The 144,179-nt window shown below is 40.3% G+C and overlaps 2 protein-coding genes across 2 annotated transcripts; both read left to right on the plus strand.

The window, feature by feature from the left end:
* The first annotated feature begins 16,435 nt into the window (after positions 1-16,435).
* LOC146547773 (FERM and PDZ domain-containing protein 4-like) lies at positions 16,436-60,326 on the plus strand. The gene is made up of 16 exons (XM_085264815.1): positions 16,436-16,885; positions 17,951-18,073; positions 26,239-26,390; positions 27,590-27,692; positions 29,421-29,466; positions 34,095-34,199; positions 34,421-34,528; positions 36,650-36,781; positions 38,693-38,812; positions 39,341-39,477; positions 42,768-42,894; positions 45,615-45,704; positions 45,813-45,995; positions 46,128-46,266; positions 53,043-54,017; positions 55,859-60,326. The coding sequence occupies exons 1-16, from the start codon at positions 16,812-16,814 to the stop codon at positions 59,209-59,211; spliced, it is 5,967 nt and encodes a 1,988-aa protein (XP_085120941.1). The 5' UTR covers positions 16,436-16,811; the 3' UTR covers positions 59,212-60,326.
* A 2,358-nt stretch (positions 60,327-62,684) lies between these two features.
* Positions 62,685-65,693, plus strand: LOC146547774 (uncharacterized). Its single transcript, XM_085264768.1, has 6 exons — positions 62,685-63,070; positions 63,304-63,414; positions 63,585-63,715; positions 63,827-63,988; positions 64,134-64,360; positions 64,937-65,693. The coding sequence occupies exons 1-6, from the start codon at positions 63,004-63,006 to the stop codon at positions 65,037-65,039; spliced, it is 801 nt and encodes a 266-aa protein (XP_085120894.1). The 5' UTR covers positions 62,685-63,003; the 3' UTR covers positions 65,040-65,693.
* The last annotated feature ends 78,486 nt before the right edge of the window (positions 65,694-144,179 follow it).

Raw genomic sequence — 144,179 nt, forward strand, 5'->3', positions numbered from 1 at the left:
CATGTAACACTCCAACAGCATCTGGATTTAAGAGAAGAATGAAAGCTCACTGCACCTCATTACACAGCAGATTCTCAATATGTGGAGTTAGAATTCTTTCAACATAGTTTAGCATTAGATCATAAATATAGGGGAGCAACTCTTTTGTCTGTAAAAACTTGTTGCATTTTTGCCATTTTTGTTAAGAAAAGATTTTTGATGGGAGCACTTGTGGCTTCATCACTGTGATGGGATTCATCCGTTACGTTATTATCAACGGCATAAACTACTTGATTGCAGTTTTTATTTTCTGTCTCTGTCTGGGGGGTTTTTTGTGCCTTTTTTTTTGTGTAAATACAATCCGAGAGTGGAGAGAGATTTTCTTTCGGAAATTATGATTCAAGAAGCGAGACATGACCATAAGTGTTCCTTATTCATCCTAATGATCCCCATTCTCCCGAGTAATCTTATTTAGGGAGCGTTCGAGGGTATTTTTAGCCTGTGGAATTATGCTTCATTGTTGGGTGCAGATGTTCCAGTCAGATATAATGTTTTGCAGCCCGCGTGTGTTTTGACGTGGACTGAATGCACCCGGTGACGAACGGCTTTGCTCGATCGTATTTAGCGCCGTACATTTGCACATTCTGCAGCTATGGATTCTTTTCACACACGCTCCCTCGCTCGCTCTCCCTCTAACCTTTCCAATTGACTTGAACCAAATAGACGGAGAGTAGTCGAGGCTTTGCATCACGCGAGAGCCGCCAACCAACCAGAAACATAGTGATAGTGAAACTCCCCACAGGCATGGCCTCAGTTAAGAGCATAAAGAGCTCTGACACAGGGCGGAATGGATTTTAAGAAGATCTAGAACAAATACAAATGATTAAAACCAATTTTAGGAAATGCATACTTACAGAAATGATGCAGTTATTACAATTACAGAAACGTACATAATTATTTCATACGTGTGGTTTTCTGAGAATCTAAGAGCAAACCAGTTTCACTTGACTTTTAATTTCCAGAATATTCAATTGTTTTAAATGTGGAGTATTTCTTGAACCTTCTGCCATAGCAAAAAGAAACATTAAAAATGTATTTTTATATATGAGTTTTAAATTGTATCATATTTACAAATTTTTTGCTTAAAAATATATTGTCCAATCTGGGAGGAATCAGACTGGTCATCTAGAAGTCTCAAAAACCGAATAACATTGATATACTAAGGCTTATAAAACATTTCAAGGGCTTTGGTCGTCACAAAGTGTGAAAATAAGCTGACTGGTGAGTATAATTACCTCTGCCCCAGTGTTTAAGCATCTTCTTACTCTTGGTTCGGCAGCCATAAGGGTGCAAACTGCCATCAAAATGCTGAATCTCATTACAGGTTTTGGTTTTCTCTTCTAGCTCAACACATACAGTAAAGTTAAAGCAATTAAAGTTAAATTAAGGCTTTGGCAATTATTCTAACTTCAGACAACACCGGCGCTTTGTGATGTGGAATAAAATCTCTGTAATCATCCTAGTTTTGCCCTCGGTGAGTTCAAGTGATACTCCAGAGGGTGTTTCGGCCAAATGCAGAAATCATTGATCCACCAACGGCAGAAATATCATGTTAAAAACTATCATTTCTAACTTGCTCTGCTACCCTTTTGTATTTTCTGCCCCTTGATTCCACAGAGCTCTACGTGACATTTACAGAGAATCAATGAGGTGTTGTGTTGTGGACTCTGTTGTCCAACAGAGACACACCGCTGTGCCGCAAAGGTTGAAAAGCGACGCTGTAAAGTGTTTTGGGTCTGCTGCTGATACAGAGGACGCTATCTGCGTGCCACACTTTGACACAGTGTAGACACAAGAACAAGCATCACCGTTATCTTGTCCAGAAACAACTTAAGGCATTACACTTGTTCTCTGTTGTCCTTGTAGTTGCTCTGTTTTTGTTCTTCAGACTTATTACTGAAGAACAGTAATAAGTCTTTCCTAATCACAGTTTTACTTATTGACTACTGACTTTATTTGGTCCAGAATGAGTGGTTAATGAATAAAGGGGAACCATCTATATCGGAACATTTGAGGTAATATATGATCTAAAGCTATACTTGTTGCTAAACAGGCATTCAATTCAATTCAATTCAATTCAATTTTATTTATATAGCGCCAAATCACAACATAAGTCGCCTCAAGGCGCTTCATAGATACAGAGAAAAACCCAACAATCATATGACCCCCTATGAGCAAGCACTTTGGCAACAGTGGGAAGGAAAAACTCCCTTTTAACAGGAAGAAACCTCCGGCAGAACCAGGCTCAGGGAGGGGCGGCCATCTGCTGCGACCGGTTGGGGTGAGAGAAGGAAGACCTCCTGTTGAGCTGTAGGAGTCATGCTGCCTATTGATCTTTGTTTCAGCTCCCATTTTCAACACACTAAGATGACCCTGTTAGCTCATCAAGCTTTGGCTTACACAGAGCCCATAGTGCAGATGCCCTTTTACATTTATATTACTTCGCAAGAATTCAAAATGTATATTTACACAGGTATGGGGTTGGCATGTTAAAACCAAGCAAACTTCATGTTTTATTTACAGCACTTCCTGTGTAAGTGTTGTACATGGAGTAGACGCATTAAAATCCAATAAAAGAATCATTAACACAACGCAAAAATATAAAAATTCTCATGGGACCCTGAGGGGGAACATTATAGGGCATGTTTTGTTAAAACGTAAAGAAAAGCCCAGGTGAGCTTTCAGCCCCTTTTTAGAAACTAAAGCTTTACGTCCTGTCTTATCTTACTTCTGTTTAATAAGACAGCAACTGATTTGTGATTCTCAAGTATTCATTATAGCTCATTGCTGTATTACCACAGATTGCCAACTTTCAGCAGACTGATGGCTCTGAGTTGTTCTCATTTTATCACTACAGTTGGCACACCAACTGCCATCTTCAACCAACAGTTGAAGATGGCAACTGACTGTGAGTGGTTGCAGACTTGGTCCCCATTTTTCAAAACAATCATCTCACTGGAAACAATGTTTCAATTTCAATAATTACTGTGATCATGCTGTGGTCTTCAACCACTGTTGTCCTGAGTGTGACTCTGTCATCAGAGAACTGTTAGGGCAGGATGACAAACCCATTTTACAGCATGGGCCACATACAGCCCACTTTGATCTTAAGTGGGCTGAACGACCAGCAGAACTCCACCTTCCTTGTTTATTCATCATCAACTACTTTGGTATAGTATTAATGACAATGAGTGAGGTCTTTATCAGCAGGAAAAGCTGCAAAACTTGTGAAAATATAGTTAAAAGTCTAAAAAATCTATGCCCTCCTTCACATTTTCGAAAACTGTCCAGTGGGCCAGACTTTGCCAGGTCATTTAAGGACCTTACGTTTGATACTCATATCTAGGACGATGCTAGTAAGGCATCCTCCTAGATATGAGTAACTAAAAAGTGCACATGGGTGTTCACCCACCATATGCTTTCCATCTTAACTCCCTCACTGGGATCTTGAGCTTTCATCAGTGATCTCCTCATGTCTTATAACTGGACACTCCCTTGTAGAAATGTGACATTTCCACAAACTGACGCTTGCCAAATGCTGTAAAATGACATTTGGCAGTGCAGTTAAAGGCAGTCCCTGAGCAGAGATCTGTGTATAAATGCGTGTTTTTTATTGCAGTTAATCTTTACACAGGGAGAGGACGGGGCGTCCTCGCTTTGACTAACGCTGCAAAGACGCAGAAAAGATAAAGAATGAGCAAACAAATAGCCGTGAAGCCCTTAAAAAGAGTTTACCCAATGTGGCATTTGTTGAGGCTGCTGTCACGCTGTCTGAGGTGATACCTGTGGCCTGCTTTCCAGCACAAGCTTCATTGTTAAATGAGGCTGCAGTGCCCCGAGGTTTCACCGGGCCGGACAGCTGTGATTGATGCAGCTGACTGTGTACATATTGACATAACCCTGACATCTCTGTCTGCTTATACAACGCGTATGTGCATCGACTTGAACGGCGAGCATTCACATTCTGTAGGCGCCGTGGAATAAGACGGGAGCTGTCCCTGGTCCTGAAGTTGTCTGAGTGGCAAGCCTGAATAGGAGCATCTCCCCCGCCTGCCTGCTTTGATGTCTTTGTTTGGAGTAGCATTTTTTTATGGCGAGCTATTAATTGATTCCATCATCACAGGCTGTTGGCATGTTTCCACATCAGTGAGACTAATGAGGGTTTGTAACGAGCCCGGTTTCATCTCCGAAGGACAGAATGATGCGAATCAAACTGATAACTGCAAGTAAAGTTCAGCATTTATTATGATCGGCGGGGACAATTTGTTTGCAGAGGGATGGCTTTATTGTGCACCACTGCGGCACGGCATGGCACCCGAAATCCAATGGTCACCCGCAACCATAAAACAGCAGAAGAGCAGTGACTCACTGCTTCGGCAGTTAGTGCCGCTAGGCTACAGACCGAGCAGCTTGGTTGGCTGACGGGGAAATACAAATGATTGTATCTGGTCGTTTAGAGTCATGGCAGCCTGAGAGGACATGGTCAAAACGAAATAAATCACCTTATTGTTAGAGAAAAAAACATTTTGATAAATGGCTTTAACACCAGCCTCTTCCAGTCCACTGAAAATTGCTGCAGATTATTTTTCGGTGATTTATGTAGCTCTGGTGTTGTTGCTCACAAACAGCAAAACAGTCATATTATAGCTTATTTGTTTGTGTAACTGCAAATTGTGACAGCAGCTTCCTGTTCCAGACACTGGTATGAAAGGTAGTAGCAACCAACGTGTAAAGGTGACAGGTCTAGGCCAGGTTGGGCTGTTCTAAGCGAGATGCACAAAAACATGGTCAGGCTACAGTTTATCTGGGGATAGATGATAAGCATGATTGGGAGGTTGTGATGTTGGATGGTTGTAAAGTTGTTGGTTGGAAGGTAAGCAGGGATCATCTGGATGTATTAATTCATTAACCGTGGAGTTGATGAGTCAATAAAATACTTCTTCCTGCATTCATTGAATTTGCATATGTGTAACTTCTATGAGTTTCCAAAGCCTTTGCTGCAAATTAGCAACTTTGTGAAACTCTTGCAGTGTTTTGTGTGTCTGTGTGCTTTGTTTGTTTTCTTTTTTATTTCTGTTATGCTTGTTTAAGCAAACTCTGAAAGATACTGGGGGAGCTTTCTGAATGGAGATTTAATATTCAACGGCTCACACAAAAAGAAGGCATTTGTGTGCGCACGTGTGTGGAAAATGCGCTGAGAGCCGAAGCATGTCGTGTTCAGATAGTAAAGCTGTATAAAGTGAGAGCACTTCTAGGGCAACTTTTAACAGCGTTCATCAATGTTTCATTTATGAACAGCGGGAAGACCGAATAAGTAGGAGAGATGAGGGGAAAGGCAGCAAATGGAATGAGAGAGGAGAGGGGGGTGAGGACGGCGCGGGAGGACATTCAGGAGCTGGAGTTATCTGGTTAGGACCCGAGACTGTGCAAACTCAGAGTTTTAATGAGTACAATCAGGAAGAGGGAGAAGCCATATTAGCAAGCCAATTAAGAAATTTCAAGTGACAGATCGATGCCAGATCAATGGACGCTCCTGTTTTACTGACAGTAGTGCAAATCCAGTTAATTTAGATGAGATGTTAACTTGACTGCAGTGTGCAAAGCGTGACTGCAGCTAACGATTATTTTGATAGTGGTCTAATCTGCCTAATTTTTCTTCGATTAGTCGATTGGTCAACTATTATTTCAATAACTCTCATCTCCGCTTCCTGTGGGCAAACTTCCTGTTCTAGGCTCCAGCCTGCCCACCTGTGAATATCACCCTGTTACCTCATCCCACACCAAATGAAAATAATAACCCGGGAATTTGAAAATAAGCAAATGCATTTTTAACTTTATTCAATGGGACTGTCAGGATAAAAATGAAACAAGTCAAAATATTAGGTAATACGGTTCAGTTCATGAATCCAAGATTGCAGTGGACATGCTCTGGAGTGAGGCTTGCTCTTATTTTTTGGATGATGATCCCAGCAGCTGGTAGCCATGGTAAAGATGCTCTCTGTCATGACTTCAGCCCTTTGAGAGGTTCATGAGCAGGTCAAACTCATCTATACGCTCATTGTTAACACTAGTAAAACAGAACAAAACAAAATTAGAGAAGACTGTTACTAATCAACTACCTAATGTTAAGTGGCAGAGGTTTACTATTCAGAATAAACACTAATATTAATGCGAGGAAAAAAACACCTAGGAAGCAGTGTAGCTACTCCTCTTTAATGGTTGTAATGGACGTCACAGCTCCAGGGTGCCGGCATTTAAATACTCATGCACTGCAGTAGTGCTGTCGTGGAAGGAAAGCTTCGCCTTACACAGTCTGCATTTAACTTTGTTTGTTTTGTGAGGAATGCTTTTAACAGTTTTTCAAATCTTCATTTCCATATTTTTCCATTCTTCTGTTTTGCCGTTCTCGCTACACTCTGCTTCGTTAGTAGCAGAATGTAGCGAGAGTGCAGTCTTGGTAGACCATATAGGCATTGCTGCCAACATAACTTCCTGTAGTCTATTGCAGTTTACAAAAACACATTTACGTGACGTGCCGACAATAAAATTCCACATCGACGAATGCGGAATTTTATGAGATGATGTGTTTGCAGCCCTCGTGCAAACACATCATCTTTGATGAGACTGGCAGCTCTCACCAGACTTACACTGTATATTGTGCAATAGCATCTTAGATCAGGAGGTAAATTTTTCTGCTTTGCACTAAAGGTATATATGATATAATGCAACGAACGAAAGTACAGCTATCGGGGATAAAATGTTACCTGTGGTTCCTCAAATGGCCACTTGAGGCTGCCTTCAAAAGCCACTCAATCCTCATATGCTCCTATGTTGAAATACACATTTTCTAAATTCAAGTTACATGGTTACTGCCTGATTGTCATCTCTGTAGCTATTTCATCTGTTTAGAACAAAAGTATGGGGGGTGAATTTCATGACAACTACCTCATTTAGATGGTTTAAGGCTTAAAAGTAGACCTAACTAATGGAACAACAAGTGGGAGCAGAAACAGGGAGTGATTACTCACAGCTAATTCAAATCACTGACCTGGACCTTTTTCTGTGTTTATGCCTGCTAATTCTACAAACAGACCATCCAAGAAGTGAGAGAAATTCTACCATTTTATTAGTATAGTATGTTGCTTAGTACTAATTAGCAGGTATCTATGTCTCTGAGATGTAATCATACACTATTGATTCACCGTACTAACCTAGCTTGCTAACGTTAACTGATAACTTGGCACGCCACCGTCTTATCCAAATATGGTCAGTTCTGGCTGTGTGCTCTTCTGACATGTTATACATTTAGAGATGCTCTTCTGCATACACTGGTTGTGATGAGTGTTTGTTTGAGTTGCTGTTCCATTAACAGTTGAACAGTTTGATTAATGCTGATTGACATTAAAAACAGACAGATCAACCAAAACGAGCACCGATACACAGCTTATACAGTGGCTTGCAAAAGTATTCGGCCCCCTTGAACTTTTCCACATTTTGTCACATTACAGCCACAAACATGAATCAATTTTATTGGAATTCCACATGAAATACCAACACAAAGTGGTGTACAGAAGTGGAACGAAAATCATACATGATTCCAAACATTTTTTACAAATAAATAACTGAAAAGTGGTGTGTGTGTAATTATTCAGCCCCCTGAGTCAATACTTTGTAGAACCACCTTTTGCTGCAATTACAGCTGCCAGTCCTTTAGGGTCTGTCTCTACCAGCTTTGCACATCTAGCGACTGAAATTCTTGCCCATTCTTCTTTGCAAAACAGCTCCAGCTCAGTCAGATTAGATGGACAGCGTTTGTGAACAGCAGTTTTCAGATCTTGCCACAGATCCTCGATTGGATTTAGATCTGGACTTTGACTGGGCCATTCTAACACATGGATATGTTTTGTTTTAAACCATGCCATTGTTGCCCTGGCTTTATGTTTAGGGTCGTTGTCCTGCTGGAAGGTGAACCTCCGCCCCAGTCTCAAGTCTTTTGCAGACTTGAAGAGGTTTTCTTCCAAGATTGCCCTGTATTTAGCTCCATCCATCGTCCCATTAACTCTGACCAGCTTCCTGTCCCTGCTGAAGAGAAGCCCCCCCAGAGCATGATGCTGCCACCACCATATTTGACAGTGGCGATGGTGTGTTCAGAGTGATGAGCTGTAGATCTCTGCAGCTCGGCCAGAGTCACCATGGGCCTCTTGGCTGCATTTCTGATCAGCGCTCTCGTTGTTCGGCCTGTGAGTTTAGGTGGACGGCTTTGTCTTGGTAGGTTTACGGTTGTGCCATACTCCTTCCATTTCTGAATGATCGCTTGAACAGTGCTCCGTGGGATGTTCAAGGCTTGGGAAATCTTTTTGTAGCCTAAGCCTGCTTTAAATGTCTCAATAACTTTATCCCTGACCTGTCTGGTGTGTTCTTTGGACTTCATGATGTTGTTGCTCCCAATATTCTCTTAGACAACCTCTGAGGCCGTCACAGAGCAGCTGTATTTCTACTGATATTAGATTACACACAGGTGCACTCTATTTAGTCTATAACACTCATCAGGCAACGTCTATGGGCAACTGACTGCACTCAGACCAAAGGGGGCTGAATAATTATGCACACCCCACTTTGCAGTTATTTATTTGTAAAAGATGTTTGGAATCATGTATGATTTTTGTTCCACTTCTCACGTGTATACTTTTGCAAGCCACTGTATGTGAATACATATAGTAATGTAGCTGCGATGGTTAAAAGTTCCCTTTTGATAGACTACTGAGCCAAAGGATGATTTAGGATGATGATATTATGATACGTCTCTGTTTGCAATTTTTCTAAGTGATGCTGTCAAGCTCCAATTTCCCAGGCATCCATCACACAATCTGACACGCTCCAAAATTTATAGCACAACACGGCACAGATTGTGACCAAGATTTTATTACACGGTGCTTGCTTGCACAGTGTAAAACGCAACGAACCCACAAGCTGTTATCACAGTCTGTATGGGATTTAAGTCTGCTTCCCGCACTCCTCTTTATTTCTGAAACTTTAAACCAGAAGAAAGACAGCCAGCCTTCATCCCGTGCTTTTATGCGGGACCTCTAAACCAGAGCCAGGGTGTTGTTAATGGAGCCTCCTGCTGAGTTAAAAGAAGGTGTTCTCGAAACATGCACACCGTTACTTCAGGCTAATTGTGAAGCTTTTGCAAAGGAGCCTTTGCGTGTTTGGTAGTGTGAAATCACAGAAAGTAAAAATACATTCTCTTTGCATGCCATCTCAAGTCCATTCAGGTGAAATACCTACGACCAGATTTTTTCCTAAATCACTTTAATAATTCTCTGTCTATGAAAGATAGATTGTGACGAACAATTTTTATTGAAGACTCGACTGGCATGTTATAACGTGAGGGAACTGAAGATGAAGGGAACTCACAAAGCTCCTCCCAACCACTTGACCTACACATCCTTGTATTCTGAGATGCATCCTGCTTAGCTTGTAAAAGAAAGAAAACAAGTCTCCCACAGAAGTGTGCTTGATCTGAAATTACCCTAGTTGTTCTATAGAGTGTAAAGTGGTGGGAATTGGCAAGGCCACTCAAGATGGGGGAGGTGGATTTTACCCTACTGACTGCAGTAAGTATTGTTATAATGTAGGCTAAAGCATCTTGGGAGAGCTTTGCCTTTGTGCAGTTTCACTCAGTCTGCCTAAAGATCTTGAGGGGATTTGAAAATGTAATATCTCCCCTTGTGGTTGTGCGTGTTGTGTGTCTATAGTCTATTCAAAAAAGGGAGGTCAAACAAAATTATTTTCACTCCATGCAGTAATAAGTAGACAGGCCACTGGCAGAGACGGTCCTTCAAATGGCCTCATTCTTGAGGCTGGATCATTGAAATGTTACAGCATCTTGTTTGAATCATAATTCTGCTGATTCGAAGTCAGAGCTGAAACTGTGTGTCAGTAAAGGCCAATGCAGAAATGGCTCAGTGACTCAGACCCTTCTTTGTACCCCATTTTCCTTCAAAGAGTGTCACATAGAGACCGATAATGTCAGGGTTTAGTGGTTCAAAGCAGACATATAAGGTAAGAGCGAATAGCAGAGAACCCGCTTAGACACGGCACATAAGCATAACGTAATTGAGAATCGAAGAGGACAAAAAAGAAAAGAAAATAACAGTATGGCTGATCTCTGATCTTAAAGTAATGCCTTTAAATGTCTTACGATTCTGTGGACTTAGCTGGTCTTAGCTGTTTCTCTTCATATAATCCCAGACTGCCTTCAGGATGTTAAGATCAGAGCTGTGTGGGGGCCATACCATCTGTTGTAGAATTTCTTGTTCTTTTTGTCGCTGAAATGGTTTTTTATGACTGATTGTTTGGGGTTGCTGTCATGATGCTGGATGAATTTGATGCTGACCAGAGAGCTCTATCATAGCATTGCTTGATGGATAAGAATCAAAACCTTTGAAGCGTCTAAAACTTTGACATAATATTGAATGTCATAAATTTCTTAGACTAGCTCGACTCTAACCCCAAGCCTAAGCCTTCAGTTTCAGGTTACCACTATCACAGATTCCAATAGTCAATAATCATTCAAGCTATTTTCTAGTGATTTTTGATTTGCACAATATTATACGAACTCTTCAACAATCATACTGGAGAAAAAAAAGAAGCATTTTAATCCAATCTGATAGACTACTGTATATAAGGCATACGTGCTGTCTGACCCTTAAGGATTATTTTACTGGACAGTAACAGCCCAAATAATCGCTGCAGGACATAAGAAATGAAACATTTGTTGAGCACAGTGTTTGGGGCTGTGCGTTATTGCTGACTGGAGCATGTGGCCGAGGAGCAAAGTCCGTGCCAGCTGGCTCTACCGTTTTCCGTGGGGGTTTGACATATGATACAGCAAAAAGCAATCTGACCAACCGCAGTCTTTGTTACTTTGCAAGCACAGACATTTATTCACCATGTCTGCAAATATATACAGGTGTAATAAGGTCCCACAAACTGATACTGTGCCTTTGTATATGTACGAGGATATAGACTGAGTCTAATAAATCACTCTTTGTTCTTAGTGTTTAAAACAGGCTAATGTAAAGACTGAGAGGATCGATATCTTTAATGAGAGTCAATGAAAGACCGGCCATAACAAATCACTGGCAGCAGAGATTAACTACAGGAAGAAAGCAAGGGGATTCTAATGCACTCAAAAATACCACCATAATCATGTGTCGATTACTTAATGCCAAATTACAAACAACTAATTAAGAAATATTCTATGTAAAGTCCTTTTAAGTACAGAAGAGTGGGGGCACTTTTAATATTTTTTTAATTTTTTCGTAACTCACAGATGACGTGAACTATATTAGTCATTGATAAAAGTAACATATATATTTACTAACAGCACAAGTTATTAGAACAAAAATACAATGTTCATTTTAGCAAGAGTGTTAAAATTTAAACTGAATGATATATTAATATATATCAATATGTAGGCTGATGTTTTTAATACATAAAAAACACACTGTTTTATTTTCATTTTCAGTGTTATTTTAAATGTAAATGTATTCTTTTTTTTCTAATAGTAAAATATGTTATCAGTAGAGTAAAAGGTAGCTGTAATTCTATACAGTAGAACTCCTGCTAAATATGGCATTCATGTTATCTAGCTAGCAACACTTCATGTGTTATCATGGGTTGTTCATGTTAGTTTTTAACAGATTACCTTGAGATAAAACTGATGTAAGTTAAAACTCACAGTCATCTAAACGTTAGGCAGCAGATGAAAAATATTGTTTTCCTCTGTTAAAATCTGTAGGTTTTGTCTTTCTAGTGTGATTTTTTTAACAGGCAACTAACTTTATAATTTGCCTTAAACTTTACTGATGTTATAAAATTCAGGAGCTTAATATGTAAAAAAAACAAAAAAAGTTGTTATTTTTAGCATCAAAAGTGGGTTAACCTTCTTGGTAAAATATTTATTTAAGATAAATTGGTTAAATTTGTCACCAAATATGATATTCATAATCTCCCACATGATGGATTTCAAAAACCTTTGTAGGTAACATTTTTCATTGGGTGTTGAAAAAGTCAAAACTTAAAACAAAAACAAAAAAGCTCATGGTTATCAGAAAAGCTAAATGCATTCAGACAGCTAATATTTGTTTCCATTTTGATGTAAATACAAAATTTAGAAAGTGATACATTTCTGAAGAGATTCTCAAATGGAATATCTAGAAAACAAGCTAATTGTAGCATTTAGCTCTAGCATAAAGGTGGTCCATTTATAAACATTTTACTCAGCCTAAAATGATTTAATCAATAAAATATTGTTACAATTTAATACTGTTTTAATCCATGCTTAATGGTCTTATCGTGATAAAGTCTGAAAGTTATCTTTTCACTCAGTTGTGGCTAACACTCTTTCGCTAAATACAGTTTTTGCCTGTACACATTTTTGAAAGACTGAGAAAGACTTTGATGGAGTTTGTAAAACGACTTTGAGGAGTGGTGTGAATGACTGAGAGAAATCAATCCCTTGGATAAAGCTTTGGAGAGAAACACGAGTTGATCAATTTAAAATAAAAGACACCTTTTTGAAGTCAATACACTGTCCTTTTCAGCAAAGGCAAACCTATGAACAAAGGACCCTGCTGTCTCTTTTGAATGCATATTGGATTGACCGCAGGTTGAAGTAAAACTCTTCAAAGGAGGAAACAGGAATGAGTGGGGGCTTGTGTACACAAACTAAGCTTTACCACTTCAATTAGACAGAGACATGGTGTGGTTTCAGGGTTAATTTTTATGTAAGTTTGTACGTTTCTCCACAGACGTTATTTAGTAAGAAATACCTTCCATTTTGGAAATATTAGGAATTATTGAGAGAAGCAATAAAGAAGCCTGAATCATATGTAGGGATAGAAAACATTTCAGTGCGGTTAATAATAAAAATGTTATCTTAAACATGCTGCTGTAACACTTGTGATGCCGAACAAAGTTACGAATGGTAATTTAGTGATTGAACATAGAATTAAAGGGTTATAATTTTCCATTTTGAAAAATTATTTTGACAGATTTTGATACAGAGCAGCAGAGATGGCGTTAGTAATCTGATTACTTTTTCGAGTAACGAGTAAAGTAAGGGATTACTATTGCAAAAACGGTAATTAGATTACCGTTACTTTCCCGTAGGAATGCTGCGTTACTGCGTTACTAAAACCGTGATTTTTTGCGAGAATGTCTCACGACAGTGACGTAAGCGAGTGCGCCGTTAGTGACAACAGCTGTGTGCAGATCAACAATGGATCACATATCGATTGTGGGAGAGAGTATGAGCGAGCGTTTAAAGCGTGGAAGTACTGACCTTAGTTTGAGTTTGATTCCATAAAAAGTGACAAAAACATTAGCGTCCATCGTGCGTGGGAAGAAAACTTCTTTTTACAGCGAAAAAACCCCCTAAACTTCCAAGCAAGCACCGAGTGCGCAACGACGTAATGGGAAACTCACAGAGAAACTCGCGGATTCTTCAACTGACCGTGGCACACCTGCACCAGGGTAAACCTCCGCCTACCGCAGTCCTGCTTTACAGGTGAAAATAGAGCAACAGGACCGCTGAGTCTTTGACTTTATTTATTTTCTGCTGTGTTTTACTTGCATCTATTTGAAAGAGTGAGTGTAAACACAAAAAATATTTTATTTTATGAGCTGGAATGTGTAGAAAATAGGTTTAAATGTTAAACTAATTTATTCAAGTCAGAGAATGGTGCATATAATTACATTTTTGCTTGATTGCATAAAGTTAAAAGATTAAAACTGATAAAACAAGTTAAAAAAAGATACTTTTCTATTTGATTACATTTTGTATGATGGATTATGTAGAAAAAGTAGAATTGGGCTGAAAGATCTATCGCTTTATCACCTCGTCAGGTTGTAAATCGTGTTTTTAAAAAGTAACTAAGTAACTAAGTAACTAAGTAATTAATTACTTTTGAAAATAAGTAATCAGTAAAGTAACGGGATTAATTTTTTGGGGAAGTAATCAGTAATTAGTTACTGATTACTTTTTTCAAGTAACTTGACCAACACTGCAGAGCAGTAATGGTCCAGGTGTTACCCAGGCTGGACTGAATAAGATTGCTGGCTTTATTTTCCATGTTAGAGTTTGGTTATAAACCTAAATGTCTACAAAACTGTCTGATATACAGTAACTATGAAGTTTGTTATATTATACAGATATATGGTCCTTAATTTCAGTAACTCTGGCTTTACCTTTCCCAGCAAGTTGACATTTTTCATCTTTGAAGGATCTGAAAGACTCATTTAGCAGCAGTTGACAGTACGTATAATCCCACTTGGACACCTCCTTAGTGATTGTTTTATTTTCATTTTTACCCCCAGGTTAATTGTAGGTGCTATGAACTGCTTGGTTAGCTATAAAATAGTTCATTTGGGTTAGAGTTTCCCTTTCATGGCATTAAGAATATGTGTTAAAAAATACCCAAATTCCCAAGGGTCATTTATAACTGTCCATGTTGTCCATACGTACAAAGTTAGTTGTAAAGTAACAGCGTAAAATGTAAGTTACTGTAACAGTTACTGAAAAGGTGTCACTAGTGTTGACAAAATTTCAATATTAGGAGGAGTAGAAGGGACAAAAGCTATCCAAACCCACCTAACCCTGTATAAAAAAGCAATTGTCCCCTTTGTGATTGTGGCGTGGGTGTGGTCTCTGGCCAGCTGCAGAAGAGGGGTGATGCAGTGAGCTCCCAGGGCGGCGCAGGGGCGGGGTGAACAGGTGTGCTGGGGACCTGTCACTGATTGTCTCTCTCTATATGTTGGCAGTGACAGTCGGAGAGAAGAGCGGACGTGACAGCAATGGGAGAGAGCGGGAGTGTCTGTGTCCCGATGCAAAACCACAGTATTGAATAAAAGTTCTGCTGTCGCCATATTCGCCCGGCTTATGTTTCTTGGGTCCGACGTTACAGTGATTAATCAAATTTTTTGGGGAAGCAAAGTTCAGTTTCACCAGCTACACTCAGGCCCTGTTGAATGAAAGAGAAATAAGCTAAAGGATCTCAAAAAGCAACACATCAAGCGACTATCTAAAGAAACAGCTGAGAAACAAAGTCACTGACATCGATCAGTCTGGAAAGGTTTATGAAAAGTAAACAAACAATAAAATAAAGGTTTTGGAGTGGACTATCAAATTACAGACTTAAATCTGAATGAGACGCTTTAGCATGACTTCAAACAGGCTGTTCATGATTTTTAAAAAAGAATAAGCTCCAGTGTGGTTGAATTAAAACAATACTTTAAAGAAAAGGGAGCCAAAATTCCTCCACGGTGATGTAAAAGACTCATTGCCAGTTAGAGCAAACACCTGATTGCAGTTCCTCCTGCCAAAGCGCGGCATAACCAGTTATTACGTTTAGAGAGCAATTACTTTTTCACACAGGCCTGGATAGGCTTGGATTAAATGAATGAAATCAGCAGTAAGAAACTGCATTTTGTATCTACTCAGGTTATCTTTGACAAATATTAAAAATATGTTTGATATGACATATCAAAACTACAAGGAATAAGAAATGGGGCAAGTACTCATTCACAGTATGTATGTTTGACATGTTTAATACAACAGGACAGATAATACAGAAATGATACTAGTGGGGTTTTTTTGTTTGTTTTTTTACACATATCACTTTTTGTAAAGCTAATGCTGCTTTTGAGCCATTAAAACTCCTCATGCACCCCCTTAAGTCTTGGCTGTACTTTGGCCACTGTGTATTACCAGAGGTTTGACACTAAGTAATCAAATTACAATTGCTAAATCATTATCTTTTGAGGGGTTGCATGCTAGCATTGTCATTCTAAGCACATTTAACTTCTTATTCTAACACTAGCATTTATTTTATAACTCGCTCATCTTTTTAGTTTTATTGTACGACATTCCTGTCTACTTAGGGAAAGTTCTTGGTTTTTTTTCCCCTTTTCTGCAAAAAGACCAAAAGTGGCAAGTAAAGCAGCGATGGCGTCCAGGTGAACTTTCAGTTTCCTCTTCCTGCTTCCTGCCGTGTGACTCCAGCTCTCAGCTGGAGCGGCGTTTCCATACACGCGGTGCTGGTCTCCCAAAATCCTCTTACTTCCCCCCTCCACACACACACACACACACACATCCTCACATAGTTATATACAGCTGAACACGCTCACACACAGAAACACTCATGCTCACACTCGCAGACACACACAGCGTGGATTTGTTTTCTCTGTGATGAGAGGGATTATGGGATAAAGGAGACGAGGCCACAGCAGTTTAGTTCAGGTTGGACCAAAGCTGCTCTCAGCAGCAGCAGCACCAGCAGCAGCACAAAGACAAATAGATGAATGTCTGGCTGCACACTGGAGATCTGCACAGCCGTTAACGCCATGGCCAGTGTGTCTTCTGGGTGCAAGAGCTTCTGATTGGGATTCTAAAGTGGAGAGTGGATATGTTTTTCTTCCAGATGACTGAAGATCAGCAGAAACAGAAGCATCTAAGCGTAATCCGTGGAAGGAAACCGAATAGAGAGGAGTGGAACTCAAAAGCCGGAAAGTGTTGAAATGGATCTGTTGCTTCTAAGGATAACTCCAAAATCAGCTGTTCATCTTTTTAAGCTCTGCAAAATGCGAAATATTTGTCGGGAGACAGCTGAAACATCCCTTTTAGACTTTATTTAAGGCCAGCATACACTTTGAGTCAAAGGACAGTTTTCTGTTTCATATACAGCACGCTATGATATGACTGACTGATGTATTCAACCCATCAAGAGCACAATATGGGAATGGATTGGCTGGATTCGTACGGCGATGATGTCCTCATCTAGTATGCAATTTCACCTGCTTTAAAAATGTGTGTCAGATAGTGACTGAACAGCTTGCCTCAGTCACTTTTGAGAAAAGCAAGAGCGGGAACATTAAATGTGCAGAAAGCACTGGAGAATCAGCTGTTCGATCAAATACAAGTCTGCATTTTGCCACTGAAATGCCGCTAAGACTAATTCTTACTGTAGCTATGCTCCGGCAGGCATAAACTTCTCCTGGTTTGCGGCAGAGGGAGTAGTCTAAACAAAACAAATCAAACAGTAAAGATGAGCACATGCAGATGCTGCACATTATTTCCGTGGAGAGTTAGGGGATGGGTGCTTAATGATCTGTGTGCGATTAGTCACTGTAGCATGTGAGACTTACTGTAAAGTCACTGAGTCACTAGGATGATACATCCAGTTCTCATCATTTTCTTTTCTGGTATAATTCCCACTGAGGTGCCACAGTGGCTCTTCTCCCATCTCTTCCCCTTTGACTCCGTGGACTCCCACCCTCCTGAAACCCATAATGGCATTGTTAGCTTAATCTGCAATAAGAGAATCAGCTGTCACATCGGTGTGTTCCCTCACCGTGTGCGTACCGTTCTGCTGAGCGACCACCGCGGAGCCGCTCGTGCGTGCAGCCATCGATTGCCTATCTGCGGAGTCAATGAGCTGTTATTTGACTGCGGTCGATTGCACTAAGCAGTGCGATCTCACACCGGGAGAGAAGAAGTCTTACTAATTGGAATGAGCAAAAATCAAACTAGAGGTGCACAAAGTGTCTCTGAGAGTTTATTTTGAATATACTAGTTTTATTTAAATGCTGTATGATGATCGCATTTTCCAAATGGAGTAAAATATGGGTAAAATTGTTACACTGTAGTCTTGAAATCCAGTAATGCTATCCATCTTACCAGGTTTTCACTGTCTTGATTAAAGATGACGGTCGCTGTTTGTCTTTATTACCCAAAACAAAAGGCCAATCGATACTTAATCGAACAGTTATTTTTAGTCTGGAATACATTATTTGCTTTAATTCTCTCTTAAAATGTGCTTGCTTTTCCTTTGCTCCATTTCTTTAGCCATAAGAACAAAACATCAGGCTGGCCGCCTCCTGGCCCAGGCTCCTGGGGAGGACTGCAGGGGCCCCCATACAGTTGGGACAGCATGAACAGCGCCAAGGAGGGACGGGAATGCCTCACCAAGTATGTATGATGATAAGCACTGGCATGCATGTGTTTAAATGTGTGTTGTCATTCTGTTTATGCACAGTTATGCACTCATGCAATAATTGTGCATAAATTATTGCATGAGTGCATCACATGTGGATGCATCATGGAAAAACTACAGTATATGAACCATAAGTGTGAAAAAAGTCATGTTCAGTGAAGTCTAAATGTTTAAGGTTTTTGCAGTGCAATTATCTTTATATGGCTAGTTGCTTTGATGACTTACACTGTGGTTAATGTGATTAGGTTAACAGATGATCCTATGTTGGCCATAGGTGTGAATGTGAATCTGACCTGTCCTGGGTGTACCCCGCCTCTCGCCCTATGGCAGTTGGGATAGGTTTAATTGAATAAGTGGAAATGGATAGTAGGCTACTTTGGTAATGCTGATATACAACATCACAATGTAACAGTTTTAGAGTAGTTTACCAAGAGTTGTGAACAGAATCATTAATATAAAAAAAAACATCCCAATTGTGAGAAAAAAAGACTAGTATGTGGAATTTATAGTACAGGGTGGGCCATTTATATGGATACACCGTAATAAAATGGGAATGGTTGGTGATATTAAAGTCCTGTTTGTGGCACATTAGTATATGTGAGGGGGCAAACTCCTCAAGATGGGTGGTGACCATGGTGGCCATTTAGAAACCGGCCATCTTGGATACAACTTTTGTTTTTTCAATAGGAAGAGGACCATGTGACACATCAAACTGATTGGTAATGTCACAAGAAAAACAATGGTGTGCTTCAACGTAACTTTATTCTTTCATGAGTTATTTACAAGTTTCTGACCACTTATAAAATGTGCTGCCCATTGTGTTGGATTGTCAGTGCAACCCTCTTCTCCCACTCTTCACACACTGATAGCAACACCGCAGGAGAAATGCCAGCACAGGCATCCAGTATCCGTAGTTTCAGGTGCTGCACATCTCGTATCTTCACACCATAGACAATTGCTTTCAGATCACCCCAAAGATAAAAGTCTAAGGTGGTCAGATTGGGAGACCTTGGGCGCCATTCAACTGGCCCACGACGACCAATCCACTTTCCAGGAAACTGTTCATCTGAGAATGTTCGGACCTGGCACCCATAATGTGGTGGTGCACCATCTTGCTGGAATAAATCAGGGAACGTGCCAGCTTCAGTGCATAAAGAGGGAAACACATCATCATGTAGCAATTTCAAATATCCAGTAGCCTTGAGGTTTCCATTGATGAAGAATGGGCCCACTATCGTTGTACCCCATATACCACACCAAACCATCACTTTTGTTGTTCTAGCAGTCTTGGAGGGATCCATCCAATGTGGGTTAGTGTCAGACCAATAGCAGTGGTTTTGTTTGTTAACTTCACCATTCACATAAAAGTTTGCCTCATCACTGAACAAGCATTGAAATCTGCTGCAATGACCCGGTTACTGCGTTCACCAGATATCAACACAATTTCGATCCGCTCCTCACGTGTTAACCTCTTCAACATGTCAATGGCTGTGAACAAAGAGAAACTTGTAAATAACTCATGAAAGAATAAAGTTACGTTGAAACCAAGCACACCATTGTTTTTCTTGTGACATTACCAATAAGTTTGATGTGTCACATGGTCCTCTTCCTATTGAAAAAACAAAAGTTGTATCCAAGATGGCCGACTTCTAAATGGCCACCATGGTCACCACCCATCTTGAGGAGTTTGCACCCTCACATATACTAATGTGCCAAAAACAGGACTTTAATATCACCAACCATTCCCATGTTATTACGGTGTATCCATATAAATGGCCCATCCTGTATATATAAACCATTAGCGTTAACCCGTTAATGGAAATTTGCCGCGTTAATGCGGTTATGGCGTTAACGTCATTTTAACAAGATTAACACTGGCAGCACTAATATATATATATGAACAGTTATATATTTAAATAGCTGTCAAAAAGGAATATAAACAACAGTGGAAATGCAGTATGCATGAAGCAGTGTAACAGTCCCAAAGCAGTGGGGTGGGCATTGTTTCAGCGGCCTACAAAAGTAGCCATTGTTTGAGGTAGTTTGCATTCCATCAGTGCATATGCAGGCTGTTGTCTCTGCAAATTTGTCATGCAGGAAAACACCTCCTGCCATAAGGACATGCGAGGTGCTGGCATAAAGAACACTATGCACATGCTCAGCTGCGTGTAGAGTCTGTGGGATTCTGTTAAGATTTCTGATTTCTCTATTAACATGAGACGAGTCCCTTCGGTCTCACAGACCTAGAGACCGGTCTCTGTAACCATCTTTTAACCTCCATTCACTAGGGAAGAATGTATATTTTCCCAACTGGCTAGGGACTGGTTACTGGAGGTTGGTGCCTGTCGCTGGCTGAAATTGGTGGTAAAACGGTGCTTGTGTAGAAGATGTTATCTGCAAATACTTGTCAACTATTCAGTGAATGATAAAAAGTGTGAAGCAAAGCAGAAACAGAAAACACAAGTCTTTCTTCATAGTAAAACTGTGCCTTATTACTGCTGCCAACACATTTCAAAAGGCCCAGCTTTTACTTTTAAGGTGAACAGTCTCTGTTTGTTGTTTGCATCATACCCTTCACAAATTTACCACCGGTAAGCTAGCAGTTGGCAAGTGTTTGCAGATAACTTGGCGACTTCACAGGCAACCGTGGCAATACATTTTTCCACAGCAACCTGTAGTTCTAGTTTAACAATCAATTTAATCATTGGTTATTATGAATCTTTGGCTCTCTTCTACAGTGTGTCTTATATACTGTCATCTTCCCATCACCCCAGACAGCAGACCTGAGTCTGGATCTATCAGAGGTTCCTTCCTGTTAAAAGGGAGTTCTTCCTTCCCACTGTCACCAAGTTATTGATCAAAGGGGGGTTGTTTGATTTTTGGGGTTTTCTCTGTATTATTTTTGGGTCTTTACTTTCCAGCATTAAGTGCCTCGAGATCACTGCTGTTGACTGCTGTGATTTGACACTATATAAATAAAAATGAATTGATTTGAACTGATAGTTGCCGTGGGATCACTGACTGGTCTCTAGGCCTGTCTTACGAGGGCTTTAGTTTTCAGGATTTTGAAAACTTAGATTATTACAGTTGTTGCCCAAGAACCATTAAATACTATAATATATAAATAGCAAGCTAAACTATTTCTTAATTACATTTCATATTGTTTTTAATCAAATCTTGCCCATCACACTGGCCTTTTGCCCTTTCCTTGATTCATTTATAGTATGAGGCATTGGAAGTAAATTGGAAGTAAGTCAAAAGCTCGCCACAAACTTTGCTTTCATGAAGCGCAGCCTGTCAAGAGAAGAGAAGAGCCATGGCTTGCTCTGAGATGAGCTGCCAAGTTGCAGATATACCCATCACTCACCCATCCCTGCTGTCCTTTCCTTTGTGTTTCCCCAAAACAATTATAAATAATGTCAAAAATCCAAATAACAAATGAGTTTGTCTCTATTAGCCAGTATATACTTGCCATATTTTTGAACTGGTTTTGCGATAGTGTGTATTTTACAAACCATAGCATTTTCTATTAACTTCCAATATTAATTTGCTTTCTTTGGACAAGAGGTTTCTTTTTTTCAGTAATCAATAAGTCATATGTCCAATGACTCGATCCTAATCATTTAAACAGAGCAGAAAAACTGAATCAATAATTACACGTCTTTATAGCAGCATACACCTTTAAACTGTGTGGAACCTGATAGTCAATACTAGGTTAGCTGGGTCTGTTAAGCCTGTTATATAACTCTAATATGCTCTGCTTTGTTCTTGACTGTATTACATTTTTTTGCCCAGTTGTTGGGTATCTATTGAAATTAACTGATGAAAGATGACTCTATTGTTTAAATGCACTCACTTAAATCTGCGCTTGAAAGGAAGAGAGCCAACCATTGCTTCCAGGAATCGTGTTTTGTTTTTTAATAAACTTCTTAAATTATTATTATTATTTTTTTGCTCAATCGTTCAGTTATTTCTCTAGCATCTATTACCATGTGTCACACTAGGCTGAGGCCTAGTGGTAGAAACCTCAGTAATGGCTACCGCGCCAGTAAGGCAAGAACCTGGAATTTCTGAAACATTACCAGGATCTGACCTTTTGTTTCCAGCTTTCCCTTGACCCCGTGATGCCCTCGTCTTTCCTTCTGCGGGATTAAATCCCACCGATCCTGACGGGGAATATGAACCGGCATTGCGGATTGGAACATGCTCTGTCACGGACAGATTTACTCTGAGATTTCTGTGCCGAATGTACAATAGAGATCAATGTGATAATGGGCTAGGGAATGAGAATGTGGAATAAATGGCATAAAAGAAGTGGGGCAGAGATTCAGATTGATTGGTCAGAGATGAAGGTATACTGTGGATGCTTGGAACATGTTTCATGCTCTGAGCAGATTTAGGCAAAGCTGTAGATATACTATAATAAATAGATATATTTCACTGGTTCCTAAATAAAAGTCTCAAACCACCTGAGACAGTAAAAGAAATTATTTTTGTGAGTATTCATATAGTTGCACATAAATGTCAGTATGCACGAGGCAGAAATTTCACATGATCTACTGTATGGATTGTAGGCACTGAACAATGGGATGGATGCTGGCCAGGCAACAATAGACACCCTGCACTGGACTTTATGTGCAGACAGGAAGCAGCAGCTGCCAAGGGAGCCTTTTAAGCTGCAAAAGAGAAAGGAAGCTAGGATAGAGACAGAGAGAATGAGTTAACCCCACTGAAAGTGTGTATCAGCTCTTAATTAACAGGCAGTCTGCATTCTCAGTGTCTCAGCTGAGACAGACGTCTGAGGTTCAGCGGGCAAGAAGTAATTTAATACAGTACATTTACATTTTAGTGGTGCTTTCACCCCGAGTGCAATGACTTGCAATAAGACAAAGAAAATGGCGATGTGAAAAATTTAATATTAACCTATATTTAATAGAGGTGACCGCATATAGCCGCCAACAGCAGAGAACTATTGATTCACAGCAAGAAGATCTGGCTGATGCAGGGTGTTTCTATTTGCATGTTCTCGTGCTTCCACTGGATTCCTCTCCAAGCGCCAAAACATGCACTAAAGCCCTCCTTAGAAGTAGTGTTGGTCCTGGGGGGCACGTGGCTGCTGACTGCTGCTAAACACACAGGGCAAGTTTCTTAATAATTTCTCTTTTTTTTCTGGTTGTTTCCATTTTCAAGCTTTTTGGAGAGAATTAAATCCTTTTATTTCACAGTAAATGTGAGAAAGGAGTAAGGGTATGACTAAGTACTCACTTCCAGTACTGAAAAACTAAACCTAATGGCCACATTTTTGTATAGCTTATTTGTTGGGATTTTCTTATGGCTTAAAATCCAGGGTGTTTCTGCCTAATTAACTCATTGAACTGGACCGCTCCATTGAGATTGTGTTGTTGGCATGTTTTAAGAGCATTTTTAATATAATTATCCAATAAAAAATATGCTTTATATGTGGAGCAGACAGTCTAAGAAGTTTGTATGCTAGTTTTGGTGAGTAAAAGCTAGTATTTTATTATCTTCTTAGGAAATATTTTGATGTTAAATACCCATTGGCCCGCTGCCTTTTCTAGATGTCTTGGCACGGTTGAAAGATCCCAAAATAAAAGCTGAACTGACATCGGTTCAAGTTGCTCCTTTAATATCTCCTGGATGTCATTGTTAGCAATAGAAAGCTAACATGCACTGTGTTAAAGAACTGTTTTATGCTATCTCATTACTGATTGGAATAAAATCAAATAAAACATTTCCTGATTAAAAAGAATGAGAAGAAATGAAAATCAGAGTCAAAACTTCAAACTTTTGGGTCCACCACTTATCTTCCTGAGCTAATGACTTTTATCTTTAAACAAAAGCATTTTGAGTTTGTGATGCTAGCATCGCTTACAGATGCTATAATTATAAAAGTCACGCAACAGATGAAATTTACATTTACAAAAAATATAAATAGCTTAAAAGTGTGTTTTTGTAATGCTAGTCGATGATGGGCGATCGTGGCTCAAGAGTTGGGAGTTCGCCTTGTAATCGGAAGGTTACCGGTTTGAGCCCCGGCTTGGACAGTCTCGGTCGTTGTGTCCTTGGGCAAGACACTTCACCCGTTGCCTACTGGTGGTGGTCAGAGGGCCTGGTGGCTCCAGTGTCCGGCAGCCTCGCCTCTGTCAGTGCGCCCCAGGGTGGCTGTGGCTACAATGTAGCCCGCCATCACCGGTGTGTGAATGGGTGGATGACTGGATATGTAAAGCGCTTTGGGGTCCTTAGGGACTAGTAAAGCGCTATATAAATACAGGCCATTTACCATTTTACCATTTAGTCTGTGTATGTGTGGTCACAACCATCTACTAACCACATTAGTTATCGTTGCTTCAAAATAAAACAAAGAAAGATACATTTGATCCCTTCTTTGCAACACTTATATTTCCTTACTTCCAAACAGTTTTCCACCTCAGTTATCTCTTGAGCTGCGTCCGTGTGTCCCTGTTGCTTATGTTAGTTTGGAACTGGTGTTTCCCACTCCTCAGAAGGATTCAGGAAGGCTTAGGTCATCTATGAAAGAGATCTGCCAACTGTTCTTATCCTGAACAGCCTGCAGACTTTCATACAGCTTCAAAAGACAAATTGCCTCCAGACTGCAAATCTGAGCGATTAAGTGAACAGAAGACCTGTACTCTCTTCTATAAGTGGCTTTTAAGCATAAAATGTTTGAAACCTGAGCCAGAGCACTGATTTATGACCAGCTGACTGCACAGCTCATATCATTCATTCCAAGTTTAAGGATCTCTGTCTCAGCTAAAATGATTTCTTCTGTACAACTGAAATTTAGTGATTGAATTCTAATGTGCATTTAGTCATATTCTCCTAGAAAACCTTCTTTATCCTGCGGGACAGATTTGATCCCTGTAATAGTCATTGTGCCCATTATGTCATCGAGAAGAGAAACTATTTGGCAACTTATTTTATGTCACTCTTCGTAAGTAGGTCAGCAAATTGTCTGAACTGAAAGTGAATTGAAGCCAAAGTTAAAGGAAAGGCGTCCTTTTTTTTTTTTTTTTTTTGCCTTTTTAAATAGTGTAATTAAATTTGAGATATTGAAAATTATATTATACAAAATGATATTTCTAAGCTTGTGTTTTTTGTGGGGTAGATTTACATAATCCCATCCAATCTTTTTACACCCAAACAACAAACAGTAACCTTCCTTTATTTACTCAATATAATTGCAAAGCAGGCAGCTTCGTGGGTAGCAGAACAATTTCCCCATCGCTTTTTTCTACATGGACTTTCTAATAATGCTGAACATAGAATTGACTGGAGTCTCTTGAATAAATGCTCTATTCTATTATCTCATGCAATGACCAGGGGCAGTTCTAGAATTTTTCCATAGGGTGCCTGGATGGAGGCCACTAAAAATATTGGGGTGGCACACCAAAAACAAAATTTCCAGTTTTATTGTGCTGTTGTCAAATATAGGTTACTTGAAAAATATGTGAAGAAAGAGAGAAAGAAAAAATATATGCCTAGTTGATTTCCTGCTATTAATATAAATTGATATCACTGAGAAAATGGTAAATGGCCTGTATTTGTATAGCGCTTTACTAGTCCCTAAGGACCCCAAAGCGCTTTACACACTCAGTCATCCATCCATTCACACACTGTTGAAAAAGTACATATGAAAACCAAATAAGATTTTGAAACCCATAATAATCTATTTTGATTGATTGATTGATTGATTGATTGATTGATTGATTGATTGATTGATTGATTGATTGATTGATTGATTGATTGATTGATTGATTGATTGATGGTCCCAACCATGCTTTAATGATTCTCAGCAGAGCTGACCAGAAGAAGCCAAAGATTCACTCTCTGAGAATGGAGTTAATGTTAAGAACAAAAAAGCTTTTCTGCAACCTGATCAAATAACTATAAATAACATGGCAAACAAATGCTATCAATTACTTAGATCAGTAGTGCTTTCAGTGGAAATAAGACTTTTGAAACTTCAAACAGCACACAGAGACCTTCTTGTGTTTCAAAACCAACCATTTACTGGTTTTGGTATAGTCTTGCTGGGGGGGCAAATTTTGGGGGATGGCCAGAATTTTACTTGAATTTCCTTGCGCTCTGTATTTTCTAGCCAAGTATCGCAGAGCAGCTCCCTGGAGGAGGTCCACCTAGATGGGGTCCCTCCTGCCCCTCGTCTGGTGGAGATGAGACGGGACCCTGTCCTGGGCTTCGGCTTTGTGGCAGGCAGTGAGAAACCGGTGGTAGTCCGCTCTGTTACACCAGGTGGGTGTCAAGATTGGCTTAAACTAACAATCTTTAAAATGAATACTTTTATTTATTCATTTGGGCAACTGTTATAATTTTATTTAGTTGCAAACTAACTGTACACTTGCCTACCCCTAACACAGTAGTCAGTGATACACCTCTACTACACAAGTACAGCTTTATTCCGTGTGGGAGTTTTGACTCTCTCTCACTTTTTCGGCATGCCTGTCAAATAATCAGAGACAATACGATATGTCTTTTTATTTTGGAATATTTGAGTCAGTTTTGATTGGATTTTACCACTTGTCTCAGCTTAAAGTGGTCTAAATAATTGATTTAATATTATAATAAATAAGAATATAAAAATAAAATCACAATAAAGCATTTAGAGCAACAAAAACTTCATTCACAGTGCAAAGTCAGAAGTCCAGTGATGGAAAGCCAGGAGAGTAGTCCTCAGAGTCACTACTTACTGAAAGCAAATCTGCCTCTGCTAAGATTTGATAAGAAGGCCAATAATATAACTTAGAAACAAAATAGGAAAATGAGCCATCCAGCTAAGCTAGTGTAGTGTGCAGATTGACTTATTTTGTTAGTTCTTTCTCCCCATCTGATTGGTTCTGATCAGCACATCAAATAGCTGCTGCTGTAGGAAACCGTGCGCTCTGTTGGGCTGTGTTTGCCTCAAGTAAGCAGCCACAGGCAAGAAAAAGCATGAACACAAATTCATGTTTGGAAGTCTATTTTCCACTAAAACTTTGATTTGACTGGCAGCTTGCCACATTGCTGCCAAACAAACAGTTCACAAACCCTTATTAAGTGTCAGCTTCATTGGCTGCACGGACACAGACAGTGATTAGGCATCTCAATAATCAATCAGTGCTGAATCCTAAGCAGACAATTGAACTGATGAATATTCTATTTACAATGGTTGGCCAAGGAAGGAAACGCATGTGCTAGCAGAGAGTAGATTAATGCTTACACCTATTACACGTGTCTAGACGAGCACAAACAACAAAGTATTTGCAAATTAGCTGCATATTTCACATCTGCAAAAATCACACACACACTCATTCGCCTTGTCAATTTAGCTGTAATTACTCTTGATTTTATTTGCAGGTAATCTTTGGCTGGCTAGACGACATCTGTCTGCCTGCTGCTTTCATGGAGCGCTTTGATCAGCTGTTGCTTGTTTGCGTGTGTTTGTATGTTGGTAGGTGGTCCATCAGAGGGGAAGCTGCTGCCAGGTGATGAGATCATCATGATAAACGACGAACCCGTCAGTTCGGCTCCTAGAGAACGAGTCATCGATCTCGTCAGGTAGATACAAAATCCAGATTGGTGAAAAATAACATTTAGAGAACACTTTTCCCCCTCACACTTTATCCACTGCTGCTTTCCCTTGCTTCTTCTGATTGGCCGCCCCTCTTAAATGACAAGTCTGAACAGCCAGTGGGTGGGGCTGTTGAGCCCAAAGTTCGAGCGGTTTTCATTGGATGACTTCTCTATTTGACATCACACAGATACACCAGTAGAAAATACTGTCTGAAACCAGTGTTTAGAGTAGACTGGGATGACTTTTTGCGATGTGGGACTTGCTGTTTGAAAAATTGCTCATGTTTTTTGAATAATTTATATGAGCATCAACCAGGGTAATAGTGTATATAGTCTCACCAGCCACTTTGTATGGAAAATAGCTCCAAAAAAGATTAAATATCCAGTGAGCCACAGTTCTGTAGCTCACTGGATATGGCCAGGCTGCTTTGAGCTGACAGGAAGGCAACGGTAACTCCAGCTCTAAGAAGAGCGTCTCTGAACATAAAACATGTTGAACCTTGAAGTAGATGGGCTACAGCAGCAGAAGACCACATCGGGCCCCAGTCAGTGTCAGCTAAGAATAGGAAACTGAAATCTGTACAAGATCACCAAAATTGGAAAATAAATCTCAATTTCTGTGACATTCAGGTTGTAGTGTCAGAATTCAGCATAAACAACATGAAAGCATGGATCCATGTGGGTTTGTGTTAAATATTCAGGCTGCTGCTGGTAGTTTAATGGGGTGGGGATTATTTTCTCGGCAAACTTTGGGTATCTTAGTACCATTTGAGGACCACAAATTGCCTGTTGCTCACCATGTCCATTGTGTTATGACCACCCATCTGCTTCCAGCTGGATAACGCACCATGTCACAAAAGTCAGATCATCTCAGACTGGTATCTGATAACAAGTTAATTAAACTCAAATGGCCTCCACAGTCACCAAATCTCAATCCAGTGTATAGATGGAGGTATGGATGTGCAGTCAACAAATGTGCAGTCTTATGTCAATATGTACATAGACAGATAGATAGATCACATTGTTGGATAAAGTGAGTACAGTATGGGAGAATTTATACTGCAGACATGTGACAGAGTCACACAGAGTAGCGTAACATAATGTCACATTAAGCAACAATCTGTGCACTAGATTGCCCAAAAAAAGTAATTGAAACAAAAAGATAAATAAGCTCCAGGTAAAGTGTTTAGGGTCCCTTTAAATGGCAGGTTGAAAAAACTAAAAAGTTAATTACAAAAACACAACAACATTAGTGAAACGAAAGTCATAATCATTCATTTGCTTTTAAAATTATGAAGTTTATTTCCAAGTGTTAGCGATGCTTTCCACTCGCCTGCTCAGTAGTTAGTTAACTCAGTTCTGCTTGTCACCCCAACATATTCTGAATAAATAACAAGAAAAATGAGAATCCTTTTGCTCTTTCATTGAAAACAGTGCGCAACGAAACAAATCGTGTTTCACTTCACAGGAAGTACAACCCCTTTTTTTGTAATTAAATGGGGAAAGTAATGAGTGTCTGTGTGCTTTTGGTTTTAACTGTGTCTGTTGTAAGCAGTGTTTGCCCGAGGCGTTCAATTCCATTTCACCCAGGCTAATCAAGATCGTGTTGTTTATTTGCCGTTATTGTTGAGTGGAATCATTGGGTTTTTGTTGTTCTTTATTTCTTTTTTCATGATTTTGTTGACTTTACGGTTTTCTGTCTTCTTGTTCCAGGAGCTGCAAAGAATCCATCATGTTGACTGTTGTCCAACCTTATCCTGTGAGTAGATCTCGCAATATATACAGATACATTTGTCAAAATGTGTTGGGATGATTTATAAATCTAGAAAAATGTTCTGTTTTTGGTGACACATACACAAACCACTTTTTCCATCCATTCGTATTTTAAAAATGTGTTACTTTATCATGTGTTAAATTTTTTTATTGTTTTCATATATATATATATATATATATATATATATATATATATATATATATATATATATATATACAGTATATATATATATACAGTATATATATATATATACAGTATATATATATATACAGTATATATATATATACAGTATATATATATATATACACACTGTATATGTAATAGTAGAACATGAAATGTGGTTTCTGCATTTTATTTTTGAAGGACTTTTTGTTTACTTTGTTCAACCAAATAAAAAAAATATTTAAAATCACACAAGACATCCTTCTGCAGGCCTCTAAAACTCACCTGCGTTTAAACAATAAGGTGATAGTGATATACAATATTTTTATTGCTGACAACAAATTACATAAAGAGACCAAAATCAACAGTGAAACGACAACACAGTGAAACCAGCTCCTGTATATAATTATAAACACCCATTACAGTAGGATTATGAGTAATTTAAGTGCTACTTTAGTGTGTTCCTGATTCAGATGTGTTGTTGCTATGCAAAACAACGCAATGTTGGATGGTACCGGGAGAGAAGATTGGCTGTTATTGGCTCTTTTCCCCATGAAGGTCTCTCTGCTGCCCACTGTGTGTGTGCAGAGCCAAATTAAGAGAGCCATTCTATTTCTTATTCATCCAATTTTACCAAAATTGGCTACAATTCAGCCAAGGGCATAGAAGAGTTGCTCAGAAGATAGTCTTCAATTAATTGGAATGAATGCAGAAAAATGCCTAAAATCGGCAATACTGTGCAAAAGTCTTGAGCCACCCATCATTTCTTTTGATGCAGGGTCATTCTGTCTCAAATCAACCAAACCTTCTGTCTCTAATGTGCATACAAATTTCATGGTAGAAAATCTTTATACTTTTTAAGATATTTTTGAAGTATGGTCCGGTAACACACTTTCAGGACTTTTTCTTCTTTTTTGCACATTGAAATCTGAGGCACTGCTTAAATATGAATATAAGCAGTGAATATAAAACATAAAAGCCTGAAAATTCTTTCTTTCTTACCAACAAAATGAGTCAGAAAATGGAACTTGAAACAGATAGATAGAAATGTTTACGCATCAGCTGGTTAAAATATGAAAGAAAAAAATGTGTCATTCAACTTTCATGCTTGGAGTTCATGAATTGAGCAAATATAACAAGTTGTATTACAGAAAAAAAAAGATTCTACCATCACAGATTCTGACCATTTTTTCCAAAAGAATATATCATGGAAACTATCTGATATATGAAGCTAAAAGTTCACAGCAGATATTATATATAATCAGACTTTGTACCATAACATTTTTGAGACTGAATGATCCTGCACCAGTTTATTCAAACATGCGCTGTCATGAATGCAAGTATAGTTTTTGTCTAACGAGTTACAAAGTCACTATTTGGTATGAGCAACTTTCTTCTTTAACACACCCTCAATTCTTTTAGGACACCCAGATATGCTCTTTCTGGCAAGTTGTCGGATACATGTAGACACAGCATTGTTTCATACTTTGAGTTAAGTGTTTCTTCAGTGATTCATAGGTCAGTGTTACGTAGCTTAAAAGCAAATCAAGAAAAACATTCCTCTGAAAATGTCCAAAGACAAACTTTGATAGACTTTGAGAAAGCCTGGAGAACTATTGCCCAAGACCACCTTAGTTGTTGGAAGCAAACTATAAAGAAATTATCATGGCTCAAGTACTGACTACCGCCTTCTAGACTTTTTCCAGAAGGGCTTTGTTCCCTTTAAAGCAATTTATTTTAATTGTCATTGGTAGAAACAGCATCACTGACTCAAACAGGAATGACAAGCGAACTAGCCTGATGTGCTTTTTTCTTCTGGCCCCAGGTCAGTCAAACCTTGTCTTTAACAGTAGAGGTTTCCAGTGTGTTACCTCAGCATAATCAGAAAATGAAGTCATCCCATTTGTCTGTGATTGCTTAGGGCCACATTTACAAATGTCTTGCACCAGCACAAACTGGGCTTTGGTACTAAAAAAAAGTTGCTGGTATTTACAAAAAAGATCACAAAGTGCTTCACAAGGAATGACAGAGTATAAAGCAAAAACAGACAAATTCTAAAAAGATGTGTTTTTAGTTGTCTAAAGTGTCACTAGCATTGACAAAATGGTAGTATTTTATAACCAAGTAGAGAAGAGGAGTCGCTCTGCAAGCTAACAGCTTACAAGCTAGCAGTTAAGTAGGCCTATAAAGTTCAGGAGTCTTCCAAGAGGAAATAAAAGTGAGACTTGTGGAAGAAAATCAAATTTTTGTGCGAGATTTTTGCAACTTACCCTGTTCTATGTGTATTTCTGGGAGTTTCTCTTTCAAGATCTAAATCATTTAGAGAATAATTTACTGCTATTTAACGTGGGGTTTTTTTGTTTTGTTTTGTTTTTTGGTGTGCTGGGACTGCACCTGGGTTTAGTGCAACTTTTTTAAAACAGTAAATCTGGCCCATAGTTTTTTAATTCCACTACCTAATGGCAAGAATAAACTTCAGCTTTCAGCCACTATAGAGAAAAAGTCCTGTAAATACAGTGTATGAATGTTTTTGGAAGTAGTTTTTAGTTTGTTTTTAGTTTTAGCTATTTTAGGGGGATATCTCTGTGTGCAGGTGACTATTACTGTGCATAATTATTAGGCAACTTAACAAAAAACAAATATATACCCATTTCAATTATTTATTTTTACCAGTGAAACCAATATAACATCTCCACATTCACAAATATACATTTCTGACATTCAAAAACGAAACAAAAACAAATCAGCGACCAATATAGCCACCTTTCTTTGCAAGGACACTCAAAAGCCTGCCATCCATGGATTCTGTCAGTGTTTTGATCTGTTCACCATCAACATTGCGTGCAGCAGCAACCACAGCCTCCCAGACACTGTTCAGAGAGGTGTACTGTTTTCCCTCCTTGTAAATCTCACATTTGATGATGGACCACAGGTTCTCAATGGGGTTCAGATCAGGTGAACAAGGAGGCCATGTCATTAGTTTTTCTTCTTTTATACCCTTTCTTGCCAGCCACGCTGTGGAGTACTTGGACGCGTGTGATGGAGCATTGTCCTGCATGAAAATCATGTTTTTCTTGAAGGATGCAGACTTCTTCCTGTACCACTGCTTGAAGAAGGTGTCTTCCAGAAACTGGCAGTAGGACTGGGAGTAGAGCTTGACTCCATCCTCAACCCGAAAAGGCCCCACAAGCTCATCTTTGATGATACCAGCCCAAACCAGTACTCCACCTCCACCTTGCTGGCGTCTGAGTCGGACTGGAGCTCTCTGCCCTTTACCAATCCAGCCACGGGCCCATCCATCTGGCCCATCAAGACTCACTCTCATTTCATCAGTCCATAAAACCTTAGAAAAACCAGTCTTGAGATATTTCTTGGCCCAGTCTTGACGTTTCAGCTTGTGTGTCTTGTTCAGTGGTGGTCGTCTTTCAGCCTTTCTTACCTTGGCCATGTCTCTGAGTATTGCACACCTTGTGCTTTTGGGCACTCCAGTGATGTTGCAGCTCTGAAATATGGCCAAACTGGTGGCAAGTGGCATCTTGGCAGCTGCACGCTTGACTTTTCTCAGTTCATGGGCAGTTATTTTGCACCTTGGTTTTTCCACACGCTTCTTGCGACCCTGTTGACTATTTTGAATGAAACGCTTGATTGTTCGATGATCACGCTTCAGAAGCTTTGCAATTTTGAGACTGCTGCATCCCTCTGCAAGATATCTCACTATTTTTCACTTTTCCGAGCCTGTCAAGTCCTTCTTTTGATCCATTTTGCCAAAGGAAAGGACGTTGCCTAATAATTATGCACACCTGATATAGGGTGTTGATGTCATTAGACCACACCCCTTCTCATTACAGAGATGCACATCACCTAATATGCTTAATTGGTAGTAGGCTTTCGAGCCTATACAGCTTGGAGTAAGACAACATGCATGAAGAGGATGATGTGGACAAAATACTAATTTGCCTAATAATTCTGCACTCCCTGTAGCTCCTAACAGCTGCACCATTTCTTTCTCTTTAAAGAAAACATGTCCTCCTCCTTCCACTGGAGGAAATGTGCTCTAGGTGGAATGCAACAGAAAGGTTATGATGTCAGTGTTTTCATGGCATTTGTTACTGTCACGAACAAAGGAGTTTAAGTTTAATCGTTTAAAGGAGTGGAAGTGATGATCCTGTATTTCCTAACACTTCAGAATTTCCTCCTGGGTTACATTTCTGTTAAATAAAGTATGAAGAGTCTGCTGTAAAAGTGCTGTTTTTGATTGATTTTGGGGGGGGGGGGAGAGTCAAACATAGCTCTTATAGTCCATAAACTGGGACTGAAAACAGTTTTTTTTGTTTGTTTGAACATCGATTTTCCTGTTGATCTCTTTCTCTCCATCTGTTTGTCTCTTTCTTCCCTTCCTCTCCTCTCTTGCTTGCTTTCTCTCTATCACTTTTTGGACGCTTGCCTCCTAGTCCCCTAAATCAGCGTTCATCAGTGCAGCCAAAAAAGCCATGCTCAAGTCCAATCCGGTCAAAGTACGCTTTGCTGAGGAGGTCATTATAAACGGCCAGGTTCCGGTCAGTTCTACCACACAAACACATGCACTCGCGCATACACACGAGCTTGTATGACCTATATAGGCAATGCCAGCTGGTTTCCACTTTAGACAGCGATTTCAATGGATGTAAGACAGTCACATAAATGAGTTACGACATGGCACTTTTATGAATTCCTTCCATGTATTGAACCCACGGCACGTGCACAGAATGAAAAGACTAATCCTGTCCCTCCTTTGCAGAACCCGATGAAGGACAACTCTCTTCTGTTCATGCCAAATGTCCTAAAGGTCTACCTGGAGAACGGGCAGACAAAGTCCTTTCGCTTTGACTGTAGTACCTCCATCAAGGTATGCGTGTGCAACAACTTAAGGCTTACGTCATGAAATAAGCAGCTTCTGCTGCATTTGTAATTACAGTAGGGGGATGTTATCAAGAGTCCAAATTAGTGAGTCTTAACACACGCGCGGACTGTGAAATTCACTTCCATTTGTTTGAGCTCTTTAGTTATTCAGTCAAGGCGACAAAGAGCGTATTCTCATTTTTTGACTTGTTAATTCTTATTCAGCTATGATCCTCTGAAACTCCCAGAGCGAATTCAGAAAGCAAGAGGCATAATGACTTTCTTTTCTCTCAACCTCACAGCAAAGGATGTCATCCTAACCTGGACAGAAATTGCCTTTTATCTTTCTTATTCACCGCTCTCCAGTGGGTGGGACAGAAATGACCAGTAGAATAAAGCTGCCAGGTGATGCCAAATGATCAAGTTGGGGTATACAGTGAATAGGAGACAGCATTTACTGACTAAAGAGATTTTCGGGATCAGAATGAGGTGCTGCACCTGGTCAAAGTGGACGATTCTTTGATGAACTCAGTCACAGCTGCTACATTTTCTTTTAACCTGAGCTCACCTATTTGATCGCTGCACACTGCTACTGTTTGAACTGCTGCTGTTGAGGTACACCTCATGCAAATGTGTTACTACCAAAGCTCCAAAAGCAAGCAGCAATCAGATGAGTGACAGGCCTGCTGGAAGCAAGACACCTTACTTACTAAAACATGCTTTGACCTTTTTATATAAAGTTACCACCAGAATAAGTTATCCTGCACTCCACACCGCTTTGTTGCTTCTGTCATTTAGTTTATGTTACAAACACAGGAAAAATAACAGTTTTGCATAAAATTCAGGCGTAATGCCATCATATCTTCCCTGCATGGAACTGTAGTCATGACCTACTTAAACACTTAGATATGCTTATATTGTAATCCAGTGCAGAATATGTTAAGGAATTAAGAGGGTAATTAGCAGCATAAGTGTTGCTGATCAGATGCTAATCATCACCAAGTATGAGCACTTCTATATATTCACTCCAGAGTCAGGCCTTGCAATGATTCACCATGCACAAGACTTCAACAGCAATTTCCTTCGGACAGATGAGACCAAAATGGAGATGTTTACCATAATGCACAGCATCATGTCTGGTGGAAATCAAACATAACACATCAGCACAAACACCTCATACCAACTATCAAGCACGGTGGTGGAGTGGTGATGATTTGGGCTTGTTTTGGAACTACAGGACCTGGGTATCTTGCAGTCACTGAGTCAGCCATGAACGTCTCTGTCTACCAAAGTATTTTAGAGTCAAATATGTATCTGTTCAAAAGCTAAAGCTTGGCCAAATTGGGTCATGCAACAGGACAATAAACCCAGGCAAGGCAATAAATCTATAACAGAATTACTGAAGGTTGAAGAGTTTTCTACAGACTTTTCTTCATCACTCAGTTTAAGACTGTTTTTCTTCTTTTGGCTATGTATGATGTCATAGAAAGTAATCTCAATAAGACATAGTTTTGGGTATGAGTGGAACCCTCACCCTTTAAATTGCTTTAAATTGTCTGATTGGCTGACTCTCACAAACAGGCAGCAAATCGGAAGATATTTGTCCTGAAGGGAAGGATGATAAAAAAAAGACATATTTCAGACTCGCCAAATTAGTGAAACCTCTCTTTCTGTCAGTGTGAAGAAGTTTAACAACACATTTAAATTCTGAAATATAATATAAGAAAAAGAAGTGCAAATTCAATAGTATGTGTAAAACATATGAAAACACAATTAAAAGTCCAACATTTATGAACACCTTTGATCACCTTTGTCATATTTTGCAATACAGTCCAGTGGGTTGGACTGCTGTCTTTGTCTGGCCGATTATGGCCCTCATGCCTTATGTTTGACTGTCATGGGTGAAGCCCATGAGAGTCCCAGTATAAGAGCAGTAGGTTTTTTTGATAGCCAATGAAGAATAAAAAGCTTCAGTAGAACCCTAGACTTAAAATATTAAGTTGGAAATAACCGTAATAGGTCCCTTTTAAGTGTGCTTAAAAGTCTTTTTTATTTTAAAGGTATCCTGAGGAAGGTTTTCAAGAACAGTTAAAATCTGTTATTGTGAGTTTTTCTATTATTCTTTCAGGAAGTTATCCTGACCCTGCAAGAGAAGCTGTCAATCAAATGCATCGAGCACTTCTCCCTGGTGTTGGAACAGAGGACCGAAGGCTCTGAGAGTAAACTGCTTCTCCTGCACGAACAGGAGATGCTTACTCAGGTCGGGGATGTTGCCTTGTTCTTTTCACTTTCTTTGCCTTCTTTTCTGTCTTTCACACACAACAACTGGCACACACACACACACACACACACACACACACACACACACACATTCCTGCTCAGTATTCAAGCAGCATTTAGACCCCAGTGTCATTTATCAGCACTTGCACAGCAGTGGCGACAGCTCACATTACACCTACACAACCACACACACATACACAGTGCCCAGTATATTCTAATAGGGTTCATCACAGGAGGACAATATTAATATTCATGCCACACAGTTCAGATGTGAAGAGCTCTGCACGTGGCACACACAATGGCTGAAGACTCTTTGAGAGTCTGAAAACCATTCTCTATACTGTAATACACCCGAGTGTCACTACTGAGGACAGGTGTGTTTGAGGAAGCTGGTAACTCTTGAAGCGTATAGATTAAAAGAAAAAAAAACTCTTGCCCTTTCTACACGACGCAATATTAAATAATTTACAAAATATGATCAATATTTAAAAGACGATGCCAGTCTTGTGGTTTTGTCTTGAATGGAGGATGGAAGCAAATGCATGAACAACCACAGCAAGCAAAGTGAGGTTTTTCTAGGTTACTGCTGCTGGATTGCACAAGCATGTCTTTAGGTTGCAAAGTGGTCTTAATACAACTAATATGGCTATGAATATACAAAACAAAACAGTGCCACTGCTGCTGTCGTTGCTTTTGTACTAATGTTTCTGCAGCCAATGCTATATATGTTCACCACTGGTCATAAATGTATTCATAAATTTAAGACTTTTACTTGAAGATTCACATTTTTGGCAGTTTGATTTTGCACTGGTTTGACACCCATAATAAGTGGTTATTTTTCAGAGTTTATTTAGTTTAATTGGTTTTTAAAATACGACGCCTGGTAAAAACTAGTTAACTACCCTATAGGTTGTCACAAAATGAACCTGAGCTTTTAAGCTGACATGCAGTCATTATTAATTATTAACTTATTTTCTCATATAACTATTTATTAACTTCATTTCTTTGAATTAGTTTGAGTTATTTTTTACATAGACACAAATGCCATTTTTTTACGTTCTGTATGTAGTAGTGACTCGAACAAAAATTTAATCGCAAATACAAATTTTAGTAAATGTGAAGTTTTGAACAGGTGACATAAGTAGGACATTTGAATCATATGGAAAGTAACATAACATTCACTCGGTTATGATGATGAAATAAACTAAAAATCAAAAGGACTGAGATTCATGATAACTCTTTTTTAAGAACATATAGATCTTAGTAATGTATGTGTGATGATGTCTGTGAAAGGCTTGCTTCAGATTGGCCCACCCATACCTACATACATATACAAACATTAAGATAACAGGACGTCCGTGCATTCCCAAAATCCGGGAAGTAGACTTAATTGGAGTGTCATCCTACTTTTTCACTACTTCTCTTTGAAATTGAAAGAATATTTGAGCAGCTTAGGCCCCAGTCACACAGGCCTAGAAACCAATGATTGACCCTTTGAATCTCCTTTTAAAAATGACCCTTCTTCTCACTTGAATGAATACAACAATAAGACTTTTCTTCTTGGGTTTATGATCTTATTTAATAAGACGTGAAGCCAGTCTTATTAAATCAAACTAGCTTCAAGTCTTTTTTTTAATTAAAGGATGATGTTCATCTTTGTCCCATGTAAAAGAAAAAAAAAGGCAATAAAATGGGACATGATTTAGGGTGTTGCACTTACTGAAAAACCCCACATGACCTCTGATAGTGATTGGTACGATGACTCTCAAAGCTCGTAATGATCCAACATGAACTTTTGAACAACTTGAGTTTCTGCATATACTTACACATAGCTTGTTTACTGTGTTTTCACATGTTCACACTTCTCTTTGTCTGTGCTTTTCAACCCCAGGTGACTCAGAGACCCGGCTGTGACAAGATGAAGTGTTTCTTTAGAATCAGCTTTGTTCCCAGGGACCCAGTGGAGCTGCTGCGGAGAGACGCTGTTGCGTTTGAATACCTCTATGTTCAGGTGAGCGGTGGCAACAGTAGCAGCATGAGCACGAGGTGAGACTTGTCGACTGTTAAATATAAATACATCCAAATCCTCTGCTGCCAGATGGTTTGGAAATTATTTTTCATGATCTACAGACTTACTTAGTTTTGTGGAGAATTAATCCTTTCAAGACAAAAATCCTCATTTGCAAATAAAGTCTTTATATCAACTGTTGTATGAACTACTTCCCTCTGAAATAATAAATTGCTTCCTGAGGATTCCTTTGATAATTAGTCAAGTGAAATAGCCTGAGAGAAGCCAAGTTAATCATCTTTTTTTTCTTTCTGTCAGAGTTCACTATTTTGTGTTTCCGAGTCCTTCATCTGGGACTGGAAGCTACAGCGCATCCCTTTGAAGGGATCTCTAGCCACAGAGGTTGTGAACAACTTATTACAGCTCAGTGGGGATGCGCTGGTGCTCGAATAGCTCTTTGTAGAGATGAAATGCGCTTCACAAGCCCCAAAAAACTTAAGGACTCTTACGTAACTTTCTCCTTTGCTGCAGAGTTGTAACGATGTGGTCTTAGAGCGGTTTGGCCAGGAGCTCAAGTATGATGCTGCGCTGCGATTGGCTGCATTGCAGATGTACATCCTCACCATGACAACCAGACAGAGTCAGAAGGTCTCCCTGAAATACATCCAGTAAGTGTGCATGTAAATGCAGCTGTGGGTACGAGTGTGTTTTTGACACTCTTAACATGTCTGTAAATGTAAAACTCTTGTACAGGCTGCAGCTCATCATTAATAATAAATAACAGAGTTTTTTTTCTAAAAGTTTTCTGATGGTTTTGCAAAAGTTTATCTGGCATTATTCGAATTCGTTGCCCTTGTTCCCTTCTTGGATGAATGCATCTTTCTGGCTAAACAAAAAAAAATCACATAACAGAAAGAAATGTTTCCTTGAATAGTTTGCTGACACTGTCAGACTGTTGTTAATGGCAACTTGAGAAAATTTATGGCATTCTCAGATGTGCTTACATCAAAACTCATGGCTGATTATTAGTTTGAATATGATACGGGTAAAATAAAACTCCAAATAATACAAAAATATTTTCGAATAATCTTTGTACATGAATATATGACTAGCAGTGAGCACACTGTGTAGGGTTAGAAAATATTCGCCTATAATGAAGAGACTTGAATTTAAAAGGTAATATTTTCTAGTTTCTTAAATTATGTTTTTTTCAGTATTCTGCAGTTCAGTGTTGAGATATTAACCCACCTCTAAATCGTCATCAGTGATTAAGTGATCAGCATTAATAATCAATTCAATTCAATTCAATTCAATTTTATTTATATAGCGCCAAATCACAACAAAAGTCGCCTCAAGGCGCTTCATAGATACAGAGAAAAACCCAACAATCATATGACCCCCTATGAGCAAGCACTTTGGCGACAGTGGGAAGGAAAAACTCCCTTTTAACAGGAAGAAACCTCCGGCAGAACCAGGCTCAGGGAGGGGCGACCATCTGCTGCAACCGGTTGGGGTGAGAGAAGGAAGACAGGATAAAGACATGCTGTGGAAGAGAGACAGAGGTTAATAACAGATATGATTCAATGCAGAGAGGTCTATTAATACATAGTGAGTGAGAAAGGTGACTGGAAAGGAAAAACTCAATGCATCATGGGAATCCCCCGGCAGCCTACATCTATTGCAGCATAACAAAGGGAGGATTCAGGGTCACCTGGTCCAGCCCTAACTATATGCTTTAGCAAAAAGGAAAGTTTTAAGCCTAATCTTAAAAGTAGAGATAGTGTCTGTCTCCCGAATCCAAACTGGAAGCTGGTTCCACAGAAGAGGGGCCTGAAAACTGAAGGCTCTCCCTCCCATTCTACTTTTAAATACTCTAGGAACAACAAGTAGGCCTGCAGAGCGAGAGCGAAGTGCTCTAATAGGGTGATATGGTACTACAAGGTCATTAAGATGAGATGGGGCCTGATTATTTAAGACCTTGTATGTGAGGAGCACCATTGATGCAAGTTTTGCTCTAAAAAAGTTATCTTGTAAAAACCTGATACAGTTACAGTTGAGAATTGTAATCGAAGTCCATTCAATTACCAACAATTTGGACCCATTAGAAATACAATAGGAAGATGTAACTTAATAGTAGTCATACCCCATTGTGTATGTGGTACAACCAATATTGTCAGCTATTTATGTTGATTGTTATAGATATCTTTTCTGTTGCATGATCTACCCATAAAACCGTAAGAGCTTAATTACTACTAAATGACTGCTAAATGCATACCTGAAAATGGCATAGATTCTTGAACCTGCCCTAATCATGCAACTTCTATATCCAAATACAGATAAACAGAAACAGTTACTTTTTATGTGAGATAAATACTTTAATCAATCACCATGTTGATGTTATGGGGCGATCGTGGCTCAAGAGTTGGGAGTTCGCCTTGTAATCGGAAGGTTGCCGGTTTGAGCCCTGGCTTGGACAGTCTCGGTCGTTGTGTCCTTGGGCAAGACACTTCACCTGTTGCCTACTGGTGGTGGTCAGAGGGCCTGGTGGCGCCAGTGTCCGGCAGCCTCACCTCTGTCAGTGCGTCCCAGGGTGGCTGTGGCTACAATGTAGCTTGCCATCATCAATGGGTGAATGACTGGTTGTGTAAAGCGCTTTGGGGTACTTAGGGACTAGTAAAGTGCTATACAAATACATGCCATTTACCATTTATGAATCTTGGTACCCAAAGTAGTTTTTAGGCCAAGTTTAATCAAGATTGAGCCAGTTCTGGGAGGTCTGGGAACGATTATACATACATACATTGTAATAGTAGGATGATGATGCATCCAGAGGCACAGGTAAGGAGTGCCAAAGGAACCACGATAGAATAAAGTTTAGTCACCCGACACAAGCAAAGGTAAAAGAAATCAGTGCTCAGTACTCGAAGAGGCGGGGTTACATGGAGTAACTACTGTAACTACTACCCACGTAGACAAATTTTAACACTAAAGACACCTTTTTAAATGGTAAATTTCCTGTTTTTTGACAACAGTTAAACCGTTATTTTTAGTGGTGGATGCTCATATTAAAGATGGCCAAAGGATTAAATAATAAAATCATCATATTGCCCAAATGGGCTGAAGTCAGGTTGCGGCTGGATTTTATATGCCCTTTCACTCTGTTTCACACTTTATTTAATGTCACTCAGTGTGGATATCCCTAATATGAATGTTTTAAGGAAGCCCCACCCATCAATTAGAAAGCCAATTAAGAGAAACCTGGGTTAGAGGCAGGGTGGCCTTAAAGGCCACCAGTATGTGAATGTGAGAGTGAATGAATAGTGGCATTGTAAAGCACTTTGGGTGCCTTGAAAAGCGCCATATAAATCCAATCCATTATTATTATTATTATTATTAAAGGGAGAGGAGCTAAAACAGGAGACAGTGGCTCAGTATGAGAAAAATGAAGAGTACTTCGAATTATGAAATATGCAAAGCTACCCTTGTAGAGTCTAAGTACAAAAAAATAGAGTTGTAAATGAGCATAACCGGTCACCTTTAGAAGAAGCATGACTTTAGCAAACAGTCAGGATGTTTGTTTGTTTTTTAATCAATTGAGAGTTACAAGAAAATGCTGTTATTGTACTTTTATATGGCAATATAATGTTGACACATCTGTTTCTGTGCAGTCCCAGTGTAAGTAAGGGAATCCGCCTGGCTGCCCTTATTTAACTTGTCCTCCAGCACTGAGTAAAGCACTGTAAATATTAGGGTCTCAGCGCATATAGCTCTCTCACATTTTTAAGGTCCTGTTGAGGAAACACTTTCCCCTTTGACAAAGCTGTCCACCTGAAAGTCAATTCATCGTTTTGTTGTTACTAACAGCTTCCCTCCCAATTTGTAGCTGTTTTTTAACCACTGTGGAAGGATTTTTTTTTCTAAGGGCTGCTTTATGCTGAAATCAATCTTCTCTCGACAGAAAAGAGTGGGGTTTGTCACTGTTTCTGCCTCCTGCTGTGCTGTCCAGCATGAAGGAGAAAAACGTCAAGAAGGCTCTGACACACATCCTCAAAACCAACCAGAACCTCGTGCCTCCAGGGAAAAAAGTAACCAGCTCTCTTTGTCTTTCCTTGCCCTTGTTAATAAGCTGACACACTCTGACACACACACATGCACGCAAACACACTGCCTCTCCGTTTTCTGACGCAATATCCTAAAATAGCATCGCTGCCATACTCCACCTTGTAAAGGTTCTCACCCTTGTCAACCTAAGACCCTTTGTCAAGCTAGACCTTGAATGCTAATGTGAATAACAATGGATTGTCAAACTTTATGCATAATAAGATATTTAAATTTAAAAGCGCACACATGTTCCAGTCAGGGGAAGCTAATCAAACTTGGGCTGAACTTTTTAGCTTTTTAAAAAAACAAACAAACAAACAAAAACTGTTTCAATGATGCAAGCAGCTGCCAGTCTTCTCATTCTCCAGCACCCATATTAACTTTGACAAGTACAAATCAGCAGCCGACCCTTGCAAGAGTTTCAGCGGCACCCAGTGATTTACAATCAGCTGTCATGCAAATTCTGTTAGTGAATCAGAGTTAGATAGAGTGTATTCATGGTAAGCCATCGGCACTTGTTTGTGAGTTCTTGCGGACTTTAATGTCCCATAGAGTCATGGGATAGGCCATGGGCTCACATTTCTGAGCCTCGCTGCGTAAATCAACTCTGGACATGTTGTATTTGATGCATGATGTAGGAAGTAGATATTATTTCTTAAATTCTAAAAAAGCTCCAAAACAATGCTGTGAAACAGCAAATTGAGCATGGCATTAGTTCAGACAGACCACCAGCTCAAGTTCAGCCACAATCCCAGCAGATCAGCTGATTTCGATACTAACCCATATCAGGTTATGGCTTCTCTTCTACACATAGAATGGACAAATCTCACATAGTGTGCAGCATTTAAGTTACACTGAACTAGGCCATGCTGTAGCTCATTTCTATAAATAACAAAAGCTAAATGTATTCAATTAAAAACACATGGATGAACCACAGCATTGCACTGATGGAAATTTTCATTTATTGCGATGAACATATATCCCTAATGCTCACAGCTGATCTCACATGCATAGTCGAGTCTCCACAAATGCTCACTGGAGCACCAAACATGTATTCATTCCGACTGAATATTATGTATGCGCAAGTTTCTCCTCGAGGATACACATATTTCATACCATTTTACGACCCCACAAAACAAGTCTCATATTGCAGCCGAGCTCTTGATCATTCATTTCTGTTATTTGCTATGAAATATGATGCATATTTAGAGTCAGATTCTCAGTTTTCTAAACTAATAAATGAAACCATTTGCATCTGACAGACAAATCAAAGCAAAACCTGAGCCTTTGACTCCTATAGGAAGGGGATTTAATGGCTGTCTTGTGCTATGGGATCATTTTGTGCTAACGTTTTAGGCCCAACTGTCATTATCTAAACACAAAGTGAGGCAATACCTAGAAGAATAGTGCGTCATCTGTCTGGATCCGTCATTTAATCCAGGGATGTCAAACTCATTTTACACGATGGGCTGTATGGAGCCCAATGTGATCTTAAGTGGGTGAGACCACTGAAACTCCCATTTTCCAGAAGTTTAACTAAAAAAGTACAATTTTAACAGCATGTCTCAGTTTTTCTACATGATAAAGAAATGCTGTAGTAAATGAAAGCACTCTGACAGCTTTGGGCTTAAAGTGCAATAACTAAATGTGTAAAATTGTAGAAAAGGTCCTGGTACTTTGTTGTAATATGAATGGTGATGTGGGCCACCTTTATCAGCAGGAAATGCTTTAAAACTTCAATTAAGCAAATACAAAAATTTTCCTAAAGCTATCCAGTGGCCTGGATTGGAGTCTTTGCTGGGCTGATTTTAGCCCCTGGGTCATATGTTTACCACCCTTGACCTAATCCATCAAGAACCAACAGTAAGGTGCAAAGGCTATGTCCACCATGATTTTTTTTTTTTTCAAATGACCCCCATTCTCCACTCCAGAACACATCATAAGCTCATGTACAACTTCCCGAGCATGTTGAAACATGGGCTGGGTCTCAAAAAGCACCAAGCCAGGCACAGTGCCTGTGCTTATTTGATTTATAACACGTCTGTACATCATAATATACAAAGAGCCACTCTAAAGCAGAAGTGGGCAAAGAACCTGAATGCTGGCGACATCAATTATCAGCAGGCAAACTGATATTACTCCAGTTTAATTGTCCAGTTTAATCAAAGTAATGCAGCTTTATGTTGTAGGTGATGAATGTATATCAGTTGAAACACACCAAAGCTTCAGCCCATGTGCATAAGGCCAAGCGGCTCGATTGGCACTAGCTAATCAAATGTATTCACAGAGATCAGACGTTCCCATTAGCATTTTCTATGTGAGGCTGACTGCACAGTAAAATATTGCTGGACTACACTTTGGAATTAAGAGTGAAGGGATAAAACCTCAGGTCATGAATGAATGAACACTGGAGTAAAATGAAAGCAGCTGTAATGTTTGGCATCTCGAGTTTAAATCACACTCACAGGAGAGGCACAACTCCACAAAAGCAGGGTGTAAAGAGTGGCACTGCTGTGGAGCAGCTCTTTGGAACCTTATCAGATATAAATGACATGATGGGATATAATGGAAAATCAGCGGGCCAGATCAAAATAGTTTTGAGAGTGCTTTACATCCTGACATTAGAAGACAAATTGCATTTGCTTGTGGTGGAAGCTATTTCCTTTTCAGATTCTTACTAATGTCCTTGCTCCTCTCTGCACAGTTGACCGCTTTGCAGGCCAAGGTGCATTACCTGAGGTACCTCAGTGAACTCAGACTCTTTGGAGGGAGGGAGTTCAAATCAATACTGTTGGTAAGCCCATTTGATCCAGGAAGCCTTGTGAAAAATTTGAGAGTAAATGTCAGTTCTTCTTGAGCTTTTCGCTGATTTTAATTTGTTTGTTTGTTTTGAAATCCGTAGCAAGGTGAGAAACAGACAGAGGTGACGCTGTTAGTGGGCCCACGTTACGGCATCAGCCACGTCATCAATGCCCGCACAAACCTGGTGGCCCTATTGGCTGACTTCAGCCATGTGAATCGCATTGAGATCCTCACTGAGGATGAGACCAATGTCCGGCTGGAGCTGCATGTTCTGGACGTCAGGGTGAGAGCAGAGCACAGCTGTCTTTGAAAACAAGTCTCCCCCCACCCCAAAAATGCCTTGCATTAATTTTAGCATCTGTTGTTTTCTTTAACTATTTTTTTTCTGCACATCCTCCCTTTTTTGTTTTCACAGCCCATCACACTGATCATGGAGTCAAGTGATGCAATGAACCTGGCTTGTCTAACAGCAGGATACTATCGCCTCCTAGTGGACTCGAGAAGATCTATTTTCAGCATGGCCCACTGCAATAGCACAGGAGTGGATGACCTTAGTAAGTATGATCCATGTCTGTGTGTAGGGCAGGGCAATATGGCCAAAAATATTTATCACGATATATATTTGAAAATTTGCGATAACTTTATAACTGACGATATAATTGACACTAGACACAATACTTTGCAACTCTGCAACTTTATTAGTGCAAAAAAAACAACAACAAAAAAAGCAAGCAGCTGTTTTTTAATGTGCATTAAAGCTACATAAAAATTTAACAGTGAAAATGCAAATTCCTTGCTGGCAGTTTAGCCAAAAGGCATTTCCAGTGGAAATTGGCCGACGTATCCTCAGCATAACCATGGATAATATCCACAAAACTTAAAAATGAGGTTATACACACACAATACGGTAATATTGAAGCACAGTACGTATCACTCTGCAAGGTTCCCGACTACGATAGCTGTAATGCTCCGACAATCCATCAAGCGGTGTGGCTTCATAGCTTAGCAAAGTCGTACTAAAACATTTTTTTACAGATTTTTGAGCGCCGTGTACCACAAATCGGTTCGAGGTCAGTAAGTACAACCAGAATTCATACAGAAGAATTATAAGGGGCACTGTCGATTTTTTCAGAAAATCAAAGGATTTTAAGAGCAACTTATTTTCCGAAAAATACGGTAATAACAACCAGTGTTGGGTAAGTTACTTTAAAATAGTAACTTAGTTACATTACTAGTTACTTCTCTCAAAAGTAACTCAGTTACTTCAAGTTACTCGTTACTTTCAAAGTAACTAGTTACTAGGGAAAGTAACTTTGGTTTTACTCAGAATTCTCTTGTTAATGTGTTGCTTCCATAACTTTGCCAGTCTTCTAGCTTGCTTACTTGCCACAAGTGCACTGTGCCACCTACCAATAGAAAGGAAAAGATAATGTGCATATTTCCACGAGAGAAATCCCACGCCTGGACCGTCATTGACTGCTGCCATGATTCTAGCCTACGTCACAGCATCATGTGCGCCTTTTACATCCAACACAAAAACTGCAGTCGTGGTGCTTTCGATTGTACTCAGAACTCGGAAATTCTGCCTTCTGAATAGGAAGATGTAGGTAACACCAGACTGCAGATGAGCTGCATACAGAGCTGGACTGGGACAAAAAAATCGTCCCGGGCATTTTGACTAGAGACCAGCCCACCATTATAGGAAAAATCATAAAGCCTTTGAATGAAAATAAACACTGTTGTGACAGTGATGTACACTGTTTTGATGGTATATACAGTGGGGCAAAAAAGTATTTAGTCAGCCACCGATTGTGCAAGTTCCCCCACTTAAAATGATGACAGAGGTCAGTAATTTGCACCAGAGGTACACTTCAACTGTGAGAGACAGAATGTGAAAAAAAAATCCATGAATCCACATGGTAGGATTTGTAAAGAATTTATTCGTAAATCAGGGTGGAAAATAAGTATTTGGTCAATAACAAAAATACAACTCAATACTTTGTAACATAACCTTTGTTGGCAATAACAGAGGTCAAACGTTTACTATAGGTCTTTACCAGGTTTGCACACACAGTAGCTGGTATTTTGGCCCATTCCTCCATGCAGATCTTCTCGAGAGCAGTGATGTTTTGGGGCTGTCGCCGAGAAACACGGACTTTCAACTCCCGCCACAGATTTTCTATGGGGTTGAGGTCTGGAGACTGGCTAGGCCACTCCAGGACTTTCAAATGCTTCTTACGGAGCCACTCCTTTGTTGCCCGGGCGGTGTGTTTTGGATCATTGTCATGTTGGAAGACCCAGCCTCGTTTCATCTTCAAAGTTCTCACTGATGGAAGGAGGTTTTGGCTCAAAATCTCACGATACATGGCCCCATTCATTCTGTCCTTAACACGGATCAGTCGTCCTGTCCCCTTGGCAGAAAAACAGCCCTATAGCATGATGTTTCCACCCCCATGCTTCACAGTAGGTATGGTGTTCTTGGGATGCAACTCAGTATTCTTCTTCCTCCAAACACGACGAGTTGAGTTTATACCAAAAAGTTCTACTTTGGTTTCATCTGACCACATGACATTCTCCCAATCCTCTGCTGTATCATCCATGTGCTCTCTGGCAAACTTCAGACGGGCCTGGACATGCACTGGCTTCAGCAGCGGAACACGTCTGGCACTGCGGGATTTGATTCCCTGCCGTTGTAGTGTGTTACTGATGGTGACCTTTGTTACTTTGGTCCCAGCTCTCTGCAGGTCATTCACCAGGTCCCCCCGTGTGGTTCTGGGATCTTTGCTCACCGTTCTCATGATCATTTTGACCCCACGGGATGAGATCTTGCGTGGAGCCCCAGATCGAGGGAGATTATCAGTGGTCTTGTATGTCTTCCATTTTCTGATGATTGCTCCCACAGTTGATTTTTTCACACCAAGCTGCTTGCCTATTGTAGATTCACTCTTCCCAGTCTGGTGCAGGTCTACAATACTTTTCCTGGTGTCCTTCGAAAGCTCTTTGGTCTTGGCCATGGCGGAGTTTGGAGTCTGACTGTTTGAGGCTGTGGACAGGTGTCTTTTATACAGATGATGAGTTCAAACAGGTGCCATTCATACAGGTAACGAGTGGGGGACAGAAAAGCTTCTTACAGAAGACGTTACAGGTCTGTGAGAGCCAGAGATTTTCCTTGTTTGAGGTGACCAAATACTTATTTTCCACCCTGATTTACGAATAAATTCTTTACAAATCCTACCATGTGGATTCATGGATTTTTTTTTTCACATTCTGTCTCTCACAGTTGAAGTGTACCTCTGGTGCAAATTACTGACCTCTGTCATCATTTTAGGTGGGGGAACTTGCACAATCGGTGGCTGACTAAATACTTTTTTGCCCCACTGTATGCATCAATCTATCAATCGTTTGTTGTAAGATTCAGATAATTATTTTTTAAAAGCTAGACATTTTAAATGAGAATAAGAAAGAAAAGTATTTCCTTGTGCCCCCCTTTCCCCGTTAATGCCCTACCTGCCCCCCTGGCAACACTTCACTAGATCCGCACCTGCACAGTTACCAGCTGTCAGCTACCTAAAAAAGGATCCTGGGGTTATTTGTCTCTCAGAAACAGTTCATAACTTCCCTTCAACTCATTCATGTCACCTAAAAGGTAAACCTGTTTCTCCATCACCTGTTCAGCTCTCATGATTCAGTAAGGACATCTCCTGGTTTCATCTTCATGTTTCCCTCTCACCAGATAACCAAACCATATCATGACCAGCAGCTTTTGTGCAGCTGTTGCTCCAGCAAACATCAGCTGATACTAGAAATTAATATTAAATAAATTCTAACAACAGCTGATCAAGCTTAAACGTGCTGCTGTTGTTTAGCGCGACATCCGCTGGTTTCCTCTTTCGGCGCAAAGTGAGCGATAAACAAACAAGAGAGAAAAGACGATCAGCTGATCATTGATCAGTTTTCATGATTGAAGTAGAAACGGGAGAGGGAGGGGGAGAATGAAAGAAGAGGCAGCTGTGCAGCAAAGACACAGAATAACTCCAGCTTTGTGCCTTTTTCATTGTAGCTGAATTACGGGACAAACTGTTCCTTTTCACCTCAATACGAAACGCGTAATATTTTCTCTGAATACCAGACGGGACGGTTGGCAACTCTAATAACTTATGAACAAAATAAAGTTCAACATCATTAACTTCATAGCACCCACCCAGCTGTATAGAAACTCCGTCATGCTAGCTAGCACGCAGTACGGAAAAAGTCAGAATAACGAAAATAAACTCCACCTAAACTTGGTTCATATCTGACCCAGAGAGACTGCAGGTCATAACTTCTTACCTGAAGTTCAGTTCACACTTGGACCGGCGGCCGCCTCGGGTCTCTTTTCCTTCTGCGTCCCCTTTCCTTCATCCACCTGCTGGCCTCCACCACTTGCTAATGTTACTGAATCTGTGGAAGCTCCGCGATAGCCACCACACGAAGTAACGAGTAACGACCCTATCTAAATCCCAGTAACGAGTAACGCGTTCCTGGTTTTGGCATAATAACTAGTTACCGTGCTCGTTACCACAATAATAACGTAGTTAATGTAACGCGTTACTTAATAACGCGTTAGTCCCAACACTGATAACAACTAGGGTTGCCAACCGTCCCTTAAAATACGGAATCGTCCCGTATTTCGAAACAAAAGTACACGTCCCGTATTGAGCTAATAAGGGACGCACTTTGTCCCGTAATACAGTGAGAATCAAAAGTAGTCTATAAATGTTTATGGAATTAACACTTTGTTTGAAAACATAATTCCCAGCCCCTCTCCTGCTTTGTGACCAATGAGCTGACAGCACACTTATGACAATTCGAGTATGACAATTCAGATTACCGCTCATCTCATTGGTCGAGGAAAGGTCGCTTGCGGAGAAAATACCGGAAGACAACAGATGACCACAACAAGAAGCATGGCCAACAGGGGAACAAACGCCGACTCTGCGGTGCAAGTCTCGGACGACAGTACACCTAAAGCTGGGCAAACACTGTGCGATTTTTTTCAGTCACGTTATTCAGCTCCTGCTCAAACTGCACGATTGACTCGCAGGGGTTAGAAGTTCGTATGTCACGATGTACTCTCACACTATACCGCCCGATGCTCTGATGCGACCTGAGTGCTCACACTGTGCCTCCATAACATGAAGGTTATAACAGAAAATCTGTCGCGCTCTCTCTCCGTCTTACACTCACACAGACACACCACCACCATCAACTTTGCTAAATTGCTAATGAAAAACATTGATCAGGCAGCTGTGATTGAGCAGCAGTGTAAATCCAACTATTTTCACGGTTGTTGTGGTCGTGATAATTTTGTGATGCCACATCGAAAAGGCTCGGATGAGCTTTCCAAAGTTCTACAAGTTGTGCCTCCATCGCTTGTGTCCAGATCACACGCTGCACAGCCGTGCTGCGCCGTCTTTTTCACCAACGTTTACGTTTGCGCGTGAGCACTGTGAGCGCCTGTGGTGACACCCTCACGAGCGATTGATGATCGGGAGCTGGTCGTGAGGTGTTAATCACTTCTCGTTACCCCACGTATACTACACGACGCACGATGAAGGCCAAAATCGGTCCGATCACTCAAAAATCGGCTCAAAATGGGCCAAAAATCGCACAGTGTGAGCCCAGCATTAGAGCAGCAATGTTTGTTCCCCTCAGAGAAAGGGAAGAATGGGAAAAGGAAAACACCTGGCTGGAAAACGTTAATATGGGCATGTGCAGTGAATATCAGCGCTATGTGGCCAGAAGTGTGATAATATAATTTATTTTGTGTAATAAACAACTGCAAGGATAGATGATTACAACAAATTGATGACTAATACATAAAAGTAATACATAGATGAATAATGATGATGAGTTATGATGCGTAATCATGGGAACAAGCGGGTTTACAAACAGGAGCAGCTGATTAGCATTAGAAAAGCTGAAATAATACCTCAACTGAAGCCAATTGTACTAAATGCACTAAATGTGCACTGTTACAAGAATATTTTTCTTTCTATTGTTTTCTATTATTTTAAGTTAAGCAGGACAGAGTGCTTTTAAAGAAAGATTTACTTATATTCTCAAAAGTTAAGCATGACAGGCTTCTGTTTAAGAAAGAGACCTGTTTTATCGTGTTAATGTTGTCATTTTGAGCTAAAAATAAATGGCTAAATGATCATTTGTTTCACATGTGTTCATATCACAAAGAATAGAATATGCATCTACTTAAATCAACTTCAAGTCAAATGGTTAAAAAAATAATTTCACACACAAAAAAAGAGCTAGAAAATTCACCACACTGGGAAGGGTGAAGACAACTGGGTCGCCCGGCCCTGGCCACGAGGTGTCCCTTATTTATTTTTCAGGGAGTTGGCAACCCTAATAACAACGGCCCGCTTGCATGCGCTACCAAAAATTGTGCTTTGGTGTGTATCTAATGGACGAAAGCCAAACCAGTTCCACACCACTGAAGTTGCACCATTTTAACAAACCAATCCTGGTTCATCTGTTTCGTTCAACAAACCGCTTCTGTCCTTCCCATTCTGAGCGATCGTGGCTCAAGAGTTGGGAGTTCGCCTTGTAATCGGAAGGTTGCCGGTTCTCTTGGACAGTCTCGGTCGTTGTGTCCTTGGGCAAGACACTTCACCTGTTGCCTACTGGTGGTGGTCAGAGGGCCCGGTGGCGCCAGTGTCCGGCAGCCTCGCCTCTGTCAGTGCGCCCCAGGGTGGCTGTGGCTACAATGTAGCTTACCATCACCAGTGTGTGAATGTGTGTGTGAATGGGTGGATGACTGGATATGTAAAGCGCTTTGGGGTCCTTAGGGACTAGTAAAGCGCTATATAAATACAGGCCATTTACCATTCTCCGTTGCCGCCATGCTTTTTCTGCCATGTGCGTATGAAAACAAAGGCACTGCGCAGGCGCGTTTTAACCATATTCCATTGCGATATTTCATTTTCTTATCGCCTAACATTATACCGGTATTACCGTGAATAGGATATGGTATGGTATGATATGGCCCAGCCCTGTCTGTGTGTATGTGACATAATATGGATTACAAGCCATCTGTTTAGGACAAATTGGTGGATATCTAAAGTTTCACTTGAGTAGTAGATGTTGATGGTCTGGAAAAATACTCCACATGAAACTATGAAAACTTGTTGCGAGGTCACACATTTAAAAATTGACGTTTTACAGTGCTGCATAAACCCTGCTTTGAAATAGAGTGCTTAACTGAAACAGGTCTTTAAAGTTGAATCAAAATCAAATACAAAACAGGTAAAGCGATAAAATCTTGTGTTCCTTGCAGGTCAGGAACGTGTCCTGGAGTGGCCTTACAGCACATCTTTTGGGGACAATGAGGAGCCTGGTCAAGTAGAGATCTACAGCAGAGACTCTGAGTACTCAGACAATGGGCAAAGGGAAAACAGCATTTCTCCTTACTTCCACGAACCACCAAACCCTGACAGAGACCTTGAGAACCGAAGGAGTCCGTTGCCCCCTCCTCTGCCTCCAGCTACCAGACACAAAACTCAAGACTCACCTCGGAGCGCCAAAGTGTCATTTATTTTTGAGGGGAACCCACCCCTCAATAAATTTAAGAACTTACGCTATGAAAGACTGTTAGAGAGCCCGGAGGTACCCAACTACGGACCGCCCTACTTGCACAACAACACATACTTTCAGCAACAGGACAGAGAGCCATTTCAGCACGTCTATAGTAACATCATAAGCGAGGAAAGTAGTGAGGAGCTAAGGGAACTAGTTTATCGTGGCAATACAAGCGATCCAGACGAGGATTCTTGTGAAGAAGATTCCACTGGGGGGACGCCAGTGGGTGATGAGACACATGATGGTATCCAAGGGGAGGGCCTACCCACAGCAGCCGGCAAAGCTACCTTTCTCACACTTTCCGGTTCTACGGACGACATTATCGACCTGACGTCGCTGCCTCCTCCCGAGGGCGATGATGGTGTTGACGATGATGAAGACGACACCCTGCTGCAGACACTCAACCTTGCGATCGCAGCACCACCACCAGGCTTTCGCGACAGTTTGGATGAGGACGTTGCACCTGAGGGAAGGCCTCTAAGCACACGTGAAAATGACGATATTCCGGTTTCACTAATCGATGCCATTCCAACGCATGGGGAGGGGGAAGGGAGCAGGGGAGGGGAGAGAGGACTGGAAAATGCGGTCATGAATACACTGCAAGCGCTGCAAGCTCTCTCTGTCTCTGAACAGAAGCCTCCACCACCGCCACCACCCAGCGGTAACAATCCAGGTCTGTTGAATACTAATGCAGCAAAGTAATGTTGATGCCTTTATTTAGCACTGATTTTACAGCACTTTAACTTGACTGAGCCAGTGGTTACCAACTTTTCTTTGTCTTAAATTCTCCCTCCCTAGCTCTGTCAAATGGACTTTAAACTCATTTTAAACTAGATCTGAATTGCTTTCAGCTTACAATTTAGTCTTAACAATTACATATTTAGCAGCTATGGTCTGTAAACTGCCTCAATCATTAACCATAACTACTAGCTTGGTCAACATTGAGTAGCAACTAGTGGAGTAATTCAAACATTAATCCACTAGTTTTAGTTACAGTTCCACCCTAACCTTCAACATCCATTTAAGCTGTTAATTATGTTTACTGATACTTTCAAAAGTGTAACTATTACTTGTTGCTAAAAGTTTCATATGTTCATCTTCCGTTTTAGCTCAGTTTCAACTGCTGGCTACACATTTGCTAATTAAGGTTTTGCAGACAAGTGACCACGTGACATTAACTTGCCCACCATTTTGGATGTGTGACAACCATGATGACACTGTGGGATCAAGCATGTAAGACAGTCGCAAAGGTCTAAAGACTGGTCCAACCCTCTGAAAACCACCAATTATGAGGAAAAAGTTTATATTCTCAACTGGTCACAAGGAGCGGCTGGAAGTTAATGGCAGTCTCTGAGAAAATTATTGCTAAAGTACTAGTCACGCAAGCCTAAAGACTGATCAATGACCTCTTGGCATCCACCTGTCACTAAGGAAAAATGCATATTCCCTAACCAGTTGGCAAAAACAAATATCTAGTTATGTCTTTCTAGGTTCCCAGTCATCTAGGGCATAGTAGTCTTGAGAGCTTGAAAAAGAAGACAACTGGACAGTTTCATTAGTTCTTAAAAATGATGGAGTGTCAACCTTCAGCGACCCCAATATGTTGCCTCAGTGATCTCCATAGGCCACATGATGGATTGGGGCAAGGTCTTGCAGTGGTTTCACCCATAACCCCATGTGATGATACTCATGCCCTTTTTCATACCTCAGCTCATGTGATGACTCATATGATCTACAGTGCTCAGGACTACTTCCAAAGGGGACAACTCCCACTAGGGGTTAAATACCTGAGACTCTACACCATTTTATAGAACTCAGAAAGGTTCTGGGATGAGAGGTGAAACATCTTGTAGAAGTACACTTGCCTTCTTTTTCAAGCTCTCAAGACTTTTAGCTAGGAATTTCGACAGTTAGCCATACCTTGGCTTAAAAATTAAAAATCAATCATATTCCTATTTTCAGACATCTATGTCAATTTCTAGTATATTTAGCTTGCATTTTATTTTTTTAACTATACTTTTAGCTACTACATCAAACTACTTCAACCATTTTCCTTACTTTTTGACCACTATGTATCTATTTACATCATATATCAGTGCAAACTATTTTAAATGTTTTACCATTTGCTTGCTTTTTTTTTCTTTCATATTTAGATTTACGACAATTAATTGCTAACTTTTAATGCTACCTGCCAGTCAGGGCCTTTGTTTAGGAGTCTATGGAGCAGAGTTAGCTGTTAGCCATATCAGGTACATGTGTTGTGCATTGTGCCTGCTAAATAGAATTAACAATATGTTTAGCTTGGTTCTCTGTCACTACTGTCTAAGATTTCATATTAACTGCTACTTCTGCACAAAATTGTTTTGGTGTAGATTCACAAGTTCATTTGGGATTCACTATAAGCTATGGAAAAAAAACCCAAAGATGTTCAGAGTTCTAACTGTCAAAGCTTTCAGCAGCAGATAAATTGAGATTGAATGATCTACATTTAACTTTGTATCTCTTATCACCTAGGTGTTTATATATCTCATGGCTTTAGTCCAGAGTCATCCTCAGACTCTGGTAATGAGACCAACTCCTCAGAGATGACTGAGATCTCTGAACTAGCTGCTACTCACCGACTGAGCGAGAGCCACATGCGTCTTCTGGTGGCCACAAGGGAAGGATACCAACCTTTAATTGAAGAAAAAACTGAATTTCCTGTCTCCCCCAGTACCGGAGGAACAATACAAAAGAAACCTCGCAGTCCAACACGACACCTTCATCCTCCAGCAGTTCCTCCAAGACGGAGCCCTCAATTAAGCACCACATCATCACGGCCGGACAGCTCAGAAGTAAGGCCCCAGACTAATCTCTCAGCCACTCTTCAGCGCCCAAGCTCCACCACACCAGGAGGCAAGCACCATAAAAAATCAGCAGACTCCAGCGGAAAGTATAACACCTTCAGCACAAGGGAAGGATATCGAGGAGAGAGCATTGGGAGCCGCAGCCATCTTGACTTGGACCAGCGCACCTCATTCTGCGAACGAGAAGACAGCCAAAGAAGGCAGGATTCTTTTTTAGCAGAAAACTCTGTAGCCGAGAGCCATGGAGTCAACAGCCTCCCTCGTGATCATCATAGAAGTCCCCGCCCTTCCTCCGTTATCTCTGACCGCTTCTCAGATGTTGTCAACTTGGGGGGCTGTGATGCAGATAACGGAGCTTCAGCTGCTGAGCAAGATGAACATCTAGTTGTAGCATCGTTGCTATCCCCAACCAAAAAATCTAGATCAGGGGGATCAGACCAGGGATCAGACCTACAGAGTGACCATCAGCCCATTTCGAGACAACAGAGTGTGGCCCGGCTGTGTGAATACCATCTAGCAAAAAGGATTTCAAATCTGCAAGGAGAAGCACACAGTTCACTGCAGGGCTCTCTGTGCTCATCACTGGATGCTGGTGGCAGCACGAACAGTAGCGTTTGTGCTACCCCAAATGATTCACCCCTTGGCCCTGGTGCCATTGAATCAAAACACCACCATCTGCAAAGGCACCCGCTTTCTAGTTCCTCCTCCTCGTTACTCAGGGTGTTAAACTATGAAGATAACAAACCCGGAACCCCCTTTGGCACCCCTGCCCAGAGTACTCAGGGAAAAGACCTCCACCCTCATGCAGATCCTGCCCTCCTTCGGAAAATGCTGCCCAATATTCACCAACCTTCCCCTGGGTCAGAACCGGGCCGGCCGTCCTCAGCCACACCATCTAAGCATAAAGACCCTTTAGGAAACAAGCGACTCCAGAATGATCAGCATGCTAAACAACAGGCCTGTCTGAAAGGGCTGAACCAGAAGGAAGGCAGCGAGGCCTACAGGCAATTGATTAACTATCTAACAGTCAGCCAGATGCATCAGGGAGGGAAGTTGCAGAGTGCGGGCATGGGAGGAGGAGTTAAAAAGGACACAAGGCGTTTTATTACTAGCAACCCCCAGCTTGTTGAAATGGCTAAAAATAGGGGAAACACCATCGCTCGCTGCCCGTGTATGCCTTCATCCATATCATCTCCATTCCTCAGCCCAAATGTAGTTAACCCTAATGCTGCTGCCATGCAGGCAGCAAACAAAAATGCACGGTCATACTATTCTGCAACACTTCCTACCAAACTCAAGAGAAGTCCTGATATGCATGCTCAGAGAAGGAATGAGACTTTAGATTTCAGGAAAGCTACTTCTGAGAGGAGGAGCTCCTTTTCTGGCCTAGAAAGTGAGCTAGAGAGGAGTGGTCTGGACCCAGAGCACTTTCTGTCCCTCTATAAGAGAGAGGGCTGTAACAGCCGCGACGGAGGACTTGCTACAGGCGGAAACCGTGAGGGGGGAGGTACCACTAGCCGTCATCCACCTCGATCAAGAAGCCAAGTTAGCAGCAAAGAGGAATGGTTCAGATCAGACCTGAAGTCAAAGCATGCAGTTCGTCAGTCCCGCCCTAACGATTCTCTTTGTTTCTCTGCTGCCCCCGGTGGTCAAAGAGCAGACCTCAACACTATCTCACTAGGAAGGGGAGACCACCCTTCTGCTTTTGTCAGGCAGGCATCAGCTGGTCCAAGAGCTTGCATTACATCTCCAACACCCAATCCTCAGAATCCACCTCCCCCACCACCTCCCCCACCACCTCCTTCTTTTTCCCAGCCTGTTCAAGTCAACACTAGTTCCAGCAATTCAGGATGCACACAGGACCCCAATCATTCTGTCCAGTCCCGGCCGAGTCAGAACCACATTCAGGCTGTCACCCCGACGCTACCACACACAGATCCCTTCAGTAGCCTGCAACGGGGCCGGGAGCTTAAACGGAGCTCTAGCAATGTAACTGCAAGTTCTGGTAGTGTTGAAGCTCTATTTGAGAAGCCCACCCGAAGCCGGAGCCAGCAGCCCCTGTCACTGTCTCTGCCCCCGCAAGGTGACACCAAAGTCCAGCGGAGACCAACTAGGAAGAGGCTCTCCAAGAGCTACTCCCAAGGCTCTGTGTCTTCCCACACCACATGCTGGTCCACAGGCAGTAGGGTAGACAGTAGAAGGGCATCTGTGGCTTTTCCATTGCAGAAAGATGCGAAACAAATGAAGGGCTCTCAAAAACTGGACACAAGTCCCTGGAGATGTAATGGGCCCTTTAGTTACTGTTTCTTTAAACGTAAGAGTGAGGGCGAAGAGGATGAGATCGAATGGGAGAGGCCCAGACGAAGTCGCAGTGGACCTGATTTCGAGGATAACGGTGCTGCTTCAGCCATATTCCCCTGCGGTTCCGCACTGGACGCTGCTGGCGAGCAGCTGTATGGCGAGGTCCTTAATAACATGAGCTTCAGTGACCGACTGGCACGAATCAACGCCCTCAAAGACCACATGTACGGTTTCCCTTCCGGCTTCACTGATGCCCGCCGTGATGCCAGCGAGCTCATCGCATTAGTGAGATCCAGCATAGGTCGCTGTGAGCGCGGCATCCAGATGCCTAACCAGGATGTATCACAGTATAAACAGCTCCTCTCCGTTGAGTCAAAAGAATTAGGCCGGGCGTGCCGGAGGATGGCACAGGCCCACAGCAGTCCAGAGGAAATGCTGCTAGCCGTGACTTGTAGCTTTCAGGTGCTTTGTTGTCTCTGCGAAGCTTGCATGTGTCTGGTTAGGGGACTCGGAGCCTCAGCCTCACACCAACAGAGAGAAGTCGTGGCAAAGGTTGACGAGGTTGTTATGAACTATATCTGTTTGCTCAAAGCAGCTGAGGCTGCCACTGTTGGAGCGCCAGGGGAGCACAGCATGAAAGCCCTGGTCCGCCACTCTAGTACCATGTCAGCCATTGCTAACGCACTCACCCGCTCCCTTAAAACGCTGCTTAGCAAGTAGAGGCTACTCCTTATAATTTATAGTGTGGCCTCTGCTGTCAGCGGGAGTATGTCTTTAAGCGTCTTGTCGTCTTTGAGTCAGCTGTAAGAGTCATGTATTTTTCATAAAGGTTTAGAGCTGTCTCCATATCAAAGTTTAAAAAGCAAAAGGCAGGAGTTAGACTAAACATTAAAGTTACATAACATTTACAATGAATAGATGTATAAGATGCTTAAAGAGTCCTCTGACTGCACTTGCTTTTTTTCTGATGACAATATTGTAATGCATATTTACAAAGCCATACTGTCACAGACCTTTGTAATATGATATGTACCTAATAGAAATTATACCCTTTTAAGTGTGCATTATGTAAGTTATTTAGAAAATGTGTATATAATGTACATAATTAATTATCAAATTTACTGTAGCAGTTTCAAGAAGCCATCGAGTATTCAGTTTAACCCTCTCAGGCTCAGATTAAACTTTTTGTTGCTAATGCACAACCAAGTCCTGCAGTGGTACATCTGAGTAAAAAAAAACTCATAAAATATGTATGTGGGGTAATCAGGTTGTTAGTTTTTAAATGTTGCAAATCAGCAACGCCTGCCTGGAGAGGGTTAATTTGCTTTGATACTGTGCAGGGCTAGGGGTGACTTCACTTTCAGTTCAATCAGTTCACGAGCAGCAGTTTTACAATAACTGTATTTATTTTAAAAGAAAATGTACCTCTAGACATGTAAGTAAAAAAACAAGTTTCATTGTCAGTCCAGTGAGGAAGCGGTATAGTTATATTTAAATGCTCTAAAATGACTGTGTAACAGTGAGCTGATTTTAACAGATTACATTATGATGCTTGTTTTTCTTTCTTTGGTTTTTGTTTATTTTACAAGATGACTGGAAAATTCAGTAAAAGTGTTGAACATACAGGTTACACTAAACATTGCACTTCATTCACACAACCACTTTGTATTCTACCACTAATCTACTACCACTTAGATTATTTTGCTATATATATATTTAAAAAAAGAAATATATAATTTCCCCCAACATCAAATATAAACTTTGCTAAACTTTTGCTAACTTAGCAAAAGTTTAGCAAAGTTTATATTTGATGTTGGGGGAACATCAACATCAACATACACACACATATATATATATATATATATATATAGATATATATATATATATATATATATATATATATAACTTAGCAAAGTTTAAAGGCATATTTCAGAGTGAACACACTGTGTGGATTATATCCGATTACTTTTTTAGTTTGTTTTTTTATTACCATCGCTTTTGGAATGAGTTTTGTGCGTGAATGATTTACTAAACCACGCTGTGTATCAAGATGTGGTTATGTCTCTCAACAAAGAAGAAATCACTGCTTTTTTTCAGCAACCCACCAACCAACCTATTAAAAGATATTTTGCAGAAAAACTTGTCTTATTCCATGCAGCTTTGGTTTGAATGAGTTACTACAACATGCAATCATGCTGTGATTTGTTTTGTAAAGTTTGCCATCCTAAAATCAACAGCCATTTATTTTAATGTCTGTTTCATAAAAGGTACTGTCTGTCAGTTTACATGCGATTTATTGGGGGATATATTAAAATACCCCCCTTTTTAAACTGACAGTGAAATGTGAATCTATTTAAACTAATGTCTAGTGTAAAACTACTCATTTTCCTGATATTTCTCTCACACAGTGGAAATTTTAAGTTGTCTTTTCACAGTAATATTTCAGTCTTTATATCAGTTGAGGAGGTATGGATTGGGTGTTAAAGCACATTGCTATATATTACAGGTAATTTGACATACATGCATCAACAATCAACTGGTACAGACAGGAGAGGATGCTAGGGATAGGGTGAATGGATGCAGATGGCTTGCTGTGTTTACCCTTAAGGGGAGGAGCCAAAAGAAGAAGAGGAGTGTTATCTTAATGCATGCTCAATCATCCAGGTAAGTAAATCTCCAAAAGTTGATTCTGTTCCAGGGAGGAACGCTGGTTTGAGCAGGGAGTCAAGGAGGCCATTTACGTGAAAAGGGAAAGACCATCTCTGAATCGAGGAGGGGGCTTAAGAGTACATCTTTTGCCATCTTGCAATGCTGTGATTGCAGCAATTCCCCCACTCTCTGTGAATGGTATTCATGGCCATTGATCAGTGGGCTTTGATCAGTGGGCTTTGATCAGTGGTTGTTTATCAATGGTCATGAGAATTTGCCCATTGTTCCTTCAGTGGTGCTAGTTTCAGTCATTATGCAAATGTACTGTTTATAAGATTGGGGAAACCTGCAGTCAGCTGAGACTGACGAAGTCACTTGGATGAGTGACGAAACGTTTCTCCCACTGAAAACACTACATCCAGATGAATAGAATCAACTCGGGAGAAGAGGAGAGATAGTGTCATCCTGCTGAGACAGACGGACCTTCCAGCAGAGAACCCAGGTTAATGTGCCTGCAGTATCCTTCTAGTCCACTTTGACTTTGGTCAAAAGCAGCCTAGTAGCATTAAAATGAAAAGATATCCAAGTATAGTTTAGCTAGTTTTAAAACTACAAATCTGGCGATTTGTAACTGTAACTGTAAGGTAAGAAATTAAGTATCTAACTACTTCTGACAATCATACACAATCCTAAATGAAGAGATCTCTGCTAACCAAGTGTCTCTATTAGAACCCCATAGCAGCAGCTGGTGTTATCGGTACTGACCCATAAATGGAAATTAAAAAGTAAAGAAGAGACAGGAGAAACACCCGTCAAACATATGGTGAGCGTTGACCCCAATTGTTGCATAGTTTGTCCACCAGAGGTCACTCTGCAACTTCCTAGTTGGTAATACAAGTTTGTAATACTACAAAAACAACAACCAGGCGATCAGTATGTAAATAACTACAGATAAAGAACAGTCGGGAAATCTACTTGTGTTTTGTGTATTGGAAAGAAAAAGAAAATCGGCCAATATATGGGAGTATCCAATTTTTAAATCACCAAATATCGGCATTGATGTCAGCCTTAAAAACCCTATTTTGTTTGTACTATAGTCTCTGTAACCCTATGTCTGTGTGTAAGAGAAGAGATATGACATTTAAAAATACCAATAATAATAATAACCAAATGGAAGTTCGGGGTCGCCATGCAAAACTATCCCCATATCAAATGTTCGAATCTGCAAGATTCTTACAGGCCTACAAGTAAGCATTGCCTCACATATGCTATATGTACTGCACTTCCTCTCTCCGTCCATGGCAGAGATGTATCATGCACGCGGGTCTCAAGCCATGCAGTTTACTACCTAAAGGGCTCTGGGTTCAGCCACAGCTGGCTGTTCGTTCACGTGATGTTTTCCCCAAGAGCCAAAGAGAAGTAGAGAAGAGTACGTGCAGGACGGAGAAGTATGTTTAATTTGCATACTGGGCGCCTGTTCTGAGCATGTCGTGACGTCTAACCAATCAGGTCAGCGAATCCCACAAACCACGCCCGCGCGGTAACTCGTGTCGCGCGCTTCACAATCAGCATTGTACTAGTGTGCAAGTGAAAGAACCAAAAGTTACAAGCGTCTTTTTGTCACCGTTTCAGCAGGTTTACCTGACAGGAGGACTTTTTGTGTAGCAAGTTAAACTCAGGCAGAGTTCAAAGAACTGCGAGGACGTCTTCGGAACAAGCTCGTGGCTGCCGAGTTTAAACTGCTACCAGCGTGGAGAAGTTATTGTTCGCCACTCCGTGGGGTTTAAATTTCGGCTAACAGAAGCGCCCCAGGCCGAAGCAGGTTGTAAGCCCCGAGTGTTATAAACCGTAAGTTAAGTCGCAATGGCAGCTGTGTGCCAGCCACGACGGGCCTTGGCGGAAATACCTGCTCCACAGCCCAAAATTGCCGGTGAGTTTTTAGCTTTTCATTTAACATGTGTAACTTGTTGTTTGGAGAGAGGCGCCACCCTGCTCGAGCTATCGAGGCGCTCGCGCCCACTACATGTCGATAACAGCGCCAAATTTGAAAAAACAAAAAAAACAATTAAAAGTATTTCTGGTAGTTTCGTATCATGCTGTGAGTGTAAAATTATGTTAAATATTTTAACAATGCAACTTTTAAAAATATTAAATTCTTTACAGCTCGAATGAGGAGGTCCTACTTGGAAATATTAAGTTCACGTATGGTCCCGACCCCGTCCCCACTTCCAAGAGGAAGAAACACAGCCGCAAGCACAAAGCGTATGCAGTCATGTAAGTTACGCTGTTAACCTTAAGTTAATTGTAGCTATACTTGCTGAGCTGATATGCGGTTGATTTTGTGATCTGACCTTATTGGAAGCTACATGGCAAAAAACAAAACGCGCTTGATATTAGAAAGGGAGTTAAGGGCTAACTTTGCTTGGTGTTCCCTGGTTTTGCAGTGGACTTGGCAGTTGGTGGAGCGTGGAGAGGAAGGCTAGAGGAGCAGTGTGAGAAGATGGATGAGCACCACACACCGCTCTCCAAACAGCAGCTTGTGCAGCTCATTAGATCCCTCATCTTGGTCGAACAGGTATTCATCAGTGGACAATTGAGCTTATAGTAAAGCTAATGCGGCAGTGTTTTTGAAGAAACGCTGCGATTGACATAATTTAACAAGGCGTGCATTCCTGTTGTACCCTAGAGCCAAGAGCCCAGGGTCATGGCATCAGACCTGAAGTATCTACAGGAAGACCTGCAGCTAAAGAAGGCCAATGTTTACAGGTCCATACCTTACTCACGGTTTGGATCCAACAGGGACGCTCACTGTTACAGAAAGGCATACCCTCACCTGGTGGCATTCAAAGTGAGTCTTTGTCATGCACAGTTGTGTTTTTAGGCCTTTAAAAGTAGGTTCTTTAAGGCTGCTATTTGTGTCCAGTGGAGATCTCCTTTTGCTATTCTTAAGTACATTTATGTCACATTAAACACCTCCTCGTCTTCCACCTCAGGTTTCGTGTCAGGAGTGGGGCCAAGTTCTGCTGAGGAACAAAGATTGGGACGCCGTGTTGGAGCACTCACTGATGGCATGGCGTTACACCAGTGAGCTGCCGCAGTGGGACACTGCGAGCCACAACGCCCTTCGAGAGCAGTGTTACAGCATCCTGGTGGCTCACAGCCTCACCGCTCTCCAGCACTATTCCCCCGAACCCAACAGAGGACGCGAGCTGCTCAGAAGGTAACACTCATTTTGCTCTGATGCGGGATGCCACGGCACCCACCCGCCCCCTTGTAGTGAGGTTTAGGCAGAGGATTGCACTATAAACACCTCAGTTTGGTTAGAACATAATACTTGTACATGCATGTGGGTGGTGTTTATATACACCAACGGCTTTCCGCAACCTCTCTGCTGATGGGCTGGCAACAAACTATTGACTTGAATATCAAGTTTAAGCAAAGCATCATGGACATCCTACTGAAGTCTGTCACCTGTTGAGTGCAAGTTTACACACCTTTCAACACCGATTCACAGATCACGAATGTGTTTGCCTCTCCACTTTCTTCCATGCGCCTGTCAGTCATTTTAGCAGCTAAAGTGAATTGAGCTTCACTTTGTGTTCTGAGGTTGTTGCTAACATTTGCTAACATTGGCACTGTGTAGACTCTAAATAAACTTGGTGCAAAAAAGCTTTTATTTATAATTTAAGATTATTTAAGAGCAAAAAATAATATATAACAGGGAGTTATTAGTGCAAGTGTGACTAGATGTTTTTCAATCAACCCTAACAGATGGCTCTAATCTTTTTGTCTCTAGAATGAAGATGGCTCAGCTGTATAGCCAGTCAATTGTTCCCTGCATACAGGAGTTGCAGAGGATAATGGAATGTCTCGATGACTCATCCATGGATACAAAATGAAAGGAGAAACTGGCAAAAGAGTGCAAACTGTGGATGACCAAAAAAAAAAAAGTGCTTTATGTGTGGTGATGGGCCAGAAACATTGAACACATTAGTGTTTGTGTTAAACCACTACAATATTCTTCCAAAGGGCACGGTGGCAAGTGCAAAATGAACAAAATGAATAATGCCGGTTTCAAAGGGTAATAAATAATACTTCCTAAATGGCTGAAAATGGCATTTTAACAGCATGTGGAAAGTGTTATTTTAAGAGTTGTTGCACTGCACAATGGCAGAGTATTAATTAATGTAACAGTTTGTTCATACATTACCAGCCTATATGAAAATGGAGAAGGAGCATTTACATTCCGAAAAGCATCCACTTGGTGCTTACTGTTAAAATGTTTGTATACTTTTAGACATCATATAGTTTCATCTGTGTCGAGGGCTTAAATATAAAAAGTATGAAATTTCCCCTGCTTGTTGTTTTTGCAGGGTAGTGTATATATGTTCTTGTTACTGTTTACATTACTTGAAGCTGTGGCCTTTGTCTTAGACTATAGTAATCTATCTTGTGTGTACAGATACTCATCTGTCAATGATTGCACTGTTGTTTGTCCTGAAAACTTGAACAATTTTGATAAGACTCCTAATTTAATTAAAGACGTTCTTTAAACTGCACTCATGTGTCTTTGTTTTGTGCGAGTGCTTTGCATGCATGCCAAGCACTGTGAACCTAGACGATCTGAGGACAGTGCTGTTTTCATGTAGGAACTCTAAAGTTTCTAAGTGTGGTGTGTTTTGTTTTTTTTGTTTCTTTTGGGTTTTTTTTGTTTTGTTTTGGGGGTTCCCCCCCCCCAACCTCTCTGTTTCTATGCCCACAGTTTTATCTGAAATGGATCATAGGCTGTGGCTTGTAGGCTCCGAGAGTTGATTTGTATTGTTCAGTTTGTAAAGTTGATTGGAAACAGTTTCTCAAAGATAGGCCATTATAGAATTAATTGACCAATAAGTTGATCGTAAGTCTATCTTGGCAGTGTCAGAGTTGTCGTGCTCTTTGAGTTCCCATTTTGTACCACTAGGTGGAGCCCATGTAGCACGATTCTCCACAGGTGTTTGTGTTTCCAGAGTCAGGCTTGTGACTTCAGAGGAGAGGCAATATTAATGCCACTGGAGAAACAGCTGTTGCCATGGCACTCTGTAAAGTGAATATTAAATAATTTTAAATGCTATTTACGGTTTGAGATAATGAATGGGCGGATGATAGGGTGAGAGGCTGCTGGATGACAAGCAGACTTCCTGCTGCAGCAATGTTATTTCTGTTTGGAGAGTTGGATCTCCTGTTATATCTTCAGCTTTTGTAAGAGGATATCACAAAATCCAAGATTAATACAATTATTTGTCTCCATGGTGTTGCAGAGTGGAACCTATTAATATTACTGCCTATGGCAACTCATGCAAATGTGGCTAACCCACTCACGTAACTTTGGTGTTAATTTATTATCCGTAGGCTGGAAGTGAAATGGCTAGGCTCACGATAGTCCTGGTTCTGTTAACATAGCCCACATACAGACCTCCAACCTACAAAACAAATAATACCAAAGAAGAGAACAGTGCCATCCCAACAATTTAGCTTTCAGAGACTGCACTGATAGAAAAAAGAAAAGCTTAGCAGTAATACAGAAATTTCATGTTGTGCATTTTGTTCAATCTGTAAGCGTTGAGCTTTTTCACAAATACCCTAAAGGCATGATGGGGTTCTCACCTTTCACTAGCACTACAAGAAAATGGGTCTCAAAGGATCTCTGGAGAAGCCACCATGAAATCCTTAGCGAGATCAGAAACTTGGAATCAAATGCACAATGTTGAATGTGTGTAATAGTCTGTGATCTTGTAGAGGAAATATTGTTTAAAGAAGTCCACACCGATGCAGTGCACACACACACAAAAACAACTATCAGTGCATTACAGCTCCCCTGTGCCTTGGATGTGTTTTTGAGGTTGTCTTCACTACAGTGCCAGCATCACAGAGGTTTGAGCTACAAAGAAAGACCTCCCTGTTTGCTTGCCTCTCTGCATAGCAGTAAATTCTGTATTTTATCTCCACACTATAAACACCCCAAACAGTGCCCGCTTATATCCCCAATAGATTCTGTCACTCGAGGTTAGTCCGAGAGGGAATGAAAGAATATTTCACATTTTCAATTATTGCCTTCGAATTCGGGCTTAAGGAGCCGCATTACTCTACGGAGCTAAGATTTTTATGTTTATGTTGAACTGTTTCCAGTGTGTCTCTTATATCAAATTGGAAATGCAGAGTACTTTGTTTTCCACAGCAAAGGAAACATCCACCCTGAAACACTATCTGTACCTAGTCTTCATGGTTCTGGTGTCTCATCTTACAAAAGATAATAAAGCTAAAACAAAACAGTGAAATATTGAAATATCTGTCTTAAAAGAAGCACAAATTAGTGTATAAATTTATTTCTACACATGCATGGGTGTCTTTTAAACAGGAAGTTTTCCTTTAAAAAAAACCCCATCTTCATCCATAATGATGTCAAGAACTTGACAAAGAAAAGTCTTTTATCCCTAACTGTACAGAAATGTTTCCATGTAGGTTAAAGGTGTAAAACACACAGAAAAGCTAAGCTAACAAAAATACCCATGTATGTGTGTACAGGCCATCAGGTAACAGGAGTTAAGATGTGCAGTTATATTTTAAAATAAAAAAACGTTTATGGAGGCTACAGTAGCAACACTAAAGTAGGAGTAGCACTGCTAACAAACAGCTAACAGTATTGTACAACAGAGTACTGTAACTGTTTTAACATTAAAAAGATGTAATGTTGTAATTTAACACAGAAAATTCTTACAGTACCTGCTCAAACATAATAGAGCCATAATAAACAGTGTGTCTGCTTATGAGATGGAAGAGGCAGTTCCTCCAGTATTGCTGCTACTTTTGTTCTTTCCACCTGCACATTCAAACCAAAGCTGTGAGGCTCCAGGTCTCCGAGTGGCATAAACGTGTTATCCTGGATGGCAGGTACTAGCACAATTTGTTATTTAAATTGGAAGGCTTGTTGTTTATACTAGCACATACTTGTAGCCAATCTGGAAATAAGATACCCATATGCTATTTAAATTTTTAGATAGCAACATTTACCTGAACTGACCTTTAAATACGGACCATTCATTAGCTTAAGGATTAGGGATGGGTACCGGTGTCCGGTGCCATGATGGCACCGGTTCTGACATAAACGGTAGTAACCAGACCGAAAAGCAGCGCACATTTCGGTGCTTTATTTCGGTGCTTTTTTTTCCTGAGCTGTGATACACTTCTAGCCAATCATTTTACGTTTCCCAGGATAGTAGGCGGGGCCAGGTACGTACGTTCTGTTAGAGCAGAGCTACAGATTAAAAATGTCCAAGGCGAAGCGGTCAAAAGTCTGGTTGTACTTCACAGCAAAATATGCAAACTCAGCAGCCTGCAACAAGTGCTTTAAGCTGATACTGTGATACTGTCAAAGGAGGAAACCCCTCAAATCCGATGAAACACCTGGCGATGCATAGCGTTTTTTTTTAAAAGCCGAGAAATGCGCCGTATTTGATAGCTTGCTGCGAGACCTCACACTGTGCACGTTGGGTGGGTTGCCAGAGCAACATCCCCCAAAAACCCGAAGAATAGAGTCCTGGTCCCTAGCCCTGCCAGTGTAGCAGAAATGATGAGGATGATGATGCAGCAGCAGCAGCCGTTCTTCTCTGCGTGAGTCGCTTAATGTTGTTCGAGTGTAATTTACGTTGAGTAGGCTAACCACGTTATTACATTAATGCATGTAAGGTGAACTAGCAAACATCATCATAGTTACATGCGGCTGTCCTCTTGTTTGATGGCAGATACTCCCTTCACCCTGGACAAAAAGGCTAAAATGACCAAAGAAAAAGTGGGAAACAGCTGAACATGAGAGGTTTTTGGACAAAGTTTGTGTTTTTTTACCATTGTTTAAGCACTGCTTCCAGCCAAGAGTGATACCATATATGCCCCATAGCTGCAGAAAAGGCTAACATTGTTATCTTTTTACAAAAAACAAACAAACAGCTGAACATGAGAGGTTTTTGGACAAAGTTTGTGTTCTCCATTCTTTAAGCACTGGTTCGAGCACCGTTTAAGCACTGGCACCGTTTCAAAAGTACCGATTTGGCACCGGTATCGGATAAAACCTAAACGATACCCATCCCTATTAAGGATTAACACCTTTTTGCTATATGTAGCGCCTGAATTAGAAAAACAAGTAGCAAATTTGTAAACCATAAAAAGAAATGCAGCATAAAATAAATACGCAGGATAAAGAAAACTGAATGTACCAAAAGAAAAAAAAGCTACAACACTTCATCCTAAAATAGCTCCTGCAATGCCCTGGACATCACAGATGGATTGTGCACCCAAGGAATGACTAATTCCCGCTGCTAGAATGTCAGGTTTGCATTGGTGGGTTTTATCTTCTTGCAGAGCTTCTTTTCATTCCTCTCTAGCCGTCTAATATGGGACTGATTTACACCTGGGATGCCAGGTGAGTGTAATTAACAGTAATTAACTAGCTGTGAGGATGGAAAACCAACACCCGTGAGTCCCAAGGAGTTACAGAAGGGGCTCAGAATGAGCGAACACAGTGACAGAGTGTTTGCACATGACTTCAATAGTCCTAACATAGCTAAATTCCTCTCATAGACATCTGCACTCGCATTCAAACATCTGTCACTTCAGCTTGGGCAAATAGAGCTGGAAGGGGGGGAGAAAGAGCACTTTGGATTTATCATTATAATTCCAGCTACATGGCTTCAAAGACCTGAGCAGGTACCAAGGACGGTGATAAGAAAAGCAAGGACAAAACCTGCTGCCTCAGTCCTAGAGATGCCCTTTACAGTCTTACACCGTTCAACTTTAATAATGCTGTATAAGTGTAGTCTCCTTCAAAACAATAAACATTGTCTTTTTTTTCTCTTCGTGCTAGCAGAGCTATGAGCTAGTTTTTCCTGTTGCTAGTAATCTCTGAAAGGGATAAAAGTTAATAACTCAATGGGTAAAAAAGAAAAAAAGGAAGGAACACCATGTACAATTTTGAGAACCCTATGAGAATTGAGCTTTAAGATAAGTTTTCAGACCCTAATTAGCCTGTTAGGGCTATGGCTTGTTAACAATCATTATAAGGAAAGGCCAAGCTATGAAAGTTTCAAAGCAAGTGGTGCCGAATGTCACGAAAAGATTATCTTTCCTAGGTTTAAGCATGGGGTTGAATCAGTCGGGCTGCTGGCTTGAGTTGCAGCCTGTGGCAATGGTAGAGAGAAGGATAGATTCAGTTAAAAACCAGCAAAATTCTGGAAGGATCTCATTGTGATAATGATCCAAAACAGAGCCAGGAATCTTCCATGGGCTACCTCAAAACATGCAAGATCAAGGTTTTATCATGGCCGGCAGGGGCAGTCAATTCTTTCTCTTAGTTTTTTTGAAACTATGAGTTGTTGCTTTAACTATTTAAAAAGTCATCTGGCATTGTATAATACAGATCGCCGCTAATTACTGTTTGCAGGGGAATATTATTGATTGTCGGAATTTTAATGAAATTCTTACTGAATGTTGATTTGGATTTGAAGCTAATCATTTCTGTCTGATAAGATTTAAAGCGCTGAGGCTGCAGCGCTCACAGGCAAAGGTGTTTGAAATAGAACAAAAATAAGCGAAACCGTTTTCTATAAATGGCGTGAACTCTGAATCCTGACACCTGAAACATTTATTTTTTCATCTTTGGTCTAAATTATCTGGTAAACCTTTCTCCCAGCAAATATTTTGACATGTCACAGCAGGAGAACGTGCAGGTAACAACAACAGGGTTTCATTCCATTGAAGTTACCCAGGAAGCTAATTGTGCTTTTCCAGCAATGTTAAGTCTTTTTTAAGACAATGCCTGCTGTGTTACTCTGATTTCATATGACATATTGTTGTGTTGCATAACACATAATTCTAAATGGGGTTCTGATATATATTAAAAATATCTATAGTCTTTAACCTTGGCTCCTCCACGAGAGGCCCGTGGAGGGTCCTGTGAAGTATCTTAGCTGTTTCTAGGACTGAGCTCTTCTGGACAGAGATCTTGGATGTTGTTCCTGGAATCTGCTGGAGCCACTCGCCCAGCTTAGGAGCCCTGAGTACTCTGACTACTCTAATTACCATTGTTGCCTCCAGCCTATACATCTTCTCTAATTCTCTACATTCTTTAATGTATCTGGTTGGTTAGCCATCACCAGTTTGTCCGTCTGTATCTCGAAGTCCCACAGGATCTTAACTTCCAGGCCATACTCGGTACAAATGTTCCTGTACACTATGCCAGCTGCTTGGTTATGGCGTTCCCTGCCTGCTAGCATCTTGCACCCTGTTGTTATGTCCGGACTGTCTCAGAGGGATCTTTGCACAGCCTGCATCTGAGATCTAGACCCCGTGTCTATCGAACTTGTGTTTGGACCTTGATCCTTTGCTGCCACGTTTGGGGCCTTTGTTCTGGCTTTCAGTCCAGCTTTGCCAAGCCACTAGTAGGATTTTTCAACATCACCCACTCCTTTTATCTGCCAGTGGTACATGATGTCTGTGTGTGCACACAAAATAAAAAAATGAAATTCTGTATGAGAATTAGTGAGCTTATTACAGTTGCCAGTAGGTTTTGCTACCTTTGGAGTCAAGCTTGTATTGATTTTCTTACCTTGTCAGTTTGTGTGTGTGTGCTTTGGTGGTAAGTAGCTTAGAATTAAACTACATACAAGTGCATCAAAAACTAACCTGATAGTAAAAACATGCGCTTTCTGGTCTAAGAGAAACATCAAGTCTGACAGGTGAAGAATTTGCTTGCAGACTTAAGCAGTTTCATACACTGCTGTGTGCTGTGTGCGTGTATATGTGTGAGCATAGCAAAAACTGAGCACACCTACTGTAGGGGAACTACATCAAAGGTGGTTGTTGGTGGAGTTCTTCGGCACGTGTTTGTAGCTATCAGAGATTTAGGCAGTGAATATCTCTTGGGCGATTGTCCATTTTTAGACATCTCGTAATGTTTGTAAAATATCCTTCACAACTAACAATCTCTGATGTACCTTACCCTCAGCTTCATCTCAGTTTTCATAAAAAGCATAATAATATGATCAATAATTGTTTGAAGAAAACAACATCCTTGATTGTTGTCAACAGCAACCTTTTTTGATGCTAGACAGAGCATTGCTGTCGCAAAGCTTTCTACTAGGTGTAACTTCAGTCGGAGAGTATAGCAACGGTTAAGGATACAGTCATGAAACTTTACAGGTAGCTGAGATCAGACTTAATGAGTCACTTCTTTACAACATACGGGATCAATCTCCCACTATAACACCCCTTCGGATTCCATTATCCCGCACCATGCTCAACCCTGGGGCATAAATGAGCACCACATAGTCAAACCAACTGACAAGGCACATTTACATATAGGATGTCCTTTAGCGTGTGTGCCGTCATGCCCTGGATTATGATATAAAGCTGAATTTATCATTATGAGATGTGCCTTCACACAAGTGGCTGACACTGTTGCCAGCATTCACACGATGTGCGCCTCTGTTGTTCATTAATTTTGTTGCCAAAACACTAGTTGTTGGTAGATTTTGTCTGCTTGAGTTAATTTATTCTCTTCCAGTCAATTAGAAACATGGAGTCAGAAGAATCAGTCAGCTTGGTGTGAGCTGTGTTGATGCAATGTGTAGTTACAGAAGGTAAAAAAAAGTATTGAACACGTCACCAAATTTCTAAGTAAATATATATTTTAAAGGCAACGTTGGTAACAGCCCATCCAATCCACACATGCAAAAAAAAAAAAAAAAAATCAAACCATAAATGTCTATAAGGGAAATAGTATAGAACACGCTTACTGAGATTTATTTATTACTTAGTACAAAAGCCTTTGCTGATGACAGCTTTGAGAATGCTGAATGCATTGTTCAGGTGTTCTTCCACACAAACAGTCTTTCATTGGTCCCTTTTGTGAACTCTGAGCTTTAGTTCCTTCTGTAGCTCGTTGGCTGGATTCTGGTCAGATGATTGGCCCGGCCAGCTTTATTTTTTATCTGAAACTAGTTGAGTTTCCTTGGCTGTGTTCAGGATCGTCTTCTCGCTGAAACGTCCACTCTCATTTCATCTTCATCATCCTAGTTGATGGAAGCAGCTTTTATATTTGGTGTGGTGCTTTTGGAGTGACAGGCAGTGCCTTTTGACCTCCAAACATGGTGTGTATTATGGCATCAAAGAGGTCGATTTCCAGAGTTTCTAGTACTCTTGCCAGGACTGACTTCCCTGCCCCCCAGGTTGCAGTCATTTCAGATCAGTTAGAATCTGCAAATGATGACTTTCAAACTGTGGTTAAATTAATCAAGCTCACATAAACTAGGGAAACACTGAATGCGTTAAGGTCGCTACACAAGACAGCCCCTTTATTTACACGTCCTTGCTAAGATAAGCTATCCAGCTTTGTGTCTGGCTAAACACACACATAATAATGGAATCAGTCTCCTCGTTTAACTCATGACAGGAGAGTGAACAAGCATTTTTTTCTTTAAAATGAATGAAACTCCCTCTTTAATCAAGTCAGAATTACCATAGAATGACAATATCATGACTTCACGTTTAAAAAAAAAGATATCATCATTTTTTTATCTTTTCCAATGGTACTGCAGTGTGGTGTCCAAACATTGAGATTAACATGCAAATGTAATCAGCAGCCTCTCTGTCAACTGCACTTCAAAGCACAATGGAGCACTTGAATCACTCTTTTTTTTAATCAATACGCTAATTTTGATTTTATTGTTGTTGAAGTGTTTGGTGTCAAATTTTTTGTTCTTTTTTTTCTTCTCACATGTACAAAGCATTCAATTTATTTTATTTCCAGATAGTAAACCCAGTATTTATGCGATTCGATTTTTTTTAGAGAAGAATTTTTTTGTGGCAAAAGGTCAAAAGAAATTAGTCTACTTGGAATGAAAGAATGTGCAATAATATGTAGCTTCACAAAGAGATCTGCTGCTGTGTTTTACATTGTTTTTCTGACATTTCTTCTTTTAAAGACTCTGCACAGCAGAGAGAAGCAGACCAAAAAAAAGGAGGATGAAGAATGTAACAAAGGTCAAAAGTCTTGTTTGTAGTAAGGCTCAGGCTCAGGCTTACTTGGCTTATATGTAAGACTCGGATGGTTACGTGACTCGAACACTAAGCATATTAAAATGTCTTTGACTACTGACAAAGAGTGAGCATCATTTGGCAGGATGTGTTTCAGAGAGCATAAATGACCACGTAATGGCACTGTCAAAACGAATCATGTCAAGCTGTTTTAGATCTCTAAAATGTTTGACTCCCGGATCTAGTCTCTCGACTGCAAATGTTTAAAATGCAGGTTGATTCTGCGCAGCCCTCAGGTCAAAGGAAGCAGGTGCTCATGAATAAAGAGGATGGTAAATATGCGTGAAGTTATTAATTACAAGCCTGATATTTTTACAAGGCGTCTCTGTATTTTCACCTGGGCCAGTCGGGCACGGTTGTCAATACAGTTCTTCTTCTCGTGCCTTTTGTGTGGCTTGTCTTCCTCCCTCACCTTTTCTTTTTGAAGCTGGTTACAGCCTGCTGTCAGGTCTACAAAGATGCAATGTCCCAGTGCTAAAGTGGCACTCAGACTTTTCCTTTGGCACAAACTGTGATTATTTTTGTAAAATCTGTTTTAGCTTATTCCTGTTTTATGCAGCGCCGGTCAGTGAGGAGCATTTGTTTAGTGCCTGAAGCTAAAATGATAAGATGAGGATGCAAATGCACCACGACACATTCAAAACAGCTGCACCAAGGATTGTCAGGGTTTTCTTTACTGACCTTTGTTTAAGACATTGAACAAAGTTTCTCGCATTTCCTCTGTTTAGCCGACATTTATGTCCATGATTTACTGGATAAGTGAGTATATTTTGCTGCATGTCTCAGTCACAATTATCAGTACTGACCTAAAGAGTCAATGCTCACTTTCAATGAAGGATGACAATAATGCTAATCATTGGTGTGGTGTTGCTGTAGCGCACTACAAAAATGCTCCACCATTTTTTTCTCAAGAAATGGAATATTCACTCAATAAAAGGTTAATGTGGTTTAAATTCATTCACCACCACAGCAACTAAATGGAATGATCAAAGCTGATGATTTTTAAGGTGTTTTGATTGATTAACAACCCCAACTCCTGCACTGAGTAAAACAAAAGAAGACATTCCACCTTAAAAGCTACACCTTGCTTTTTTAAAATCTCTTGCCTATATGTTAATTTTGAAAGATAAAAAGGCGTCAAAAGAGGGGAGAGAACATGTAACTATCCCAGTGGAACAGAAGAAGGCAGGACACTGGGATTTGAAGGTGGTGTGACAGCAGAGATAGAGATGTGGCCAGAAAGACAAAGAACTTTCTGAACTATTCAAAGTCTGTCTAACATTTCATCGTGTGGTCAGCTATAGTTGACTAATAAATGTGAGGCTGGGTTGCTGTCCTAAGTTGCGTTAGATGTGGCTGTAATGATAATACTGAATAATTGTAACGACATGAGCACAAAACACAACACACCAGGATGCTGATTTCATTTCCATAGAAAATATCCTGATAATAGCATTTAGATTGATGTTGTTGCTTTTGGAATATTTTAAATCAGAAGTGTCGAACATAAGGCCTGGAGGCCAGAACTGGCCCACAGAAGGAAAATTCAGTTTTACTTATATAGCACCAAATCACAATAACAGTCACCTCGTGGTACTTTCAATTATAAGGCAAAGACACAACAATCAGACACTCGCATGAGCAATGTTCCCTCTAATTTTTCATGTGTCTGAGCAAACACACAAACTCCCTGAGCGATCTCATGGACCACTGTGAGCGACATCAGACGTGTGCACTGTGGTCACACGTCTGACGAAGTTACATGGTTTATTAAAATAATCAAATTACAGCATTTACATTTATGTTAGACTACTTTTAATTAACTGCTTTAGCCCACTTACAATAAAAAATTTAAAATCTTGTTCATGACCTGTGTAGTATGTCAACACTATTGGAAGTAAAAAAAACTTGAACTCCAAATTTTTTTTAAATAAAACTGACTTGTATTATGAGTCTGTGGTCTGGGAGAGAGTCCTGTAACATAAATGTATGTTATGCCTTGTATGCAGACTATACGTTTCTCTGTCTACAAAATACAGTATATAATGACCAATGTTAGGCAATTAATTCTATAGTTACTCAAAAAAGTTACTGAGTTATGCAAACAACAAAGTTTTCTGCAGCTGTTTACCTAAAAATGCAGCCAAGGCGTTTTTAAATAAACATTTCAAACTATTTACAGAACAATCAGCTGTTCTGCATCAAATCTGATGCCACACAAATTGTTTGTGCCACTCCAAAAAAATAATTTCTGTCCACTATGAGATGAAGGAGAACAACAGCCTGATACCTGCAGGCCTGACAACAGGAGATGTATCACTGCTGTATCACTGCTGTATCACCTGTAACATTCAGCAGTGACACACACAACAAAACTATTGACTACACTACACACTAACTACACAAGATTTGCGCTAAACGTTGTAAATCTCTCACATCTCAAAACACCGCCGTCACTCCTAAAACTTCCTCCCGTTTCTTAACAACTAAATGCCATGTGTTGATTGGTCGACATGGTACATTTTTTTCGACCAATGGGAAAGTGTGGTGGGTTTTTTTGTTTTCGTCTTTGCTCACAGGTGGAGAGTGCTTTTGAGCATTTTCCTTATAAAACACAGTTATTACCGTTTCTTCCCGCAGTAAATATGAACAACAATAGTATTCAGGAAGAAAACCAAACATTGCAAATATTTTTATCATAACTCTGGTTTTTGGTGGCCTATCAACACAATTTAAAAACTGGTATGAAGTCCACACTTGTTCCGTCTGTCCTGCTCACATCTCCAGTGGTTGTACATGTTGTCATTAACGTGGCTTCACTCCACATCAGCCATGCCGCTTTGCTAGCTAAATCACTGGTGTCAGCACATATTTACTTTAATTTCAATTCAGGTTAGATTTTTTTGTTGTGTGCCCAACGCAGAATCTCTCTGCGCAGAGACCGTGCTAACAGTGCGCAATTGCGCACGTGTGCAGCTTAGAGGGAACATTGCCCATGAGCACATGGCAACAGTGGAAAAGAAAAACTCCCTTTTAACAGGAAGAAACCACCACAATCAAGCTCAGCCACGGGCAGTCTACTGCGACTGATTAGGGGCAACAGGAGGGAGACAGGACAAAAGACACTACGGAAGACAGCTGTGGATGAATAATAACTAATGATTAAATGGGTACATTAAATGGCTCATTGGATACATGCACTTCTTTCTTCTTTTTCAGTCTTTTTAATGTAAAAAAAATCGACCACATCTGTTACAGTCACATATCATGTGGTGCTTGATTCAGCACGGTCAGACCTTTCCAGCAAATCTAGGTTGGTGCTTCTGGGAAAATCTCTGCAAAAAACTGTCAAAAGTATATGAATCAATTCATCACTCATTCACATAGTATTTGAAATGTTAGCCTATTGTACATGTGTGTTTGTAGAGCTGTATTTCCTCAATACATCAAGATAGTGACATTCTGTTTTTTCAGACATGTAGAGGAGTCCACTGTCCTCTGTCTCACCTGGTTTGGAATGAATCAGAGCTTCCATTATTAAATTACACGAATTCAGGTGTAGCATCTCCCATTGGGTTTGTCTTTATTTTGTGTTTTTTTTTATTTACAGTGGGGCAAAAAAGTATTTAGTCAGCCACCGATTGTGCAAGTTCCCGCACCTAAAATGATGACAGAGGTCAGTAATTTGCACCAGAGGTACACTTCAACTGTGAGAGACAGAATGTGAAAAAAAAAATCCATGAATCCACATGGTAGGATTTGTAAAGAATTTATTCGTAAATCAGGGTGGAAAATAAGTATTTGGTCAATAACAAAAATACAACTCAATACTTTGTAACATAACCTTTGTTGGCAATAACAGAGGTCAAACGTTTACTATAGGTCTTTACCAGGTTTGCACACACAGTAGCTGGTATTTTTGCCCATTCCTCCATGCAGATCTTCTCGAGAGCAGTGATGTTTTGGGGCTGTCGCTGAGCAACACGGACTTTCAACTCCCGCCACAGATTTTCTATGGGGTTGAGGTCTGGAGACTGGCTAGGCCACTCCAGGACTTTCAAATGCTTCTTACGGAGCCACTCCTTTGTTGCCCGGGCGGTGTGTTTTGGATCATTGTCATGTTGGAAGACCCAGCCTCGTTTCATCTTCAAAGTTCTCACTGATGGAAGGAGGTTTTGGCTCAAAATCTCACGATACATGGCCCCATTCATTCTGTCCTTAACACGGATCAGTCGTCCTGTCCCCTTGGCAGAAAAACAGCCCCATAGCATGATGTTTCCACCCCCATGCTTCACAGTAGGTATGGTGTTCTTGGGATGCAACTCAGTATCCTTCTTCCTCCAAACACGACGAGTTGAGTTTATACCAAAAAGTTCTACTTTGGTTTCATCTGACCACATGACATTCTCCCAATCCTCTGCTGTATCATCCATGTGCTCTCTGGCAAACTTCAGACGGGCCTGGACATGCACTGGCTTCAGCAGCGGAACACGTCTGGCACTGCGGGATTTGATTCCCTGCCGTTGTAGTGTGTTACTGATGGTGACCTTTGTTACTTTGGTCCCAGCTCTCTGCAGGTCATTCACCAGGTCCCCCCGTGTGGTTCTGGGATCTTTGCTCACCGTTCTCATGATCATTTTGACCCCACGGGATGAGATCTTGCGTGGAGCCCCAGATCGAGGGAGATTATCAGTGGTCTTGTATGTCTTCCATTTTCTGATGATTGCTCCCACAGTTGATTTTTTCACACCAAGCTGCTTGCCTATTGTAGATTCACTCTTCCCAGTCTGGTGCAGGTCTACAATACTTTTCCTGGTGTCCTTCGAGAGCTCTTTGGTCTTGGCCATGGCGGAGTTTGGAGTCTGACTGTTTGAGGCTGTGGACAGGTGTCTTTTATACAAATGATGAGTTCAAACAGGTGCCATTCATACAGGTAACGAGTGGGGGACAGAAAAGCGTCTTACAGAAGACGTTACAGGTCTGTGAGAGCCAGAGATTTTCCATGTTTGAGGTGACCAAATACTTATTTTCCACCCTAATTTACGAATAAATTCTTTACAAATCCTACCATGTGAATTCATGGATTTTTTTTTCACATTCTGTCTCTCAGAGTTGAAGTGTACCTCTGGTGCAAATTACTGACCTCTGTCATCATTTTAAGTGGGGGAACTTGCACAATCGGTGGCTGACTAAATACTTTTTTGCCCCACTGTATTGGCTGAAAACTATTCAGCCTTACCTTTTCTCAGTGGTTCCTGACTTTCCATGTTTGTCTCCCTAATAATAATTTCCTGTTTCACTTTGTTTTTCCTTATCTTTGTCTGTTGATTGCATATAAAAGATGGATGGATAGCCTCCAGGTCTGAATAGTGAAGCCAGTTTGTTGTGTTGAAGTTCAAGTGCTTGTCACCTTTGTAGGTGATGGTCTCAGCCATTAGTTTTAAACCACATTAAATATAACGAGATGGTTATTTTGTAAATAAGAGTGAAAAGTGAGCATAAATGTATGTTATGCCTTGTATGCAGACTATATGTTTCCAGTGTTTGGGATTACAGGACCCAGTCTCATGATTTCAGCTCTGTTGCTTGTGTATTTCTAGTCTGTCGATTTACTCATCCATTCTCCTCGTGTTCCTCATGCCTAAACTCGCCTTGTGTTTCAAAGTTTAATCAGCGTTATATTAAAGCTGAACCCAACTCCTACTTTGTGTCCTGCATCTGCGTCCCCATTTTGAACACGCATCACACGGAGGTTGTTAAAATTCAGCTGCAGCGGTTACCGTCTAATTGCCCTTTTAAATGAAGTCAAATCAAATTTTTGGTGTGCGATAAATGAGAAAAGTTTGAACTCCGCCTACTTTCCAGAGAAACTGTAAGCATGATTAAAGAGCGAAATCAGAAAACCCATCAAAAATCCTAAAAACTCTGACAACACGTTATCCAGAGCAGTGCTCTAATAGCAGCAGCTAGACAGGTGAGCACCTGGGTTCACCGAGGTAATGCTGTGTGTGTGACAGAGTGAGCGAGAGGCAACTGCGATGGAAAGTATAATGGTGGGTGGTGGGGTCTTAAAATGACAGAGACGAGCTGCTGATCAACCCCGAGGGGTCCCATCCTGGGGTCATGTGTCATTAGCTCAGTCTGAATTGGTGGCAGACTACGGGACAGCCAAGCAGCGGGGACGGCGATGCTGTTTTCATGGCTGAGTGGAAAGCGCTCGCGGCCATCGCCTGTCCTCACTTTGCCTCTTTCCAAGGGAATAAGCTCCACGCAGGCAGTGTCAGGCGAGCAGAAGATTCCTCCCACTCCCTCAGCTGCACTGCCAGATGCATATTACGAGTGCATATTACCTTATTTTGACAATTTCATGTTGTTGTGTGGAAAACTGGCAGCGGTAATTTAATTTTCAGGCATAAAAACAATCAGTGTTTACATTAATCTGCTCCTATTAGAGTTCGTTCAACATATCTAAGCAAATTGTGCACTGGTAGCCTGGAGCTACTGTACATCAGCAGCACAAAGGCTGAAGACGGCTGAACCGATTTGTAAATAAAGAGCACAATCGGAGATGGAGTTTACATCTGCTGTCCGTCTTTTCTCAGTCGTAGCGACGATACTATTTAAATTTAGATCATGAGTCACGCTGATAGGCGTGCAAGATCTGGAGTGAAAGCTAAATTACTGCCACAGAACCTGAACACAGAAGTGTTGATGGTGCTGAAAGTGGAACACAAAAGTAGAGAGCTGCCAAGCTATAAAATTACACAGCAAGCTGGGTGAAAAGATGATTACGGGCAATTATGCAGCCGCAAATGCCCTCCAAGGGGAGACCTTCCGCATTTCAAAGGTTGGATGGGATGGACATACAAACAGCAATACAGCTGAGCGTCTGCTGTGTTTGTTCATGACAACTGTGCGGTCTCATGTGTGTGAATGCAATTGCATGTCAGTTGCTCACTGAGGGCATTAAGCTTAAAATGGACCAATTAAATATTTTCATGTGTGTGCTAGCAGAGTGGTTATATATGAATGCATCATGTTGATCACTTTATTATATCAGGAAAAATTATGAACAAAGATTAATCTGTAGGTAGTTGTTTATTTACTCGTTTACCCGACTTCACTTGGATGTATGTGCTATCCTGGTATCCTTCTTTAAAATCCTACCTCATATCATTGTACAAAAATAGCTTTTATGTTAGTAATCAACTGGGAATTTTTCATAGATATGTTAAGAAAAAAGGCCAAAAATGAACAAATGAAATCAGTAAACAATAAAAAGGGATGAAGGACAGGGTTATATGCTGGAGAAGTGTTATAGCTTTGTTTGTTGCTAGTTTTGTTAGCTGTATTATCATATACAGTTTCATGAAAATGTGTTCAGGAAAGTTCCTTTCCTGATTTCTTTGTTATATTTGGATATTTGTCACACTTACATGTTTTAAATCATCAAAGAAATTTTATTTTTAGTCAAAGATAACCTGAGTAAATATAAAATGCAGTCCAGTGTTCATACAAACCTTCCTGGTCATCAAAGGAGCTTGCAAAGAAAAGCGTCTGGACTTCTTTAAGTTGCTTGAAGACGTTTCACCTTTCATCCGAGAAGCTTCTTCAGAACTGAAGAACTTTCATTCAATCTTTCACTGTGGAGGAATTCTGGCCCACTCTTTTTTATAGAGGCATTTTAATTCAGACACACTGGAGGGGTTTCAAGCATGAACAGGCTGTTTAAGGTCATGCCATCAGATTTAAGTCTGGACTTTGCCAAGGCCACTCCAAAACCTTTAGTGTTTTTTTCTAATAAGCAAGTCCACCTTCTAATCAGAGGTGGACTAGCTGCTGTGTTTTGGATCTGTTTCATCATAATTAAAAGCGCTCTTGAGCTTCACGACATGAACTGATGGTCGTACGTTCTCCTTCAGGATTTTGCAGTAGAGAGCAGAATTCATGGTTCCATCAATCACAGCAGCAACACAGCCCCAGAGCATCACACTACCACCACCATGTTTGCCTGTTGCTATGATGATCTTTTTATAAAATGTTGTTAGTTTTACATCAGATGTAACAGGACTCAAACCTTCCAAAAAGTTCAACTTTTGTCTCGTCATTCCACAGCATATATTCCCAAACGTCTTGGGGATCATCAAGATGTTTTTTTACCCAAGTGGGACGAGCCTCCTAGAGTGCTCTCACTGTGGTTCACTGGAGTCTTAAATTCTTAAAAATGGCTTTGTGAGTCTTTCCAGACTGATAAATGTCAGTGACTTTCTTTAGATCATTGTGTGATGCTTTTTGAGATTTTCTTTTTTCAAATCTTACTGCACTTTGTGAAAAAGCAACTGCCCCCCTTGTTAAATCATGAATTAACTGTGATTAAGCACATTTTTGATAAAGGGCCAAGTAGGTTTACATGGTGTTTTTGCCTCTTAATAAATGAAATCATCATTTGAAAACTGCATTTTGTATTCTTATGGGTTATCTTTGTCTAATATTAAAGTTTGGTTGGTGATCAGAAACATTTAAGTGTGACAAATATACAAAAAACGAAGAAATCTGGAAAATAAATTCTCTATATAGCTTCAACATGAGCAGTGGCACTCTCATTTAATTGTAGGTGGTGTACAATTTTTATTACATATTATATACTTGGATGAGAAATGTGTATAATATTTTGATCAAGATGTACTTGGCAAACACAGACTAATCATAATTAAAATGTGCTATAATTGTGGGGGGTTTTCAGCATTGCTATGCTTGCATATTTTATATTAGCAGCAGCCAGCGCTTTAGCTACAGAATTACTTTAACATTGTTTGTCCATTAGGAGTATAATGTGAAACATTTTGGCTGTATTGTCCCGGCGATAACTCATTCCTTTTATCAGCATCCTCCCCTTTTTAAACTTTCAGCAGCTCACTCTGACACATTTGTCCATTTTTACTTCAAAGAGCCACAGTGACAGGACTTTTACCACCTAAAAAAGCATGAACATTCACTGTTTTGCCACTTCCAACCACACCTTTCATGTTTTCAAACGGACTGTGTTTTTCAGCCCTCCCTACACGCCAGTCTTCCTTCCCAGACAGGAAGTCATTACAGGGGCTCTCACCCCGTCACAGATGGCCATTTAACACTTCGCTGGCAACTGCAAATGAACCAGGAGTAGCAGCCGCTTGACTAGACCCGGCCGACTTTGCACAAATGTTTCTCTCTCACTCACCTGCTGTGCGGGGATTGGTGGTGCACTTCAACCTTGGCTCGAGTTTTACTTTATTTATATAGTTCTGTTTGCTCGTCACAGGGAGCTCTCACTTTTAAATTTGCTTTCTAGCATCTTGGGAATGCTCGATGATACTTTTTATTTTACACACTTTTCTGAGAGACACTATGAAACATTATGAAACATTGCAGACAGCAACCTGTCCTTTGTTTAGTGTCTGTTTTGAATTTTACTGTATTTCTTTGAAAGAACAGTTGTTTGGTGCCCCCCCCCCCCTCCCCCTTCCTCCGTCCCATTGAAATTTGTAATAGCCATATTTGCTCTGTCAAGCTGCCTTAGCCTTTTGGTGCATTTGGAGTTCCACTGGCGATAAAACAGATAAAGCCTTCCTGACAAGTTAAAAATGAGAAAGCAATTGTGGCTGACACCCTGGAGACAGCCATCCTCTCTCTCCCTCTCTCTGTCTCTTCCTCGCTCGCTCTCTCTCCCTCTCTCGACATGTCCTGTTTGCTCGCGCTCTCTGGAAGTGCCTTGCTTGTTATTTACTATCTCTACTGAGTAAAATATTAACGAAGATACCTCTTGAGGATGTTTGCAAGTGCTGAGCGGTACAACTGTTGCTAGGCTATTAAGGGAGTGAGAGCCTAAGCTTGGAGGGATGTAAACACAGGGCCTATTCATTAGGCCCTTCCTATCATTCCTCCACTTTGAATTTAATACGGTATATCCGTGTTTCCTATCTGTGAAAAGATGTAGTAGACGTACATGCTGTAACCACCTATCTGTCTACAGGTATGGAAACACAGGAAGGGCTGCTAATTGTCTGTTTTCGCGCATTTGGTAAACTTTGTGCAAGTCAGGCAATGGAGGATTGTAAAGACAGAGTGCCTTGCGTGTGAAAAATTCACATGAGAGACCGGGGGGGGTTGATAGAGCAGTGCTGGCAAGGCTGAGCGTCTAAATCACGGTTTGGAATGGACCCTCGGTGTGGCGATTGGCTGTCACAGCCACAGATGGAGGACGGCGCCCACAGGAAAAGGATAAACTGTCTGATAAGCGCACGGTGAGGTACAGGGCTTCTGCTGGCAGGCGGGCTCTTGAGAGAGAAGGGGGGGACTGGGGGCTGGGGAGAAGATGGGAACAGAAAAGGAAAAGGAGTCAAGAGGGAACAGGCAACAGATGAATCTCCATCTGTGTTCAGAGGCAAACAGGAATGGCAGTGAAAAAACAAGCCAAATGACCACTGAGGTGCAGCTTTGGTCTCATACCTCTTGTGGGTTTACCTCTCCGAAGGAACGCCAACGAGCAGTTTGATATTTACCCCTTCAGCAGAGGAGAGCATACTCCTGTAATAATGAGCTGGGATCAGCGCACTCGCTCAGCTGTTGAGAATTCGAGACCAATGACAGCAACTGCGGTCGTAGAACCGGTTTGGAAAGTGTATATTTAATCAATAAAATAAATTTAAAAAATCAGTCATTGACTCATTGAAAAGCCAGTAAAACTGCAGCTGCTACTAGATAATCATATATATTACTGAAGACAGACATTGCCCAGAAAATAGCCTCATGAGCTTTTATTGTTACAGCCGGATATCAAAATGATTGAACTGTGTGAATAAGTTCAAATCTTGAAATTTACAATGGCGTTGTTACCTTAAGAACTGGCAAATCTTGGCACACAGGAAACCTCATGTTTGCTGGTGCCCAGTGTACAGCTGGTTTAATTCATTTTTCATTTAAAAAAAAATAGGAAAATAATGATGCTGGTGCCAAGAACGACTTCCAATATGCAATTATACCAACTTACTGATCCTAAGACTTAGACCACTTATGTTAGTGTTTATGGATGGAGCTGCCTTCCAAAAGTTATGGATAATTTATAGCTGCAGCTTTGAGAGCAAATGGCCCCAACCTTTGCAAACACCAGTAACTCTACATATGCATATCTATATCTGTATACATATGGATGTAACTTTGAGTTCTCAAATTTGCCTGAATGTAGGCTGGTTCTCAAAAGACTTCCAGGGAAAAGCACTTCAGAATTGGGCACCAGTAGTGGAACAACATCATTGCAAAAGACATATGTGAGAATTGAATGGTCTGACATGTGTTCAACGTTGTAAAAGTGTATTTAAACCTGAAAAATGACTTTGAGTATAATGGTGGAAGAACAGAATATATCCTCATGTCATCATCCCTGGCACCAGAAAGTATACATTCCACTTATATGTAGTGCCATGTAATTTGTTTTTCAAAGTCCGAGTGGGCAAACCCTCAGGAATCCACCCACTATTGTAAAAATCTCAATTCTGCTGTTGGGAATGGCAGGTTTTCTCTGCATCTATCTCTGACACAGTGTTACAAATTTGTATGTATTTCCATTATCTGGCGTAACTATAGCAATTACTCTTGTGCTTTCAAGATCCAGTAGCTTTACCTCAGCCTGTGTACATGCTGCATTAGGGAATCTCAAGCTTCTGATGTCTGAAGACACTTCTGCTAATACTCCTGACCATCCTTTTAATCTTCTAAAACACTTTGGTCTAATGCAAGTTCGACTGACAGAGTGCCCCACGCTCCATCTTGCGGTGTGTATCAAGAGATAGGTAGTGCAGTAAAACTGGTCTTTAAGCAAACGTAATAAAATCCCTCCAGTAATACAAAGGGATCCGTGAATGAATCCAAATACAAATACCTCCCAGATTGACAGAGCCCTATCTGTTATTCCCACAGCCTGTTTTGGGTTAAGTGGCTTTTCTGCCTAAGACCAAGCTGGAGATGGAATTGGCTCATGAAAAATGGTGCTTATACAGTGATGTGGGTGTTTGTTTGTAATATAATATGAATTATAGAACCACCTATTATTACTGTATTGGACCTGGAGTGTTATTGCCTCCCCAAAGCAAAAACAAAGAAGAAATAATAAAAGAAATAGCGCGAGCTGCTACCTACTCTAAAATTACAAGTCAATATTTATGCTTTATTCTTGGCCTTTTTAGACAGTATTTACCAGGCTTTTATATGGGTTGCTTCATATGAAATGGAGCAATAGAATTTGTTTTTTTAAAGGCGAGTTTTAGTGTAAAATGTAATATACCTTAACCTGAAACAATTGTTTTATGACATCTGAGGCAAAATAACAAAGGCCCAGACTTTTTTCTGTTTCTTATGCTCTACATATGACTTCCCATTGCTGTTAATATTAAATCAACACGAAGACTGAACCAAGACTTAGCTGTGCATAATGTGATTTATACTTCATTGCATTCACATCACAGAAAAGACCATGTAAAAGAATATTGTAACTGACTGAATTCATTATAACTTAAGAGTGCAACTAGAAAATAAAAAAGTAACCAGCTAAAAATAAAAAGAAGCCCTGTCCACACTGGTGAGCAGAGATTTTTGCAAATATATACATTGCAATATGGTAAGAGAAGTCATCATCAAACGGAAAGGTTTGAGGGTGGGGGACATTTCCTACAAGACTAGAGCAGCACAGGCAGTAGCTAATAGTCTAAGGCAACATCTGAGACTTTATTCTATTAAGATGAAGGCCATCCTATTTTAATCAGCATGACCTAGCCCAGAAAAAAGTCAAAGTTATTTAAAGCGTGATCCTAATATCTGCACAGCAGCAAGTCCGAGTCAGAGATGTAGAATTAACAAACTCTCCACCGTCTCTCTGCTCCTGTGCAAGTGGAAAAAAGTCAGAATATGGGTTTCTGAACGTGGTGAAGAGAAGGAGTGTGTCGGGGTTTTTGTAAATTTAGCAATTTTTGTCAAAAGTTTCATTTGGTAGGATTGTTTCCTTAGTGTCTCCTGTGCTTCCTTGTTTGTTTCTCCCTCTGTATATCTAGCTATGCTTTTTGTGTTTTATTTTGGTAATTGTTTTCATTGTACTGTTTTTGTTGTTTCTTTACTTCCTGTCTTTGTCTTTTTCCTGTCCTTTTCCACCTATGTTCTATTAGGCATTTAGTTTTCAGTGTGTTTTTAGTCCGGTCTTTTATTTTCTTGTCAGGTAACATTCTGTTCATAAGTCCAGTTTTATTTTCTGAGTTTTAGTTTCTCCGGTCGGATTCTTATGGGACGTATCCTGTCTTAGCGTATGGTGGCCCTGATAGGTCAAACAAGCTGTGACTTAAGAAAACACCAACAAATAGAAAAACACAGCAAAAGCACAGAAAACGCAATAGATGTTAAATAAATCCAACAGAAGAAAAAATAAAACAAAATTTCACAAAACGCAACTGACATTTTTTTGGAGAGAAGATAATGTACGGAAACAAGTAGAGAAACCAAAACCGAGGATTTCACTGAGACACACTCAGAAGAAGCGTAGGATCCATCTGTGTTATGATGGAGAAAATGATGTAAGGTAAGGAGAGTTTTAATCGCATATTTCATGTTATAAAAGCTAAAAGTAGCCTTTGACTGTTAGTTTGTCACAGCTAGCTAGTCTGTCACGTTATTGTGTTATATGTTTCTCCTCTCATCCAAAAAGCTTCTTCAGTTCTAAGAGCAATTGGTGGAGAGTCCCAGATTTTTAAGCCCTATTGGGAGTGTCACTAAGAGGGTTGTGTTCCCCCTATTGTTCCTCTGCCTAATAACACGAGTCAAGGTGTGAAAAGGAGTTATTTTGTGAGCTTATCTGATATTGTTTCTATTTTTATTGTTTCATTCAACTTTCTTTTGCTGGTGGTTAGCTTTGTGTGCTTTTGGAGCATTTTCCTGTTTGCTTGTATTTCTTAAGTTGCAGTGTATTTGACCTCTCAGGGCTACCATAGTAATGCCTGATTTTTTTGTACTTGCAGTTTGGAGATATTGTGAATTCATGCCAGATACAGTATGTCTCAAAAACAAAACTGAATGGCTTTTTCCTCCGCCTTATTAGCAAAGGAAAAAGCCATTCATTGTATAAGAGGACTGTTTATAACCCTTTAAAGGACTGTGTATGATGTAAGGGACAAATAAGGACCCACATATAAAAAAATAATTAATAAACATAAAACTTGTTGACATCTTTGACATTACGGGTGTGCAACTCCAGGCCTCTAGTGCCGGTATCCTGCAAGTTGATGGATCAAGGACACATCTAAAACCTGCGGGACACCGGCACTCGAGGCCTGGAGTTGCCTACCCCTGAATGCGGTAGTTTCAGTCTTGGAAGCAGTTTGTGCCCTACCATTGTGCTTTTGTCCTTTTGTGCATTTTTTTCAAAGTATGTTGATGTTCATAAAAAGTTGTAGACCAGTACAACATTTTCCTCCTCTTGCACATAAACTGAAATCAGCAGACTGCAGCGCAAGTGTACAGGAAGGCAAAAAGTGTGATCGTTTGATGACTAAATTTAGTACTGTAACGTGTTACACCCAACTCTGTTTAAAACTAGATAATTTATACAAATGGAAAGAATCTGAAATCAGGCATCCAGGCTTCCAGTTTATTCCTTGAATTGAGTAGAGATAGTGGAGAACAGTGGAATCATGGGTAATTAGGCGTTTGGACCCAGTTGCTGTGCCAAATCAGGGATTTTCCAGGTTCAGTATGGAAACTCAGGGATGACTATGTACTTTATGTGCCTTGTACAATAAAGTCAAAAACTAGGTGTTTGGCAGAAATCTATGTATTTTTTTCCCTTTAAGTTCTTAAACAAATGTCTGTTATTCTTACATAAATGAAACCTGCATTAAAACAACTGAAAATAACATCACAGTTCTTTAGTAGCTTTCTACTATTCCTTTACATGCTCTGTAAAATTGAGATTTTAAGCTAGCATATCCGTAAGATATGTATTGGTAACTTTAATATACTTTTAAAATAAGCTCCTCCATTCAAGTGGGAAGCTATGAATTCCATTCATCTTTTCTTTCTTTCTTTTTTAGATGAGCTGATACTCTAATGATATGGCCACTCTTTGATGCTGGAGAACAAGTTGGAAATAAAAGAAGTAAAACTAGCTAGCAGTCATTCCTATATCCCTATGCATAGCTGATTTTATGAACATGAAAAAATGCTGGCAGCTTCTTCTGGGTTGCAATCTTTCATTTTTACAAAATACCAGCACGGCATCCATCCCCTGCTTTATTGTCAAGGGATGAAGGGTTTTCTTCTGCCTTTTTTAACGCCAGCTGTACATATTGATAGCAGACAGTTAGATGCTGCTCACAGTGCCACAGTCTGGACACTTATTCCAGCATCCCTTGGCTATATTGTACGTCAGAAGATAGGATGTGCAATATTCTCAGACCAAGAAATGAATCCACCGAGATTTTCTTTGTGGCTTGTCCAGATAATCCTTTTGGTCAAAGAAAAAGAAACCTTCTGCTTTTCGCTCGAGGCGTGTGGGTAGAGGGGGATTCACGAAGGAGGCGGTTTTCATTTCAATTGTGGCCTATACTCGTGGCGTCTGTTTACCGCGCCGCGATCCAGTTTACAGATATGCGATGAACGGCTGGGGAGCTCAAGTAGAGAAGGCACTTGAGGTAAATCTGTGGAAATGATATTCAAGGATGAACTTTCTTCTCTTTTAATTAGTTTAATTGATGAACGGAAAAGGAAAGCAACCCTGTGTCAAACATTCCCTCTGCAGTTTACTGTCCAGGGATGAGAAAATATCTCTCTTTCATCATTCAAGTTCCCTCAGGCTATCAGCATCCAAATCACTAAGATTTAAACTAAAAAAAAGATGTCTGATGTGCTCTGAATGCAGACTAAAACTGCAACAATATCAGAGATGTTTGCATGTTGAGATAATCCATGTGTGTTTGTGCTTATGGGCACGCACACAGGCGCGTTTGTGTGTGACACGGCACTGAGTTGCTCCCATTCCTCGAAGCTCCCCCAGGCGCCAGGGAGCATCTGCAGCCCTCTCTTTTCCATATGCCCCGCGCCTCTCAGTCTCACTCAATCATTAATTCAGGGTGATTATGAATTAACAAGCCACCATCACTCTTTTGCTTGTCAAATCAGCCTGATTTTTTTCCATCTGTTTTTATGATTTCATCACTCAAAGTAAGCGTCTAATTTTGCAGGCCAAGCGGCCTCAGGTGGATCATTTGGGCGTGACGATGCTGGTGCAGTTTCACGTGATGATAGCAGAAAGAAAATTGGGGCTAATTAGTCACCAAATGTCACACAATAAAAGTTTATTTGTTGGTGACGTTTTTAGCATATGGTACAACCCCCTGACTAGTCTGCATATATTGAGATTTTCCTGCATGGTGTTTACAGAAAATGCTGCACATAATCTACATTCCAGCTCATTTCCTCAAAGTTAGCAAGACTCTGATGGAAATTCTCCCCAGGTGGTAACGACAACAGACCTCTCCTTGAGCTTGCTGGGGAGGGGGGGGTGTTCGCCGTGTCGTTCAGACACACGCGCGAGCACAAAAGTGGGACAGATGCTTGCCAACATGAGGGCCTGAGCACAGCATCCACCACTTCTTAATCACCATGACGCCCCGCTGCTCTATTGTTTTGGCAAAACAATGCAGAGACAAACAGACAGAGCAAACTTGATTAGATATGTTCTGTTGGGAGCTAGATATACCAGCTTCACGCTGCTTTTTCGGGGTGTCTGATTATGACACTAGATCACTGAGAATTGCATAACAGTAAAGATCCTCTCCAAATTAGGCTGTGTTTTGAGTACACGCCACATTTAATGATTACTCTGACATCTGCCTTCGTCGAATGTGGTGGAATCTGCTGCGGCATAAAACAGAGAAACTGATAAAATTAGTACTCAAAGTGAAAGATTTTTCCCCCAGGTGTTTTTATTATTACAGTTATTATAGGAGAAAGGTACAAGCTGGACTACTCTACTACTATTATTAAACCCAAAAGAGTTTATTTATGTGTACCATGAATTTTAGAAGATCTGAACTTACTATGGGTAGACCTATAGACCTATAATCTGCAGGAAAAATACATTTGTTAATGAAACTTTCCACACAGTAGTTTACATTGCCAGGTTTAGGCCTGTGACATGTGCTAGATAAGACATTTACACATATATAGTCTATATATATTCAAGAGTTGTTTTACAATAGTTGTTGTCAACTGTACATTGTTGTTTTCTGTTGCCAGCTTCAGCCTTCAGAAAAACTGTAATCAGACTAGATTGGATTCTTCTCTAAATGTTATTAAGGCTAGTTGTACACTAGTTTGGGATGAAATGATGCACCTCATTTTAAATTTTGCATAAAGCTCAACAACGGGGTTGGTTTTTCATAATTAATTGCGAAAGTGTTTGTTATAGTTATAATCTACATGTAAGTTTTCAGTTTTTGGACTGCAGCTATAATCTTGTACACGCTGAAGAGCTAAAAAGCAAAACCATCTGGCTGTAAAAGGGAGCCAGTCCCTATAGATTCCAATGTTAAAATGCAGAACACATAGCTGGAGGACAGAGTTACTTCCACTAAAGTAACTGAAATTAAAAAAAAATTAAGGTAATGTGTTTATTGGATGTTATTTCCAAACGGCTCATATTTTCTTTGAATGTACAAGTAAGAAGAAAAAAACCATTTTTACTGTTTATTTTGTATATATTTAATGCTAACTCTAAAAGGAGCATTAGCAGGCTAATGTGTCACGACATTTTCCATCAGTTTTGAAGGAAACGACATACTGTGATGGAAATGACAGTGCCAGTGTTGTAAATGCTTTTCACTCATATGACTGAAAATATTGTATAATAAATTAACTGTTTATGATCGACGGGAGCGCCCACACTTCCATTTGCATATCTATTTTTAAATGGCGGTAGAATTCCAACCAAGCAAAGATAGAGCAATAACTCTTTTTGTATAGAAAATCGGAGGAGTTATACTTACTTATCATGCAATCAACATGTCCCAGAACATGCTATCCGATCGGATCAGCCTGATTACACACATGTTAATAAAATTTGGGCTATAAAGGTTGTATTAATGCACAGGAAGTTAAAATACTCCAAAAAGTTGCAATACAGCATGTAAAACTGAAAAATTTCCAATTTTCTTGTGGACTTTTTCTATGGCTGGTAAAAAAAGGGATAAAAACTTCACACATTACTTTGTCACCTAACTTATATCATATTTAATTTATATCCAGTGAACTCAGAATTTTCTATTACAGGAGTTAAGAGTTACACCCTCCCTTCTTTTATAAGTAGCACTCAAGGCAATAAAATTTAATTTCAAACACACTGAAATGTTAGATTTTAGTGTGTTTGTTATTAATTTCAAGCTGTATAAATACAATTGATTAAATCCCGAGTTAAACTGCTGTACTCTGATTGCTTGTTAAATAGCACATCCAACGATACCAGGAACATGCTAAATACTATTTTCGATACCACGAGGGGAAAAAAATGACCAAAAATAAAGAGAAATTATGATAAACGTCAATGGCAACACTGTTTTATACATCAGAAGTAGTGTAAAAAACCCAACTATATGACAAATGTTTTAAAATTTTCTTGGATATGGCAAAAAAATAAAAAAGACAACAGGTTTTTTTAGGTTGCCTGAGGTGGTGCTGTGCTTCTTGTGCTTCTTCATAATTTCTTTACCGATCAGTTTGAGTTGGTAATGTACGCTGTTACTGTTTCTGTCTAGTTGTTGGTAGACTTCTCTCCACGCAGTGTTTAATAAAAAAAAAAATCACCACTTTGTGGTGTGATGGAAATGATTATCCTCTGAATGTTAGAATAAAATGTCAATAATTGTATATTATTTCATTCATTTCATGAAAGACGCAATTGGGGAGTGCTACACAAGATGTGTACACAAGATGGAGAAATAAAACAATTATTTCTATCAATATCTCTAATTGTGTGTTAGATGATCTTCTAAATGCTGGATTGAATGACCCATAGCAGAAGAATAGCTCAGATAATGACTAAAACCTTGGCCCTGAGAAAGAGTGGAGCTATTTATGAAAAGGCCCTGCACACAAGCAGGGGTTTTGACATATTCCAGTTTAATAGACTGCTGGAAAACAACTTGTTCCAGACAATTTTGTGACGAGCTTAAATTGTCCGATCCTGGCAGGTTTGCCAAAGAAGAATACACGTTGATGTCGTCCGGAGAAGTGTTTCCAACAGGTGAAACAAATCAATATCGGGGGGGTCCACATCTTTAATTTCAGTAAATATTATGTCACCTGTCCACTGTGTGCCCTCATTGACTTTATATTTGCACATCATGAATGGCACCTGCCTCCACAGCTGTTCCTCATTTGCTCTTTAGCTTCACTAGTAGATGGAGAGCTCTACAGAACTCTTATCAGACAGCTGAACCACCTCTTTTACCTTGAAGGGCTGTTTACCAGCTTATTTCCGATGGTGCATCTGCCTTCTCGTTTGTCTGACAACAGCCTGTCTGATCCCGCACTCATGTTGCCAGCTGTAAGCTTACCTAATGATCAGGTAAGCAGTCTTTTAACGTTTTATTCTGTCTCTCAAGCTAACTGTTATAAATACTTGCAAACATCAACTGTAAGTCTAAAATAAATGTTAAAAGTGTACTTTGTGAATACTATGAGCTATGTTTGTCGGCGAGGCATTTACAAATGGCATTTGGATGCTTTTGCGGTTCACATTACACAGATTTTTACCAACATCTGTTGCTGGTCTGATGGAGGGGAAAAGCCAGCCTGCCGTGTGCAGATCTCTATTAATGGGTTAGGCTATAATAATCAGAATATGGGTTAAATGTGTATGTGTGTGTAGATGGTTACATTTTTGGCTGTTCAAGCAGTCCGGTATCTAAAAGGCAAGATTTTAAAATGGAAACATGGACTACAATATATATCCTGTGGTATTTTTAATGGAGCTGTTCAGAAAATATGAAGAAAAGGCATTAAGACAAGCATAGCATTAATTATACTCTTCTTGTCCATCTCAGGGAATAGAAATGATGATGGTGCAGGCAAGGAAAGAAGACTCTCTCCACCTCTGCTGTTTCAGCATTTCACCTGAGGGAACGATGTGCAGCCAGTGAGTCCCAAACTCACTTGAAGCTCCCATGGGGCTATATTAGTCAGATGGGTATATAGAGGTAATCTAATGAAATGGATGTAGAACGTGGGAGATGGGGTATGAGTGATCAAAGTCCCAAAGGACCCAAAAGAAAGGCATGTTCAGTTCTCTGGATCTCTGTATTGACTCAAGTGTATTTTCAGGTGACATTTTTTTAAAACAAAAGGCCAATTTTAAAGAATGAGTTACAGCAGTCTGAGTCAGTGGACAAACTACAGTGGTCTGGTGTGCCATAATGAGCTGCGGGGTTTGACTTGACTTGCTGAGCTTGCAGCGGTTGTCTAACTCAAATGACAAACCGCTGGGCTCTGGCAGAGGTGGCCTTCAAATACATTGTCTTCTTCTACCAACTCTTCCCACTCGTCAGGTTAAATCTCCCTTGATGTCATTGCTCTGTGGCATCCACTCTCATCTTTGGCATCAGACGGCTCATACAATGTCATCCTGAAAAAATGCAAAAATTGTAAAAGCTGATGTTTGAAACAGAGAGGAAGAGCTATATTGAAGTTTAACTTTAATAAAGTGGCGCCAATGAAGTGTGGGCTATATCCAGGCTCCATCAGCGGGGCAAAATGTAAATGTCAGGCACATTGTTATCACACAATAGGAAAAAGGACAGAAGCATGAATGACGATAGAACCAGAGGCAGCCAGAAAGCAACACCAAGGCCACACAAGGTTATATACATATAAAAATCTCTCATATCGCCCAATTTAAAATGAGCCCACAGATTTAAACTGATCCTTCCTTTATACAGCTCAAGCCCTGCTTGAAAATAAGTTGTAAGGTCAGTGTCCCAGACAGTCTGCCGCCTGATCTTGGGTCATATATTGAAGAGCTTAGTAGTTCTCAGGAAAGCGACTTCTAATATTAGCAATAAATGCATACTTTAGAGTCATGGTAAAAGAAAAAGTGCACCCTTTTATGTATTGGTTCATAATAAAAATATTCTGGTCCTTAGCGGTTCTTAAAATTACGTAAACACAACCTCAGATAAACAATAACCGTGTCATATTACCACTGTTTAATTATTTATTTAACAAAAACGGAGCCAAAATGAACAATCAGTGTGAGGAAAACTAAGGATATCTTTACTGCTTCCATATAAATTAACAGGGTACGTAGCAACAATCTGCTGCAAATCAAATAGTGATGAGTCAAAGGTTGATTGAGCCTAAAGTCTAAATTGTTTGGAAAAGGTCTTACAATCTCCAAACTGCCAAAAGTTAGAAATATTATTCAGAAGTGGAAAACATTCAAGACAGTTGCCAGTCTTCCCGGGAGTGGACATCCCCAGTAAATTCACCCCAAGATTAGATTGAGCAATGCTAAGAGAAACTGTAAAATAAACCCCCCCAGGAGCTACAGCCTCAGTCAGCATGTTAAATGTTTAAATTCATGACAGTACAATTAGAAAAAGACAATCAAATGTGGCCTGCCAGGACAAAGCCTTTTCTCTCTAAAAGTTACACGGCAGTATAGCTTCGGTTTGCAAGTCAGATCTGAACAATGTCCTTCCAATAATGAAAATGGAAATGTTTGACCATAATTCACGGCGCCATGCTGGTGAAAAGCAATCACAGCCTCATACCACCTGTTAAGAGCTGTGTTGTAGGGATGACGACTTGGTTCTTGTTTTGGAGCCTCAGAATCTGGCCACCTCACAGTCACTGAGTCAACCAAAGTATGCTAGGGTAAAATGTGAGCCCTTGTTTTTGACAGCTAAAGCCTGGATAGAATTAGGTCACGCAAAAGGACAAAGATCCAAAGCACCGCAGCCAGTCTTTACCAGAATGGCTGAAAAAAGAAAAGAATCGAGGTTTTGTAATGGCCTAGACAAAGTCCAGACCTCAACCAAATTGAAATGTGCATAAACTGATACCCACAAATCTGCAAAGAATGGACCAACATTCCACTGCAATGAAGTGACAGATTGATAAAATCATACAGAAAACAATTATTTCAAGTTATTGCTGATAACTATGCTGATGTGTATGACAGTGTGTACTTAAACACACTGCTTCTGCATTTTGGCTTAGGTTTTCTTGAATAATGACACACTTACGGCTGCCACGATTAGTCGACTAGTCACGATTACGTTGACTATCAAAATCGTTGACGACTGATTTAATAGTCTATGCGTCGTTTGAAGCTTTGTAAGATCACAAAAGACGCAGGAATAAGTAGTAGGATTTAAGAGTGTAATAACGGACTGAAACAGAAGATGGCAGCACTGCATGTACAAGGATGCCAGCTGCCGTTAAACCCCGAAGAAGAAGTAGCTCTGTCTCAGAATTCATAGCGCAGCCCAGCTCAGTTTCCAACAATGGCGGCAGCTAGTTAGTTTTAATGTTACCCGTATTATTCTTTCTGGGTCACAAAATAAACATTTAACATATGTTCAGGTGAGAATGTAACCGTGTAAACCTCAAATATCTGCTCAGTTTATCAAGACACCACATATTTTCAAAAGCGCTCCGACTTTTTCGGAGACGTCTGTTACCCACTAGCACGATAGCTAGCCGGGGGCAAGGCTCACTAGAGCCCGTGAGAACACCGGACTCCCGGCAAATCATTTTCAAACCCACCGCCGTCTTTCGCTACTCAGGTTAAACATGTATTAGTCACTTAGATAACTTACAAATGTTATTGTTTGTTTTTTTTTTTTTTGTATTTTAATTGTTCCTGAGTAAATCGGTTTGGCTGAGATCAAAGTTATAGTTTTTACACAGCTGAATAAACGTCAAGCAGACAACTGATTATCAGAAGTGTGAGATGCTCGAGAATTTACTCCGGTGTCCCGTTATATTTTAGATAGCAAGGAGTTTATTAAACTTCACTGAAACAATTTGCAAATTTCATTAAAATGTAATAAACTATCATCTTGTCTTTATTTTTAGTTAGCACATACCTGAAACACTTAAAGCTGTAAGCTAATGATAGTTAGAGATGCATGCTGGTGCAATAAACTGTACGTTTTACATCCAATGGATGCATGATCTGATTAGTCGACTAATCACAAAATTAATCGGTGACTAGTCGACTATCAAAATAATCGTTTGTGGCAGCCCTAGACACACTGCATTATTTTTTTTAATAGTACATCTGAGGTTGTAGTTCCCTAATTTCTAGAGCTACTAAGGACCAAATGACTAAGAAGCTTGGAACTGAAAGAGGGGGCACTTTCTTTTTACAATGACTGTATATATTTCTAAAACATTCTGAGTTAAATCTCTGGCTTTAGTGGCTTGAGTATATTTACACTAAATTCCAAATGAAAACAACTAAACATTGGACTCTTTAAATTAGAATGTTAGTTGATGTTAAAAATGAGTGTTAGCACTTCAAACTGGAGGCATTGGGTAACAGTTTAAGGTCAGAAATTCTTGAGGGGTCTCAATATAAAACCTGACAACTTTCCTGCCCTTGCTCAGCACTACAACATGATAAGAGGTCATTACAGGTCTTAGCTTAATTCTAATACAAGCTAAACCAATGACAACCGTTGGGATCTGGATTGAGCAGGTAACCTGACCACTCTACAGTAAGTAACCCCAGTATACAGAACAGAGCAGGCATCAGTGAAAGTAGCATGTGGACGTGGGTTGCAAAGCAGCTTTAAGAAGCATCATTAAATGTAGGCAGGTTAAAGCAGCTTAAAGTGCATCCTATATACAAACTGGTAGGAAGGTCAGCTGATTTGGGCTGGTATAGATATCAGCAGTGTTTAGCTGATGTGATGGGAGTGCAGGCTGATCATGAGTTTGTGGCCTGCCTGAACTAATACTTTTGTATCCTCTTGAGGGACAATCTCAGTGTTTCCTCAAATTTAGCGAAGTTTCTCACCAAACCAGTAGCTTGTGAAACTGAATTCAGCTTTTTCTTTTTCATCCACTTGTCTGTTAATGCAAAACTCCAGTAGAAAACCGGGGTTCTGCCAACTCCTAATAGAACATAGCAATACTTTATGCTTAAGAGAGTCCGCTGCAGGTGGATTTTTGTGCCTTTGTGTGTGTATGTGCCATAAAAGGCTTGTCTAAAGCAGGTTTAAAAAAAAACGGAATTCACATTAACAAAAGCATATTTCCATATGGTTTGTGTAGATGTTAGTTATGCAACTCACAACTGCTGAAATTCACTTTCGGCTGCCCAGAAAACCAGCATTAGTTGGTCATCCTACTCTCTAAAGGCCCTCTGGCTGTTAATATGTTGAATCAATGTGTTTTAGTCACTATCTGGCTTCAACCTCGTCTGTGCCTGTATTAGATAAGAATAACTGAATTTTAATTTATGCAACATTAAGGTTTAAGTGATGTAATTTTCACTCGCATTAATAGTCGGGATTATTTGTGCCCACGACACATGGACATATAACCCACTTGGTTTTTTCCTTTCTTAGAAACTGCCTGTTATGGTGACGTGTTTCTGTATCCCCCTATTTATGTGTTTAATTTATGCAGTTTGAAAGGACATGAAGGTGAAGCATCAGCTGTAGTGAAATTATGAAGTTACATAATAGTACTGGTGTTACAACCATCTAAGCACATGATGTCCTTGCGATGAAAAAAAGCACTGCTGAGTGAGCGCTGCTGACCTTGGATTTGATGGACTGTCATTCATTTCCGAGAGCTTATAATAATTAATGCCCCTGCCCATGGTTTGTGAATGGGGCCATGTATCTTGGACTTTTTTTCCCTCCCCTTCTCCAGTTCCCTCCCACAATTCCTCAATGGGAGTTAAAATCGCTCTTGCTCAGAGCACGTCTGCACATAGTTGGATTCAGACAAGGGGAAAGCATTAGGAGCACTGTAATGCAGCTTTTGGCAAGATGGAGACCTGTGCATTCATTATATTGGTCCCTCTTTATTTAGTAGCAACTTCATCAGCATAGCCTTGTCATTTAAGGGCACAAAAGTATTTTTTTCCCTCTTAAATTTTATTTGCTTTTTAAAGACTAGTTGCCAGCAGGAGATAAACTGAGCAACATCTGAAGTTTGCCGTCTTCGTCACTGTGGTTTCAGTCATGATATATTAAGAAACAGTCCACAAATTGCCTTTTTTCCCCCCTTCTTCCTTTGGCTTGTATCCCCTTTTGTAAAATGAATTGGGCAGCCTGTTCAGCCCTGAATTATGCATTTAATTTCTCGCTCAATAGAATTACAGTCATAAAACACAGTGCTGAAGTGAAGATTTTTAACATGCCAAATGCAGCCCAGCTGCAAGAAAATTGATTGCCAAAACCAAATACAGGAAAGCAAAAATTCATCTGCGTTATCGCCACTTATCTTTGAATATGTGAGTGCCTTTACAACTTCAGATTTAAAGGAGTAGCCTTTATTTTTAGTCTTCGGGAGAGCGCCGTTAGCTGCGAACTAAAGTGTCTGACACCGCTGATACACGGTATTCTTCTGTTGACATGAAAATAAACTCTTCGCAGCAAATGAGTATCCGTATTCCTCTCCCCACACTCTCCACTCACTCTGCGTGCTTTCTTGTGAAATTGCTGCTCGCTCGTAGCAGCTTCTCTTATGACGTGATCTGGTAATCCATCTTCAAAGCTTCTCCCCCCTCCTCTCTCGCTCTCCTGGGTTATCGTGGGTGGATGCGCTGTAGCCCGAATATCATATGCATGAAAAATTTGCCATCCCTGCACTTTTTTGCCTCGTATGTTGCGGCACAGCAGTTGATGGATAGAATGTGTCACCTAGTGCATTGCTCAGGGCAAGAGGCAAGCTTTTGAAGGTGGAGGGGGGCAGAGTTTGTCCCTGAGAGTCAGGAGACCGGAAAGCAAAGGCCAAAGACCTGGCCGCTTTGTTCGCGTTAACTACCATGACTTGACAGGGGCACACAACTCGCACAACTGAATCTGCACATGTTTGTAGATTATCTCGAATGAGGTCCCAAAAAGCTCACCTGAGTGGAAAATGCAAGGACCAGAGATGAGGCCTTCGCTTTGTGGCTGATTGATGGTAAAGTGTTTATGCTAAGCTTCAGCAGTTCAGTTGTAAAATTAAAAATCTTTTTTTTTGTCTGCACAGGTGCTGCTTTTATGGGGTTTATTTGAGATATTTAAGGGGCCGTATTAAACCATTAGCATATTATATTCACTACAATGGCGTGTTTGATGGTGTGTGACCAGCTTGGGGTTTTTTTTCTTTTAATGTTTCTGCACAAATATGACCTAAAATATCAGGTTTTCACAGAAATCTGCCAAAAAGTACACAAGGATAACCCATGTTTAATTATCCAGTAGGAAAATTACCCATTATTGCATGCGTGTAGGTCAGCCACGTCTCATGACAGTTCATGAAATACGAAAAATTTGCCACTTAGCCATTGCAAGGAATGCATTTAAACAGGAAACATCTTGTGTCAAACGTACAAACAAAAGTTTTAAAAGATGTGACAATTGCTGTATTTTAAACAAAATCCTATATTTTATAAAGCTGAGCCAGTCATTTTTAATACCTGAAGAAGAGGTGGGTTGGAAGTAAAAATATTGTATCGATACTAGAACAGTAGGGTGAATACTTTTCTAAGAATGGTTTAAAAATGCATGAAACACTTAAAGGTGTTTTTGTTGTATTAACTAATTATAATAAATAAATCACATGAGTAAAACTCTGTGATTTAGTAGTCGTTAGAATAAAAGTGCTCAGAATTTGCAAATTGGTGATTATTCATCTCGTCGTATTGGTATTGACAGTAATGGTCCTGTATTTACTTGCTATAGGATCGATGCATTTGACTCGAAGTGGGTCTCTGAGATGAAAGTCAAGACGAGTTACTCCTCCACGATCTCTTCATCCAACAAGTGCAACCTTTTTGGTTTTTAATAATGAGTAGACTACGCATGAGAGCAGCAGAGGTAAAAGCACTAATTCAAGTTCTTTACTTAAGTAAGAGTGGAAAAAGTAGCACTCCTCAGAGTATAAAGTTAAAATGTAGCTCTTTGGAAGACATTTCTACCTGCTATTTTTATGCAAAGGAAACTGAACCCCATGCAATGTTAACAATGTAATAATAAAATAGTGTTATTACAAGAGAATACAAGTTTAAATTTAGTTTAAATTCTCATTCTAATGAATGTGTTCAGCCTAAATATCTGTTATTGATGAATTCAAGCTGTCTGCTATCCTTGACTTAACCTAGCATTGAACTATGAGCACCACAGCCAGTCTGCACTAGTCCAACACAGTGCATCACTGTAAACTTCATCACAGTACCGCAGACTAACCACTAAACTACACGGTATTATGATATTAATAATCTATCCTTCATTTCGTGTCCTTTCCTAGATTTTTCCTCCATCTCTTTTTTTCGTGTTGGGGAACATAAAGAAATAGGAAATTCGTGATCACACAATTTAATAGACTAAAGGTCGTGACTATACCACAAGCTGCTCTGACACTGGATAGTGTAGATAAGGAAAAAATATGTACATGAGTGGTGAGTGATACCCCTCTTTTCACTTCACATTTGACGAAGTGAATCAGTGCGTGAAAAAAGGGACACTTGAGGTCCTGAGACAAGAGTTGTTGATGTTCATCAAGCTGGAAAAGATTACATTACCATCTCTAAAGATTACACCAATCCACGGTCAAATAAACTGTGAACAAATGGAAGAAATCCAGAAATTATGTTTACCCTCTACCTTACCTGATCAATCAACAAAGATGACTCCAGGAGTTAGAGGTGAGAAAGAAGCCCTGGCGACATGGGATTTAAATCTATACTATAGGTGTGTTGCAAATCCTCCTGAAAGCCTACCCATATGGAAAAGATGTATATAAATCTTATAAAGTTTGTATTGTCTTGTGTGAAACTTGTATGAAAAGCATACAAGAGTGGAAAAAGATATAAGATCCCTGGAAAAATTATATAAATGAAACTTGTATGTTTTGGATACTTACTAAAACAATATATAAAAGTGGCCACTTTCATGAGTATCATACAAGCCTTATATGATTCACTATATGAAGTAGGCCACATCTGATGCAAGTCTTTTATAATTTTTTTTCTATTTCTTTTCCATGTGGGTATGCTTTGTACCTGATGTACACCTCCCAAGAGGTAAATGTGTAAATGCAATTACATAATTGGCCTCTTCAGAAGAGTAAAGTCCTCCTGTGCATTTCCAGCTACTTTTTCATATCAGTTTTTAAATGAATCAGTAAGAGAATAACAACGTTAGCCTCAATTTAAGGACTCACAGATGTTAGCAATAGTCCTGCTGAAACTATTAGAATGGATTTGTGGTAATAAAATGAGAATGAGGAGGGGAAAAAAGGCTCGTCATTTTATCTGTTTCTATCAAAGCTGGCACTGACGACAACGTGGTAATTAACACATACTGTAAGGCAGCAGTCCCCAACCCCCGAGCCTCGGACCGGTACCGGTCCGTGACTTGTTTGGTACCGGGCCACGAGAGTTGAGGCTCAGGTGTGAAATGTATAATTTTCAGGGTTTTTATCGGTTTTCAGCGTTATTTTGTTATCGTTTTTATCGTTAACTCTGTTTTCCTGGGTCTTTTCACGTGTGCGAATAAATCTTCGTATTTTCGGTACCGGTACTAGTTTTATTTTGTTGTATTTATCCGCGACACCTTACAGGCCGGTCCGTGAAAATATTGTCGGGCATAAACCGGTCCGTGGCGCAAAAAAGGTTGGGGACCGCTGCTGTAAGGCACTAAGCAGGAATAAGCAGGAATGCTGGCAGAGGCATGATAAGCTTTACAGACATTCACTGTAGAAGTCTACATCATCTGTAAAGAACTAAACCACACTGTAAAAAAAAAATAAATAAAAAAAGTTGTAGAATTTACGGTGAATTACTGGCCGCTGTGGTTGCCGTGAAAAATAAACTGTAAATGTAGAACACAAAACAGTATACTATTTTGGTAACCATAAATTTCACAGTAAATAATTTTTTACAGTAAATGACTATGAATTCAAAAATAAATTGTAAAATTGTTTATGGGTAATTCATGTGAAAACAACAGACATTCCGTTAACCTGATTACAGTCTTACTTTGTTAAATATAGTGAAACTGTATAAAATAATACGGTATCATAGTAAAAAGTTGAATATTACTGTAAAGTACTGGCAGCTGTGATTGCCAGAATTTCACCGTGGAAAATATAGTGATAATGCAGAAAACATAACGGTATACTTTGTTGAGAAATGTAAAATTACAGTAAACTTTGGTTTTTGCACAATAGTTACATTGAAATAAAAAACTAATATAATCTAAACCTGTTAAAATACATTTTTAATAAGCTTGATTATCGTCTCCTATTGACAAACCACAGAAGAGATGTGTAATACAAAACATGTTTTTTTTTATTCAAAAGTTCATATTTACAGTAAATTATTGGCAGCTGTCCCTATTGCCAGTCTTGGCAGCTGGGGGTCAGTCTGCCAGGGCCTCCGCTCCTGGCCGCCACCCGGCACACAATGCACCCAACCCCTATGGCGCCTCCTGCGGGTGGTGGGCCTGCGGGAGGATGGGCCCATGTCTCCTCTTCGGGCTGTGCCCAGCCGGGCCCCATGGACTAAGGCCCGGCCATCAGATGCTCGCCCTCGGGCACCCTCCCCGGGCCTGGCTCCAGGGCGGGGCCCCGGTAACCCTATTCCGGGCAGGGTAAACTGTTCCCTCGATATTCTTTTCATAAGGGTCTTCTGAATCGCTCTTTGTCTGGTCCCTCACCCAGGACCAATTTGCCACGGGAGACCCTACCAGGGGGCAAAAGCCCCCAGACAACATAGCCCCTGGAATCCCTGGGACACACAAACCCCTCCACCACGATAAGGTAGTGATTCAAGGAGGAGAGGGCCTCTTTGCTTAGGCTGCTGCCCCCGCGACCCGGCCTCGGATAAAGCGGATGAAGATGGATGGTTGGATGGATATTGGCAGCTGTTTTAGCCAGAATGTCGTCTAAAAAATTAAGCTCCAACAAATGAGGCAATAAACCTCATAAGGCCAATTGGCATAAAATTTACATTCTATGACTTTTTGTTATAATTTGCTAGAAACATTAATGAAAAACCAGTAGAGACAATGATTAAATTATTAAATAACCAAATTAATGACTAAAAAGGCACTGATCTAATTAATATTAAACTTAATACAACCAAAAACAAATAAGTACATAATAAACAGTCAAACAAAATTTCAGTTCAGTTCATTTTTATTTCAAACATTTCAAACATGTGCCTTCACAATCATTACAAAATATCATTCCATTTGTTTGAAAATGAGTAGGCAGAAGTATTTACTTATTTGTCCCTACCCCCTCAAATTTAAAACACTTGATACTTGCAGTGGATGACAAAGTTTCTTTTTATCCAGACTTGATAGTAGAGGGCTTTCAAAACGGTGTATGATGGTGTCTGAGGAACTGGAACAGGTCTTGGATCCAATGTGTTGAGGACTTGCATGTTGTTCTTCAGATGCTCGGTGTAGATTAGTGTTCTTTCCTTGCAGTCTGAAAGCAAATACAAAGCACAATAAAGCAAACTGCCCATTTCCAAAACAAATGGACATGTATCAAGCAAATATACAATCTTACATTTAATAGAGCTGACAGAATTAATCGTATAATGATTTACAATTGTGATGCATTGCAATGCAGACATAAAGCATTTTTAATCCATTCAGAAGAAACTAATCTATTATTAATACAGTCCCGATCAAAAGTTATGACCACTTGAAAAGTGTCAAAAAAATCATCTTTTGCATGGTTGGTTCTTAACAAGGTTCCAACAACATGCAACAAGCAAAAATGGGAGGTAGACAACATTTAACTTACATTTGACAAACTTAAACTGAGACAGACTGTTTTACAGCTGATCAAAAGTTTAGGACCACATGCCTTTAAAAGGCCTAATCTGTGCAAAAATGTGGATTCATTGTCATTTTCTGTCAGGTAGTCACACTGTCATGACGTTCTGATGGCAGAAGCAAAAAAAAAACGTTCCTTTTTGAACGTGGTCGGCTTGTTGAACTGCATACGCACGGTCTCTCACAGTGTGCCATCGCTGCTGAGGTGGGACGCAGTAAGACAGTCATTTGGAGTTTCTTAAATGATTCTGAGGGTTATGGAACAAAAAAGTCAAGTGGAAGACCCCAAAAAATCCTCAACCTAAAGGGCTTCAAAAACAAATTCTCTGATGAGGAAAAAAATGTAACCTTGATGGTCCTGATGGTTTCCAACGTTACTGGCATGACAAGCAGATCCCACCTGAGATGTTGTCTGCGCGCCACAGTGGAGGGGGCACCATAATGGTCTGGGGTGCTTTTTCCTTCAGTGGAACAATGGAGCTTCAAGAGGTGCAGGGGTGTCAAACGGCTGCTGGCTATGTCCAGATGATGCAGAGAGCATCCCTCATGACTGAGGGCCCTCTTCTGTGTGGTAACGACTGGGTTTTTCAACAGGACAATGCTACAGTACACAATGACCGTACGACAAAGGACTTCTTCCAGGAGAATAACATCACTCTTTTGGACCAAACTGTGTCTTTCCCTGATCTAAATCCAACTGAGAATGGACAACAGTTCCAAACAGTAGACGCCCTTCGTGTGGCCATCTTCACCACTTGGAGAAATGTTCCCACTCACCTCATGGAAGCGTTCGCATGAAGTGATCAATAATAACAGCGAACCTATTCATTACTGAGTTCAAGTTTGGAACTTTGATTTCTGTTTTTTGGAGGTGTGGTCCTAAACTTTTGATCAGCTGTAAAACAGCCTGTTTCAGTTTAATCTTTCTTTTTAATAAATTACATACTCAAAAAAAATGTTTTGCCTCACTCCCATTTCTTCTTGTTGCCTCTTGAAGCTCTACTTGGAACCTTGTTAAGATCCAACCATGCAAAATATGTTTGGTTTTTTTTTTGCCATTTTTCAAATGGTCTTAAACTTTTGATCAGGACTGTAAAACCTAAAAATAACAGCAATTTGTTTTCCTCAGCGACATACGTCACAGTGGACCAACAAGTGCAGCCTGTGTTCAGGCAAGTTTTGAGCAATAAAAAAAGTAGCTTATATGTAACCTCCTTTATTTGTTGATGAAAACAAACAAACTGAAATGAAGTTAGCGTGATGTATTGGGATATTGAATTGTATCGTTGACATGAAAATTGCAATTGAATGCAAGTAGGGCTGGGTACCAAAACACGATACCTTTTTAGTACCGACTGAAAACATTCAGTAGGTATCGATACAGAAAAAAATAATATTTTTTGGAGCAAAATTTCTGTACTTTTCTAATTAAATCTGTTACTGAGCCTCACAGGTCCTTTTCTTCTGTGCGATTCATTTGCAGTCTGGATGCAGTGGGGTAAAAATCATCTGTTCCATCTTTGAGAGGCAATTATGAGAGGCAACAGCCTTAAAAAGTTCCAGTTTTGTATTAACTGTCCTGAGAGTTTGTTTGAGGACTGACCTCACATAGCTTTGAAGAGGTATCAGAGTCAGAGTATTTAAACTGTTTAATGCTCCGATTCAGAATGGAGTAGGTGAACCATTCTTTTTTTTTTTTTTTTTCCACAAAAAATTTAAGAAACAGCCAACATCATATGACAAAATGCCCTAAAAATGTTGTGTCCTAATCAAAATGGTTTGACCTGACTGACAGATGTGAAAATATTTTAAACAGTTGAAAACTGACTCAAACTTTACTCCTCCTATATCTGGTGTACCTTCAGTCTTGAGGTGTTCAACAGTAGTAGTACATCTCTATGGTGCATTCTGCTCCACACTGATTGGGATCACCACCCTGAAAAACAGATTGCGTCATTAAACAGTATCTACAGAAATGATGTGTACGACTAAAGCAGAAGCCACCAGTGCAATGTGAGCCCAAATTATCTCCAGCATGCAAAACAAGCTTCCTTTAACTACAGTTTTATCTATTTATTTCCATAACCTAAAGGATTAACAACTTCAAAGGCATCTTGGTATAGCAGTAGTTTGAAACATGATGGATTTTGATTAAAAAAAAAAAAAAAAGTACAACTTTTGAATATCTTACCATCACTAATGTCACAGTACATCTGATGAAGACTCAGCCGATTGCTCACCTGTTACACAACTCTGCCACAAATCAGAGTCTAACAAATATTTCAAAGTCTCTCTTAGAGGTACATAGTATGCAAACTGATCTGTTCTATTCTTACTTTGTTCTAAAAACATTTCCTTGGGCTCCACATAGTTCAACATGTGTATGAAGAACTTTGTTCTGGAGTATTTTGTCCTCACTGGCCCTTTATGACATGCAGAAAACAGCCTGGACCCCTTGACCGCCTCACAAAGCTTGGCAATACCCTTATCAGATAATGCTGTTTCAGTTTTTAGGAGTGTAGTGAGCTTATTCAGAGTATATGACTGACCCAACTCATGTATTTTTTTTATATTTCCTCTACAATGGTAAGGATGGCAGAAGCAGGTCGCAATGAAATAATAACCCTAAATAAATCAAAAAGGAACATTGTCTTTAGCTGCTCCTGGTAAATTAAACTGGCTTTTGTTTCACAGTAAAGCTAGCTAAAATCTTCAACCTGCTGCATTAGCATGAACTTTCCAGAAAACTAAACAGGACTGAAGGCAAAGCCTGTGACAGAGGAACGCTTTCAACGCAACAAGAAAACTGCCCAAGCGAACTATGGTTATAGCTGATATGTTTCATGTCTAATGATATACTTACATTGAAATATAAGGTTGTTGGTTCAGTGCAGGGTGCTGCTGGCACTCCCTTGCTGAGCTGAGTAAGTCTGGATAGTGGTGGGCGGATCGATCCAAATATCGATAGTATAGGGTTAGGGGTAGATGTAGATGCAGTGAAGGTGAGTCCATCTCATCTGCAGCAGCATCGCAGACCAGGCCCGCCACAATAATAAAGCAGTTTTTATTTAATTATAAATAAATTATTTCTCCTAATTATGTCCTGGGTTTTAAGTAATTAATAATACAAAAGGAAAAATCACAAAAAACAATTAAGGTCATGAAAATTAATTGCGATTTAGCAATTCAATGAGGCATCCACCTTATTTATTGAAAGGTATCGGTATCTGCGATACTGGCCCGTATTTACTTGGTATCGGATCGATACCAAAATATGCAGTATCGCACACCACTAGAAGTGGCCCTATCTTCTTCTTCGTTGGTTTGGCGGACTACACGCCACCAAGGAGTATTGGTGCCCTCTTGCAGTACCTCACAGTCAGACTGCTATCTGTCTCGTCTAAGTTTTGTTTGTTTGGTTTTTTTTGTTTTGTTTTTTTTTGTAATATAGAGGTAACGGTTTAGACATGTGAAGCAATCTCTCCAAAACGTGCATATAAATGAGACTTTTTAAAGAAACTGATTGTTACAGCTTTTATAATACATTCTTTGACTGCAAGCTGACCTTGCAAGCTACACCAATTATTTTATTAACAATATTTCATTATTTTTTTGGGTATTTCATTTTTATCAATTAATTTTAATTTCAGCAGGTGGTATCACACTCAAACAGATTGAACAGTGGTAAATCCATGATTTAAATCTCCTGTTCCACCACATCCCAAAGGTGCCCTTGGTTTGGGATCTGGTGAATGTGGAGGTTGATGGAGTTAAGTCATTGTGATGTTTAACATGATCACAGTTTCGTGATATGGTGCATCATCCCTCTGGAAGTAGTCATCAGAAGATGGGTACACAGTGGTCATAAACGGATAGACATGAATGGTGGGAATTTGGGGAGAGGAGTAAGCAATTAACTAATAAGAAAAATTATGTTTAATGATCAAACCAAGTTAACTGATGAATCCCTGAGATTCTAAATTTGAATGTAATTTTTTACAATGATATGGAAGGTTAAGATTTTAGGGTAATTGGTTCTCCAATAGAAAATGGCCTTTTGCCATTAATTATGCCACAATATTTTTTCATTGTAAATAGCTGTCTTATATACTTGGTGAGACTGGAGAACTTAAAGAAATAAGCATATTTTTTATTTTTAGTAATTGCTTGTATTTACTGTTAAGATATAATGTTTTATCAAACAGTCTGAGCTTGTTAATATTTAAAAAAAAATTCACTGTAATTTTCACAATAATTCTAACAATGTTTTGACATTTTGTTAAATTTAAAAGAACGGTATGTTTTGAGTAATTAATAAGATAAGATAAGATAAGATAACCTTTATTAGTCCCACACGTGGGAAATTTGTTTTGTCACAGCAGGAAGTGGACAGTGCAAAGGTTATGAGGCAAAAATTAGAATACAATAAGAATAAATACAGTACACAACTGTACAGAATAGAAAATACTATATACAGTAGAATAAAATAAAATAAATATACAATAAGATAAAAATAGAATATAAATACAAATACTATATACAACTGAGTAAAAATACAACGATGACAGAAAGGATTATTGCACTTAGTATTATTGCATATGTGTGGATGTGTGTGTTTGATCAGTTAAAGTCTTTATTATGGAGTCTGACAGCAGTGGGGAGGAAAGACCTGCGAAATCTCTCCGTCCCACACCGTGGGTGCCGCAGTCTCCCACTGAAGGAGCTGCTCAGTGCTGTCACAGTCTGCTGCATGGGGTGGGAGATGTTGTCCAACAGGGATGACAGCTTAGCCGCCGTTCTCCTGTCACTCACCACCTCCACTGGGTCCAGAGGGCATCCTAGAACAGAGCTGGCCCTTCGGATCACCCTGTTCAGTCTCTTCCTGTCCCCAGCAGAGATGCTGCCGCCCCAGCAGACCACACCATAAAAGATAGCAGAAGCCACAATAGAGTCATAGAAGGTCTTCAGGAGTGGGCCCTCCACTCCAAACGACCTGAGTCTCCGCAGCAGGTACAGCCTGCTCTGCCCTTTCCTGTAGAGGGCGTCTGAGTTATGAGTCCAGTCCAGTCTGTTGTTCAGATGAACACCAAGGTACCTGTAGCTGTCCACAGCCTCAATGTCCATACCTTGGATGTTCAGTGGTTGCAGTGGAGAATGCTTGTGCCTGCGGAAGTCTACCACCAGTTCCTTGGTTTTACTGGCGTTGATCTGGAGGTAGTTCTGCTGGCACCAGTCCACAAAGTCTTGGGTCAGACCTCTGTACTCCTTGTCGTCCCCATCAGTGATGAGGCCGACTATTGCAGAGTCATCAGAGAACATACAGTTGTAAATTGTAAATTCAAATGAAAAAAGCAGGAAAGATTGTCATTCATACAGAATTATTATGTACATTTTAGAGTGATTAATTGTAGATATTTTTACAGATTCATCACTCTAAAATGTACATAATAATTCTGTATGAATGACAATGTGCCATATTACTGTAAATTTATATATTTTCAACGTATTAGCAGTGTAAAAATAAAAGCAAATCACCGTTTGTCAATATACAGAAATTTAATATAGATATTACAATCATTTACTCTTTTTGATTTAATGGTAATTTACCGTTGCCATTTTACAGTTATTTAGGGTAATTTTTACGTACATTTCTTACAGTGCAGTCTCAAGAGGACACCAACAGTGTGCATTTCAAAGTTGTGTTGTTAGTGATTTAAATTACAAGAGTAGGGCTTTAGGGCTAGTGTATGAATGATGTGATGTAGGTTATATTAATGCTGAAATTTAGAAAAAAAAAAAAGGTTACCTATTTATATTAATTCATATATGTTGTAAAGCTAAAAACCTTTCCAAGAAAATCAGGGTTCAGTTTAAAGACATTTGGTTCTGTTTCTCAGAAACTGCTTATCTTCTCACACAAGAAGCCGAAACTGTCATTTCTGTTTGAATAAAAGTAAATAGTCAAATTCATTTCACGTTCTGTGGCCCAAGCTACAAATGGTACATTGATCAGTGTAAATCTGTAGTGTAAAGTCACATTGATGTTAACCGCTTTTTCACAATGTGAAGTTCACATGGTAAAATGTAGGCGGTAGTGGTGTGCAATACTGCAAATTTCCATTGATCCCATACCAAGCATATAATATAGCCAGCATCACCGATATGAAAACCAGTGCTGATACTCATAACTTATAAAGGCAGGTTATATAGGGGAGAGATTTATGAGATGACTCTTCGTCAGTTTGCAAATTCTCAACACATTTTAATAACTACTAAATCACTGAATTTTATTGTGATTGATTTGTACTTTCAATAATAATTAGTTAACACGAGAAAACGCAGGTTTCAGCTTTTCATATACCGCATTTTTTTTGGATTATAAGTCACATAAAGCCAAACAAAACAGATAAGTCAAACTTTATTAAACTCATTCACAATAACTTCGCAGGTCATCTTCTTGCTTCCTCCATTTCCGTACCATTAATGTTGAATTCTCTCGCAGCTGCTCTATTCCCATGTTCTACTGATAGCCTTGAGTTTGAAATCCGCTTCGTAAGCATGTCTCTTAACAGGTGCCATTTTTGGGGTCCTTATACACACCCATAATATTATGTTGAAGCACAGTACGTATTACTCCACAATGCTCCTGACTACGGTAGCCATAATGCTCCGACAATCCGGCTTTGTAGCTTACCAAAGTATTACTAAAACATTTTGACAGATTTTTGAGCGCATACCAAATAAAATTGGTTGGAGGCCAGTAAGCACAACCAGAATTAATAAATAGGGTGCACTGGATTATAAGGTGCACTGTTGATTTTTGAGAAAATTAAAGGAGAAAATTATGCTGCAGAAAATACGGTATTTGAAATAGATTTTCTTTCTTTTTTTCTTTTTTTAGAGACCTGGAGCATTAATGTGTTAATGTGTTTGTCTCTAAAGCACTTTGGGTCATTAAATAAACCTGACAGTAACACAAAGCATTTTTCATCATTCATGTTTCTGGTATATTTTTTCATGTTACTAACAACAATTCAGTGTTCTGAATATTTTTATTTTAATGTCTATATATAATCTATAATATATACTGAATATAGTACATATTCAGTCTGTGAGTCATAGATCAATAACACTTTTACAGGAGCAACGTACTGAATTTGGAGGATAGAAATAACTGAGGTGTTGATTCTACTGAGCTACTATTACAACACCAGTGTCGGTATCAGTATTGTCAATTTGGATCAATCTGCCCACCTCTATCTGTGTTCAGACAGCAGTACCTTGTGAAGGCTTTATGCCACCATGATACATTGAATATCCCCTTAAAGCTTGTCTTCTCTTCTCCTCGAAACCATTAGAATTTCGTCTCTAGCACAAATGGTAACACAGTTAAAAGGCACTTGTAAAAAAAAAAAAAAAAAAACAGAGTTAAGTTTTGCAGTGCATGTCTCAAATAGTTTTGCCATATTCTCCTCATGAGTGGATTCAGTCTTAGAGCTGACAGGACAGATTCATAGTGTGCCTATGGCTTGCTATTCTGAGCAGGCAATGGGCAAGGCGGCCTTCAGCACTTACAGGTCCTGATGACATTATTTCAACAGGCCCTCAATGGCGTGGAGAGTCATTGCAGTGGTCGAGAGCTAATGGGCCAGATGTAAGAGCCACCTGGCCTGCGCCAGGTCTCCGTATGCTGCAGTTGACAGAGCCAGTCATGCAGAGCAGAGGCTCGGCTGTCTGCCGCTCGCTGTTTCTCAGACACGAGGCTTAGTGCAGCTCATTTGTGAGAGCAACTGTGCTCATCGCAGTGACATTTTTTAGCAACTTTTCCTGTGCACTCAAGTGTGGAATCTGCGCTGGCATTTAAAGGTAATCCTTTTGGTAATTATAACTTAAAGCTGGTATTAATAATTTTTCTTATTATCATGACATTACCACAGCTTGACCTTTAAAAATAGAGGTCACAGTGTGCAGCTGTGAGACCAAAATCCATCACCTGGAACCCGCCGCAGGCAAAAGCGCCCTCCAAATTTCTTTCTATACATACCCAAGACCCGGACATGCTGCTATATCTGGTATGTGAAATGAGCAGCACTTTTGGCAGCCTGCCCATTTAATTCATTTAACATTGAAAAAAACAGAGCACCCCTGGCAAACAGGGCAGCGGAAAATAGAGCCGTGAATCTTGATTGTGGAGGTAACTGAACAGATAGGTCTGGAGGTGTGTCATCTGTCTGCGAGCAGAGATGCATTAGTGTGGATACACCCCGTCACTTCTGTGTCCCCAGTAACCTCACAGAGAAAATGGCATTAAGTGCACATGCAGGTGTGTCTTTTGGTTATGCTCTATATTGTCAGTACGCGGGGGGCAAAAATGTGCCTGGAATGTAGAGAAAATATAAATAAAAGCTGTCCAGCGTTGCAAGTCTTTAGACAAAAAGGTGTAATTCAGATACAACTGCAGGCAAGCAATGATATTGCAGACAAATGTATAGCAGTGTGGTATGTACACTTGTTTAAATATTCATGGAGAGAGCGCAGGAGTGGTGTGTGTTTTTGTGTGTGTGTGTGTGTGTGTGTGTGTGTGTGTGGCGAGAGCGTGATTTACACCAGCAATAAGTTTGTGTCAGCGCAGAGGTCGACAATACCCCCGAGCAAACTTACAGAGCCGTGAATAGGAGATGATAGCCACCCACCAGCGATGACCTCTTAAACTGTGCAGCGATTCAGAATTCTGTAACCAGAAAGTCAAAGCTTTAACCAAAATCACACAAGTTTATTAATATTCATCTGGGTAGAATATTCTACTCGTCTGGATCGATATCTATAGTCTGCAAAGCCAAGGGGGAATGGATGAACTTTTATGTGACAGCATCCTTTCTGCTTCTAGGGTCAAGAGGAAAATGCTATGTTCACAAATATCTGCTGTAATTTTTTATCAGATTAAATTTGCTGGATTGTAAACTCTGCAGTTCTTGTTTTATTCACAACATTGTGATCATTGATCACTCCTGTACTTAAATTTTATGTTTCCAAGGATAGTGACCTGTTGTGGTTGCTTGAATAATGACTGTTCTCTCCGAGGCTACAAGCCCAATCATCTTTATTGGCCAAGCCCCTGCAATATCTACCTGATAGGTTGTGGACTCTGATTTATCAGTTTGACTGTTGCTGTTCTGTTTGTTTTATAGCCGGGAGTTATATATTTGGATAAGTGCGGCGTGCAAAGTTATGAGCCATCACTAGGAGGCTTAGTTAGCGAGACGTAGCCATAGACTGTGAGGGAGAATCTTACAATCATACTTGCTAATCAGTACTAAGTAGCTTATAAATACGGTACTAGAATTTCACTCAGCATCATCTGTATTATTTATCAGATAATTCCATTCAAATACTCTAGAAAGCACAGAGATTAACCCTTTAAGACCTACCATAGAACCAAGTCCGCCAGAGCTTATATTATATTTTTACATGCTGTGGAGCCATTTTTGGGAGCATTTCAAGTTGCTATACATCAATACAACCATTATAGCCCAGATTTTAATAATATGTATTCATTAAGTGCATAGTAATTACATAAATTGCAAAAAAGTGCAATAAACTACAAAAAAATTGAAAATCGTTTTTGATTTTTTTATTTGTAGTGTAGAAATTTAAGAGGCTTATCCCTCAAAACTGTAAATACAAAAAAGTTGCACAAAATAGTTTCCCACCACAGGAAATTTATTTTGAGTGTCTTCATAGTTTTACTTTTGAAATACACCAATTTTTATACACTGCAGGAAAAACGAAAATAAATATTATACTGCAAATTTGCAAAAAAGCAGCATATGCATCAAAATAAACTATTTCCAGCAGTGCAATATGAGTCCTAAGCATCCCAGAAACGACACAGAAAGTCATAAAGTCAAAGATAACTTTTAAAAAGAGCAGTATAGGCCCTGAGGCCCTGATGGTAAAAAAAAAGACTACATTTCCGCGAAAATGACGTCACTTCCGGTTTCGGCCAGGTAATGGCGGAAATGCAAAAGTTCGCGCTGACGTCTATTCCAACGTAGGAAGTGTTTTGAACAGCTGATCGGACCGGCAAAGCGTGTTTCTGGAATATTATGTTTTTGTTCCTGCAAGCGCTTTTTATGCAGTTTTTGCAAAGCTTTATGTGGAAGGAAACCGTGACCTAGGACAAGCTGATGGCACAATATGTAAGTACAACTCCTCCGGTTTCATATAGTAAAAAAATTTTTGCGCTAGCTTACGTGGTTGCAGTGCTACCGGGATTTAAAAATAGTTACGCATAACAGAGCGTTCCCGCTCCGATCGGCTCTAAAGGGTTAAACACTTCACAGGTCCAGCTCAGTGACTTGATTTAGCAGAGGTGAAACCTAGCAGGCAGCCTTTGCAATAGCCTTAATACAATTTAAAGCGATCAATTGTAAAACTGTACCTCCTATAAATGATCATAAAACGGGATATTGGGTTTCAAGACAAAAACTGTTTTATTTGAGAGATACTAAGTCAGACATATTTATTTCAGCTCTAAAGGTGGGAATTTTAACATAGCAGTCTAAATGCAGACTCACTTTTAGAGTACAACTCTAGTTTGAGGAACTTGTTTTTTTGGCACTTTATCATTAGCTATGCTTCCAGCCCTGGAGGTTGGAGTATTTTGGTCTCTATGCAGCGATCAACACTAGTGATGCACAGAGTGCAATTTTCTTGGCACTTAAGCAACTTTTAAAAAAGTGCTTTGCTACTTAACATCATTGTTTGTACTTTATAGATACTTATAGATATATGTACTTAATATAATTTTCCAGTATGTTCATAAATTGACCAGATAACAAAACATCCTAACGTCTCCATAGTGTTTCTCATGCCTACTTTGATCCTTTGCTCATACTGAGGCTTTCGGTTTTTTTAGTTTCTTTAGAAAGTTCAGCTGGGTGGAGGTGTTTTGGTTTTCAGATTAGGTTTTTTGTTATGAACGTTTCTGCTGGGGTCCCATTGCAGTTTACTTTGTAGTGATGGGTCGTTCGCGAACGAAATGGCTCTTAGAGCCGGTTCTTTGACGTGAACGACGCGAGCCGGCTCCTTATCGCGAGCCGTCACGTGTTTTTTTTTTTTTTTTTTTTTTCTTCTTCTTTCTCTCAGCCTCTCTCTCTTTCTCTCTGGTCGTGTCCAAATTCATGGGCTGCATCCTCCTGAGGACCCGGCCTTCGCGGTCTACGTGGGCCGGGTCCTCAGAAGGTCGGGTAGGCCGGAAGTAAACGGCCGTGAAATTGGACGGTCTAGCCTTCTGATTAGCGTCACCGCTGTCTCGGTGGAGTTTAATAAACTCAGCCGTCTGCTCCTTGCTATCTAAAATATAACGGGACACTGGCGTAAATTCTCGACTGTCTCATACTTCTGTTTAATCAGTTTTCTGTTTGACGTTTAGTCAGCTGTGTAAAAACCAAGGAGGAACCCACCCGGGGGATTAATAAAGTTTTATTTTATCTAATCTTATCTAATAACTTTAATCTCAGCCAAACCGATTTACTCACGAACAAACAAAACACTGAAAAAAGCCCAACAATAACATTTTTAGGTTGTCTAAGTGACTTATATATTACGTTTAACCCGAGCAGCGAAAGTCCGCGGTGATCTGAAAATGATGTGCCGGGAGTTGTGCCGTTCTCGGCCGCATCAGTAACCCTCGAGCTCCCGGCTAGCTATCGAGCTGGTGGGTAGCAGACGCCTCCGAAAACGTCGAAGCACTTTTGCAAATATGCGATATCTTGATAAACCGAGCAGATATTTGATGTTTACACAACTACTTCCTCGCCTGAAAATATGTTAAAAGTTTATTTTGTGACCCAGAAAGATTAGTATGAGTAATTTTAAAACTTAGTAGCGGCCGCCATTGTTGGAAACTGGAGTTTGGCTGGGCCGCGCTATGAATTCTGGGATATGGTAGGCCACGAAGGACACACCCGACCCATCCTTAAAATTCGGGGAAAAGGAGGACGCATTTGTAGGCTACATTCGGAGGAGTCTATGAATTTGGACAGCCTTCGGCGCGTCGCTGTGACGTAATCGGTCTACAAATGCGGCCTCAGGAGGATGCAGCCCATGAATTTGGACACGACATCTCTCTCTCCCTCTCTCACACTTTTTTTCTGCTTCACTCAGCATGCGAGCCTTGTGCTTTACGCTGGGCAGAGGGGGGAGGGGCGGTAGTTACACTAAGCAGCACAGGAACAGAGTGGGAGAGAGAAAGAGAGCCAGGGACAACAACGGCACATTAGAAAGGTATAGTAATCATCCACAACTATTTTCACTTGCAGATGATAAAGGATTCAGAAAGTTTATTCATGCAGGTCCATATGACAGAGAATGTGCATGTTCTTTTTGTTTTCATATTATAATTTATATTTAATTGTTTTGTGGTTTGCAGTGTTTTGTGTTGTTTCACTTTAAAATTGTGAAAGGAAAAAGCTGAAAATTTAAATAGTTAAAAGTTGAAATGTGAATAGTTGATTTTTGTATTATATGATTTATTTATTACATTTTATGTGGAGTGAATAAATAAAAGTATATTTACGGTGGCCCCTACAGACAAAGCACATACAAACTTCAAATCACGTAAAAGCACGTACAAACTCCGAAGCACGTACAAACTCCGAAGCACGTACAAACTCCGAAGCACGTACAAACTCCGAAGCACGTACAAACTCCGAAGCACGTACAAACTCAGAAGCACGTACAAAAGACAACATTTTTCGACACATTTAATCGCCACTTTTTCTAATGCCTACGCTTTCTTGAACTCAAATTCAAATTTTATTTGTCACGTACACAGTCATACACAGTACGATATGTAGTGAAATGCTTGGACAACTGCTCGTGACCTAAAGAAAACAAAAAAGGAAAAGGCTATGAATAAGATAGGAAATAAATATGAAAAATTAAAAAGGGTAAATTTAACTAGGAAGGAATAAAATATAAATTAAGGTTAAAAATGAAATAACTGTACAACACAAATTAGAATGAAGGGTAAATTTAATTGGGAAAGAATAAGATAAACTAGAAAGCGAAAATTTCTGAAGAAATTTTAAGTGTGCCTATGCCGCCGCTAATCAATATAGTTTGCCATTCAAACGGCTACAGAGAGCAAAACTCAGCAGAGCAGCCATTCTCCACCATGAACTATGGTAAAACCAAACACCGCTCGCGCCTCACAGATGACAGCTTACAGTTTTGTGTAAAGATGAGGTGACTTCGTACAGCCCCAATTTGTAGAGGCTGTGCGCAGAGGTTCATAAGCAGACCCGACAATGTTTGCATGAACACACTTTGAAGCATTACGTTATGGACCACTTTTCACACATAGTTGCTGTACCCACACAGCCGGCTGTAGCTTTTCATCTCACAGCCCGACACATACACAAAAAAAAAAAAAAAAAAAAAAAGCAGAGAGAGCACAGACTTTACACCTGAGAGGCGTGATTGCAGATGCCGCTGAGGTGGGTCCACCTCCCCTGCAGCGGCACTGCAGACCACGCCCTGCCACACACATCAAACACGTAAAATAAATATTTATGCACTTTTCATTCACTTTTTGTTTTTTGTTATTTTTACACAGTGTTCTGAATGATTAACAATGGTCTACAGCCAATCTTGTGTATTATTATACAAACTTTGGTTGTAAGATTCAGATAACTATTTAACCCTCAGGCCTTGTTCAAAAACACCACCCTTTCAAGCTTGTTCATGGCCACAAGTGGCCACCCACAGATTAGGTCTGTAATTTTTTATTATTTTTGTTTTTTTGCCATTTTTTTTTTGCATAAAGCTTTTAAGTAACTTCAGTTCTTTCCATAAATATAAAATAATTATTACTTTTTTATTTTTTAACCCTTTAAACACCAGTTTGTTTGTCCACTGCACCAGCTGGACGACAACCTCAAAATGAAATGTGAAATGTAGCCTGACACGCTCCTCGACATGTGCAAAAAAATTGGGGGGGTGTAGAGGAAGAACATTATATATATATATATATATATATACACACACACACACACACACACACACACACACACACACACACACATATATATATATATGTATATATATATTGGGTGAATGTGCAGTAGTAGCAGCAAGCAGGTGAATTCTGTACATTAATATGAATAGACATCTGACTATTTTACAGGATAGACAATATAAACATATTTAAAATTAAAAGAATTGAAATGTACATTGTGCCTTGGTTTAGTGTCTGGAAGAGTCCTGTCTCAGTCAATTATAGATGATGTGAGAGGGCGGGTGTGTGTGTTTAGGGCACGGATGGCTTGGGGATAGAAGCTCCTCTTGAGTCTCTCTGTCCTTGCCCGGAAGATGCGGAACCTTCTACCAGATTGCAGAAGTTGGAACAGTTTGTTGCCAGGATGGGAACTCTCCTTACAGTGGGGCAAAAAAGTATTTAGTCAGCCACCGATTGTGCAAGTTCCCCCACTTAAAATGATGACAGAGGTCAGTAATTTGCACCAGAGGTACACTTCAACTGTGAGAGACAGAATGTGAAAAAAAAATCCATGAATTCACATGGTAGGATTTGTAAAGAATTTATTCATAAATTAGGGTGGAAAATAAGTATTTGGTCACCTCAAACAAGGAAAATCTCTGGCTCTCACAGACCTGTAACGTCTTCTGTAAGAAGCTTTTCTGTCCCCCACTCGTTACCTGTATGAATGGCACCTGTTTGAACTCATCATCTGTATAAAAGACACCTGTCCACAGCCTCAAACAGTCAGACTCCAAACTCCGCCATGGCCAAGACCAAAGAGCTTTCGAAGGACACCAGGAAAAGTATTGTAGACCTGCACCAGACTGGGAAGAGTGAATCTACAAAAGGCAAGCAGCTTGGTGTGAAAAAATCAACTGTGGGAGCAATCATCAGAAAATGGAAGACATACAAGACCACTGATAATCTCCCTCGATCTGGGGCTCCACGCAAGATCTCATCCCGTGGGGTCAAAATGATCATGAGAACGGTGAGCAAAGATCCCAGAACCACACGGGGGGACCTGGTGAATGACCTGCAGAGAGCTGGGACCAAAGTAACAAAGGTCACCATCAGTAACACACTACAACGGCAGGGAATCAAATCCCGCAGTGCCAGACGTGTTCCGCTGCTGAAGCCAGTGCATGTCCAGGCCCGTCTGAAGTTTGCCAGAGAGCACATGGATGATACAGCAGAGGATTGGGAGAATGTCATGTGGTCAGATGAAACCAAAGTAGAACTTTTTGGTATAAACTCAACTCGTCGTGTTTGGAGGAAGAAGAATACTGAGTTGCATCCCAAGAACACCATACCTACTGTGAAGCATGGGGGTGGAAACATCATGCTATGGGGCTGTTTTTCTGCCAAGGGGACAGGACGACTGATCCGTGTTAAGGACAGAATGAATGGGGCCGTGTATCGTGAGATTTTGAGCCAAAACCTCCTTCCATCAGTGAGAACTTTGAAGATGAAACGGGGCTGGGTCTTCCAACATGACAATGATCCAAAACACACCGCCCGGGCAACAAAGGAGTGGCTCCGTAAGAAGCATTTGAAAGTCCTGGAGTGGCCTAGCCAGTCTCCAGACCTCAACCCCATAGAAAATCTGTGGCGGGAGTTGAAAGTCCGTGTTTCTCGGCGACAGCCCCAAAACATCACTGCTCTCGAGAAGATCTGCATGCAGGAATGGGCCAAAATACCAGCTACTGTGTGTGCAAACCTGGTAAAGACCTATAGTAAACGTTTGACCTCTGTTATTGCCAACAAAGGTTATGTTACAAAGTATTGAGTTGTATTTTTGTTATTGACCAAATACTTATTTTCCACCCTGATTTACGAATAAATTCTTTACAAATCCTACCATGTGGATTCATGGATTTATTTTTCACATTCTGTCTCTCACAGTTGAAGTGTACCTCTGGTGCAAATTACTGACCTCTGTCATCATTTTAGGTGGGGGAACTTGCACAATCGGTGGCTGACTAAATACTTTTTTGCCCCACTGTACTTCATGCTCGGAGACGACGAGCACGTTTCCGGTGCTGGCAGTATCTTCCTGTCTGCAGCCGTTAGCGCCGCTAGCACTAGCATTGTTGGAGTCCTTAGCTGCAGCCTCGAAGCGAGCATAGAAAGTGTTCAGGTCGTCTTCCAGAGTCACGGCCGTGTTCGTCATACCGGTTGTTGGTGCTTTATAGTCCGTTATTGTCCTTAGTCCCCGCCACAGGCTCCTAGAGTCACTCTGTTGGAGTTTCGCCTCTTTCACCGCCCTCCGCACGTTATATGACGCGGCTTTGTACCGGTCCATGTCCCCCGTCGTGAGTCCCGTGTTGTAGGCAGCGGTGCGGGATCTCAGAGCGTCGCGGATGGTTTTATCCACCCACGGCTTCTGGTTGGGAAACGTTGTGATAGTCTTTGTCTCCACGGTATTATCCGCTAGTTTCCCGATGAATCCCACAACCGCTTCCGTAAACACGTTGACATCATCATCGGAGCTGTTTCTGAACATGCCCCAGTCTGCGTCATCGAGTGCGTCCTGTAACGCGGCCACCAATTGATCCGTCCAGCGCGTGACCTTCCTCTGAACCGGAACTTCCTATTTCAGCCTTTGTTTGTATTTTGGCATGAGGAAGATGGCGGCTTGATCAGACTTGCCAAACGGAGGGCGGGATTGTGCCTTGTAGCCGTCCTTGACCGTAGTGTAGCAGTGGTCCAGTGTCCTTTCACCTCTGGTGGGGCAGGTGATGTGTTGATAAAAGTTTGGCGCTGCGCGTTTGAGGTTGGCGCTATTAAAGTCCCCCGTCACAATAAGCGCAGCGTCCCGGTGTTGTGTCTGGTGCTGTGTGAGTGCCTCATGCAGCTCGCATAAGGCGGTGACCGTGTCCGCTTGTGGTGGAATATAAACGGCACTTACAATGACCGATGGAAATTCCCGAGGTAGATAAAAAGGACGGCACATGATGGACAGTAGTTCCAGATTTGGTGTGCAGGAGCGTGTGAGAGGAACAACGTTCGCACTGTTGCACCAGTTGTTGTTCACCATTAAACACACGCCGCCTCCCCTTGACTTCCCCGAGTCCCGTGTCCTGTCCATGCGGTGAACCGAGAAGAACTCGGCCGGCTGGATGGCGTGGTCCGGCACCGCTGGGTTCAGCCATGTCTCGGTGAAGCAGAGGAGATTGCAGTCCCGAATGTCTCTCTGGAACTTTACCCTGGCCCTGAGGTCGTCAAGCTTGTTCTCCAGTGACTGGACGTTGGCGAGCAGGATGCTAGGCAGAGGTGTGCGGTGTGCACGAGCTCTCAGCCTGTTCCTGACGCCGGCTCGCTTCCCTCTAGGCCGCCGCCGCTTCCCTTTGTTCTCCCTCAAGATCTCACTCGGCCAGCTTGGATCCGGAGTTAAAAACTTCGAATTGTGAGTACATTGTATACCAATAGAAACAAGAGTGTCACTGTCATACCTAATGTACCCAATGGTGATGATTTTGCCGATTTAGAAACGCTGAAAACTAACTTAAAAAACAAAGACAAAGAAAAAGTGGTCGGAGCAGTTGTGACTAGTGATGGGTCGTTCGCGAACGAAATGGCTCTTAGAGCCGGCTCTTTGACGTGAACGACGCGAGCCGGCTTCTTATCGCGAGCCGTCACGTGGGGTTTTTTTTTTTTCTCTCTCACCCTCTCTCTCTCTCTCTCGCACTTTTTTTCCGCTTCACTCTGCACGTGAGCCTTGTGCTTTACGCTGGGCAGAGGGGGGAGGGGCGGTAGTTATACTCAGTAGCACAGGAACAGAGCCAGAGGGAGAGAGAGAGAAAGAGAGCCAGGGACAACAACATCACATTAGAAAGGTATAGTAATCCTCCACAACTATTTTCGGTTGCAGATGATAAAGGATTCAGAAAGTTTATTCGTGCGGGCCCATATGACAGAGAATATGCATCTTCTTTATGTTTTCATATTTTAATTTATATTTAATTGTGTTGTGGTTTGCAGTGTTTTGTGTTGTTTTCACTTTAAATTTGTAAAAGGAAAAAGCTGAAAATTTAAATAGTTAAAAGTTGAAATGTGAATAGTTGATTTTTGTATTATATGATTTATTTATTACATTTTATGTGGAGTGAATAAATAAAAGTATATTTATGGTGGCCCCTAGAGACGAAGCACATATAAACTTCAAATCACGTACGAACTCTGAAGCATGTACAAACTCCAAAAGACGTAAAAACACGTACAAACTCCAAAACACGTAAAAACTCATAAGCACGTAAAAACTTAGAAGCATATAAAAACTCAAAACACATACAAAAGACAACAGAAGTGCTCCAGGATGCTGGGTGCAGTGTTGAGCTTTTGTTATCTTGTGGCTACACAAGCCAGCAAGTACCAACGACCGGATTTGGTGTGTGGTAATAACAGGTAAATGAACTTTTTTTTTAAATTATTTGAATATATATGAGTGCTTGTGTATGAATACACAAACAATACATACATGCTTTCAATTGTGTAATTTAAGTGATCTAGTAGCTTTGCTTTGTTAGTTCAGTTCATGCTAGAAATGTGTTTTGGAGTTTGTACGTGTTTTGTCTCTAGGGGCCACCGCATATATTTATATATAAACATATATAAATAAAACCACTTTTTGTACGTTAGTAATTCCTTTTGTGCATAATTTTATATTATTGTTAATAATAAATTAATTAAAGCAACAAAACAATCTGAAGAGCCGGTTCGGAGCCGAAAGAGCCGGCTCTTTTTAGTGAGCCGAACCGAAAGAGCCGGATCTCCAAAAAGAGCCGGAAATCCCATCACTAGTTGTGACGGCAGCCGACCTCACCGGCGCCATCTTAATCTTAGAAGTAGTTTCGTTACTCTGGGCCAGATTCGCTAAACAGGGCAAAATGGCACAACAACTCCAAAGGGTTAGTTTTAAAAAGTTTTTTTTTTTTAAACACAGACACAGGTTGTTTTTTTTTCAATATCAAGCACAAAAATATAAAGTATAGGCTACAGTTCTTTGCCATTAAATATGAATCCATTTAGCAAATGTTCGTAAATGACTTTGGAAAGGGACTCCCATAAATAAAAAGCAGGGTCACCTCTTACACACAATTTGTCATTATTATCTCATGTAAACACTGACAGTACTTTAAAAAATGAAAAATTAAATTAGTTGACATAAATCAGTTTGCACTGGTAGAACTTGTTAGTAAATCTGGCCTTAAAATTTAACATTGGTGTGATCGGTCTGAAAACAGTTTTAATGTTTTAAGGTAAAGACTGGTAACCCCACAATCTGACTAGATTGTATGACTAACACTGAAATAAAAAACAGCGAAAGTGTGTCATAGTTGAAGGTAATGGCAACTTATTGATTAGATCAAAGCACTCATTACATAATCATTATTTCCGGATTTGTGGACTGTAAAGAAAAAAGTCCATCAGTGAAGGTGACACTAAAGGGAAATACTAGTAACATACTGACATTTTTAAAGTGTAAACAAGTGTGAAATACCACACTCTATGCTAATTTTATGAATTTATGAATAAATATGCTGCTTTGCATTAGCAGAACAAAGGCGGCTCTTTCATCACTTAGTCAGGGTATTTAAGGTTTTAGCTTCTCCGAGAGGAGACTTGAGGTCCAGCCTGAGAAGAGGTGCAGGGTAGATTCTGTTTATCTAACTCAGCAGGTGAAGATAGGTGCCCTCGTTAAATAATCATGACCTTTAGGACATGATTTAATATTAATTGCATTAAAAATGAATAGGCTTTGCCTGAAATCTGAAAATGTCTGCACTTTACAATCCATCTCTGAGTGAGGGGGGAAAAGGCTTTAAAGAAAGTCTGAAAGCGCCAATGCCCTTCTCACCCCAGGCCCTTAAAAGTGCCTCAGTCAAGAGAACAAACTGCTCTTCTGAGACGTAAACACCAAGGTACATCGGCCCTGTTTGCATCTGCGGCACTCCATCACCCATCACTGTCTGGGCCTTCCCTTCAGTCTTTAAATCTGGAGCGACAGGGTGTCACAGGAAAAACCCATTGAGCACGCTGCGGGATGATGGCTTCATGCCCTTCTCCATCACACCTTTGTTCCATCCTCTTCTTCGAGCCATGACAAGGTAGGGGACGAGTTATCACACCCGTCAGCTTTATGAGTCCCTGTCTGCCAGTGCCGCGGTAATAAAGTCAGTGTGCTGCTTCTTCAAAATGGGGTGAGTCAGAGCAAGTGATGGGAAATTGGTCAGCGGAGTGTCGTTGAGGGGCAAAAAAAAAAGTACATTCTGTGCCATTGGCTTCTTTGGATGCATTGTTGGTTTGATTAATAATATGAGGGAAAAAAACCATCATTCCTTCAGAGTATTTTCTACCTGAGAACCCAGCCATAAAAGGCCCAAAATAGCCCCGAACCCTCCAAAGCTCAATGAGAAGAGAATTTATACTTATTAAAGCAAAAACTGCTGCAGAAATCTAGTGTTTGCACCTGGATAATAACACATCAACAAACTCTACGTTTTACAGTGACTCTAAAATAGATCCACAAGCACGTACCTGTCAGTCATAGACCAAAATCTCCATGCTGGCTCGTCTAGGATCAAAGTTCACGGACGTTATTTTTCATTTTGACAGCTTAAAATGGCCCCAAAGAGAATCCCTTCATTTCAGCAGCACTTTATTTTGCCTTCTTTTTTTGAGAGACATGTTAGACTCTACACGCCCGCTGTGCACCGCGAGGAGTAGTAATTGCGTGAGCAGTAATTGCGCTCTCTGCATCTGTTAGGGAGAATAAGGGCCATCCCTGGGTCGGATGCATTTAGCCAGGGAGAGCACACGTTAACACCAGGTTCAATGGATGTATACAACATATAGAGGGTATGAGAAACACAAAGCTGTCACGGTCTGGCTGGCAGACCGTGGGGAGATAGGGAAATAGGACCCAAACGCCGGACTCTTCAGTGCAACAGTGTTTATTTACAAGGTGGTGAAGTAAACAACAATAAATCCCCAGTTTCCCAGACTCCCGTGGAGTGTCTTCTTCCCAAAAGTCCCCGTGTAGTGCTCTCTGCCCCAGTGTCCCTGCACTCCCCGTGCTTACTGCTCCTTCTCGTCCCACACTCCTCCTGAGGGGAAAACAATAGAGGCAGCCGTTAACACTTATCCCAGCAGGCATACACTCACACTTGACTTGTTTGAAGACTGACGTGTAGTCAAACGCAATAATCCCGCGTCGGTGGAAGCTCCATCGCTCATCTAAATAGCTCCCCCGACGAGCCCAGATGAGGAGCAGGTGTGCGGCCAGGACTTCGGGTGTGGCCAGCCCTCAAGTTAGACCACGCCCCCAGGGCTGAAGGTGCCTGTAACTTGGCCACAGCAGAAAGGCAAAACACACACATACCTGCCTACATACAGATGTGCATAGGGGCAGTGCAGACAACACACCAAATAATAATAATAATAATAATAATAATAACAATAACAATAACAGTCCCCACTGCCCACGGACCCCGAGTCCCCAGAGCCGGGTCCGTGACAAAAGCAGACTAAATCTTTCATACTGATATTAAGTCAGTAATTATCGGTGATAACTGGGGTTTTTTACGGCTCTGTAAGTTGCTTCTGACAGTGCTCCCAATGTATTGAATGGCCAATTTGGGTTTTTTGGGGGTTTTTTTGCCTTTTAGCCCACCTCTGCCAAGAGTTCATTGAGAGGGTAGTTTGTCAAAAGCATTGCATTAATTGTTAAACTTGCAGGGGGGTTGTGCACCTGGAAATGAGGTCATTTATATTACCCGTCATTCTACTTTTTGAAGAAAAAAAAGGAAAGATAAAGCTGGCTCGGAAATTACTGCAGTGCAGTGATATTACATCACATAGCAACAAGAGCTATTCCAGGTTTCATTTACTTTTCAAATTTCTCTTTTCACTTCAGTTTGGTTTTAGTTTCCAGACAGGGTTTGCTTATTTTTGTTTTAATTTAGTTTGTGTGGATTAAAAATGCTTAGTTTCTAACTTTTAATTACTTTCACTGCTTTGATAGCTAATAATATGGGTGATATTTTGAAGAGAAAGATTTAAGATGTTCAGAACAAATAATAAAATACAAACACTTACTTTGCACTCATAAAAACATCCCAGTGTCAGACCAATATGTATGCACAGATGCCATTTCATGCTTGTTTCTCACAGATCATAGGAGATAAAGTCAAAACATTAACCCAGTTTTTCTATTATCTTCCACTTCCATCAGAGACACTGGACAGGATGTTGTCTATCACAAGTCTGACACAGATGTCTTTGGACTGTGGGAGGAAGTCAAAGTACCTGGTGATAACTCAGGTAGACATGAGGAGAATACAAAACGGTTGGTGGATTCAAATCCAGGACCGTTTTAAGCTGACCACTGTGCTGCCCAGAGAACGCTATTTATTCAAGTCACTGAAGTGAATCTCTCTACCTTATTTGTGGGTGGGTGCTTTTCTTGTGTGATTATTGTATAGCAGCCTACCAATAACGTGTAGTTCCTGGCTGCCTGTGAAGTTGGTTGCTAAAGTCCTACTCATGGAAACCTAAAGAGCAGTCAGTGATCTGGCTAGCAACCACTGGTCACTTGGGAAAAACAATTGTCCTCCTCTACTATTTGGCAAGCAGGAGGCTGTGGCTCCTGGCAGTTTCTTGGTAAAACCGCTCGTAAAGACGTCCTTGCAGTTACTTTGGTACACTAGCATTTCCATTTTCGCCTACAGTTACTAATTACACTCTTTTGTGGACGCAGACAGTTTAAGGCATGACAGCTGAGTACTTATTCCTGTTATACTTCTTTGAAGTCAGTTCCCGGTGGTGCGTGCATTACTCTATTACAATTCTTTGCAGTTACAAGAAACTGGCAGTTTTGCAAGTGTCCACCAACTGCTCATTGAGAGGTAGTGAAACTGTGAAAAGTGTGATGCAAAAGAAAAGCATTCTCCCACTTGTCTGCAAACACTTGCCAAGTATTTGACAAGTTGGTGTCTCCTATGCAAACTGTAGGCAACCGAGCCAATCTGTTCTGACAAAAGCAATTGCAAGAAGACCTTTGGTGCAGCACCCTCATTGTGAAAGCTTTACCTCGTGACAACCAGCACACTCCAAGAACCAATCACTTACTCATTTCTGTCAAGGAGTTGCCAACTGGTTGCTAGGTCCTAACAAAGCTAACTAGAGTTAAAATTACCCAGAGAACAGCTTTGCACTCTACCCTCTTGTGCAGAAATTGTCATATTTTTGGCTCTAACTAAACCAAGATAGCTGGCACCAAAATGCTCTTCCACAAACCAACAGATTTTTTTGACTGGAAAAAGCAGATCTAAGATGTTACCTATAAATCTTGCTCATGTTTAGATTAAATGTGAGCAATTAATCGACAGATGAATGAATGATAAGAATAATAACCCCTTGCACCCTGAAACCACTAAATAAGAAGCCTGTTCTATCAAACTCTCCAAGCTTAAATAAAAATATGCTCTTTCTCCAGCTGCAAGACAGTTCAGTGTTTCTGACAGTTGAATCTCTCTCCCCAAAATAGAAGGCTCAAGTCTGTCATGCTGTCAAAATATCCATCCTGCCAGAGTGTTACTGACAGATTAGGACGCTGCATTTACATAACTGTCACCTTCTGTGTCCAGGAAAGAAGGGGGAAAAAAACCACAAATTCCTCACTCGCTGTTTCACTATGAGTTTCTAATTTATTCGATCGGGCAATTGCATTTATATAGTTTTTTAAGAAAAACAGAATCATTACGGCAAGCCACAATAATGGCACGCATATTGTCTTTGATATTGTTACAGTATGATTCATCTATTGTGAAAGGTGAATGGATTCCAAATGCCACGGGCAGTGCATGCTACATTTGAGGGAACTGGAACAGCATCTAACACAATGGACCCAGCTGACTGGATCGGTTAGTCCATATCAGTTTTTGATGAAGCGAGACTGAAAAGCCACTGGTGGCCATTTATGTTAGTTTGCTTTTGGAAGGGGGGGTTTAGTATTTGGAAGCAATCTTTTTTACTTCTTTCTTTCTTGTGCTGAGTTGAGATTGAAGAGACCACAGTTGGTTTCGGTACCGACTGCAGAATTTCAGTAGGATGTATATTTCAACCCGATTTGTCAAAGCAAGCAGACAGAGGTGCAGTTTGTACTTAAGTGACTTAATGTCAGTGCTTTGACATCTCTCCTTACTTTCTTCGAATCCTCTTTGCCTGTTCAAAGAAACTAAGGCTGCACGCTGAGCGGGAACCTGCTGGACTGATGCTCAAACTCTTCCACTATTTCCACTTCACAGTAAGATATCGTACATTAGTGATAACAGCCAACCGGGGCAGCTGTCCCTTCGATAGTAGCACCCCGGGGTAGCTTTGACGAGTGAGGGTGACCACTAAGGTCAATAGAAATGGCACATGTTGCTGGAAATGGTCCATGAAAGCTCTTTCTGACATGACAGGGTAGCCCTCCATTCTTGCCAACAGACGTTTTTTTGCTTTCATAGCGCTTCCCCGTGGTGCCTGTCACAGACGAGGTCAATACACTCCGCTTTAGTAAAAGCAGAACTCTAAAATGATACGCGATCTGGATAGGTTACAAAAATGCCATCTCCAATTTTGGCTTATCTTTTGACAAATCTAATCTGGAACTGCCTAACGCACAAGTAAAAACTGCTTTATAAAAAAGCAAAAGACACACACGCACAGAAAACCCAAACTTTAGGTTAATCGACTTCATTACAGACAATGTCCATATTTGGTGTTGCATTGGAAACAAGGCTACTGCGATCTGGCACGTCTCCATGCCCCTTCCTTGCACTCCTTCAAGGAGGAGTATAGCACATATGGCCCCCTGGGCGGTATGGATGGGTCGCTGCAATCAGAGTGGGAGGACATGAGCAAAAGAAGTATCCCATCTGTCATGATGTCCTCTCTCTAAAATGGATTAATAACGGTCGAGAGGAGAAAAGCGAGCAGAATAAAAGCATCAAAATTATCTCCCACTGAGTGCGGGAATTCACAGTGTGCATGATAGTTTCAGATATCCTTTTTTTTTTTTTTTTCATAGTGTGGCAGTCAGTGCTTCGTTTTGTAAAACTTGTTTGTAATCTTTTAAATGCATAACTAGGCATTAGTCAGCCAGGAGGGTCCGACAGGCCGCAGTGGGAAATGATTGTGAAATACAGTCTCGTACCGACACTGCAACACAGCACGATGATATCATTTGATGGCCTCGTGATGTGTGAAGCACACACCTGAGTCTTGTCCAAGTCATGCCAGGATGTTTTAAAGGCAGGAAGCCTTCACTGCAGATTCCCATCACTGTAAGTCCAGCCTTGTATGACAGCAGACATCATATTAGAATCTAATAACAAACTGCAGTATGTATGTATTAGTAAGTTTCCATTTACAGTTTAAAAATGTGTCAAATGCAGCTTTAATATTGTATCATGTGTAGTGAATGTTGTTGTTTTTTGGTTTTTATCTCATTTTGGTTTCAGGAAAAGTTTGTCGCTTGTCAAAAGATGGGTGCATATCAGACTTTTAGATGAGCTATCTAAAATTTATATGACTGCTGCAATTCAAACCTGCATCTGAGAAAAGATACCAGTGGCTTCAGAGCTGATGATACACAACTCTTAGATTTTCGTTTTAAAAACGTGCTATTGGACTCCAGCCCTAATTTGCATTTGAACATCTTATGCTCATCTCCAACACACCCCTGCAAACATGGAGCTTTCCAACAACTTTGGCCTCTTCCATCCATATTTGTTATGGCCAAAGCAAAGTTTCAACACACTAAGACAATGTATGCGTTATATTTTTCAATTTATGTTACATTACAGTATGTCAATCAAATTGTATGTTTGGGTGTTATGTAATCTTGCTGTATTATTAAGAAAAATGCTATTTTATCTTTGGGATTGTTGAATCAACTAAGGAAATGGGAGAAGTCGCTGAACTCAAATTGAGTGAAAAAGCAGCCAATGTCCAAAGAAAAGTTTTGAAGATGTTTCAGAAAGCCTGTAAAACAGTTGCTCAAGAGTATGGCTCCCTGAAAGCAAAAAATAAAGAACTCAGGGGTGGCTCAAGACTTATGCACACTGTACGAGGTTTAAATCATATTAATTTGATTTTTTTCTTAAAGTGAAAAGTAGGTTGGTGGCACAATTAAAGTTTATAAGAATAGAAAGAAGTAGAAACGTATGTTTAAAGCAGTTATAGTTATGCTGATAAGGACATTTTTTACAAAGTAATGAAAATGTGTAGTAAGAGATTGGGGAAAAAAAAACACTTAAGTGGAGCGCTAAAGCACTCACACAGCTCTTCAGGGATCTGCTGCTGTTGTTGTTGTTGTTGTCATGTACAAAAAAGTATCTCCAACAGTAAAAGCCATACAGAGAAAGTAAACCGGTGGCTCCAAAGTGCATGAAAAAATTAAATGAGTACAGAAATCTTGTACCTCCTTGACCTTTTGGAACTTTATAAAACTGGCCTGGCAAATAGTGCTGCAGAAGTGTAAAAGAAATATTTTCCATACCGAGCATTAAAATGAACTTGTGCATGCAACAGTTTCCAAAAAGAAAAAAGAAATGAAAGAGAGGACAAGGGCAACATGAGATTTAAAAGGTTGGGTAGTGCTCAAAGGAACATCTGGTAGAACAGCTTACAATTAGTTAGATTAGTCAGAAACATGATTGGATATAAAGAAGAGAATCCCAAAGAGTAAAAACATTTGGCACATTGTGAATTAAAAAGAAATACGACAAAGTAAGCTCAAAGCTGTTAAGCAGATGAAATTCTTGCCAAACAAAAATGAGAAAACTTTTTACACTTCACCAGCGGGTCTCGTCCTCATGCTCAGTGTTGGTAAAAGTGGTGATGCAACATGGTGGTGAACATCAATCCTCCGACTTGTTTGCAACTTGGCTCTGGAATTATTTCAAAGTGAGCTTTTTTTTCTCTCTGAAAAGACAACAAAGTGTATCAGCTTTAACTTTTAATCAGTTGTTAAACCATATATTTTAAATGTTTTTAAAGGATCTGCATAACAGTAACCCCAAAATGCCTTTTTGGAATTGCGCTGTTGTGTTCAGGTGACTAATTCTGAGAATCTGAACAGGTGAGTCTGACGTCAAAAAGCAAACCTCAACAGCTACAGTTGGGTCGATAAGTTTTTGGATGATCACATCATTTTTGTGGTTTTGCCACAAAAATCGTTTAAACCAAACAATCAAGACTTTCACTTTTAATTCAAGGGGTTTCACAAAAGTATTGCATGAAGTGTTAACTGACTGAAATACCTTAGAGCCAGTTTTATACACAGTTCCCCCATTGCAGTCGCTCAAAAGTAACTGCACAAGCTACCATAATATCTAATATACTTACCCAAGTATCATACAGACCACCTGGAGTTATTTTGTAATTTTGGCTTTCAACTTACAAATGAAATCTTTTGGGAACCAACTGAATTTTCACTCTTGCCCTGAATGGTTTAGGAGTTACGGTAATGTGAAGGAGACATGGTAACATCTAGCAGAGCTGATTTTACTGTGTTCGGTTTGTTCACTGTACACCAACTAACCCAGTAAAGCTCTTCTTCTCTTTAAAACCATTTAAAATTTGTCTCTACCACAAACTGTAACTGAGTTCCGGTCATTGAAATGGCACTTGTATAATGGGTCCACCATCCAGGCTGATGGTTAAAAAGTAAAAGTTTTTTCTTCAGTAACTGAAAAGCATGCTCTGTTGGATAAAGATGACTGACTGACTTGGCCATTGAAAAGTCTGCCACTTCTTTGCCTTGAGAAACTCTTGGCTCTTTGCAGTATGCTTTGGATGATTATGCATTTGCACTGAATGCATTTGCACTAATGAAGGGCTGTTGGTTCGTCTGATCATGTTTGGGGCATTTGGCTATAACCCTGCATAGTTCAGTATTCATCCTGTTCTTTCTATCAGCAGTCACACCATCAATAAACCCTAGTGGCCCAGTTTAACCGGCAGCCATTTATGCCCATCCCCTAACATTGCTTCTGTCATGTTTGAATAATGATTGTGTGCTATGGTTCAGATCCGTTACTTTTTCATTTTGGTGTCATCCGTTCAGAGAACGTTTCTCCAGAACTGTGCAGGCTCTTTTGGATGTTTTCTGGAAAGCTCTGCAAAAGCCATCTTGTTCTGGAGTGTAACCAGTGGTTTGCGCCTTGCTTTAAATCCTTTGTAAATACATTCATGCATGATCTTTCTTTAACAATGATTTGCCTAACTCCTCTGGAGTGTTCTTGACTTGGTTAGATAATATGAAGGGATGTGTTAACTAGAAGAAGACCTCAGTGGGGGTTCAGATTACATTAAGTACATTTCAGGCAATTTGAAATATATGAACTGTAAAAAGACAGAGCTCTGTTTTCATTAATTAGCCAATAAATGCATTGATCTTCAATAGTTTTTATAATGAAGTGTATGCACATGTATTTATCTGAAGTAAGTAATCTGAATATTAACACTTTCCACAGAATGAGACTCAGAGTTAACTATCAGTGAAATCAAAGTGTGTTTGCTCACTTCATAGTTAAAACAAGAACTATTCAACATTTCTTGTTTTAACTATTATTGTCAGGGGGCGCTAGTGAGCAGCGGTAGGATGTAGACGTGCTTTTCGGAGCTCTCCACCAAAACTCAGATTTTTACTGAACACCACCATAAATTCTTACACAGGCGGATATTTTCTGCGGGTGAACGTGTCCAGGCTGATCTACGCTGTCCATTTTTGCGCAATGAGACCGAAAACGAACCCTCCGAGCAAGAATAAAACCATCGAGGGCTATGTTAGCAACACCGCTAGCGGGGCTAATGCTAGCACCAGTAGCCCTACCGAACCAGAGGCTGGCCCCCACGAGGACAGAACCTACACCCTATGCAAGGAGATGTGTCGAGAAATGGCCACTTCTATAATGGGGAAGATTGATGAGCGGTTTGATACTTTTGAGGCTAGATTTCAGTCGCTCCTTTCGGAGCAGAAAGAGATGAAAAGCCGCATGGAAAGTCAAGAACAAGCGACATGTGCCTTGGACGAACGCGTAGAAGTGCTAGAAGCCAAATGTTCGGACCTAACTCAGCACGCCAACCAACTCAAAAGCAAACTCCAGGACTTAGAGGCCCGCTCTCGCAGACAGAATATCAAAATTGTCGGCATACCCGAGGACGAGGAAAAAGGTATGCCCACTGACTTTGTTTCTAGGCTTATCCCGGAGTTGCTGGGAAAGGAGCACTTTCCACATCCGATAAAAGTTGATCGTTCACACCGCGCACTACAAGCGAAACCACCTGCTGGTGCTAAACCACGCACTATCCTGGCCCGCATTCATCATTTTCAGGAGAAGGAGCTGATCCTGCGTCGCTGCAGGATGCAAAAAGGCTGCGAGTATAAAGGAAACAGGGTGATGATATTTCCGGACTACACCAACGAAGTGATGAACCAGCGTCGCGCTTTTAATGGTGTGATGCAAACCCTGATGGAATCAAGCACACACTACGTTACCCGGCAAGGCTCTATGTATACTGGCGTGATGGGCAAGCACCGTCAATCTTCAACGACGCAGATGAGGCGGCACGTTGCATTAAAGGACACGGGTCGACTATGAGAAATTAAGGTCTCAGTGTAAGGTAACTGTAGTGGTTCTGACTGCAGGAATGCCTGAGCAATATTAAGACTTCTAACTTTAAAAGACACCATGCTGAGAACTGGCTTTGGACTTTCAAGTACAACATTATACCAACAACCTTAGATGAGACATGCTTACTGGTGTAACATTTTCTCAGTGAATGATGTTTGCTTTTTCTATTACATGGTGGTGGTAATTCACAGCACTTTTATGTTTTTATTCTGAGTGGTGGGCGTGAAGATATCTTGCCATTTGCCCGGCAGCTCCCTTCGAAGTGAAGAGGGGATGTTATGCGTCAGGTTCCGGGGGACGCGTTTTTTGGGGAGAGGGTGGGTTATGTTTTGATTTGTTCTTGTTCTACAGCTCAGGTGCACTAGTTTCATTACTGCCAGTTTACGACTTTCTGTCATTTTGTATGAACAATGTCACTCCTTATCATTTTTCTTTTTTTCATTTTTCCCCACTATAATGGCTAGATCACAGGCTAGTATACAAATGGGAAACAGGGATTTGCAGCTTGTATCATGGAATGTTAGAGGGCTTGGTTCAGTTGTCAAAAGGGGCAAAGTATTTAAACATTTGAAATCTCTTTGTGCAGATGTAATTTTTCTGCAAGAAACCCATATAAAATCTACAATGCGGCATGTTTTAAAATGTAACTGGATATCTCAAATATATCAGTCACCCTTTACATCACATGCCAAGGGGGTAGCTATACTATTTAAGAAAAATGTCCCATTTCAACTAAAATATGTAATCAACGATCCTCAGGGACGATGCATAATGGTTTCAGGGATGATGGCTTCTCTCCCGTTAACCCTACTAAATATTTACGGTCCAAATACAGATGAGCCTATGTTTTTCAGAAAGGTGTTTGACTTTCTACCGGATGATACTGACTCAAATATAGTAATAGCAGGAGATTGGAACTGCTATTTAGACCCTTACCTTGATCGGCTGTCAACTCGTCCTCCCCCAGAGATTGCCTCTGTGCGGTGTGGAGCAGGGAAATTATTTTACTGCTATTGTTAAATAATTGTCATCATTACCATTGCATTAATAACATAATCTGGAGTTTATATTGCATTCAGGGGTTGAACAGTGTGTGTCTTTCAGAAAGGCTAAAAGTAACAGGACAGGAAACAGGCTTGGAGAGTTTTGCAGAAGTGAAAGTTATTTTGAGCAGCAGGCTAAGACGAGGCTTTAACAATGTAACAGATAGCTTTAAGAAGGCCTTAAGATGTTATGCATACAGTTATTATGTTGACCTTGTATTTCAGATGCAGTTATAACTATTTTATACACAATGCATATCTGTGCTTATTAAAGAGTTGGAGCTCGGTCAATTAATTGGGGGTTGGAAGCTTTGTTCGGCGCGATGTCCGGACAATCTATTGTGCAAGTGACTTGGAGCCATAGAAGGAATTGCAATACATGCTTACAAAACACATATATCAGATCATTTTATATTAAGCTTTTAAGTAGAGGTTCTTGGTTAAAACATTTATTTAGTAGAAGACATACATATAGTCTCAGTGAGCCTCTGGTCTGGTGAAAGGTCAGAAGTGCAACAGGTGAATTGAGAAAGAGCATGTGAGGTCGTGACACACACACATGAGTTAAATTTATTTAGAGGAGAGATTAGTCATGTCTGGTTGTAACTGCAAAAGTGTCTCGGTAAAAGAGGAACAATTTACTTTAAGACAAGAACGGAAAGTACCAGCCATGAAAATAGAAGATGATCTTCTGGGTTAAAAGTCATTGTGGTGTTGATCTGATCTATGTATAAAATGTATCTGTGACGCATGAAGGGGCGTCAGTAAATCAAACCCTGATGCTATAAAATATCTGTTCATGCTTTGATTAAGTTGGAGATCACTTGCTGTCGGCGTACAGAGTGTTCTTCCCACACGTGTGTTCATTAAAACTCATTGTTTGACCAAGAGCTTCTGGACCAAGGGTGGTTTGTACTCTCCCTCCTCAATTTTGAACCTTAACATTTGGGGGCTTCGTCCGGTGGTTGAGGAGGGAGAATTGGAGGTGTAGATGGAGAAATTTGGTCTTAGGTGGTCTGACGGGCAGACATGAATTCCAGTGGTCAAAGTGAGTGGACATAAGCCGGCTTATCCAAAAGGTAAGGCACTACCTGTTGAATTATTTCCAAAGTGTGCCAAATTGGATATGATAAAATTTAAGTCTACTCACTGAAGTTACTGGTGGATGTCTGTTTTGATTTTGATGAAAAATCTCATGAGTTGAAGCAGTTAGAGTTCTGCTAAGAAGAAACGAGAGCAGTTAGAGTCTGCCAGGAAAAGTTTAAATACTGGGTTGAAGTCCCAAAGAAATTGAGTTAGAGTCTCAAGTAGTTAAATACTGGGTTGAAGTCCCAAAGAAATTGAGTTAGAGTCTCAAGTAGTTTGGTAGGAAATTTGGTCATTTTGTGGGTTAAAGTCCCGGTTGGTCATTAGGTCAGACCTTGGTTGGTCATTTTGTGGGTTAGAGTCCCCATCGTCCATCAGGGTAGATCTGCCTCAGTCATACACTTGTGTTGGGGTGTTGATTGTTGTTTCAAAGTATTATAAATTATTCTAGAACGGCAGTTCGAGTCTGCTAGGAAGCGCAGTTCTCGGAGGTAATGCTCCCTCCCGGCCAAGGACGCTTGGCCCTGACCTATCGGCGAATAGGGTTAGTACGGTTGGCAACCGGGGAGAACTTGGGAACCTCCAAAATAGCTAGGAGTTAGAGTCTCCTTACCGTTTGGAACGGTAGTCTGCGCTTTTTTTGGTCAGAAGAAGTTGGACTTCGGGCGTGTAACTTTAACTTAAAATTTCGGGGTAAGCCTTGGCTGTGTAATGCCAAAAATAGAGCTTCAGGCAAAGTTTGGGTTGGTTGACGCTTTTAAATTGAGTTAGGGATTTTAGAGATGAGGCCAGAAACAGTTAAAGTCTTGATACTGGTTAATTGGTCGCAAAAAACTCAGGGAGTTTATCCGCTGGGCGGTTATTTTAAATTTGTCGAAATTGTGTAGGCGCTAAAGCTGACAGATCTGACAGTGGTTGTAAATATAAGATGTCTTTGTAATATAAAATAAGAGATCTCTGTGTGAAAGGAGTCTGAGGCAATGCTGGAGCTATTTTTAGACGGTGTGTGTGTGAGTGAAAATGCAAATGAGTAAGTAGTGAACTGTTTAAACCACAGTTGGTTTTACATATACTGCTGCAAACATTGCTGAGTGTGTGTTTCAAATGCCATTTATGTTCATTAGAGGGTTATAAATAAAGTTTTGAGTTGCCGTAGTGGATGTATAGTAATTGACTGAGTTTGGATGCAGATATATAAATATATTGAGTGCACTGTATATATTTAAGACTAACACATTACTTGCAGTAGTAACTTTTCTCCAGCAATAGTTGCTGGTGTGTTTTATTTTTTCAATTTCTTGTGTGTGCGGTGAGAATTAATGGAGGTTTCAATTTTTTGTTTGTTTGTTTTTGACTTGCTCTTTTTGATTATGACAAGCATGTCTAAAATACTCTTAGGAAAGTGTGTTTTGAGTTATATTCCTCAACTCTAGTCACAGTTTAAGTGTGTGAATGCGGTGACTAGAAGGTTTTGAATGATGAATAAAGGTGTGAGAGGTATTTCTTTGGTGATCTAAAGTAGGATGTTTTAAAGTTTGAAAGTGTTTTTAATTTAAGAGATGCATGAGTGATGTTATAAGAGTTTAGTTTATTTAAAAGGTGTGTGTGTGAGAGGATTATGAAATCATTGTGTGAATGATGCTACATTTTAGATCAAAAGTTAGTAGAATTACAGAGGGTTTGTAGATTGTAAATACAAAATAAGTTTGATTAGCCTGAAGAAACAGAAAAGCAGCTTGAGCTGCTCTGAGAAGCTGTGTGTGTGTGACAGGAAGTTACATGCGCATAAAAGGAAGTGACTGTGACGAGTGAGCACCCAGAGAGAGAAACAGATGAGTTAAACTCTAGGCAGATAAAGCGAATGGAGGTTTTGAGAAAAGAAATGAAAAGGATATTAATTGTATGTTTTAGTGTGTCAACACAGATTACAGATAAATAAAGGTGGACTTCTCTCAACCTGGAATTTTGAGTACGGCGCCAAAACCACTAGAGTAGCATAATTGGGAGAAAACAGGCCAGATTTTGGCTTAAAATTTTACAGCTTGACCTCGCACTTGTCCCCATCCTGAGAAGAAGCTCAAAGGACAGTTAATCTCCTGATGAAGACCAACAGAACATCGTGGACTTGAGAAGAATTAATAGCAGGCAAAAGACAGTGCAACTGACTCGTTAACACTGAAACCAAACTGACGGGACCAGCAGCAGCATGGAAAAGCACACGGTGCAACATGTACTGTAAATTACAGGCGGGGCAGTTGAACAGTGGGATAATGAGCTGTGGAAAGCACTGGACATTGATTGTCAGATTTGCCATGCTTGGAGTAATCCTGAAAGAGATGACTGAGAGGATCAACAGAAAAGAAGAAACCACGTGATGAAACATGCACGGTGGACAGCAGGCTGGTAAGAACAGTGTGACATGACTGTTTAAAGGCACTGAATGTGGTATTTTGCCAGGCTGGGACTTGATCCAAAAGGAAAATACTGAAGAGAAACAGAGAAGAAACAGACTGTGTTTGCTGGAATTCAAGACAACAAAAGGACACTGAGAGAAGAGGACAGTGACCAGTGAGAGGCGAAGCCGGACGAGTTCGACTGTGAGAATACAGGGTGTAATTGGATTGAAATGAAAGCCTGAACTCATGATGGTTTAGAGATGTCCACCGTCACAAACAAAGAGGTAAACAAGAATAGAAAACACACATAGACAAAGTGTTACATGTGAAATTATTTCTGGAAAGAATCAGAAGTGAGATAGTTTTGAATTAAGAAATCAGGGAAAAGATGCATGAATTAAACCTGACTATAACATATAGAGGCAATGAAGAAAGCAGCTTACACTCACTGAACATTAACAAAATACATAGGAAAAGCAATGAAGACCTGCTTACACGTATATACATGACATAAGTTGGGATTTCTGACCAGAGAAAGGGAAACGGGTAGTTTAAGTACTTATGATAATAATGAAAATGTCTCAGTTGTGTTTCTTTAGGGGCGAAAGAGACCTGGATCAATTCTCCCCATGCAGCGGTCGGAAGAAACCTGTAGGTTAACTTGACTGGACATGCCAAGGCAAGTTTCTGGTTGAATTGTTCACAGCGCCATGTCTCCATAAACATGACAAGTGGGCCCTAACTTCTGGCTGAGGAGCAGGAATGCTGTTAATAAGGTGGGAACTTAAAATTTGGGTTAGCAAATTTGGGAAAGACAACTGACGGCTTGAGTGGAGAATTGTGCAGGAGTCTGACACACTGCAAAAGCAACATATGCAAATTCACACACACAAACAGAAAATGCATTAACCTTATAAAGACAAGACAAGCTCATGGAGTTTAATGCATAGACACTGATTAAACCTGGCCAAGAACACAAACATATGCAATGAAGAACAGCTTGCTATTTTGTATGAATGATACAATGGTGTGAATGTTTAATAAAATACATTTGAGTTTGTAATTGAGGAATAGAAGAAGCCATATGACAAAGGGAGTTATGAAAACAAAAAAGTGATTAAAGTAGTTTTAAAAGAGTGACTTAGGAGTGCTCTCTCGTACTAAGTGATCAAAACCAGTGATCACTGTAGAAAGAAATAAAATAATTTAATAAGGTGGTAATGTTTATACATATGTTTCTGTTGTTACAGCAACTCATTGAGAGATGACTCAGTATGCAAATTAGTTGGAGTGAGTGGTGACGAAGGAACTTCCTGTGTGTGTGTGTGTGTGTGTGTGTGTGTGTGTGTGTGTGTGACTGAGGAAGTGACTTTCACAAGAGGAAGCATAGCAGACACAAGAGAAGTACAGATTTGGGTAGGAAATCTATAGTTTAGTGATATGTTGTTGTAAGGGGGTCTTATGCTGAATGTAAGTATGTTACAGAGCATAAGGGGATGATTTTTGTGTGCAAATTGTGTGGTTTTAATGAGACTTTCGGTGTATTGAGGAGGTGAAATTATGTGGTGGCAAAACTTTTGTGTGTTTAAGGTTGTTGAGGTTGGTGTGGTAATGGGTTGATTCTGTCAGTTAGGTTCGGGTTGGTGTGGTTGTTTTTGTTTTAATAAAGGGAGTTTGATTAACCATGGACATGTCTAAAATTGGGCCCATTATTTTGTAACAGTGCACTTAAAGAAAACCTGTCAGGTGATTTTGATTTTGTTTTTATGAGCTAACAATCAGCTTTATTTTTTTTCATTTTTGTTTTAAGCAGGCCTGCAACAGTGAATAACGGCGCTGAAAATTCTCGGGAAGAGCAAATATAAGGGGGCTTTCCAGATTACAATTGGCTGAGGAGAAAGCTACCTGGGGACTATTCAGGTCGTAAGTCCCTGTAAAAAGGATTTTATGCGAGTCAATCCAGTCCAAAAGCATAAAGAAATATTTTCCTATGGAAAATAAAAAATGACTGAGCTCATTTTGCTGAGGGTGGAGAATCTGGCGCGGGACGCTCCACTATTAGCAAATATATGGTGTGACTGCATGTGAATGTGTGACTGGATGAAGGTGTGGATGAATAAATGTCGACAAACAATTTGTTTTTACCAGAGAAAATTTCTGTTTTGTTTTATTAAGTGGGGTTAGATTATGGGATTATAGTATATTGTTGGGAGAATGCCAAATGCTAAAGGGGAAATATTTTTTGATGTAACTCAGTTACCATTAATTGAAGAAACACATGACTGATAACTGTTCTGTTTTAAGTTTATTTTTATGACATAGATTGGATCATGAGTGGGGAAACTGAGCATTTTTAAGTTTTGTATAGTATCTTGACACATGAAATGTATCAAGATAAAGGGGGGTTTAGGGTTTAATAATTTAATTGTTTAATAATTTAGGATCATTTTAGGACCTTTTGGGTTTTTGATCATTTGGATATGGTAAAACTGAAACTGTTATTTTTAAGTTAAGGTTAAAGGATTAAAGTGAACTTGTCACGGTTTGCGGGGCAAGCCATGTGGAGTTGTAGAAAAGGACCCAAAAGGCGGCAGCTCTGGTGCAGGTGAATATTTATTTACAACGGTGGGCACAAAACAGCACTGGTGGAAAAACAAGAAACCGGAAACCTAAACTGGGTAAGCTAATAACACAAACCAGAAACGAGGATGCAGGGAGGTCCGGGGAAATACACAAGAGACGCAGGGAGACCGAGGGGAAACAACACAGACGAACCAGCAACTACCATAACAGAAGACACAACTTAAATACACCCAGAGAACACAGGGAGATTACACACAGGTGGGGAACACAGGTGACACTGATAAACATAACGAGACAGGGCAGGAGTGAACACAACATTACGCATACTGACGAGAGACTGTCAAAGTAAAACAGGAAGTACACAGAGGTTCAGACAGGAGGAGAGAGAGCACGGGGAGAACACAGACATAACAGGCTGGGGGAAACATGGAATAAACACAAAGAGAGACGAGAGCTCATAAATACACAGAGGGGCACAAGGGGGTAAGAGTCACAAAGGGAAAAAACACTTAGGGAACACCACAACAGGACACCTCAGAAAACCTGGCCTAAATAAGGAGCGAAAATACAAGGAACCAAGAATACTGGGCCAACATGGCCCAGGACCATGACAGAACTGAATCCTGTTTAGAAGATACAATGCCGGTTTTTCAAAGCTGTGAATAAATCTTAGAGGGAAAATTAGTGAGGGGTGAAGGAGTAGAACAGGTTTGATTTCTTTTTGATTTCTAGAAGTAGTGGTTATAATGTAGGCTTACACATACAGATATTACATAGGAGGTATTTTTAGGATAAAGGGGAGAGCTTATAAATAGAAATGATTTTTATACATATTGCATTTTTTGATATGAGTTACTGAAGGATTGCACACGCTTACAGACACAGAGTTAAGAAACACACATGACAGTATTGATTCCAGGCAAAAGGCCTCAAATTCATTTAGCTTTTTGACTGAACTTAAAGAAGGACCAAAGAGGAAGGAAAGCATATATTTTGGTTAAGTCTGATAAATTAGAATTAGAAGGTATTGTTACATTAAAGGGAGCAAATGAAATAAAAAGGCTATACCAAAAACAGGTGATAACATAGGAAATGTGAGGTTTTAAAATGAAGTTAGTGTTAACACACAGGAGTTGTTTCAAGGCAGCATTTAGCTATGATGAAATGTATACAGGAGTAATTGCTTATATGCTTAAACTTAATTGATTAAAGTGGTTGTTTTTCTTTTGGAGCTTTTAGTAGAATAGGCTGGTTCTAATGATTTTTTGTTAAAAAGGTGGACAGTTTGTGCACAGGATGTTGATGATCATATAGGGAAAATAGAGCGAGCAACCGGACGTAAAAGCAGGGCTTAAAGAGTTTTAAAGTGATGAGTAACGTTGAAGAATATACATAAATACAAGTCAATAAGTTAAGAAGATAATTAGGATCAGGCTTTTGATTAAAGAGTCCCAGATAGGATAAGTTAGGGAGGTGCAGGAAAAGGTGTTTTGTTTCCTTTACAGAAGATCTCGGCGACCACAGGAGGGGCGAGGATCCTGGAGATCTCGAGGTCCGAGACCACCAGAGAGGGACCGAGAAAACCTAAGCTTACACATGGAGTGTTCTCGAATGGGAGCTGGTTGAGCCAGAGGACGGCTAGAGAGGGTCTGCGCGAGGACACAATGTATTGCGACCTCTGGTGTTCCAGAGGTCGAGAGAGGGAGTGTGGAGCAGGGAAATTATTTTACTGCTATTGTTAAATAATTGTCATCATTACCATTGCATTAATAATATAATCTGGAGTTTATATTGCATTCAGGGGTTGAACAGTGTGTGTCTTTCAGAAAGGCTAAAAGTAACAGGACAGGAAACAGGCTTGGAGAGTTTTGCAGAAGTGAAAGTTATTTTGAGCAGCAGGCTAAGACGAGGCTTTAACAATGTAACAGATAGCTTTAAGAAGGCCTTAAGATGTTATGCATACAGTTATTATGTTGACCTTGTAT

This window comes from Mchenga conophoros, linkage group LG23 (assembly GCF_057382185.1).
Source record: "Mchenga conophoros isolate Kocher_MC1m ecotype Shallow Benthic linkage group LG23, M_conophoros_male_GT1.1, whole genome shotgun sequence".
Lineage (NCBI taxonomy): Eukaryota > Metazoa > Chordata > Actinopteri > Cichliformes > Cichlidae > Mchenga > Mchenga conophoros.

Bases quoted from the DNA above. Each gene is read 5' to 3' on its own strand.
- LOC146547773 (XM_085264815.1), top strand. From the start codon at position 16,812: ATGTATTCAACCCATCAAGAGCACAATATGGGAATGGATTGGCTGGAT. The intron at 36,782-38,692 runs GTCGGGGATGTT...TTTCAACCCCAG, and splicing joins AACAGGAGATGCTTACTCAG to GTGACTCAGAGACCCGGCTG. The intron at 54,018-55,858 runs GTCTGTTGAATA...CTTATCACCTAG, and splicing joins ACCCAGCGGTAACAATCCAG to GTGTTTATATATCTCATGGC.
- LOC146547774 (XM_085264768.1), top strand. From the start codon at position 63,004: ATGGCAGCTGTGTGCCAGCCACGACGGGCCTTGGCGGAAATACCTGCT. The intron at 63,071-63,303 runs GTGAGTTTTTAG...AATTCTTTACAG, and splicing joins TCCACAGCCCAAAATTGCCG to CTCGAATGAGGAGGTCCTAC. The intron at 63,415-63,584 runs GTAAGTTACGCT...CTGGTTTTGCAG, and splicing joins CACAAAGCGTATGCAGTCAT to TGGACTTGGCAGTTGGTGGA.